Below are 144,179 nucleotides of genomic sequence, written 5' to 3'. Positions count from 1 at the left end.
CTATACAGCTAATTCACCATTATGGCATAATTAATACTTTATAGCACGTCTATAATATAATTTACCATGAAGTGGCCATGAGTGATAAAGTACACAATAGTTTCATAAAATAAACTAATATACAGGAGCTGGAGAGTGTTTGGATCAACACTAGTTCTGGTATGGGACTTGACTCCATCAATCTTCTTATCGACAACTGTCCAAAGTAGGATTTTTTCCTTTATTGGCTCTTTCAAGTCAACTTAAAGTATAAGAATTAAGTCTTAGCCATAAACTCAATTTTCTCGAATCCCTTTAGCTTTGCAACCTGATGGTGTAGATCTTTGATATTTCAAACTTACGATTATTTAATCTAGCAGAATTCATAGTTTGAAATTGGGTTGCAAAGTTTTAAGTTTTGAAAAATCAGAGTTTGTGGCAAAGATCATTTCCGTTCACACTGACTTGATCTTTTATGTATATTTTATATTTTTAATAAAAACTCCCTTTTGAAGATATTTTGAATTTTTCATATGCAACTAAATCTCATAGTAGGTAAATAAAAACTAGGTGAGCTACGAGGTCTCAACAAGTATATGCACAAAATATTCTCTTATTAATGTACTCTTTGCATTTTATTGTGGTATTTTCTTTGTTTACATTTAGTTTGTCTGTCTATTTACCATTAGAAAGCAAAGGATATTGTCAATTCTGTATTAAAATATATGCCTACCATTGTATCTTGAATTCAAGGTTGATGATGTTGGGAAGATTAGTAAACTTGACAGATGTTCTAGCAGTCGAGACAAGGTAAAAATCTTCTTTTCTTCAGTTTCCTTCATTCATTCTCCTTAATTCATCTAAGGTTTATCTCCTTAGAAATCATTTTCCCATTGTAATCTTCGTTTACCATTCATTATCATTTCCTTGTCAATTTGTCAGCCAACCTTCACTTTTCTTGGATGTTGCCCCCATTCCGTCCCACTTTATTTATCTCCATTTTCTTACTTTTCATTTACAGATCATTTATATTTTCATTACTATTTTTAACTTATTGTTTTGCTAGTAAAATAATTAAATTTTAAAAATTCTAAACCCGAATATGTTTCAATGAAATTCAGCCTTTGCCTTAAACTCTGATTTTTCAATTCCTTTGTCTTTGCAACCCAATGTCATAGACCATAAATAATTCAAACTATTCTGTTAGATCAAAAAATCTAAGTTTGAAATACCAAAGGTTTACACCATCAGGTTGCAAAGTAGGGATAAGAAAATTTGATTTCAGTTTAAAAATTTTGTAAAGTGTTTGAACAAATTGTTCAAGAATCTATCTTCTAGAAACATGTTTTATCGTGAACTGGTTGAACGAGTCCGAAATGAGAACTTGAACCTGGAGCTGGTCTGGGTCTCACCCAGGAGAGGGTTTGCAGCATGTAGACTTCAGCAGTATCCGTCATCATAGCATTCATCTTAGTCTTACATAATTGAGATGAAAAATTAAACCCAACCTAAACTCGGAAATTGCTCGAGTTACGTCACGTTAAAAGGAAAAAAGAACAAGTGGTAAACAGCTGAAATTGCCTTGGTTTTTATGTTATTTTACATATGAAATTGAAATAGTGAAATAGCTGGAATACAAAATAAATGTATATTTGTATATTGATATAATAATATTATGTACATGATAATATTTTTTTTGACTTATGTCGAGCTAATTGTGCAAAGGTTCACACACATACAGTACACACATAGACACAATACTAATCACAATGTGAGTTAAAAACAATCGTCTCATTCATTAAATGAATTAACTGAATAAATATTAATTATTTGAATTATACAAATGACTTTTAATATGTCCATTAATATATATGAATAACAAGTTTGATATGAAAACAGCCGTTGCTTAAAGTTTGGCATATTTTGAAAGTCGTCTGAGCATGATTTTAAAATTTTAATTTTTAAGCGTCTGAACTACATTTAGAGGATACAAGACATGCAACTACAATGTAAATTAGAAATTTAGAAATTGAAAATTAAAATTAGATACATTTTTGGCTCCTACTGTAGAATATGTATATCAAAAATTGAAAAGTTTAAAATTTTAAAACTTTAAAATAAAAATTTCTACAAAATGTTGACGCACTTTGATTCGACAAAAGCATGAAATTCCACATTTAAATCTTGAGAAAAAAGCTGGTCGCTTTTATTTAAAAAATCTTAGTTACAGTGAAATGAAATAATTTAAATGTGTAACAAAATAAAGAACTATGAAGGATGAGGCATATTGATTTCCTCTAGAAGTATTATGCGTGTTACACTAAATCTATTCTTACAAGATCAAAGTTGAGAGACATCTTTATAATTTTTGTTAGTCAAGTGCATAGCTTCATATTTAAACTTTATAATAACTTCACAAGTTTCAATAAAAAACATTTAAACATCGTGTACATAAAAAACAACCGAAATAACTTCAGATCTTTCCAAAAGAAAATTTAATTAAACTTTTATATCTCATTGGTTCAACGCAAAAAAATGATCTTATGATTTCTGAGCATTGCAACTTCAACTTTCTTCCGACAACTGTAATGTTTAAAAATAATCTCACAAATTTTCAAGAAAATTCTGAGTAAATTTTCTGGGGGGTTTCCAAGGTTCTTTAAAGGCTCTTAAAAACGAGTTGGTTTTAAAGATATTTGTGATGAAGATGAATTCAAAGAAACTGGCAAACTACTCTGATGATGAAACATCTTTACACGGAACTCCTAGTCAAAATCCTGACACCGCGCAATGTTATTTTTTTTTCTGAGGCTAATTTTTGGACATTAGAGCATTGTGTAAAATGTACATTTGTACATTTCTGAAAATTCTTTTCATTGTAGAGACAAGATTTAGTCCAGGATACTTCTCTGCTCCTTGAAACATTTAGAGCAGTAAGACGAGGTTTCAGGAGAACCAAAGAATTTACAATCCTGAGTCCGGCAGGGATTCCCAGTTGGAGGCAATTTTATCTAAATAACAAGGTTCAATTTATATCATCAACATGGATATTGGTTATACCCAAACAAATTATACTCGAGTAAAGAGTTTAAAAAGTTCATTCATTAATGTTAAATTTGCCACATTTAGAAAGTTTCAGGTCGTCATTAAGATTTCTATCACTTAAATTTGAGTGTAACTTACTATATTAATATAATTATTATACAATATTGAAAATTCTTTATATTCAAATGTATTTAACAAACCTGAAGATTAGCGTTCAACATTGTATTCTCGGGAATATTCTTCCTAAAAAAAAAAGAAAAAAGAAAATATAAAGGCACTGACTTGCCACAAAATCAAATTTTCAAATCTTTTCAACCTGATGATTTTCTTCTTTAAATACATCGTTTATTAAATAAGAGTTTGTGGCAATAAATCAGTTCCTTCGAGGAAAGGTATTACAGAAATTTTTGTAATGACTGAAGGTTGGAGGATTAATAAAGAATTGGATAGTTTTTAATAAGAAAATGCGCATTTAAGAAAATGATACTATTCATAAATTTTTGTGGTTTTTCAAATCTTTACTTAAGTTAAAAGGTTTTTTTTTTGCGGAATATCTGGAATAAGTTGGCGATCTCGTAACTAGACCATTATTCATGTAATCTTGTGATTGGGAACATGCAAGATTTCAAGGTAAATGGAAATGAATTGAGTCTTTGCCACATCCTCAAATTTGCTAATCCCTATATCTTTGCAACCAGATGATGTAATCTAAAACTTAGATTATTTGATCTTACAGAATTCATAGTTTAAAATATCTAAGGTCTAAGGTTGCAATGATCAGAGTTTGTGGCAAAAACTCAATTTACTTTGAACAATTTAGATTAAAATTCAAAATATGGGATGCAGTTGTCAAAATTTCAACTCATCACAATTTACCAGCGGATAAAAATATAAATTGTAAAATGTAAATACAATATATGCAAAAAAGATGCCTCTGCTGTCTACACACCTAGGAAGGAATAAAGGGCTCATGGGAAGAATAGGTTTCTTCCGAATTGGTGGTTTTGGGCCCAGGTCTGGAGTAGAAGATCTTAACTGTGAAACAGGAACTATTGGCATAGGATCTACGTGGTTCTTTGGAACTGGAACTACAAGGTCAGGAACCCTGTCCCTGTAGAAGGTGCTATTAGCAAGGTATATCGAGGGATCTACGACCCGAGGGATAGATTCAGTTGAAGTCTGGTAGGATCCAGAGTCAGGGTTAACATAGAAGGTTGATTTCCCGCTTCCATATAGAGCACCGTCTCCATGTAGTCCTGGTACTCGACTCGTAGCTCCAGATAAACCAGTCTGCTGGAGAGATTTAGCACTACTTCTCCCGTCAAACTCATCGGATACCTTCACAGTAGAAAACAATCAATTTAAGAACAAGAGTGCTGTTAAATTAGTATTAACTAATGTTTATCTCATGTGTCTAATTATACAATGGTTGTGATAAAATTCATAACAAAACATTGAACTTAGACTAAGCAGAAAGATGTTTTAAAGTAGAGAAACCATGTAAAAATAAGATTTACAAGAACAGAGAACGGAAAATATATTCCAACTTTTGCACAAAACTTTGTTTCCGTTCAAGAATCTGAAACTTTATAACAATTTCTGATTTTCTAAGCTCAATGTTTTTGCAACGCAACGTCGTAGACCTTAGATAATTTGAACTATAAATTCTGTTAGATCAAATAATAAAAGTTTAAAATATATAAGGAGTGCATCATCAGGTTGTAATGATATAGGGATTAGAAAATTTTAGTTTCTGGCAAAGACTCAATTCCTTTTATCAAGAAAAATAAATCTAAGTATAAACAGGGTGACCCACATCAAATTAGACCGCGTCAATGGGTCTTAATTGGGGAAAAATCAGAAAATTTAAGAAGAATGAATCATTTTGAAAATTTAATAAAGCTAATAAAAATAAAATGCAGAAAATGCTCGATATTTCGAATATTATGTGCGTATTTTGGCGTTAAAGATTGGGGATAATCTAATATGATATGGACGCTCTGTATGTTAACCTGTAATGAGTAGCAGGATCTGCAGAGGTAGGATGTATCCGAGTGCCCAATATCTCGGCACGATGGATTGACACATTGAACAGACTTGACAGGTTCTCGACCTTTCTCCCTTTCCCTTCTCTCCTCGGCCTGCTGGAGCTTCATCTCCTTGTCCTTGGTAAACCTGAAATATTTTATTTAAGAAAAAAACTGACTTATAAATTTTAAAAAAATACTTGAATGTTATTCTCAAGAGATACGAGAACTGCGGCTAGGAGAGGCGCTAGAAGGCCAAGCCTAGAAACTTTCAGAGATTATCCAGAATATGTCTTTCCGGAACAGATAAAAATCTGAACCTGGCAAGCATTAAAGAACTTTCCTACATGGACCTGGCTTCCGGGAGATTTAACTTTGCTATGTTTCTTATCTGAACCTGGATTCCGGGAGATTTAACTTTGCTATGTTTACTACATGGACCTGGCTTCATGGAGATTTACCTTTGCTTGGTTTCCTGCTAAACTTTGCTTCTATTATAACTTTGCTTGGGTTTCCTATACCTTAACCTGGCTTCTTGGCTAACTTTGCTGGGTTTTCTACCCAAACCTGGCTTCCTGGAGAATTCATGTAGGTTCGCTACACAAACCCGACTAAATTATATTTTCTACCTGAACCTGACTTCCCGGAGAACTTTTCCGGATTTCCTATCTGAACCTAGTTTCCTGGAGAACTAAGCTAAATTTCTTACCTGAACCTGGCTTCCTAGAACCAAGCTAGGTTTCTTATCTGAACCTGGCTTTCTGGAGAACAAAGCAATGTGTCCTCATGAAGGCCTCTTGAAGAACTAAGCTAAGTTTCTTACTTGAACCTGACTTAATGGAGAACTAAGCTAGTTTTCATACTTGAACCTGGCTTCCTGGACAACTAAGCTAGGTTTCCTACCTGAACCTGGTTACTAAGCTAAGTTTCCTACCTGAACCTGGCTTCCCGGAGAACTAAGCTAGGTTTCCTACCTGAACCTAGCTTCCAGGAGAACTAAGCTAGGTTTCCTACCTAAACCTAGCTTCCAGGAGAACTAAGCTAGGTTTCCTACCTGAACTTGGCTTCCTGGAGATAGTTCTCCACCATCTCCTGTTGGTACGGTAGACTGTGTTGGGTTTCAATAAGAGCTGCTAGAATATGATCCTGGTTTCCTCCGACTATCCTCGTTCCAGGCAGGCGGGTGGTTTGACTTACTCGACGCATCTCCTTTCGCATACCCTTAAAGGAGCCTGTTCTTGCCAACCGTGTGATAGTTCCAAGATTTTTCCTGAAAATAAATATTCTAAATAGTTTTTTAAGGTTCAGAAAGTAAGGATATCAAATAAAAACTACAGGGTGACCCAAAAAACAGGGATTAGGGTTTTTCAGCACTTTTAATGTTAAAAGACTCGTAAAGATGGTGCAATATAGTTTTTAATTTTACAGTTGCATTCCTACAGCCTAGGAGAGCAGAGATCTGCTCAGAAATCTCTCTACAATATTTGCAGTGGACGCTGAGAAAGGTGTCTACATATAGGAGGAAGGGAAGGCCAAGCGGCTCTGAACCCCATGCTAAATTAGCTAGCCTCCTTTATTAACTACAGTTTCCACGGCCGGGGTCCTAGGTCAAGAATTAGGAATAACAAAGAGCTAATATGTCTAATACTAATCCGGTTTTGTATCCACTCTACTGAGCGGTCGGAGCCCTTTCTGGAAGGGCCCTGACCCTGCTGAAACAGAGCTGAAAAAAGGGACACTCCGCATTCTGCATGCAGTAGCGGTGCACTGCACACTAAATGTGATACTTCCTAAGGAATTCCGCTGGACTGGGAAACAGTATAACATGTGGACAAATAAGAGTGTTTTTTAACGAAAATTCCTGATACGCCACTTCTACAAACCCTTATCCTCATCTCCACTTTCCTTTACCTACCATCTAACCTTCTCACAAGCAGCGAAACAAGACTTGAGGACATTTCTCTGTTTGATCCTACAACAAATTACCCCTAAGCAGGTCACTTGATTATCCTTCCTTGGAATGGCAAACTTCCTTTTATAGGAAAGTAAAAATGTGCGCTTCATAGCAGGGAAGCTATTGCTCCCTCGCTGCAGATACAAAAAAAACTAACTTGAAGTGCTCAGACTGCAAACTTCAATTAAGCAAAACAAAAGGAGAGGATGACATCTATACAATGAAAGGTTGATCGTGCACTGTCTTATAATAGCGCAAAGACAGCGACTAGTAAACAGTCTTTCAATAGCAGCGCCATAAATGGACGGGCAAATGGAAGCAAGAAAAAGAGAAACTGCGGACGTGCAGATGTTTTCTCGAGACAGGAACATCAGATATAACTTTCATGGGTCGCGATCAAGAGCTAAAGGGATTAGCTTTCAGCCTATACCCCCTTTCATTTTCCCTTTACTGTCCCTTTAAGTAGGTTTTTTGACGTCCGATCCTTCCGTTTTGTTTAAAACTATGTAAAATATTCGAAAATCCCTCCATTAACTTCAGATAAACAAGTGTTGGTTAAGAAACAAAGAAAATTAAACATATATTTGAACCCCTTAAGATTTTTCTTTTGGAGTTTCTAAAATTAAGTGTATAGTGTATACGTAGTCCTAAACCCAGAACTCTATGGAGAGAAATCTACACAGCAGTCCCGGTCTTATGGTTAAGAACAGCTTAGAAATAGGACAATTATTTGTCATGGCATTATTTTGGAGCGAAATATATACATGTATAATTAAGTACTCATTATTATAATTTCTAATCATATTTCTTTTTTCTCTACAATAAAGACTTGAATAAAATATTAAAATCTAGTTCTTGTTTAAAGTAAACAGGTTTTTTTTTTAATATTCGACATAGTTTTACGACAAAAGGAAGCATCGAACGACAAAATGTTACTTTAACGACCCCTTTTAAAATCCACTACAATATACTAGAGCTCTTCTTCGATTCATTCAAAAGATTACAGGGGCTTAAGAACGCAAATCTCTGTTTTTTGGGTTTATTATACTTATTTTTCTAATGGAAGAGGTTTAACCCTGAACTTACTTTAGTTTTTTAGAAACAGTTTTCCCAAGGGATCCGAACTGTTTTGCAACAGACTGGATCTGTTTACTCGTTCGAGATTTGTGATCTTGGTCCTCGTAGAGATTATATTCAGCATACTCCGGAGAATCCAGATCAGGACTAGGAGCAGGATCCAGAAAACAGGCTGGCAAAGGGACCTGGAGAACATCAACTATTAGATTAGGCAAAATCAGGGTGCGGAAACGTCATGTATGTATGTCTGTACCCAAAGAGTGTGTGTACTGTGTAAGTAATACCGAACTGAAGGTGTATACTGTAGTTATATACAGTACATAAGAATCTCGGTATTTGTACAGTCAAATTTTGTTTGTTGTTAATTGTTTACCTAAAAATAAGTTTAATATACATGTAATATATTGTTTATATATTTAAGTCAACACTATAAGCCAATTTTTTTATGCAAAGAATATAATTTGATTAAAGTTTACAATAAACTACTCGTTATTAAAGCTTAATTATAATTAACAACATTGTTCTGCAATTTCCTTGACTGTAGTCATGTTGTGTGTCTGTACCAAAAGAGTGTGCGTGTGTGATAACGAACTCGTCTGCAAAGCAGTATGACTGGCTTTCTCATGCCAGACCAGCGCCATTTCCCTTCCCTTTATTCTTATTCCCTGGGCAAAATATGCTGGCAACAAAAACTGTGAACTGAATGTCGTCTTATTTCTTCTCTAATAAGAAACTAATTGTAAAAACTGATTTATTTCAATGACAAATCTTAAAGGGACTGTAGGCGTACTTTAAAGTCATTTTCCAGCATTAAAAAAAATTGATTAATTTAAATAATGTTTTTTTTAACCGTTACATTTCTGCTTCAGAAACAATGGAGGAAAAGGTCAGAATTCGTCTCTTTTTTAAATAAAAAACCACGAAAAGTTCAACATTATTGAGCAGATAAAGGTTCTTTAAATTAAAGGTTCTTTGAAAAAACTGAACATTATAACAATACTCCCTATCCACTATTTTCTTGTTCCCACTGAATATTTACTCTCCGAAAAAAAGTTACATCTTTATTTACAAACTAAAACTAGAGCACTATCATTTCTGTATTTTTTTCATGAAGGATTTTGTGGGTCAACTTCACCTGAACAAGATCCAAGTATTCTCGGAGTAAACATAGTTTTTCAGACTCCCGGAGAACCAACCTAGCAAAAGAAGAGGGTTGGAAACCAAAATAATAATCTTTTTTCAAAAAATCATCAAAAAAATATGAGGGGGTTGAAGATTATTACAGCTTTTAGAGGAAAACGTAAACATGGGATCATCATTGTTGTTAGGCTTTCCCTCTTTCTGATACTTTTCACAGAAATCTCTCTCAGAAACCGTTTGATTCCCCAGTTAAAACTCACAGATAAATAATATACAAGATTTAGGTCAACAGATTTTTGAAGCACATTTTTTTAAAATTCTTAAAATTTATTCTCCAGTACTCCTGTACAATACCTGGAGAGCAGAGCTGGGTTTTCCTGATCCTCGGCCCAGTTAAACTGGGAACCTGGATCTATACTGAACTGTAGAGGGAGAAGAACATGGTTAGAGTCGGTTACAGGAATCACAGCTGAAATATGACAATCAAGTTGAAATCAAAGAATATCTTTTGTGTATTTTGTAGATGTTGCATGGTTGAATTTAATTTGTAAAACTAGATGAATCAAGTCTTCCATAAATAACTGATCTAGATTATCTAAGGATAATTCAAGGTTGCAATACTTTGGAACTAGGTCAAACATGTGTTCAGCGGGCAATAAAACTACGATTATAGAAAAAAGAATATCATTGATAATAAAGATACTGTAAATACAGTTTACAATATGATATTCGATTCATATTATCACTTGAATATACTTTGCAGTTAGACGGTGGATAATTGTTCAAATTATGGATAGTTAGTAGAATATTTTTTTAATAACTAAAAAAAAAGAATAGTCGAAAGAATTTTTAAAATGTCTTTTTCTAAACCTACTGATTATAGAATGCTGTAGAAATTTAGTTTTTTAATTGAATAATAATATGGAGCTCTTTTTAACTGTTTATTTTAAACTATTTATCTATTTTACAATTACTGAGATTTAGGTATAATAGTATAAAAAAAACATTGAAAAATTGTCATGACGACATTTTATAGTTCTTTCGATGTATCCGAAGTTTTGGGAACTGAAGCAAATAAGAATAAAGAATTAAACATTCCTTATTCTACTATTTGTAATTACCTGGGAGAGAAAATTCTGAATTAGCATCAGGTTGCATCGAGACTAGAGCAGAGAAGTGACCAGAGTCGTAGGTCAGGATTAATGGACATTTATGGCACTCTGACGGAGGTATCTCCAGGGGAAGATAGATACCACCAAACGGTATTGGAGCTAATGCTTCTCCGTAAGCATCCTAAATTACAACTGAGATTACAATTAAACTTGGGAGGTCAGGGTCTAACTACATCTGCAATTATTAATAGTTTTATAATTTTGATAAGATCTGTTGTAATTGAATTATTGAAAATCTTTTACCATCTTTTAGATTAAGAATAAGATCTGCTAATAAGATGGAAAATTTATTACTTTTAAAATAGCATCTGCTCTGATGATAAATATAATGTTTCAAACATAATATCTCCTACTAAGATTAAAAATATATTACTTTACGAATAAGACCTGCTATTATGATGATAAATATGTTATTTGAAGAATAAGATCTGCTACATATGTTACTTAAAGAATGTGATCTGCTAATATGATGATAAATATATTACATTAAGAATAAGATCTGCTACCATAATGCTAAATATGTTACTTTACAAATAAGATCTGCTACTATGATGATAAATATATTAATTTAAGAATAAGATCTGCTACGATAATGATAACTTTTACTTTAAGAATATGATCTGCTTCTATGATCATAAAAATATTACTTTAAGAATAAGATCTGCTATACTGTGATGCTAATTATGTTACTTTAAGAATAAGATCTGCTACTATAATGATAAATATATTACTTTAAGAATAAGATCTGCTACGATAATGATAACTTTTACTTTAAGAATATGATCTGCTTCTATGATCATAAAAATATTACTTTAAGAATAAGATCTGCTATACTGTGATGCTAATTATGTTACTTTAAGAATAAGATCTGCTACTATAATGATAAATATATTACTTTAAGAATAAGATCTGCTATACTATGATGCTAATTATGTTACTTTAAGAATAAGATCTGCTACTATAATGATAAATATATTACTTTAAGAATAAGATCTGCTACTATAATGATAAATATATTACTTTAAGAATAAGATCTGCTACGATAATGATAACTGTTGCTTTAAGAATAAGATCTGCTACTATTATTATAAATATATTACTTTTAAGAATAAGATCTGCTTCTATGATTATAAATATATTACTTTAAGAATAAGATCTGCGACTATGATTATAGGTCTCCTGATCACATGAGCTAGAACTAGAATATGTATCTCCTCCAGGCTCTCATACAGAGGATTCTCCCAACCATCCTCGGAGACTGTAGAGAGGCGAGACCTCCGCCTGCTTGGCTGACCAGCGGGTATCCGAGGTTGCGGCGAAGCAAGGCGGAGGACCGAGTTCCATTCTTCATCCCATTCCGCCTCTGTCAGATATAAACCTGATAAATATTGTTTTTGAAGTGCATTTCATATTTTACCAACTACAAATGACACTAAATTGAGAATAAAATCGAGAATTTGACCTTGATCATTTTTTAACCGGATTATCTAATAGATCACAAGAACATGACTTTCAGATCTATTATCAACTACTAAACTATAAAAACAGTAATGACTTTCTTAATCAATGATTACCTACCTGATCCATCCAATCAATGATCAACTACCTAACCATCCAATCAATGATTAACTACCTGACCATCAAATCAATGATCAACTACCTGACCATCAAATCAATGATCAACTACCTGACTGCCTGTTCTGAATAGTTGCTTCAAGTCTCCATCTCCTGTATATAGAATCAACTGAAGGATTCAAAGTAAGGAATGAATATAAAGCTTTCCTTAGAGTCAGTAATCTAAACAGAAAAAATTAACATATAATTAAGAGAAAACTATTCAATAAATTAGGAAGCAAAACACCAAAAAATGGAATTGATTTGGATTGACTTGCATCTAATAACCTTTAAGAACTTTGACTCTGCCTATTTGATCTAGCAACATTCATAACAACATAGCAAAGGACTATAACATCAGGTTTCAATGATATGAGGATTTGGAAATTAGAGTTTGAGCTAAATAATGTATTAGAGGTCAATCTTCTCTTAAAGATACATGCGAACATTGAGCAACATTTTTATTTTTTTAGAAAACGTTTCAACGGATTTCGAAAAATGTGAGTGGTGCGCAGCATTCTTAGATAGTTGCGCAAGCGACAAGAGAAAAAATCAAATTCAAAACAAATTAATTAAAAAATATTATAAAATATAAACTATATACAAATGTGGCGAAAGATAATCGATGACTATAGGTTGTAATATCTGAATGATTTGTTTGAAATTAAATGGATTTTTTTACGGTCTAAGTCGTATGTTGCAATTTTCTGAATTTGTATGGGCGCTAAGCTATTCGGTATGAGACGTCTTTAACAATTTTCTCCTTATAGACGCAACAGATAGAAGTAAGATTATTAGCGATCAAAAGCGCTTTTTTTATCGCATTAAGCCTATACCCCCTTTTATTTTTCGCGAACACTTCCCTTAAAGCAAAGAATTTGTCTCTTGAACTCAGAATAGGAAAGAAGTATTGACCTGTCATGAAACCCCCACATTCCTAGAGAAGCTGCGTGAAGGAGACAGTTTCCATCCCCTGAAAATAATCTTCCTCCATTTTAAATAATAACTATTTCTCTTTCGTTTTCTTCTTTGTTTTCTGAATATTAATTTAATTCTATTTTTTCTCTCTCTCTCAGATTTTTTAATTATCTCATTTTAATATTATGTTATTTGTAACACAATATTTTTACCTATTAATCGTTGATTTATTACCTGTGGTAGCTAGCGGCCATAATCTCTGACAAGTACCAGTATCGGCCCACCAGTTCAACCTGCCTCCCTGCTCAAGAGATATCAACGCTGAGAGCTCTATTAGATCTTTCTCTAGAAATCCTCGAAAATCCTGGGGGAACCTGGTCAGATTTGGCAAGGTGAAGGTGTAGATGGGAGTCTCTAGCTCCGAGGGGGTTGGGGAGACGAAACCTCTCTCCTCTCCCTCCCCCCTGGAACTGAAGTCCAGCTGAACTACTGTTCTAGCCGCAGATACTAGTGTTTCATTTCCAGTAGCATGTGAGATGCCACGCTCCATCTTTTTCCGAACTTAAAAAAAGATATTTTCAATTTTGATACTAGGTGAATTAGTCAGTTTTAGCCTATTACTACGACCTTACTACTATCAGGATTTCGGACTTTTCATGAATTGGTCTTAAAAAATTCTTCTTTCCTACTTTGCACAAGTAAACACTAAGCTACCGTATAGTCTAGTTTTACTCCTACTAATTTCTATTTAGGCATAATCTTACTTTGCTTTGATGTTATCCTGATTTCATACTTTGTTCAATATAATCCAGGATCATACTCTCTCTGCGTATAATCCCACTTTGCTCCAATTGAACCTTTGGCTCCCGTATTAACCTAAGTACTATACTCCGATATAGACTCTGAACTGCGCGGTAGAGTGTACAGAGAAGAATAGGAATGACTGAGTATGCGGTAATACTCCTACTACTTGTAGTCGGGTTTACGACTATATAATTTTATATACGAGGGATCAGGTTCCAATTGTATTGTTACCTTCCATTTTTTAATGAAGTTTATGAAAAGATGAAAACATGATAAATATCCTATATGATAAAAGTAAGTGTGCTAAGTTAATGTTCCAGGATATACCTGGGTCGGGTGTGTCACTGTATCAGGTATTATTCAAAGATTAGCTCTATCCTGCTCTATATTCTACCTACGCTACACTATACCTATCCTTAGTATTTTAGTTTCAAGCTTTATTTTCGGTCTTCAAGCCCTGTTGTCCATATTGTTATATGCAAAAATATTAACAATAAGTTAAGAACAATCTAAAGCAATAAATCCAGCACTATTTTGAGCGCCATCTAGACCTTAGCCAAACCAAATCCTCAGTTGTTTTAAAATAATATCTCAGAAATGTCAGAAGCACTTTCTCAAGCAACGCAATGTTACGTACACCATCTCAATCATTGCAGAGCATTGAAATGGGAAGATTATTCTCCTATTTTACACAAGATAATTTTCTTATTTTACAGAAGATTCTTCTCCTGATTTACAGAAGATTGTTCTCTTATTTTACAGTTTTATTCTCATATTTTTCAGAAGATTATTCTCATATTTTACAGAAGATTATTCTCTTATTTTATAGAAAAATTTTCTTCTATTTAACAGAAGATTATTTCTCCTATTTAACAGAAGATTATTCTCTTATTTTCGAGAAATTATTCTCCTATTTAATAGAAGATTTTTCTCCTACTCTACAGAAGATTATTTTACGGGAAAATGTTCTCCTATTTTACTGTGCATTATTTTTATTCTACAGTAGAATGTGCTTCTATTCTACAGTAGATTGTGCTCCTATTCTACAGTAGATTGTCTTCCTATTCTACAGTAGAATATGCTCCTATTCTACAATTAAATATGCTCCTATTCTACAATATAATGTGCTCCTATTCAACAGTAAAATGTATTCCTATTCTACAGTATAATGTGCTCCTATTTTACAGTAGATGTACTTCTATTTTACAATAGAATGCATCCCTATTCTACAGTAGAATGTGCTTCTATTCTACAGTAGAATGCATTCCTATTCTACAGTAGAATGTGCTCATATTCTACAGTAGAATATACTTTTGTAGTATAGTAGAATGGCTTCTAATCTACAACAAAATGTGCTTCTATTCTACAGAAGAATATGCTACTATTCTAAAGTAGATTGTGCTTCTATTCTACAGTAGAATATGCTACTATTCCACAGAAGAATATGCTCCTATTCTACAATGGAATGTACTCCTATTCTACAGTAGAATTTCCTGCTATTTTACAATATTTCAATATATGATTGGAAAAAGGTAAATACAGCATAGCAGGGAAGATATTGGAGAATAGTTTATCGGAAAAAAGTTTAAAGATTTAAGATTATACGAGTTTAGGTTGTCGATAACATTATTAATATTTTTTATATTATGAGGGGGGGGGGTCCAATCTAGGAAAAACTCTTAATCTTGACCCAACTGCTGAGTTTTGGATGGGACAAATATTAGATAACTACAAAAATTTAAATTTATTCTGGTACTTGAATCTCAAATTTGAGAGCTCTGGTTGCCTTCAAAAACAGTTTCTTAGTTCTTCTAGTAATATTGTAATGCTCTTTAACCCTTTTTTTTATTCAAATGTAAAACAATTATTTCGTAGATAGAAAGTACAAAGATGCAAAATTTGCTTCTTTTTTTGTAGCATTTGTTTAAATATCGTCTATTGTCTAATAATAACACCACTCTCATTATCCCCTATGCACCCGGACGAGTTATTCTTCAATTTTGGTGTGTAAAAATAGGCACGGGTTGGGGTTTAAATTTTGAAAAGTTTAAAACACTGAAACAAAGACCTTGTATGACCTTTCTGTGTAATACGTGCATAAAGTCAACATTCAGATCTCTAGCTTTGTTCCACTACAAAACACAATGAAAAAACGTACCTTCGGTTTCCACTATTTCAACTGCGTTGGATTTCTTTAGAACCGGTTTTACGGGAGAGCTGTGAAAAACATCTGAAATAAAACAGGTTAAAATATTTAATTTTTCTTTCCCCTCGAAAAAAAATAGACTTGCATTACTCAATTGCAGTCTTGTACTTTGGAACCCAACTGGAAAAGGCGGACGTCGTTATTTCCCGTTTATACTAGCCTGGAGATAGTTAAACCTGTCTTGCTTTCAGGTACGTACACACTGAAGGAAATTGAACCTGTGCTATGTCCATGTCCACTGTCCAAGTACCAACATGGAGTTCGTCCAAGTACTCACCTAAAGAAGGTTGAACCTGTCCCGTGTTTAAGTCCAGGAACCCACCTGGAGTGGGTTGAGCAGTAAGTGTGGTTTGCTTGAGAAGGTTCGATAAAGAATCAGGAATATACTCGGGAGATTTATCCTGAATCGGAAATTAATAAAAAATTACAATATTTTGTTCAGGCTAAATACAAATATTTCTACTATAAACCTTGAGTCTTTGCCACAAACTCTGACTTTTTACGCCTGTAGCTTTGCAACTCGATTTTGTTAAATATTTCAAGCTATTCTGTTATCTAAGTTTATCTAAGTTTGAAATTTATAAGGTTTACGCCATTAGGTTGCTAATATGTAGGGATCAGAAAAATTGAGTCTGCGGCAAAAAGCCAACTCTACACAGTCAGAATACTGAATATACAGTGTCTTTATAATCGTTTGTAATTTTTAAATCGCTCTATATTGATATAAGCAAAAAGTTCAATTGCTTATATTTTACATGTTTGAATTCTACTGGTTGGCATTTTTGAGAAATCATATCAATGATCTCCATTCATGTTCAAGCTTTGCTCAAATTTAAATCCATTCTTCTGAGAACAGGCCAGTGTACTTGTAGTGCTCGGCACCGTAGCTGATGAACAGATTTCGTTACATCTTCTGATTCCAGAGACTCTGGAAAGGACTAAACAGTATGTTTCAGGTCGTCAATATCTGTATGAGGAACCCTTTTAAGCTTTGCTAATGTAGTTGTTAAAAGCTAAGTTTAACAACCGAATGATGGATCATCTCTGGTCAGCAAAGAGTCCAGATTTGTCGCCTTTGAACTACTGGTTCTGGATCGAGAGATGCATTAGAAGAGCTTAGAAGGGTTCCACAAACAGATATTGACCACCTGAAACAGACTGTGGAGCACGTGGAGTCCTTTGCAGAGTCTCTGGAATCCAGAAAGCTGTTCATCACCTACGGTGCCGAGCACGATGGCCTGTTCTCAGAAGAATGAAGCTAAATTTGAGCAAGCACAAAGTGATCATGAATGGAGATCATTGATGTGTTTTCTCTAATGTCCCAACCTGTAGAATCCAAAAATAAAAGATTCAAACAAATTAACTTAGTGTTTATATTACAATAGAGCGATTCAAAAAAGACAAACCATTAGAAAGACACTGTATATAAACAAACTATTTCAAAAACTGAATCAAATAATAAAAAACTCTGGACCCTTACATTTTTTGTACCAGTATCAATATAGTGAAATATTTATAATCAACATTTGACAAGCTCTTAGATTTTCATATTTGGCGAGAAGTTCAAACAACATAATATTTTCACTAAAGATGAATAACAGTTTCAGCTCAAGTTGTTGTTCAAATTTCAATCATTTTCTCTTATCTTACTTCATACAACTGACAATGTGCAGAACGAGTCATCATGCAGATAATATACTTCTGCTGATTAGTTTTTTCATGGATTCAACTATTATTCTACTCTTATACAGTGAAACCCTTAATAACGAATACATCGAAAGAATTCATCAAATTGTGGAAGACGATGCCTCCGCCTCGTAACTGTTCCAGTACAAGATGGTTCGCTGCTCTGTGACGCAAAGACGAAAGTTCTCCGCCCTTTGGTTCCATCTTCTCAAAGGTTTAACATTTTTTCCGCCTTACATGGAATATCACATCCTGGAGTTCAAGCATCCAGACGTCTTATTTCTACAAGGTTTGTCTGGAGGGGCTTAGCCAACGACGTCCGTGACTGGTGCAAGTCCTGCCTGCAGTGCAAACGAGGTAAAGTCCTCCGCCATGTTCACATTCGCCCTGATGGAATAAGTTATAAGAAATATATACACTGGAAGTTATTTATGCGTTTTCATTAGAGTCTGACTCACGTCCTCTATAAAATGTCGTATCTTCACTTTCTGATAATGGAATGTTGCAGATATTTAGTTTTTTAATTAAATGATTATATGGAACTTTTTAAAACTGTTCCCGCATATTCATAGCTTTTTATTAATTTTCGCAAATACTGAAATTTACGAAATATAGTAAAAATTTCATTGAAAAATTGTCAAGACGACATTTGATAAATTCTTTCGATGAATTCGTTATTAAGGGTTTCACTGTAATAAAATTATTTTGCATCCTGATGTCGAAGATCGTTGATATTTTAAACAATGAATTCTGCTAGACTAAACTGCAGTGAAAGGTTGGAATATAAAAAGTTTACACCACCCAGAGTCTAAAACTAAATAATGCGCAAAATTTAAGTTATTGCTTAAAAGTTCTGAAAAATAATGAGTTGCTACTTAAATGTTAACCTTTCTAAATTTACCCTTGAGTTAATTTAGTTTTATACTCTGAAGGGAATTTTAAATTTCCCGCGGAAAATATGATCACCAATCAGATTACGGGAATTAAAGATCGACAGAGATTATGCAATGTCAGCTGTACTGTTTCATAATTTTTATTTGTTGACGGTAACTGTGTAGCGGTAAGTTGGTAACTTAATATATTTCGGAATAGATTTATTCCAGATGACGGGAAAAGATTTTTTAACTTAAATCGTCAGATTAAATCATTTTCATGCATTGAAATATCGCAAAATTGAATACGTAATTTTTCGGGTTTAAAATTTAACTCACCGAAACCTACGAGTTAAATATTTAAGCTGTAGCCTAAAATTCAGGTTTAAATTAAGTCAGAAGTGGTATTTTAGTTGAAACTTAATATTTAAGTCTTAACTCTTTATTTTTGGACTCAGGTTGCAAGCATATGGACAAGATTATGTACGTTATTTACTTTAAAATAAAAAAACATTCTGTAATTGCAATACAAAATTACACCCGTGATGGACATTACATCCCCCTTGGTGCACATAATTGAAAATTAAGTTTTTCTTAAAGTTAAAGGGAGAGACTGGCTAGACATGGAAGTTGAGCTGAGAGTGCAGTATTGTAGAGAAACTTTTTAGATTTCATTTGAGACGTTTGAGACGTTTGAGACATATAAGATGTTTTCACGGTGAATAATTGTTTAACACGAGCGAAAATTCAATCCTCCTGGTACCCGCCACCCAGCAGTTAGTGGCGCGGCACGCCTACCTGGAAGGTTGTAGCGCGACAATCTAGAAGGATTTTAAAAATCGAATTTTTGCTCTTGCTGCACTCTCAGCCCAACTACCATGTCTAGCTAGTCTCTCCCTTTAATATTCTAAGTCAGGCATGATATATATTAAAACCTACCGAATATATCTGACAGGAGATTATCTTTCCTCCGGACCTTCGTCTAGAAAACAAAATGTTAGTTTTCATCAAAAAGAATTGAGTCTTAGCCACTAACTCTAACTTTCTAATCCATATATGTTTGCCACCTGATGGTGTTAACCTTTGATATTTCATAGTTAGAAATATTTAAGGTCTACAACATTGGGTTCCAAAGATATGGAATAAGAACATCAGAGTTCATTACAAAGAAAATCACAAGGGTTAATTTCTAAATCATTTACAGAGATATTTTAACATGAGAATAAAAATGAAATATTATAAATTCTCCGAACTGTACACGTTTCCAAATATTCCGAACTGTTTCCAAATATCATAAATTCTCCCAACTGTTTCCAAATATTATAAATTCTCCGAATTGTTTCCAAATATCATGAATTCTCTGAACCGTTTCCAAATATCATAAATTCTCCGAACTGTTTCCAAATATCATAAATTCTCCGAACTGTTTCCAAATATCATAAATTCTCCCAACTGTTTCCAAACATTATAAATTCTCCCAACTGTTTCCAAATATCATAAATTCTCCAAACTGTTTCCAAATATTATAAATTCTCCGAACTGTTTCCAAATATCATAAATTCTCCGAACTGTTTCCAAATATCATAAATTTTCCGAACTGTTTCCAAATATCGTAAAGGAATTGAGTCTTTTCCACAAACTCGAATTTTTTAGCCTCTATAGTCTATATCATTTTAACCTAATAGTGTAATATTTCAAACTTAGACTATTTTATCTAACAGAATACATAGTTTGAAATATCTAAGGTCTACGACATTTGGTTGAGAAGATATAAAAATTAGAAAATAAGATTTTGTTGCCAAGAATCATTTCGTTTCCCGAACCGTTTCCAAATATTATAAATTCTCTGAACTGTTTCCAAAAATCAGCACTTAGTTGTGAACTTTTTTAAACTAACAAAGCAAGTTAAACTCATTCTTTCCTTGTAGGGAGTTCAATCCCTACCAATTAGAAATAGATTAAACTGATTTCATAAATTCAAAAGTTTGCAACTCCTCCGTTACCTTATATTATCAACTTCATCCGGAGACTCCCGCCCACCAACGGTTTCACACTAAATGTCAACAATTAGAATGTTTGTCTACAATTTGAAGCTCCTTAATGTACACAGCTTTGCTGCAGTGCTATCAAATTTAAGGCATTTAGAAAATTATCATGTCTGAAACTCTGAGGAATGAAACTGGAAACTGCTGTCAGATCTGTTTTTCTAACCTGGAAACTGCTGTCAGATCTGTTATTCTAACCTGTAAACTGCTGTCAGATCTGTTATTTTAACCTGGAAACTACTGTCAGATCTGTTATTCTAACCTGGAAACTACTGTCAGATCTGTTATTCTAACCTGGAAACTGCTGTCGGATGAGGAAGAGGAGTGTCTACAAGAAACAGATCTCTTATGACCTGATGACAAATCAGAACCTCGTCCGTAAGAATTCGTCTCGGACGGAACCGGACTGGCAAATCGTCCAGAAGAGCCATTGCTTTCGTCCGAGAGTTTCCTGGACGAACATGTTGAAGCAGAGCTGGAGCAGAGTGCAGTCCTGGGTCCGATACAGTGAGATTCATCAATATCACAGATATAATTCATTTTCAAGCATCACCATTTATCCTAAACAAAAACAAAAATTATAGTACTGGAAACTAAACAGATGGAAAAGGTAAAACTTACGCAATATCACTGGTACAATACAATACCACAAGTATGAAAAAAGCTTTTTTCCAGATAGAAATTAAAAACATTTTTTCTTTTTAATATTTCTTTATAAAGTTATGATTGAAAACATATGAGAGTTCAATCTTACGTACAATTTACTTTATATTGATGTGACTGTAAACATAACTTCAAATGACCCCTTAATTTATATGTATAGGGCAATTTCCGATTCACAACGGTTTAGAACCCCAAAAAGGTCTTGGAGGCCAGTGGCGTAAATAAGGGGGGTTATTGGGGTTATTTACCCCTCCTAGAATCCTGGGGGTAATTACCCCCCCCTAGAATCCTGGGGGTAAATACCCCCCCTAGAATCCTGGGGGTAAATACCCCCCCCCCCTAGAATCCTGGGGCCCCTAGAATTTGTTTTTAAAAAAGGTTGATTTTAAAATTGCATATCTTTAAAATTTGCACGAACATATTCTAAGTTTGAAATATCAAAGGTTTACACCACTCGGTGCAAAAATTTAGGGATTAGAATATTTGAGTTTGTGGCAAAAACTCAGCGCCCCCCACACCCCAGATATTTTGCCCCCCCTAGCAAAAGTGCTAGTTGTTCCTCTGGAAATTAGAATATAAACAAAGACAATATTTTTTCAAAGAGTAGCTTTTATAAAGATTTAAAAAAGTAACATCTTTAAATTTTTCCTTAGAGTAAAATTTTTTTTATGTTTTATGTTTTCCTCCCTTAATCTCCCGGTTAAGCAGTAATTAATAGTTATTATAAATATCTATTTAAAAAGTGAAAGTAATTGCAAAATATTTTTTCCGTTCTTGACCAAACTTACAAACCACAAGAATATTATGATAAATGTTAAATCTATTATTTTACTGTGAAGAATTCATTATTTTATTCTTTAAAAAATTTCGTGGATTTACAAAATTTAAACAAATTTAATAAAAATCGAATTTTTATGGAGGCAAATTTTTGAAATTTTTATCCTTCATAACCTTTACTGGGGCAACATGAGGTCCCATACAAAATTTGGGCCCGATCGGTTCAGCCGTTTTGAAGTTTATTAGATACAAGCGAACGAAACGAATAGATAAAAAATAGATAAAGGAACTAAGCTTTTGCTTTAACAAACTAAAAATGTTCGAATCCCTATATCTTTGCACCCTAGTGGTGTAAACTTTTGACATAACAAAGTCAAACTATTGCTTTTTGATCCTTCACAATTCATGGTTTGAAATATCAAAGGTCTACGACATCGGGTTGCAAAGATATATAGAGAATTAAAAATCTGAGTTTGTGGAATGAACTCAGTTTCTATATTTAAAAAAATATATTTTACGACTTACATATTGTTTCATAATCTCAATCAGACATTGTGTACTGTGTGTGCATCTGAAATATTAAAATAGAATTTTTTAAACGTATTGCAAAGAATTTAAAGGAATTGAGTCTTTGTCATAAATACTAATGTACTAATCCCTATATCTTTGCAATTCTTGATAGTGTAAACCTTGATAATTCAAACTTAGATTAAATTTTATCTAACAGAATTCATAGTCTAAAATTTAAAAGGTCTACGACATTGGTTTGCAAAGAAAAATCAGAGTTTGCGGCGAAGACTCAATACCTGTCAATGAATAAGTTTATAGTGTTGTGTACTAAGAGTACTACAGCAGTCCATTGGCACTGACAAACTGCTTTAAATTATGCTTAAATTTGGGCCTGGCAGGTAGACTTAGTTGTGTGGAGGTTGATATTATATGGCTAGGGGTACGGTAGAGGGTGGATTAGGGGTTGAATGTTGCCAACCTTGACAGATTAGTTGTTCTGAACCGAAGGAATAATAATGAGATAAATAAGCTAAAAGCTTGATATCGGAAATCCATTCAACATCAACTAGATTATAAACAGGAATAGACATTGTCACGTTACATGATAAAATCTTTCAATATATATCTGTCAAGAAATAGAGAAAAATATTCTTGTGTTGTTGCTATAAAGAAAATCAGCTGATCTGCTCAATTTTCTTCACACTTCACTGAGAGAGTAAGAGAGCGAGACTGAGAGTCCTGAGTTGTGCGTATTAACCGCTAGGGGGTCTGTAAGACTTAGTAGTCCTCTTGCCCCCCCCCTGGGAGTTCCTGGCGGCCGGCACTGCCCCCCTGGAAAATACAAAATTAAAAGGAAACTACGTTTAAAAAGTAACACCTGACAATAACAAAGACTAAGGATTTGTCTGAATTCACTGTTAATACGAGGAGAGAAATGTTTTAGCCTTCTAAAAAGAATTCTTCATTACACAAGATGTACTATAGACGGAGAGCAGACTTAACGATCTTGCACTTATAGCTTTACACCCTATAAGGCTGTCTGAGCTCTCTACTGAAAAAATTATTGAAATGTTTGTGCAAGCAATCACAGAAAATTTGTAGCTTAAAAGAGTTGGTGAATATGTAGATTGAGTAAATTCTATCTAAAAATTTCAGAAGAAATTTCGTTTATTAGTAAAAATATAATTTTTAATGATGCTGTGATTATTGATTTAGTTAGCTGTGATGGAGTTAAGTGATAAATTTGTAAAATTAAAAAGTTAGTTTTTCAAGCAAAGGAATAATTTTTAGACTCTAAGGTTAGTCACACCCAAAAATGTAGTCTTTTTGGTGTATTTTTATGGTGAACAAAACAAGTCCAGGTGGGAGGGGGGCAAAAAAAAATTTAAAAAAGGTATCAATATTTTTTCGAAAAAGGTGTTTTTAAGGGGGGGGGTGACAATATTGCCAAGAGGGGGGACCCCAAATTTTTTTTGCGCGCTTACGCGCGCACATGGTTGCCCCCCCCCCAAGCAAAAGCCCTCGTACGCCCCTGGCTAGGGGCAGCATTAGAGGAATGGTATGAGACCTGTGTGTATTTTGTACCTATACAATTTGTAAATTTACATGTAAATTGTAAATTCTCTGTGTAAAAGGATATATACCTGTGTATCTCGTAAATCCTCTGTGTAAAGGTAATAAATATCCTTGTGTAAATTGTAAACTCTCTGTGTATAGGTAATATCCCTGTATAAAATATTTACTTTAAAGGTTACATACCTGTGAAAAATATTTACTTTATATCAATTGTAATTGTAATGTAAATATAAATTGTAAAATCTTCGTTTAAAGGTTACATCCCTGTGTAAAATGTTTACTTTATATTAATTGTAAATGTAAATGTAAATTGTAAATTCTCTGTGTAAAGGTTACATCCCTGTGTAAAATATTTACTTTAGATTAATTGTAAATGTAAATGTAATGTAAGTGTGAATTGTAAATTCTCTGTGTAAAGGTTTTATCCCTGTGTAAAAATATTAACTTTATATTAATTGTAAATGTAAATGTAAATGTAAATTGTAAATTCTCTGTGTAAAATATTTACTTTATTTACAAGTAAATGTAAATTGTAAATTCTCTCTGTAAAGGTTACATCTCTGTGTAAAATATTTACTTAATATTAATTGAAAATTTAAATGTAAATGTAAATTGTAAATTCACTTGTAAAACAAATGGAAATGTATCATGATGATTGCATGGCATGACACATATTGTTGAAACGTTAAAAGTTCTATTTTTTGTAATGTAGACTTAGTTCTCTTCTTATATTGAATATATATGTTAGGAATTTACAGTCTTGTGACGTAAATAATAATAAAAATAATAATAATAATAATAATAAAAATAATAAAAATAATAATAATAATAATAATAATAATAATAAAAATAATAATATTATATGCTCGGTCATACTGCTTTTAATGCAGGGGTCGAGTCAACACACTCGCGGTTATGGAAAATAAAAACATTATTAACAACGGTCAGAAGAGTCAGAATTGAAGTATTAACATAAAATAAAATTAATATTATCATTAAACTAAAACCTGGATGATCTTTGAAATTCAAGATAATTAATACAGACTTAATATCCTAATCCTAAACATGCTACTACGTCCCTGCAGTTTCAGCCCTTGCAGCTAGGAACAAATTATTATAAAGATCTAATAACAATTCTATAGTTTAATTTCAAATTTCTAAGTTAAGTTGTTTGATTTTTACAGAGAAAGCTTAGTTTTTTAGAATCAAGACAAAACTGGGTTTCCAAATGGCAAACTGTATGGTAATTGTCACTAATTGGTATTATATCTATTATATGTTTACAACCTGTTTTTGGTTCTGCAGTCGGAATTCTTTTTTACTTTGATCTTATAATCTCTTCATTCAGCGAGATATAGATGGATACTCCAAGAATGATCAGAAGATGTAAAAACTGAATCCATCGAATAAATTCCTATGAATTGAGTTACATAGCTCAGGGTATGTTGTATGGTACGGAGAGCGCTCTACCGGCAGGGGAGTAAACTCTAACAGCCAGGATCATGCCCAGTAAACAAAACATGGCTTAACCAATCATAGCACAGAGATTTTCACGTGACCATGTGAAAGCCAATGGAAACTTGGGAGTTGAGCAGTTTTACTTCATACTAGGAGTGAGACACATCGAGTGAGGTGAAACAAGTAAAAGTTAGTTATAGAAAATACCGGTTTCACAGTTATAAGGTTGGTTTTATTAACTCTAATATTTTACAGAAATGATATCCCATGTTTAACTTTTATTCAATTTTACTTGACGCGCGTTGAAAATGAATGGTTTCAGGTTTTTTTTCTGGTTGAATGAATCGACATTTCATCTCCAGGTTCTTCATGTATAGTCAGATCACTATAATACACTATACAGTTTAATTTATTACCCGAGTTTTTAATAACAATGTGCAGTTTTATTTTTAAATTCTTTAATACACATTTTACACTTTCTTATGGTAAGATTAAAATTTATAAACTTTAAAACTATAATATGCAACGAATAACAAACCTATCTGTATATCGACATATTTTAAGTTATAATTTGATTGGGCCTGTCCTACAGAAGGATTTTATTCTAAATTCGTACAAAGTAGCGCATACGACCTTTTTCGCTTGTTTGAAATAATAGACCAACGAAAAGGTATATAATAATAGCAAATACAATAAGCCTTCACTTAATTAGCAAAAACAGGTTTTAGGTTAATCCTAAATGACTTTTAACCAAGGCTTCTAGTTTACCGTAATTCAGTCAATTATTTTATTTATTTTATGGTTTTTTATGCGCCAACCTTTTATTCTATACAATTACGTCCAGAAATCATGGGAGAAAAGAAACCACTTATAAATCGTCTTCGATCTTTACGTCTCTCACGATAGTTTCAGTAGAAGTAAATATTTACTGTTATAGGGCCGATATAAGGATTCATATCTTTGATTGGATAATGAGATATATAGAAAGATAGATGTTACCGCCATGCGATTTCTATTGGTTCAGAATAGACACCAAACACAGGGCTGAACCCTGATTAGATCAGGCGCTAATGGACTCGGCATACTAGAGTGCTCTACATAAAGCGTTAAAACTAAAAAACCATTGACATATCTGAAATGTGGTGTACTATAAATCAAAATTGCCAAAAAAAAATATTTTTAATAGAGGATATCAAAGACGATTTTAATTGGCTAGTTTCTATGTTTATTTTCAACACATCCTGTACTTTAATTTTAGGCTTTTTAAAATTCAAAGGAGCTGATTCTTTGGCATACAATTACATTTTCTAGTCCTTGTAACTTTGCAACCTGATGTTGTTTAATATTTTAAACTTATATAATTTGATATCTATAAGGATTAATAGTTTGAAATATCTAACTTTCTTTAAGATTTGGTTGCATATAAATATTTAGGATTTAGAAAGAATTTGTGGCAAAGACTCAATTCCTTTGTAAAGTTTTAAGAGTGCAGTACGTTAAGGGTGAACTATGGATTCAATCCTCTAATGGAATGTGAACTAGGAAAAAGAATAAATGTTCAACATATTGTGTTCATGTATTAATCCATTCCTACATCTTAGATTAGTTTCGTCACATCATCAATCCTAATCCGTCCCTTCATTATTATTATTAATCATCATTACATGCAGTAGAATATATTTGCTTACTCAACTACACGTTTTCTTAACACCATTATATGGCTTAGGGGAGGGGGATCAACCGGCGGCGTGTGCCCCCTGTAAGATTAAATGGAAGGTTTACCCCGTGTGCCCCCCCCCCACAACCAAAATATTCCGTTACGGGCCAAGTTCTGGTGGTGGTGCACTTTTCCCCCTTTTAAATCAAATATGTTTTGAATTTTCGTGAAACCTAAAGAGAAGTTGTAAGAAAAGTTGAACTTGAAATTTGCCCAACCGTTCACTCTCCACTAAACGCTACAATATATCTTCGGTCAGTGTACGGCATATTACTGCAGAACTCACCGAAAGCTTAGTTGAAGGTGCTTTATGCACTTATTTTAGCAATGCACAGTGCAACAAAACAAACTTCACAAAGCAAATTAAAGTTCTATACCACACCTCCTAATCTTTTTACATTGCATTTTAGATTTTCATTTTCTTTTCATTCAAAAAGACTATTATGGATTATGTTTAGACGAAAGATAATTAAGTACTGCCAGGAACTACTTACTACTTAGGACTGCACAGACCTACGATTAAGGGACTGAATAGTGGACGAATATGACTTGTGGATAAATTACAAAAACCTACTATTGTCTGTAATTGGGGACTTTATATACATACAGAGCGTCCCATATCATATTAGATTATCTCCAATCTTTAACGCCAAAATACGCAAATAAAACTCAAAAATCTAGCATTTTATGCATAAAAAATTTCTATTAACCTTATTAAATTTTTTGAAATGTTTCGTTCTTCTTAAATTTTCTGATTTATCCCCCAAATTGTAATTAAGACCCATTGACGCGGTCTAATTTGATGTGGGACACCCTGTAGTAAATATGACTCACTAAGAAATACATGAAAAGACACCAGAAGAATAGAAATTTTTTGTCGCTTCGCTCACATGTTTAATTAATTTACTCATGTCGTTCATTTTAAAGCTGTTGGAAGTATATATATTTTTAAAAAGATTTTTACTTAAAATCCTGAAAACAGCGCTTTCTTTTTGAATTTTTTTTTGACAGTGGGGTACAGCCCCTCTTCAAAAGTGATAGTTGCACCACTGGCAGTGTACTATATATAGTGTGACAAAGCTTTATATTTGTATTTATTGTATTCTTTGTAGAACATATATCCAATAAAACAATAAGAAATACCACTTGCCTTTAATCCTCTGTATCGAAAGTCTGGACTGGAAACTTTAGATCTTCAGTAAAACTTAGTTTCTTTGATGTGAGATGACAGAATTAGATTTTAGGAGAAAAACATTCAATGCTTAATTTAAACTTTGGGAGAGATATTTATATTAAACCATTTAAAGGAAGTGTTCGCGAAAAATAAATGGGGGTATTATAGGCTTAATGCGATAAAAAAACGCTTTTGATCGCTAATAATCTTACTTCTCTCTGTTGTGTTTATAAGGAGAAAATTGTTAAAAACGACTTATACCGAAGAACGTAGTGTCCATACAAATTCAGAAAGATGCAACATTCAACTCGGATCGTAAATAGATCAATTTAATTCCAAACAAATCATTCAGATATTACAAACAATAGTCATCGATTATTTTGCGACGCATTCGTAAATTGTTGATATTTCATAATATTTTGTATTTTTAATGATCTGAGAGTTACTTTTGAAAACATTGAAAACTGTTTCGAGGATTTTTGATAATGAAGACGACATTTTCATATTTGCCAGGAATGTTCGAAAATCCAACGCCAGCGAAAATTATTTTAAAAAAACAAAATCGAAAATATCATGAAATATTAACTATATACGAATGCGTCGAAAAATAATCGATTACTACTGTTTGTAATAACTGAATGATTTGTTAGGAATTAAATTGATTTGTTTACGATCCGAGATGAATGTTGCATCTTTCCGAATTTGTATGGACGTTGCGTTCTTCGGTGTGAGTCGTTTTTAACAATTTTCTCCTTATAGGCGCAACAGATAGAAGTAAGATTAGTAGCGATCAAAAGCGCTTTTTTATAGCATTAAGCCTATACCCCCTTTCATTTTTCGCAAACACTCCTTTTAAAAGGGTCAACATATTTATTACCTCCCCCCTAACCTTTAGGAAAATGCATACTCCTTGATATCGAACCAATAGATTCATCTACAAATGTCAAGTACTTTTAGATGAATTCATTTAGTCTATGGTATTTATATATTTTGGGAGAAATTATTCCCCCCCCCCTGGTGGTAAGGAATGATTAAGGATTAAGAATTAAGGAAAATAAATGAACTATTGGACAAAAAGATCAAATATATTGATGTTTTTTTTAAAACTTTTTTCCTTTAATCTATGAAAATCATATGAAAATCCTAGGGGGGGGGATGTTAATTCTTCAAAAATACATCGAATTAATACTTTATAAAGGATAGGGAGGGAGGGGAGAGGGGGGTGTTGTTTGTTTGCTAATTTCCTGGCTTAGATTCATGTTTACCATCTCAAGTGTTCTATCACGTTCTCAGGATAGAACATAATCTTAGATATATAGATGTATACTATCCTGTTCTCAGGATAGAACATAATCTTTGATATATAGATGTTAACTATCATGTTCTCAGGATAGAACATAATCCTAGATATATAGATGTATACTATCCTGTTCTCAGGATAGAACATAATCTTAGATATATAGATGTATACTATCCTGTTCTCAAGATAGAACATAATCTCATATATATAGATGTATACTATCATGTTCTCAAGATAGAACATAATCTTAGATATATATATACTCCAACAGCTGTCCTGTAGCTTCTTGTTTACATACATCCGTTCTTTAGCTCTTGTTTACGGAGTAAACTCAAAACTGTCTTTAACATCTTGTACACAGGTTGTTTTTGAGACCGATGGGGAGGAGATATCATCTCAAAACATCCTTGGAATTAAACCCGTCACTACAGTCTACACCTGCTTTTTCTTGTCTTGAGGATAGAAAATGTCTGAATTAATTTTATTTGATATGTTCATATTTATCAGTGTAGGTCCACATGACTCAGGATTTACACCTTATCCTCCGGTAAATATTTTAAGAAAGAAATGCAAAGCTGTATTTTTACTCTTCCAAGATTCCATGAAAATGCATTTTGAAACTTGTAAGTTATATTCTTGCTGAATCTAAATATTACACGTACATGCTTAAATTTGATCACTAGGCGCCAGTAAACCTCGAGCTGAGGGGTGACGGGAGTGACTAGAGAATATACAAGATTTATAAAAACTAAAAACGGCTGTTTTTTTATTGTTTTGAGTAATTTTGATAGGCTCTCCTTTAAAAGTTTCTAGGTTGGTTCCTTGTGTAAATCTGCATCAGATCTAATGAGCTAAGCTTATCGTAATGATTAACGCTATTCTATCGATTACAATTACATACATAAATCTACGGGACTTTCGAGATCAATCATTTGCTCCATCTATCTGTTTAGGACGTGCACAAATGTCTTTCTCTAGATCTCCGTACTTTGTTTCATAAAGCCCTTTAATGTTCTCTCTCTCTCTCAATATCTAATGTCTAATGAACTAACCTCTAGAATGTTGTCTATTGTCTAATGAACTAACCTCTAGAATGTTGTCTATTGTCTAATGAACTAACCTATAGAATGTTGTCTATTGTCTAATGAAATAACTTCTAGAATGTTGTCTATTGTCTAAATGAACTAACCGTCGTATGTTAGTCTGTTTAGGGCGAATTACTGTACAGAATATGGTCAAGAACCGGGCTACCATAGGATCGGGTCAGTACATGCTGTTATCTGGCAGGCCTGTACAAACTGGGCAGGTCTTGTTCAAATTTAAATTTACTACGGCCCAGAGTGACATGAATATGAACATGGCACACTCCATTCTAAACATATATATCTCAGAGTATGAATGAAAGAGATTTATCAGCTTTTTAGTTTATTGATCTAAATACATCTGTTGAAGGTTATTCTCGATGAATTGGCTCTCTATGGTATCTGAGAAACTGTGGTTCGCCTGTTCCAGTTCAGTGTCTGTCTGAGCAGCCTCCTCAATCTCAATATCTTCCGTATCTATCTAGGCAACTTCTCCAACTCAATATCTCGTTTAGCTGCTCCAGTTCAGTATCTATCTAGGCAGCTTCCTCAACTCGATATCTCGTTTAGCTGCTCCAGTTCAGTATCTATCTAGGCAGCTTCCTCAACTCGATATCTCGTTTAGCTGCTCCAATTCAGTATCTTTTACACTGCAATCTTAGCTGCTTCCAGAGTCTCCGCTACTGTAGCTGCCCCTACAATATGGGATGTTTTCACTACATTCCCAGCTGGTTCCTTTAGTACCAGGGCTGCTCCTAGAGTCTCTGCTATGTTATCTGTTCAGTACCGGAGCTTCTCCTAGAGTCTCTGCTATGTTATCTGTTCATTACGGGAGCTTCTCCTAGAGTCTCTGCTATGTTAGCAGTTCATTACCGGAGCTGCTCCTATGGTTCTGCTATGTTAGCGATTCATTACCGGAGCTGCTTCTAGAGTATCTTGGCTCAAGATTTTCTTGTTCCTTAGCTTCTTCTACAACAGGTCTGTGAAGCGCTGTCTGTAAAGAGCAGCGTCTCCTGTCCCAAAGTTATCTAGTTTGCTTCTACAGCAGATATGTAGAGAGCTGTTTGTAAAAATCAGCGTCTCCTGTATCAAGATCATCTTGTTCTTCTATAATAGATATGTCGAGAGCTGTCTGTAAAGAGCAGCTTCTCCAGTATCAGGTTTAGCTTTTGCTCCTGGAGTCCTAAGTCTGACTGGATCTTCTAGCTTGCTCCAGATATGTGAAGAGCTGTCTGTAAAGATCAGCGTCTCTAATATGAGGATGAGGCACCATCTGATATCTTGGGTATCCTTGTTCTCCTCTGTATCCAGGATATCCCAGTTAGTAGTTCAGACGGGATGGTACGAGAGCAATGGTCCAGTTCTAGAAGCTACAGGAGATGAATCTATTGATGAGGTCTACAAACAAGTATGGTGAACCCTTGTGTTTTTCTCTCCAAAACCAGCTGTAGAGTAAAGAGCGTCCTCTGATATCCTCAGTGATGTGGAGGACTCCGAGGGGTTACACTCCTGTATAATGAGTTGGTAGGAGGCCAGTGTCCTCCTTAGTTCCCTTGGTAGGCATGATAAAGATATATATATATATCTGTTAGCTTTCTGAACTGTCTGTTGTACAAGTCCCCCAGCCTTTCTATACAAACGGGAGATTAAACTCTTCGTTTTCAATTTTTTGATGTGAAAAACCTTTTGTCAATCCAATTTTTTTAGAATTATTTAATTATCATAAAGAAATCTTGTGTCATGAGCACAGAGTTTGTGTTTTAAAATGCTGTTCATGTAGTATTATATTTATTTAAAATACTGTGTGGTGTTTGAGCAACATGTGCTAAATTAGTTCGGTTCTATGAACTAAATGTAGTTTTATTGTTTTGAAAGAATTGTAAATTTTGCTCAACAATCAACACTTTTAGTAATTTCGCTATTATAACCTGCTAATAGTGAAGAAAAAAAAACCTTATTTAAAAGTTTCTTTACTTATAAACGTTATTTAACAAATATAGAATACAAAAACTAGAAAATATGGTTTAAAGGCTTAATGTTGATTTATTCCAAGCAGTTTGCAAAGTCAATTTTAGAAATTTTGTAAAAAGAGTATTTTAGTTCAGCTTTAGGTTTGACAGAAGAGTTAAAGCTAAAGCTAAATGGAAGTCTTCTCAACTGGAAAATTTAAAATATATTTCGAATTCTAAATACACATTTCCTTAACTCCACTTTTTGCTTCTCAAATAATTTTCTAATTTCACCTGGACGAAGCGGGCAAAAACTGGAAAAATTTGATCTGAAGATTTGAGGAACATGCTTAGATAAGATAAAATAGCCCATTAACCTTTAATTTATAGGGAGATATCATCTATATAATATATAACATGAACCCCTTCACGGAGTTCTATAAAATTTTGACTGGGAAACTTGGTAGAAACACGGGAATGTTCGTGGTTTGGTTTTATAAACAATACTAAATGAAGTGGTTTGACTTTTATACCGAAGGTTGATTCAGTTTCCAGACAAAGCTTGGTTTCCAAAGCTAGTCATTTATATAAACTATAATAACTATAAATATTAGTCTACATTTGTACTGCCGGACAAATAAAGTTTTATACTTCAATTATTTATCAAGTAAAAAATAATATCAAAGTAATATTCTATAATTTATTCTTCACAAATCTCTTTGTGTATTGGGTCTTCCTGTTTATTTGTAAATAGATTAATATGACTCTACATGTCTCCGATCCTGGTGAATATCCTGTAAGGTGAAGCCAAGTCACGTAGCAGAAAATATGAATATTATATTACATGCTGGGATTCGGTAAATAATACCAACTAATGATCACATTTTTTATCATAAGAGTTTCCCTAGATCTTTTATCCTAAAATAATTCACATTAATTAAGAATTGCAACACCATTTAGGCAAAGGGTATATTATTTACGATTTATAAAGAAAATTCATGTTTTTAAAATTGAAATTTTTCCTTGACTTTTTAAAGTTCTTTAATTTTAAATCACGTCACTCGGATGTCCACGACTTGGATCCGGATCCATTAAAATCCGGATTCTAGCACCAGGTATGGAAGTATATATCTGCTTAGTTCCGTCACAACTTGATTTTGCAAATTTAAGAGAAACTAATATTAACGGAAACTAAACCATTTGCAAACTCCAACTGTTGAGTATTCAACTAGAAATATTGAATTTAAATATTTGTATTCACCCACCAGGTTTGCATGTTCTACACGTAATAATATATTAACGAAAAAACTTCATAAAAGTAGAGGAAGATGGAGGGGTTGCTATACTTTACACAAATAAATCTGGATTGAAACAATGTTAAAACTGATAAAACTGGTCCATCTCTTAATGAGGGGATTGTTGCCCCCCAGTCAACCCCCCCCCCCAAAAAAAAAATGTATTTTTCACTTGCTATTATTCATTCTGGAGCTAATTATCTATATGTGGGTTAATGAGTTTCAATACAAAAAATGTGTTTCTCATTCTTGAAAACAAACAAACACTAAACAAGAACTAGAAGAGCTTAGCAAAAGGAGGAATCAAGGCCAGATGTTCAAAAAAGTTGGACGGGGGGGGGGGAAGAAAAAGGGTTGATGCAAGGATTGAGAAAACAAACTTTGGTAAGATAGGGGTAGAGGGTATATAGAAGAAGATAAAGAATAGATACTCTTTATACTAAGAGAACTTAGAGAAAGAATTAAAAATCCAAAAGATATAAATGAAAATCCTTTTCCATGGTAATTAATCTTTCTTTGAAACAATTTTTCATTCAAACCTACAATTGTATCAATGAGTATTCTTTTTAACTTGGTAGAGAATGGAATATACTATTCTATATAGAACTAATATTTTAAGAGTTTAAGAATATGTTATGGAACCAAGTTTAAGACTATCAACCAAAACATTAAAAACAAATTATGTTGCTCCAAAAACATAAATCTTAATTGTCAACTAATGAGAGCTATTAAAATATTCCTTTGTCGGATCTTTTGTATCATTAATCTGAACTGTGATCTCGATATCCAATGTGGGCACTCAAGTTTCCGCATAAAGGTTGACGGAAAAAAGACATTTCGGAAACGGAAAGGAATTGAGTTTTTACCACAAAATCTTATTTTTTAATCCCTAGATTTTGAAATTCTATGTTAATATTTCAAACTTTTAATTCTGTTTGACCAAATGGCCAAAGTTTGAAATATCAAAGGTTTACACCATCAGGTTGTAAAGATAGAGGGATTAGACAATTTGATTTTGTTGCAAAAACTCAGTTTCTTTGTTTTTGATACAAGAAATTATAGTAAATCGTTAATAAGTATTTATTAGCTGAACATTGGTTTTTAGATGAATCCGGATTATGGTTGATTTGTGTGTTCAGTATGATAATACATATGTATAATATAGAATGTCCCCAGGGAATTAACATTACTTAGTCCTAGGTCTACAAATACAGTTGTTTGTCTCTCTTAAATACTTGTAAGTTATAGAACAGTTTGTATTTGAGTGAATGTGAGCTTCTGAAATGTTTGTCACATGTGTTTTGTGTGTTTGTTCATGGCTGTGTGTGTGTGTGTGTTAGGATGAAAATGTTTAAAGCTATTCTTCCCAAATAATTTGGATTTATTATGGATGCCAAGATATTACGCCTTCTCAGTGCTACTTTCCTTGGGCCCTAGACTCTCTTCTAAATTTTAGTTAAAAAATTTTTAGATTTTAAGTTATGAATATATCCTGAAACCTTAAATCTCTTTTTTTTAACAGTTCGTTCTGGAATTTTCGGATATAATCAGCATATCTTAGCAGAAACCCTCTCCTCTAAAATTTTAATCAATTTACTAAAATTTGCATTTTACCTTTATCAAATTAGCATAGTCCATACTTTACTTCAGTTTTAGATATGCTAATTTTCAATATAAAGGAGTGCAACGGCCGGGTTGAGGAGAGAGGATAGCGATAGGGCAGGCAATTTCTTGAAAAATTTATTACACAATTTTTTATACAGAGGCCTGGGGGGGGGGAGGCAAAAATCACCATGGAGAGAAAAAATAAAAATCTCGCTTCGCGCGGAAACTTGCCCCTCCTGTCTACGTGCCTTAAGGTAAACGAATTTCCGGGCCCAAATTTTGTTTGCTGAAATCTCATTTTTGCAATAATTTTCTAATCCATATATCTTTACAACCTGAAGTGTAAACCTTTAATATTACAAGTTTAGATTATTTGATCAAACAAAATTCATAGTTTGAAATAGCAAAGGTCTGCGACTTAATTGAAAAGAAATATATGGGACTAGCCGAAGTGCCAGGCGTTGCCAGTGGATTTAAATAAATCGAATTTTGAAAACAAAAAATTTTATTCTTGAAAAAAAAACCTGAATTCGATTTTTTTTTGCCTTTGTTACCCCCGGGGTACTCAAGGGTTCCCTCAAAAAATTTCAGCCCATTCGGTCCATCCGTTTGGCCAGCTATAGCTAACATACAAACAAATATAGATGAGCGAAGAGCTTTCTTATGTATAATAGAAAATCAGAGTTTCTGACAAGACAAAGACTTAATTCCTTTTTGCTGAAAGTCAGGAAAAGTTAAATAATATATTTTAAAATGTTTGAATAGCTACTTCTCATACACATGTACACATTTCCATCTAAAGGTTGTAACTTGAAACTGTATTGGACAGGGTTGAATAAAATAATAATTTAATTAAACATCCCGGGGAGGGTTAATGTTATAACATCATCAGCTAGGAGGATTTTGAAAACTCAACATAAATACATCGAATAAATTCCATGGTTTTATTCAACACAATCTACATTCGGATAATGTTTATAGTAATAGTACTGAATCGGATTGATTTAAATCGATTAGCAAGGATTAAATCCATTGAGAACATTCCGGACATTCCATCAATTGTAGGGTTTTTAATCTTTCTAAATACTACTTCCATCCATACACTTTCCTTCCCTCCATCCATATACCATCCTTCCATCCATACACTATCCTTCCATCCATTTGGTATATGAAACTTAAGTAGGTATTTTTGGAACCGTCAAAAGTTTAAAAATTAAAATATAAAATGTGAAATTCCCGCTTTTTCAAGGTTTAGTTTTTTAAAAAGATCAACCCATGACGGAGTTAATCCTAGCAAGAGGATTCATGATATCAATAGGACCAAGTTTAAAGAGATCGCTTATCCGCTACTTGGGAGAAGAAAATAAAGAAATGATTTAATTAAATCCTTGAACGAAATCTTTTTGAGTTGAAAAGATTACTGCGTGGAACAATTTTTCACATTTAATCCATTCTATTCTAGAAGCTTAGAAATGTATTTGACGCTACTTGAAAATCAACATATCCTTTTTAAGATCAGATCACACTCCTCTGCCGCTTTAGTAATTGTAAATTGGCGGTAAAGTCCAAAGTAGGACTGCAAAGGTTGGCCCAGCTCGGATATTCAAATGTACATCAGTGGGACGTGAGTTGTATCACGTAATATGCATTAGTCATAATAATCTTTCCAAAGAGCCTTTGAAGAATAAAAAAGTTGTGAATTTTTAACCTGCAATCAAGTTAACTTACTTTTCTTATCAAACTATAGGATCTGCGAGGTCACAAAGTCGTATTAATTTGACCTTTTCTTATGTCGGAGAGGTATAATATACCTACTACCCAGACTAAGGGTTTGTATTATATATATGTCAGCACTTTGACCCTTTTACAGATTGTTATTGTTTTGCAATCTTAGGTTGAAACTGAACACACAAGAATGTAAAACATAATGATATTATTAAATATATATTACACTTTTTTCTTCGAAAAAGTGAACCATGTCATCAATATTTGATATTAATAGTTTTGTTTGGTTTAGGTAAAACAAAATTTTGTAAAATATCTGCGTTTTGATAGGTAGCGGGTGAAGTAGAGATTAATATCTGAAGATTTCAGATTGGAAAATTTACATAATTATTCGGATAAATTAATTCCATTTTCTGGCCCGATTAGTCCCACTCCTGAATCCCTGCTATCCGTGCTAATGATATAGTCCTGATAAAATCTAGGGAAAGGGTATCAGCAATATTTCAACTCCGGGAGAACTTGACACGACTTATAGATTTAAAAGAAAATTGCAGAAATGCAAATATTGCAGAACTTGCAGAAGTTGCAGAGGAAATGCATTTATAAATATTACATTATGTAGATTATTGCCCAAGCATGCACAATTTAAAGGGATTGTAGAAAATATAGAAAAAGTATTTTTAACTGAATTGTAGATTCAATGCAAACAAAAAGTTAACAATCACATTATATAATTATGTAAACAGTGGTCTGAACTTTTATACGGAATATAGAAAAAGGAATAAAAGTAAAACGTTTTCTGTTCAAAATTCGACTTTGTACTCCCACTTGAAAGCATACATTAATGTGTAACCAATAAATTCTGAGAAATTGATATTATTAGGATTTAATCTGTTTCACATTTTTCATTTCTTAATATTTGTTTGTGGTGGTGGAGAGTTCAAAGGAATTGAGTCTTTGCCACAAAACCTGATTTTCTCATCCCTATATCTGTGTAACCCAATCTCGGCGACCTTAGTATATGTCAAACTATGAATTTTGTTAGACGAAATGATTTGAGTTTGAAATATCACAGGTTTATACTATTAGGTGGCAAAGGTTTGGAACTGGAAAATTGAAGTTTGTGGCAACTACTCAATTCCATTATTCATATTTATATTGAAACAATGTTGGAAGTCCATGATTTAAAAAAATACTTATAAATTATAAACACGTTTGTCAAAGTTAATTCCCCACACCCCATCGCCTCTATAAATAATGATTAAAGGGAAAAAGTTAGAACTATGGTGGACCTGCTTCCGCGAAACCATAAAATATATTCTGTCATGTTTCCTTGATCCTTCTAGTTCCATTGCTTCACTATAGAGTCTACAGACAGCAAAGAAAATGTATTTGTATATTTCCTAATGTGTATTTATTCATTTCTAATTGTAAAGATGAGTATATATATAATATGAAGAAATACATCCAATCTTCCCTAGAAAAAAAGTACACATCACATCACATCCTCTTAAGGATGTAAATATATATTTTAGATGAAGGCTTCAGGGGCGGATACAGGAATGAGCCATCTCGGAATTTTCTCTATATTTACCCTAGATCCCACCAATGCTATTTATAGCAATTTTTCTGGGGTGAGTCAGTTCTCACCCCTGTATAAACACCTAGAAGGTTTAGAATCATATTTCGTATACTGGAATTTTCCCTCACATTTTAAAATTTGTTAAAAGAATACATCAAAGGCTGGGTTCAGGCACAGGCTTGAGATATGAATTAGAGAGAGAGAGAGAGGGATGAAGATGAGAGGGGCAGGACCGTAGGATATAAGAAAAATATATTTAAAAAAAGAAAAGAAAAAGAAATTTATCTGGGATATTAAATGATATGAAAGGATATAAACGTTGAAGTATTTTTAAGCTCTTTCAGAGAGAAATAGACTCGGTAACATCAAATTTTGCAAACCTCAAAAATCAGCCTAGAGTCAGTTGGATGAGGGTGCGGCTGAGGCTGTAAGAAGAGTTATGTTTTGTGGGTTGGGAATAGTTGGTAGAAGGATTGGTTAGTCGGGTAAGGATGGGTTTGTTAAAAGAGGATTGGTTAGTCTGATGAGGATGGGTTTATTAAAAGAGGATTGGTTAGTCGGATGAGGATAAAAGAGGATTGGTTAGTCGGATGATGATGTGTTTGTTTAAAGAGGATTGGTTAGTCGGATGAGGATGGTTTTAATGTATGAGGACGGGTTGGATGGATGAGGACTGGTTGGATGGATGAGGACGGGTTGGATGTATTAGGACGGGTTGGATGGATGAGTACTGGTTGGATGGATGAGGACGGGTTGGATGTATGAGGACGGGTTGGATGGATGAGGACGGGTTGGATGTATTAGGACGGGTTGGATGGATGAGTACTGGTTGGATATATGAGTACTGGTTGGATGGATGAGGACGGGTTGGATGTATGAGGACGGGTTAGATGGATGAGGACGGGTTGGCTGTATTAGGACGGGTTGGATGGATGAGTACTGGTTGGATGTATGAGGACGGGTTGGATGTATGAGGACTGGTTGGATGGATGAGGACGGGTTGGATGGATGAGGACGGGTTGGATGGATGAGGACGGGATGGATGTATTAGGACGGGTTGGATGGATGAGTACTGGTTGGATGTATTAGGACGGGTTGGATGGATGAGGACGGGTTGGATGGATGAGGACGGGATGGATGTATTAGGACGGGTTGTGGATGAGTACTGGTTGGATGTATTAGGACGGGTTGGATGGATGAGTACTGGTTGGTTGGATGAGGACGAGTTAGATGGATGAGGACGAGTTAGATGGATGAGGACGAGTTTGTTGGATGAAGATGGGGCATTTGGATGAGGTCAATTTAGGAGTGAAAGTTGAAAGACTTTTGCTTTAATTATGACGGTTCAGTCACAAAATAAGTTGCTTAAGATTATACAATACATTGGGTTCAATTTTTATCTTTCCTATATCTAAGCGAAGAAAGAATGTGTCACATTGTGGTATGCAATTAAGTAAATGCAACTAACACTGCCAGATAAACACGCACAGTAAACTTAGAATAGTACAGTGATTGCATTCTGCATTTCTTCAATCTTGTTTGTTAATTTATAATCTCCATACATGTATGAATATTTATCTCTAACTGAGGTAGATATGTAGAAAGGCTCAGTGTGATATATTTCCTCATATTTAGGTTAATTACTCAACGCAAATTATTCATCCCTCATTAGGAACTATTTCAGGGCTATTCCTTCAAATAGGATCTATTTCAGGGCTATTCCTTCAGATCATATAAACAGGATCTATTTCAGGGCTATTCCTTCAGATCATATAAATAGGAACTATTTCAGGGCTATTCCTTCAGATCATTTAAAAGAACTATTTCAGGGCTTTTCCTTCAGATCATATAAATAGGAACTATTTCAGGGCTATTCCTTCAGATCATATAAATAGGAACTATTTCAGGGCTATTTCTTTAAATCATATAAATACTAAATAGGAACTATATCAGGACTATTCATTAAAATCATATAAATTAAGAAATATTTGCTTTTTATTCAGAAAGGGCTATTTATCCAGATCTTTTAAAACAGGGATAATTTTAGGCACTAATTCAGATTTTATAAGCTAGACACTATTTCAACCTTTTTATCTAGATAGAATATAAGTTAGATACTACGTAGATACACTGAACACTAATTACATTTCAGAAATTATAATATTTATCTAGATTATTCTTCGACCTTGTAACTTGTATCCAGTGTATTCCTAGTAGATACACAGTATCAGGGTTAATTATTTTGCTAAATATCCCCCCCCCCTGCCGGAGAAATGCTATTTTCACCTTTAGGCCAAATTTGTCATGAAAATATGTTGCGCTTCGCGTTCATTGATTTTTAAAAAAACTTTTTTTGTGCAGAAGGAAGGAGATTGCTTTTGAATGGAAGTATGTGTGAGTGTGGGGGGGGGGTTAATTTGTACAGAAAGATAATATTTAACCCTGATTTTTTCTGATCTGATTTCAGATATCAAATTCTCGTAAACCTTATCAATATTCTACCCCTCGTACATATTCAGGTTACTCACACTTTGGGAATTCATCACTTTTATCATGTTTACTTCGCTCACATATTTTCCCCTAAAAACACTTAAAATGTTTTCAAGAACATTTCTAAAAACAATTAATCTTTTTTAGACCCGGAGGCGTTTTAAAATTTTCCGGGAATAATTCTTAAATNATTCTCTTTCAAGAGATTGTAGAGTTTCTATACAAATAAGTAAGTTTTAGTAAAGATTATAAGAAAATGAAAAGTAATTTGATAGAAGTTAGGGGCTACATTGCGCAAATGTACTAGTAAAAAGATGTTAAGAAGTATCAAACAACTAAAACTAAAAGAAAGATCAAAATACAGAAAGTTCTGCCAGGAGAACAAGATCTCAACTCTAGGATAATAATAATAATAATAAATGTATTTCAAACTAGATTGATTGTTACATAACATTTTATGGTCAATGTATATATAAGTTGTAGAAAAATTAAAATCTGTTACAGTATTTATGTACATAAATAGTCTTTCTCTAGTTTGAGGACTAACAGAGTCTAGAGACTGTTTCGTGAAGCGATGAGAGCAAGATAGTTGTAAAGAATGGTTAGTGATTCCTTGAGAAAGGTTATAAAGTATCTTCGTTTATTGTTGATTAAGGAGTAAAGGAGGGATAAGAAAGAGGGATACTGTAAGCTCTATACCCCTACCTTGATAAGAAGGGACGGATAGGAATTCTCCAGGTGACAGGAGGATAAGGAGCTGAAGGGGATATAAGTTAAACCTTGAGGGGGTTGTAAATGCTGCAGTCTCTAGAATATTTTATGAATATTATCCATCAGGAAGAAGAAACGTATAATTAATTAAGCCTGGGAGGAGAGGAATGTGCAAGATTATTGATTTGTCAGAACTAAGAATTAAATGTAAATGGGCAATTTGGCACCAGGTACTGGGGATATAAACATAACGAAGTGCTGGGAGGATTAAATAGCATATGGGATGGTTGGAGGGGAGGGGGGGTATTCGAGAATTTAGAGTAAAAGCATGATTTTCAAATTTTGTATCCTAAAATTATACCATGCATATGTTAAACTTTCTAAGCTGAATAGAAAACTGAAAAATAATTAAGCTTTTGGTTTAATATTTCCTAATTGTTGTAAGGAAACACTACAGATCTTATTCCCAATTAATAAAACTTTTTTTAAAAACTTATAATTTGTCGCTTCTGTATCTGCGAAAACACTTTTTAATAATCATTTTTATATAAAAAAGTAACTTCAGTTTTTGGCACAAACTCTGATTTTTTAATACCTAAATCTTTGCAACCCGATGTCGTTAACCTTTAATATTTAAAGTCATGAATTCTGTTAGATAAAATAGTCAAAGTTTGAAATACCAATGATTTACACCATCAGGTTGCAAACATATAAATTCGAAAATATTCAGTTCCTTATGACGCGAATATTTTGAATAAACAAGTTCTCCAGATGTTTTCTAATCAAGACAATCTAGCACCTAGTCATATTCAATATTTGTGGTATGTTGACAACAGACCCGCATTGTTATGTTGTATAAACGATCTATTGTAGGAATTCTTCCTGTCAACAAATATAATATCTTAACTCATTCTTTTATCTTTCATTTATTAATATCAGGCATGGGGCCAGGGATGAAAAATGAATAAATGGATGACAAAGGGATAAGGAGTGGATGTCGTAGGGCAAAATGTTGTTGACTATGAACAAAAGTGATTGGTGGAGTGTTTATAAGTATGGTTAAATAGATAAAAAAGGGATAGAAGAAATAGGGTTTAAAAGTTAATGCTGAAGCGAAAGTTTTTCATGAATTGTAGAAGTATTTTTAAGTGACCCTGCATTTACAGATTCACCACGGGCTCTTTAAAACTGTCAATTTCTTTAATTGTTTCTGGAGTACAAATTCGCAAGGAAGAACCCGCAATTGAAAATAATTAAATTTTAGGAAACTGGAATAATTTTATCATAATTGTCCAGTAGAAGGTTTAATGGGTATTATCGTAAATTGAACGACGGACATGCAACCAAGTTCTATAAAAAGAAAACCACTTGAAATTAGGTCTACAATCCCTTTAAGTATAAAAGGGATGGAAAGTTGTTATTGAAGAACAAAATTGAAATTAGGATGGAAAGAGATGAAAAATGCAACATAGTTAGTTGTCGAGCAAAAATATATCTTTTATTGACTATTCCTGTGTCTATATTCCACATTCATAATAGATTCTAAAGTGTTCACTGTCTATACACCTCTGAAAGGAATTGATAAGTTGACTAAAGCTCAAATATTCTAATCCCCTTTTATCTTCTCAACCTGGTGTCGTAGACTTTTCATATTTCAAACTTTAAATTATGCTCTCTTCAAATAATATATCAAAGGTTTGCATTATCATGTTGCAAAGATACAGTGATAACAGAGTATAATGCGAGTAATCAGTTTGATCAAATTTAGTTACTGAGGGAAACATATTGAAAGTGTTATAAATCCAGTAAATTGATAACATCCTTCTTTTGTAACATTAAGATTATATTTTTTTGTCAGAAAATGTAATGGATGTTATTTAGGATTAGACAAGATACATTTAATTAATGAATACTTTAATATTTCAGGTGTGTTGAGCTACTGAGGGGAACTCATAACTCAGGGTCGGGGGGAATACTGGATACAGTGAGTACCGTGAAAATTGTACTAGTACACAATAGTTCAACCTACCCTGTAGTGTACAGCACTAGTAGGAGAACAGGATCTAGAGGAGGAAGAATAAAACTAGTGATGAATTGATAAATTCTGGAATATATGACAAGAGAAGGGAGCGTAGCCAGGGGATCCAATATGGGTACTCTTGGCAGGGACACACAGGCTGACAGGGGGTCCAATATGGGCACCATGGTCAGGGGCACCCAAGGTGACAGGATTTCTGTCAGGGACGGAGCTCGGAGTAAAACCCCTCCTGGGACTCCCAGGAGAGGGAGTAAACTTCTCTCGGTTCGGGTTCAGCTCCTGGATGATTCTGTAACTGTATTCCAAGTTCAGGTGAGATAATGGCAGTTTTATAATTCCCTAGATATCTACCTACCCTCCCACCCTCCCACTCCTTACCCTCCTCTAAACTATCCTCTGCAACCATATCAGCCTCTAATGGCTGCTATTATAAAGTTACATCTTTAAACATATATTTTAGGTTTAAAATTAATATTTCACCTAATATGTATGTCCAAAACTACCTAAAGGAAAATTAAAACTTATTTCTTCAAACAAATTCATTTCTGTGCCCTGCAGAGAAATGTTACAAATAAAAAAATTAGACATTTATTATTTTTGAAAATTCACCAATTTAATCCGAAATATCCGCGAAAATTGTTATTAATTGCAACAGTTATTCAGAAAGCTGATCATTGAAAAGACGATGCGAAGTGCTCAAAAAGCCTGGTTAAATTTGATCAACATCTCGAACTATTTGAAATTGATTAAGATGTCTAGATCGTAGATATCAGGTTCACCTTTCATTCTTTAGAAATTTATCAAAGAGGAAACTTTAAAGAATTTGACATTTACCATTTAGATTACTCTAACCCTGGCATCAATTCATCTTTTCTGAGTAACCCCACCCCCTCCCCCATCTCGCTGCATATTCACTCTCGTACTTGTCATTAGTCCCCCCCCCTCCCTAGATCTTATAGAGGACGATAACATATGACTCCCACCCATCCCTCCGCACACCCCTGTAAAAATCTTTTCAATAATCCTCCCCCCCCCCACTCCCCTCTTTCTTTAATCCCCCATGATTCAACCCTTGATGTTATCATAAATTTCCCTTGACAGGGCAGTGTATCAAATATGTTAAAACAGGTTTAAAGATTTAATATTTATCTTATAAATATGCTTATATGCTTGTTTTCGCCCCGTAATGTACGCAATTGCGCTAAATATATGTCAAACTTGGAAATAGTCTGAAATGGAAGAAAAGGAAGTCTTTGTTTTAAACTCAAATTTTATTTTCCCTATATATTTGCAACCTGATGGTATAAACCTTTGACATTTCAAACTTAGATTATTTGATCTAACATTCGAAAAATCTAAATTTTACATTGGGTTTCAAAATTATAGGTTATAGAAAATCAGAGTTTGTGGCAAAAACTAAGTTCCTATATTATTTTTTACTTCAATTACAAAAGGCGATTTAAAATCTTTTCTCTCTGTTTATATGAATAACAAATTCCTAAAATATATATTTAATATATGAATAACAAATTACCTAAAATATATATTTAATATATGAATAACAAATTACCTAAAATATACATTTAATATATGAATAACAATTGAATGTAAAATTTCAAATTGTGGAAGATATTTATGAATACGATATATTGTAGAAAAAATACACTTAACTTAATTTTTAATTTAAACAACTTAATTTTCTAGCTAGGCCTTAATTAATTTTTAAATTAGAATAAAGAAAGGGAAGGAACAAATTCTAATTTCTTATACCTAAATCTTTGCAACATAATGTTTATTTTTAAAAACTATGAATTCTCTTATATTACAAAGTCCAAGTTTGAAATGTCAAAGGTTTAAACCATGAGATTGCGAAGATATAGGGATTAGAAAACTTGATTTTGTGGAAAAAACAAATCCTTTAAGAAAATTAATTGTTTTGCATTGTCAAATAAAATGAAATTCCATATGTTAAATGTTAGTCAGAAAAGAACGATTAAAATTGTTAATAATTCTAAAAAAGTTAAGTTAGAGCTTATGTACAGGGTTGCCCACAAAGTACGGGACTTTAAAGACGAATTTTAATTTTTGGGTTTGGTCTTCATCAGTAAAAAAAAGAGTTTGTAGGAATCCGTACAGTCGTCTCTGAAGTCTCATCCTTTGTGGGTAACCCTGTATGTATTCTTTACAACTGAAGAAATAAATAAACTTATTTAGAGCCAGTAAATCTATATTTGTCTCCTGTAGAACTAGAATAACGACAATGCGTTAAAATGTCATCTTGTAAAAGACATCTTTTTAAGAATAGTTCACACATTTTTTATTTTCATCTTTTGTTCAGCACTGCAGCATAAATATTAATGTTAATAAACGTAGTAAAATACATTAGTCTATATACGTGTATTTCCTAATTATTTCTATTTAGCTCTGAAGACCTATTTAGAAATAATTATTCACAAATAAAATGATAAAAGCTTCTTAAAATCTGTTTTCATCGTTCTCTTCTTTCTAAGTATAAATACGAAAGCAATGATATCTGGGTTTCTAGGGGGATAGAAAGATATAAACGCTTCTACATGTCTTGATAAATATAGAAATGAATGAGAAAAATGTTAAATATTTGTTTTGGATGGAATTCAATATTAAGATAATCGTTTTTTTCTCTTTAAATTTTACGTTTAATAAACATGAATAAAAATGGCTAACTTCTTATGAAACACGTTAGATTATATAAATTCTAAAATAGTTAGGAAAATTTTGAGTTAAGATGGGAAAAGAGCCGAAGCTCCAGAGCATTGTTATTTAACTGTAGTCCTTTAAATACGAATACTTTTGAAGAAAATGTAACTTTCTCGACAAAAACGTGTTAGAATAAAACCTTCTGGTCTTTTCATTCGCAATATCACAATAAAAGCGCAAACCTTGAACTGTAGCTAGTTCACTTATCTGCACAAACCTTGAACTGTACCAAGTTAACTTATCTGCACAAACCTTGAACTGTAGCTAGTTAACTTATCTGCACAAACCTTGAACTGTAGCTAGTTAACTTATCTGCACAAACCTTGAACTGTAGCTAGTTAACTTATCTGCACAAACCTTGAACTGTAGCTAGTTAACTTATCTGCACAAACTCCAAATTTATCTTGTTGTATGCAGCAACAAATCGTATTCGTATTGGTAGGACAACAAGTTGTGTCTCTGTTGCTATGGATATCAGAAGAATAATACAAATTTTATTCATCATTGCGCACGCGCAAAACTTACCGCATGAATAGCAATAGTAGTGCATTTTCTCAAAGGTTCGATTCTTAAATTAAATAACAATTTTTTACGCATGGAAACCCTAATTTCTAAACTAAATCCCAATATTGAATTTATTTATTAATAGCTAAAGTTCCCGGCGTTACCCGTGAAATAAAAAAATTAGAAGACATTTGAAAAAGACAATTAAAGCCTTTTTTACCCCCAGGGTACCCATTGGTTTCCTCAAAAATGTTCGGCCAATTTGGTTCAGTCGCTTGGCTGTTTCCTCAAAAAAAATAAAATATTATAAAATATAAACTATATACAAATGTGGCGAAAGATAATCGATGACTATAGGTTGTCCTATCTGAATGATTTGTTTGAATAACTGAGAGACATTTATTAAAAAATTAAGTTAAGTGCAATTTAGAGTGCAACTGGAGCCTGAGAAATAAGTTTTAATAAATATTATATTTATTAAAATATTCTAGAAGCAGAAGCTAGAATACTGAATATTAACCTAAACAGGAAACCTTCCAAATACATTCTTTTTCACTTATACAGCATTCTTAAAGGCTCAGCTAGAACATAATCCATGATTTAGAAAACAAAATCTGTAGTTCACAAGTTCTTAAAGAATTAAAGACGGAAATGGGATTAAATGCACGTGATATTTTTTGTACTGCAATGATACTCATAAGGAATACATGACTGAAAATTTATAAAACATGGTGGAAGACTGTTTTACAATATTATATCCTGTATCATCCTTTAAAAATTGTCTTATGCTTATTATGACATTTTTAAAATTAAATGTCCAATTTTGTGTATTCTTTTGTATATTATTAAAACATGATTTTGTTTGTCGACCTGAGCAATTCTTTTTAGCCAATTAGATGCTTGCTGAAATATTTATAAAAACCTTTTTGTCTTAAAACAACATCGTTCCTGCAAATATTTGCTGGGAAAACTTTTTCTTTTTGTCTCACGTTAAAATTAGTTACACATTGTGTCCAGACTTTTTATTTTTGTTTTCTTAAAAAATTTTAGATTTGAATACAAGTATGACATTTAAAGGATTTAAATACCATTTTTAATCATAATTCAACAGTTTTCACACATTGACATTTTTAAAGTTCGTAATCCTTGCAATGCTCCCTGGGCCCGCCTAGATTTAGAGTTTAATTCTTTAATATAAACTTTAATCATCGGAAAACAAAATTTTAAAGGATGCAAGAGGTAACATATAACTTTAAATTAAAGGGAGAGAGGATATTTTTCCACGTGGTAAAACAGATGTGACACTTGGTTAAATACAAAATAATTTCAGAGTTTGACAGAAACAATTCTTTTAAAGACAAAATAGATTTTCCCCCAAGATAGTAGATTGTTCTGTTCTGTGTTGTTTGTATGAGATTTATGGGGTAGATAGGAAGCCAAGCTACCAAACCCTATTCTAGGGGGTGGAGGAGATATAGGAGATAATCAGGAGAAGGTGGGAATTCAAATCTAAAGGAACAGCCATGAGAAGGAATGCTTTTGAATTCTAAGACTGAGTAGAACAGATTCTAGAATTTTTGGGACAGATGAAACAGGATTCTAGCATAGCAAAAAGCAGGGAGTATAAATAATTTCACAGAATAGAAGCAGGATCGAGATCTTTAACAGAATGGAGCACAGCAAGAAATCTTAAACAACAGGGTTCAATAATTCTTTTACAGAAGCAAGAACTAAAAAAGGGAGCCGGGGGCAGGAACTTTGTATAGAATAGCGCGGGGTGCAGGAATTTTTAGTACAGAATAGAACTGTGTGCAGGAGCTTTAGTACAGAATAGACACTATAGTTTCATTAGAAGTTAATATTTCCATTTAATGATAGCGCCGATTGAGTAATTCTTAACTCTAATTGGATAATGAGATAGATAGAAAGATAGATGTTACCGCCATACTATTTTTATTGGTTCAGAGTAGACAACAAGCACATGACTGCACCCTGATTGGATCAGGCGCTAATGGACATGGCATACAGGAGTGTAGAGAAGGGTGAAGGAATTTATAGTATAGAGTAGAGTGGGGTGCAGGAATTTCAGCACAGAGTATAGCGGGGTGCAGGAAAATTAGTACAAAGTAGAGCGGGGTGCAGGAATTTTAGTACAGAGTAGGACAGGATGCAGGAATCTCAGTACAAAGTAGTGTGGGGTGCAGGAATTTTAGTACAGATTAGAACAGGGTGCAGGAATTTTAGTAAAATGTAGAGTTGGGTGCAGGAATTTTAGTACAGAGTAGAACGGGGTGCAAGAAACATAGTACAGAGTAGAGTGGGGTTCAGGAATTTTAGTACAGAGTAGAGTGGGGTGCAGGAATTTTGGTACAGAGTAGAACAGGGTGCAGGAATTTTAGTACAGAGTAGAACGGGGTGTAAGAAACATAGTACAGAGTAGAGTGGGGTTCAGGAATTTTAGTACAGAGTAGAGTGGGGTGCAGGAATTTTGGTACAGAGTAGAACAGAGTCCAGGAATGTTAGTACAGTGTAGATGGGGTGCAGAAATTACAGATTGCAGCAGGATGCAGAAATTTTCGATAGAATGGGGCATAATGCAGAAAATCTTAAATAGAATGGAGAATAATGCAGGAAATCTTAAATAGAATGGTGCAAATGCAGGAAATCTTAAATAGAATGGTGCATAATGAAGGAAATCTTTAATAGAATGGTGCATAATGCAGGAAATCTTTCATAGAATGGTGTAAAATGCAAGAAATCTTTAAAGTAATAGAGAAGGATGCAGGAAATTTTCAATAGAACAGAGCTTGACCCGGTAATTCAATTACATAGTGAAGCTGGGTGCAGTTAAGCCCAGTATTCTTTGAGAGGTGATACCTAAAACCTGAAATTCGCAAAATGTAAACGAAATTTATCTTAGTTTATAAAATGGGGAAAGTTCTAAAATCTTTAGCCACAAAGAAGGTATTTTAATAGGGTAGCTACAGGCTATTTGAAGTAAAAAGTTGAATACTCTGTAGAAAAATGCTTTAAAAATTCTGCAGTCGGACATATCTGATTTATGAAACTTCAAAGAAAGAGGAGAATTTTTTTCAACTAGATTTAAGTAAAATTTAACTTGAGTTGCAAACAGTAAATTTTTATTTAAACTTTGCAATTGGCGTCTGGGGGCTAAGACTAGATGAGCTAGATAATGATTAACATGTCTACTGGGAGTGGCAATTATCCAAGGGCGGTATTAAGATTTAATACCCCTCTATTGCTAAAAAGTTCTATTTACCGCCCTAATCCTACAAAAATTACAGTTTATTTAAAGTACAGGGTCTTAATTATCCATTTATTTATCTCAAAAAGATATTGTTGATTTAACTTTATACATTAACATTATACATATCATATCATATTATTCGAATGAAGGGAGAATTATTTTTATTCCTAAATCATGCTAATTTTTCTTGCAGGAGACTGCAAGTAGTTTTTATGTTTCTTTTTAGACTTAAAAATAACCAAAGAAGCCTGAAAGTAAAAAAGGAATTTTTTTTCAAAATAAAAAAAAATAAAAAATATCCTCCTTTATTCCAGTCTACAATAATTTGGTTTTCTTGGACCGCTTGAAATAAAGGCATTAAAACACTAATGTCCGAAATTGAAGCAAGCCTTTTAATGAGTGCATCGTCATTCTTCCCAGGTTGACCAGCCTGTCGGTGGTAATCAGGTGGTAATAGATGACCTGTTCAATTAGAGCATTGAGCAATATTTACATTACAAAGTTTCAGAGGTCGTTAAAAATTATTAGGTTTTGACTAATGTGCATATTCCTGATATGCCGAGTACATATCAGAATATTTAATTTTATGCTTATTATGTATTTTTCATTATTTTGTAAAACGGGTTTTCCGTTAAATATGGCTTCGAAAGACGAAACTTTTGATGCCCATATCGACATATTTTAAGAAGAAAAAAACACTCTTACTAGCGGTTTTTTTTCACAAAAGGCCATTTGCCATTGTCAATTTTGATTTTTGCGAAAAATGCCTGTTGTAAATGTTTCTTAGAATTAAAAAATACATTATTATTTACCATTTGAAATGATTCCTCTCAAAGGAATTGATTCTTTGTCACAAACTCTGATTTTCTAATCACTATATCTTTGGAACCAAATGTTGTAGACCTTAGATATTTCAAACTATGAATTCTGTTAAATCAAATAATCTGAGTTTGAAATATCAAAGGTTTACAACATCGGGTTCTAAAGATATTGGGGTTTAAATATTTGTTTTTTTTACAAAGACTCAATACCTTTGTGAAAAAATTTCACCCTTAATATATATGTTTATTTTTACAATATTGTCACTTCCAAGTAAACTTTCTTATTTATTTATTTTCATAAATAAAAATTATAGTTAAAATGAGAAATGAAATCCTGGGGGGTTACACCCCCCTCCCTCCTACTCACGGGGGGCAATGGACTGCCATCCCCCCCCTGAAACCACCCTTGCAATTATCATTATACGTATCCACCCATCCACTAATTAGTTATTACCGAATATTAACGAAAAAAAATGTTAAGTAACTTTACTATTTCAGATCAAATCAAATCATATATTTTTCTTTGCTATAAAACAGATATTAACAATACAACAAAAACAATACAAATAAATGAAAAGCTACCAGTCGCAACACCTTCATTAGCTTACTAATTAACTTATAGTTTTTTTTAAGCACTAGACATGTACATTTAAGAACTTCAACGCGCTTTATTCTAGATTTATTTTGTTTCAGTTAATAATTAGTAAACTATATAGACAAGTAATCCATATAAAAACTTGCAGTTATTAACTAGTAAACTGTCTATACGGTTAAGTAATCTTTAGTAGCAAACAAGAACACTAAATGACAAAATAATTTTTTTGAGCAAACATTAGTTATAAACTAACTATAAATATTAAACTGTTTATTAATTCAAGTTTATTGTAGAGTAAAGCTGCTGGTCGAATGTTGTTTGAGCAGGTGTGCAAGCAACTAAACCTCCTGGAAACTGATTACTTCGGTCTAGAATATACTGATGCGCATGGTATTACGGTAAGCTATCAGTAAAAATGATTTTTTTTTGCCTATTTTGCTGTTTTCCCAAAAAGTTTTGAGCTTGCATGACTTGAAAGTTTTAAGGCGTGACTGCATTAAGGCTGTATAAAAATAATGTTTCTGGAAAGGAACTGATTCCTCTCCACATACTAATATATGTTTAATAAGTCTCAATTAACATTTAAAATCCTGGAAACAAATCTCAGAATATTTTCTACGATTATAGAGCTCCAAGCTCGTTTAGGAAAAGCAAATTTTGATTTATGAAATAACACAGAAACTGATTACTCGTCTCAAACTTTAATTTTCTACTTCTTTTATTTTTGCAACCTGATGTTGTTGGCCTTTAATATTACATTTGAAATCTGCTAGATCAAATATTTTAAAATATCTAAGAACTAGAAATTCAAGGCGCTTCGCACCCTTCTTTCTAGGCTTTTAGGGCGCTTCGCGCCCATCTTCTATTTAAATTGTGAACATGTTCTTTTTGGTTTACATTTTAAAACAAAGAAGAAAAAATTTTGCGGATTTTTAAATAAAAAAATCGCGGATTTTCAAGAATTAAATTTTTTTTTACAAAATTAAAAACCTTTAAAACACATTTTTTAAAAATTTTTATCATTCATAAACCTTTCCTGTGGTCACGTGATGTCCCACAAAAAATGTGGGCCCGATCGGTTCAGCCGTTTTGACGTTTATTGGATACAAACAAACAAACAGACAAGCCAAAGGAATTGACTCTTTGCAACAAACTCTGATTTTCTAATCCCAATATCTTTGGAACCCAATGTCGTAAACCTTTGAAATTTCAAACTATAACTTTTGTTAGATCAAAAAATATAAGTTTGAAATATCAAAGGTTTACGACATTGGGTTCCAAAGATATTGGGATTAGAAAATCAGAGTTTGTTGCAAAGAGTCAATTCCTTTATATATAGATTTCACAGTTACATTGCAAAGATAAAGAGATTAGAAAATTATAGTTTGAAGCGAGTAATCAGTTTCTGTGTATTCACTAAATAAAATTTATGGAGCTTTTGCCGGAAACTCTGATTTTCCGATCCCTTTATCTTTGCAACCTGATGTCGTAAACCTTTGATATTTTAAACTATGAATGTTGTTAGATAAAATAGAATGAATTATCATAGGGTTTAAACCATCAGGTTGAAAAGAAATTTGAGTTTGTTGTAAGAACTTAGTTCCTTTGCCTTTAAAAAACGAAGTCAAGCCTCTTTGATCAGTCAAATATTCTAAGCTTGATCTTGGATTTAAAATGTAAATAAAGAATAAATAAACAAATAAACAGATGGATTGAGAGATATTTGATGTCCAATAAATAAACTTTTACCCGCAGTGTATTTACACTAAGCAAAATATTAAAGATATTTCTTCTTAAAATAGCTGAATTTCCCCTCCAGGGTCCAGCGAGAGGAGGGGACCGGGGGGGGGGGGATTGAAGCTTGGCAACTAAATGCAAATTTTTACTTTGGACATGGACTATTTTTATATGATTTATATTAAAAATATTTTATATAGAATTCAAACATTCACAATGTTGAATATTATTCTGAAAGATAATATTTTCCAACTGATGACATTTAAAAGTTATGATTTTAATTTGTTGAGTTTCCATGTTTCATTTCAGTTGAAATAAACAGATTTGATTTTATTTAAAATTTCATTTGAACTGAGAAGCTAAACTTTTCCTTGAAATGTTAGTGTTGATTGTTGGATGTAGAATTGTTATTTTAGTCTGCCACATATGTAAATCCTGTCAAATAATATTTATATTGTATGCTACGATCCTTAACATTTTTTTTTTTTTCAACAAGAAGAGTTAAGAATTAAAGGGAGTGTTCGCGAAAAATGAAAGGGGGTATAGGCTTAATGCGATAAAAAGCGCTTTTGATCGCAAATAATCTTACTTCTATCTGTTGCGTCTATAATAAGGTGAAAATAGTTAAAGACGTCTCACACCGAATAACTTGGCGCCCATAAATTCAGAAAATTGCAACATACAACTTAGACCGTAAAAAATTATTCAGATGGCTTTCGCCACATTTGTATATAGTTTATAATTTATAATATTTTTTAGTTAATTTGTTTTGAATTTGATTATTTCTCTTGCGGCTTGCGCAACTATCTAAGAATGCCGCGGACCACTCACATTTTTCAAAACCAGTTAAAACGTTTTCTAAAAAAATAAAATATTATAAAATATAAACTATATACAAATGTGGCGAAAGATAATCGATGACTATAGGTTGTCCTATCTGAATGATTTGTTTGAAATAAAATGTATTTTTTACGGTCTAAGTCGTATGTTGCAATTTTCTGAATTTGTATGGGCGCTAAGTTATTTGTATGGTATACCCCCTTTCATTTTTCGCGAACACTCCCTTTAAGAATTTATATAAAAGTTTTTTCTAACAATTATTTTCTATTTTTCAAAAGTTTTCTTCATCCGTTTCTTACTCGAACCTCATTCAAGCTCATCTCCTCCCTAGTTTTATATTGATTTTATAAGGGAGTGTCCACGAAACATAAAAAGAGGTATTGAAAACCAATTACTTAGATAGTGGAATTGATCGGTTCTATTTTCATTCAATGTTTAAGTCTTTGCCACTCAAATTCTCTACTTCCTATACCTCTCCAACCTAGAATTCATAGTTTGAAATATCAAAGGTCTACAATATGGGATTGCAAACATATAGTGATTAAAAACCAGAGTGTGTGGCAAAAAGCTCAATTCCTTTGATGAAGTAGAAAACAATGTATTCCTTCGAGAGTCGATGGTTTATTATTTTTAACCACCCTGTGTTCAGATATTTCCATTTTAAGTAATAGTAAATACTCGATCATTTAATTAAATACACATTGACTATCATGGAGAGAAAGAGACACATAGATACTTACTTGACCCTGGACAGTGGACATAGAACAAGCAAAGGATTTGAGTCTTTGCCACAAACTGTGATTTTCTAATTCCTGTAACTTTGCAACCTGATGTCATAGACCTTAGATTTTTTAAACTATGAATTCTGGTAGATCAAATAATATAAGGTTGAAAGATCAAAGGTTTACACTATCAGGTTGCTAAGATATAGAGATCAAAACATTTGTGGTAAAGACTCAATTCCTTTTATGAATAGTTAAACTATGCAGATTAACTTCTCAAGCTGACCCCTGCGTACAAGAGAACTGGTTAAACCGGCGGTCATGGTTCCTCTAGTTCTCGCTATTTATTAATTAATTCTGGTCCTAAATAAAAGAATAATAAGAAAACCAAACATCAATATATATACTTTGTTTGACAGTCTGTTTGTATCCAATAAACGTCAAAACAGCTGAAACGATGCGGCCCGAATTTTTTTGTGGGACCTCACATGACCCCAGGGAAGGTTTATAAATGATCGAAATGTCAAAAATTAACCTCCACTAAAATTCGATTTCCATAAAATTTTGAAAATTCACAAACATTTTATTTTAATAAAATCCGCAAACTTTTTTGTTTTTGTTTTACAATTTACATAAAAAGAAAAATGTTCACAATTGAAATAGAAGATGGGCGCGAAGCGCGCTGAAAGCCTAGTAAGGTGAAAGTTATTAAATTATTTAAATTTAACAAAAACTCAACATTAAACAATAAAAAAGTTAAGTTGATTAATTTATTATTCCCAAAAAGCCTTGACGTTTGCCTACTCACTACCCACTGCCCAGTCTTTTACAGTCGACGAATGGGGACGACTTAGTCCCCATTCCCTTGAAATTAACTTAGTTCCCATTCCCTTGAAATGATGCGACAAAACTGGACATTTTGTATTTGTAGTAGCAAAACATTACAAGATATTTATTCAAGTACAGGGTTGCCCAAAATAGGCCGAGACTTAAATTACGACCAAAACCTCTTTAATTATATCGATTTTAAAATTAAATTTGAATTAATTAATTAATTGGTTAATGAACGGTTGAATAATGTTGATGGGGATTAAGAATGCAAGAATAAAGACTGAAAATAATTTGTACAGTCTTCTCTGAAGTCTCATTCTTTGTGTGTAACCCTTTACATTGTACAACGTACATAAAAAATACATTAATACAACTCCAGAAAAAAAGAGAACATAGTAGGAATAGCTCTAGTAGTATCAAGAGGAAGAGGGTTTGGTTAAACTGAGTTTGTTTTCACAAGGGAAGGAGGAGGGGAGAAATTGTTGTATTTACTCAGGGAGGAGGGACGGAGGGTTGTTTTTAGCACGCTCCCTACACCTTGAAACTCCAATATGGGTATGGGGTATGATGAGAGGTTTTCCTTATTTAGCTCCTGGTACCTACCCAGCTATTGAGGGTGTAGATCAGACCTAAAGGTGGAGTAATCAACCCATTATATCTAAACCATGTGGTTTACAAGAATTAATTTGTCCGGATCCGGATCACAGTACTGAAAAATAAACCATCACGAAGAGCCATATAATTTATTAGGGAAAATAATAAGTAAAAATCTTATTTTTTGATTTGCAAAATTGATTACAAAAATCAGTGCATAGGATTCAATTCATTTGGATTTTAATGAATACTTTTTTTGCAGATTTACTGTTTTTTTAACAAAAGAAGAATTTTGAAAATAATTTTTATGCTAAAGCTTGAAGAACCATTCAGAGATAATTGGAATTCTTAATAATCGCTTTCCATGGGTCCGCATATTTTAGCGGATCCGGATCCAAGAAGCCAAAATGATGTGGATCAAACGGATTTGTTGCCTAAGGAAAAAAAACATATTTGAAACTTTTAACTAGATCCGGATCATCTCAAAGTAATAAATCTCAAACACCTAAATGAGGTATATTTTTGTTTTATTTATCATTTATATCATAATATCTTATTACCTTTTATACAGAAAACATGGTTGTATGAAACTCTACAGGTTTAAAGGATTGAAAGGAATTAGTTTAATGAGTCTGTAAAGTGAGTAAGCGTAAACCATATAAGAAGGCTGAATATGAAGAAAAGTGTATATAAGGCCGGAGTTAAAAGAAAACCATGTATGGAGTTGAATGTGTGGGTTTATACTGTATACATACATAATATATTATCTACTAATAAAAACATGCTAACCATATCCTTAACTTTAGTTATATACCTTGCCAGTTTAAACACTTGCACATTCACCACACCCCAGATTTAATAGTTATTAGATTTCCGGCATAAGAGGCACAGCCATGAAATTAAAATGTCTTAACACATTTATTAATTACAAACTTTTCCCCTTACCTAGACTTAACTATCTAACAATTCAATTAAATTTCAAATTCACTCTTAATTTCAGACTTTTTGCTACATTCGTATTGCGTTCATACTACTTTCCCCTCTTTTTAAAGAAACTACCCCCATCCCCTCCTACTAAGATTAGTCTCCCTACCGAGAGAAACGACCCCCCTCTAAGTATATTCTCCCTACCTGGAGAAACTACCCGTAACGGCGTTAATACCGGATATGATTCGTTTAGACTGTTACTGCCAACAGTTAGTTCCGCAACCTTTTTCAAGAGTTAAAATTTAGTTTGTTGTAAATACAATGTAAGCCGTGCATTCTTGCTGTGCAACTGCTGTAACATAATAAAATCCTGGGAAAATACAGGTATTGTCTTTGGTATACTTGGAGCTCTATAAGAACTTTGTTCATGTCACAAACTCCCATTTATATCCATATATCTTTGTAACATAATGATGTACACCTTTGTTATTTTAAACTTAGATTTATTGTTTTAACATAATGCATTTTATGAAATATCAAAGGTCTACGAAATCTGGTTGCAAAGATATCAGAATTAAAATATTGAGCTTTTGGGAAGAACTCTGTTCCAATATAACAAGCGTTAACTTTTTGAAAAATCGATCCAATTAACAAAACTGTTTTTTTTACATCACCAGAGCTAGGGACATGTTTTGCCTCCTAAAGATTTTTTGAAATTATATATTTTTAACACTTTAGAGTCCGTTTTGTTACACTTGTATTTAAACCAACACCAGGGTTGTCAAACTCTTGCTAATTAATAAAACGCTTGTATAACTTTATTCAAAAGAAAGTTGAGAGTAGAGAAGTTGCAAAATTCAACTTTTCATATTAAAGTTTCCTGATCCAACATATTAAATGAAACATCCTGTCTTCTAATGTCTAGTTCTTGAAGTTGCATTCTCTCCAGGGAAATAAAACCTATTGTGTACACTAAGAGCTCTGTAGGATTGTCTTTTTATTTAGTACATGTCTTGAATTATGTACAATGTACATAGAGTGGATAGTTTATGTATGAATTTCTTCAGAAATTATTTTATTCCACGACTACACAGATTACACACGCTTATGTAAATGTAAAGCTACTGGTTTGAGTTGATGCAACGAGGAATAAAGATTGAGTTTATAAATATTATTTTCTCAAGATGAATAAAGAGTATTTATTAACACTTGAAAAATTCATCATTCTTACATATATCTGGAGTCTACAATATTTTTCCTACCTTTGACCTTACCCGGAGTACACAATATTCTTTTTAACCCTGAGTAACCTAGAGTATACAATAACTTTCTTAACTTTGATCCTACCTGGAGTATAAAATATTATTCCTTACTATTGATCCTACCAGGAGTATAAAATATTATTCATTACTATTGATCCTACCTGGAGTACACATTATTATTCCTTACTATTGATCCTACCAGGAGTATAAAATATTATTCCTTACTATTGATCCTACCTGGAGTATACATTATTATTCCTTACTATTGATCCTACCAGGAGTATAAAATATTGATCCTTACTATTGATCCTACTAGGAGAATAAAACATTGTTCGTTTCTATTGATCCTACCTGGAGTATACAATCTTATCTTATCTTATTCTTACTTTGATCACCAAATTATGCATGCAGTAAATATTCTTAACTTTTATCCTACGCAGAGAATACAATAGTTTTGCCTACCTTCGATCCTACCTGGAGTATTTAATATTACCCCTACCTTTTAAGCTACCCGGAGTAAACAATATTATTCCTACCTTTGATCCTACTCGGAGTATACAATATTCTTTTTAACCCTGTAAATACAATAACTCTATCTACCCGGATAATACAATATTATTCTTGACTTTGATCCTACCCAGAGAATACAATGATTCTCCCCAAGTTTGATCCTACCCGAAGTATACAATATCATACCTACCTTTGATCCTATTATATTCCTACCCTTGATCCTATACCATGAGCATACAATATCATTCTTTACTTTAATCCTACCCAGAGAATACAATAATTCTTCTTACCTATGAGCCTATCCGGAGTGTACGATGGGGTTTACTTTATATATCTGTGTTTGATATATTATGAAATAATTATAAAACATAATTTGAAAGTTTGCATTACGTATGACTTATATTAAATAGTATGTATTTAAGTAGAACTAATAGATCTATTTAATTTTAGTTTTGGTTGGATAGAGACAAATCAATGAGTCAACAAGTTAATCTTCCTTCAGTGGATCCTCTACTCAGGTAAACAAAATTGTTATTTTTAAGTTTATAACTCGAAATATTGGGATTCTGGTAGCAGATAGGAGTAGATTAAAATTAAAAATGGGACTTGACAAGCTTTTGCAAAAAAGCGTCATTGCAGGATTTTATGTAAAATATCAATGCTTTTTCAGCTCAATTCATTAATATTCCACAGTTTGAGTTTCTTTGATGGTTCATAGAAATGTTTGTAGATTTAGAACTGTTTTTATCCCATTGTTTTATTAGGTTTGTGGTAAAATTTTACATGCCTGATCCTAGCCAACTAGAAGAAGAATATACTAGATACCTTGCTGCTTTACAGGTAATAATAGGGGTGTATATATTTTTTTTAAGCGGTCCGGGGATAAAAGCTGGGAAAGTCGTTTTTCTCTTTTTGATTTGTTATCCAAAAAACCATTTATTTCCCGAATACATCGAAAACATTCCTAATATTTTTGAAATGGGGGGGTTTAAAATTTTTAAAGAAAATATATTTAATTTAAACATTCATTATTATGGATCATAATACAAAATAGGGGAAAAAAGTCTGAACTAAATAAAAAAAGTGTTATGGAAGGTACTCAAACTTAACAACAATAATGTGGGCATTTTCTATTTTTGGCCTACGATGCAAAAGCATCACTATAACCCATAACTATATACTTATTTTTAATATTTCATAATTTTGTTCAAATGAATTAATAAAAAATATGATTTACACTGAATGCTTTTCGATAAAATTCTGATTCTATTATTAAATATAATGAATGTAGATTGTAGAATATCTAGAAATAAGTTAATCTAAAACTGTCTCAGCTTATTAAATGTATTTCTCTGTCAGTTGACAATGTTTATCTAGGGAAAGAGAATAAATAGAAAAAATAAATACCTGAGAAAAAAAGAAAAAGAAAAGTTAAAAAATATTAAAAAAAATTTAAATATGTTTAAGAATGAGAATAAAGCAAATTTCAACTTAAAGGCCTTTAGGCTTGAGTTAGAATTATAAAAAGGTAAAAAAGCCAGATAAATATAAAATAATAAAAGATAGAGCTGAAGATATTTAGTTCTTGATTAAGATACTTAGAGTTTAAGATATTGAGAGTTAGAGAGATAGAAAATAGAAAGATAGAAATAAATACAGATTTACGGATTCTCATCTTAGTTTTAGTTTTATAAATAATCAAACGATTTTTATTTGTGACTAAACCTTTATCTGATAAACCATTTTATTTAATTACTTTAAAAATCAAGGCTATTTCAAAATATTTTAAAGAAGCGTTACTTCAGATTAAGTTGATAGGCCCTTTCACCTATATAAGTGTATAGTGTTGTATAATTTTAGATTAAACGTGACCTGGCGACCGGTCATCTTCATTGTAACGACAACACAGCTGCACTAATGGCATCATACATCGTTCAAGGTAAGGAACTAAACATGCTAATTTTAAAATCCCTTATATATATATATATATATATATATATATATATATTAGCAACCTGATACTTCAAATAATAAATTCTGTGAGATCAAAAAGTCAAATCAGGTTGCTAAGATATAGTAGTTAGAAGATTAGGCTTTGTTGCGTGTGATCAGTTTCGTTAGAAAATTTAAGAATTAATAATAAATAATTTATTTATGATTTTCCTGAAATATCTCGTAATATTTGCTGAGGAATCCTGACATAAATAATTTCTTCGGAAATTGCAGCAAATTCTTGTCTAAAGGAGGGAGGGGTGGCTGCTCTCAGGGTTTTGTGGAATTGCTCCCAAGGTTTTTTAGTTGCTCTCAGGGTTTTGGAGTGCTCTCAGGGTTTTGTGGAATTGCTCCCAGGGTTTTGAAGTAGAATGTAAGAATTTATCCGACCTTTATGAAAAGTCCTTTAAAAAGAGTACTTTTAAACCGAAAATTGAAAAAAGCCTCTTCTACCCCTTTTTACTGTCTTTGTTAAGATATTTGCAGGAAAAATAAATGCAAAGGAATTGAGTTTTTGCCAAAAACTCTGATTTTCTAATTTCAATATCGTTGCAACCCAATGTCGTAGACCTTTAATATTTCAAACTATGAATGATATTAGATCAAATAATGTAAGTTTGAAATATTAAAGGTTTACATCAAAAGGTTGCAAAGATATAGATTATACAAAAACTGAATTTGTGACAAAGACTCAATTCCTTTCAGTTCAAGTACCCTTTGGCGGTCATATAGTTTTGATTAGGCAAACTGACGACATTTGTTTTTAGCTTATGCATTATAGAATACTGGTAAATCTATATAACTTATTATATTTCCAAGTTTTCTTTTCAGTAAAATCCAATTTTTCTTAGAAATATGGTAAGATGCATTAAGACCAGCTCAAATGAAATAATTATGTGTCTAATTAAAATAAAGAATTTTTTTTTACATCTACCAGTAATTTACCTGGGAGCAACTCCAAAACCCAAGGAGCCACTCCAAAATCCTGGGAGCACTGCAAAACCCTGGGAGCACCCACAACCCTGGGGGCAGCCACCCCTCCCTCTCTGAAGACTGCTTTTGTGTTTGCATTGTGCAGTTGGCTGTGCTAAAACTTTATCTTTTTGTCCAACAAAATATTTATATTGTTCAGGACATTTTCCATATTTATTTTATTTTATTTTCCCATCATCATTATTCAACATTGCTCAGTTTTTTTTCTAACATTTCTTTCTTTCTCCGGGTTTTGTTATTTTTATGATGATTATGGTAAAACATTGTGAAATATTGTTTCAAATATTTCTCAACAGATTTTTCATGCAAATATATACATTTCTTATCAAGCATAAATCAACAACAAAAGGTTTTGTTCACTAGTGTTGAGATTGATAAATTTCTATAAACACGCCAAGGGGAAATATAAATGTATTTTAGACAGAGGGGTTTACCACTTAAACACTGTATCAATATACAAAATACAGTACATGATACGCATACACTTTTTTAAAATACAGATTTCTTTGTAAAATTAACAAAAGTTAATGAAATGTAAATTCTGCATTGGGTCTTTTGCAGGTTTATTTATAATTCAGGGTTGTTCTTGAGTTTGGAAAGAAAACAGGTTCCCTTGAGACTGTAAAAGTAGAAGTCATATATAAAGAAAGAAAACCTTCTTAAACCTTCTCCCTTTGCGTACATTTGAACCCCTTTCTTCTATTTGAGCTACTAGCCTATACACTTATAAAATCGCTCGATATGAACTTGAAAGTTTTTTTAATCCATATAACTAGGGCCACACAAAATTATGTAGACTTGAAACCTAAAAAATGCTACGCGAATAAATCTTGCCATTACAACCGGGATTAAAACTCGTTTTGTAAAGATTTGAAAAAAGGAAAAGTTAGATTACAAAAAATATTTCAAAAATTAAAAAAAGATAAAAGTTTTAAATTCTTATATAAAAATTTTGTGTTTTTTTTATTTTGAGGAAAAAAACCTGAAGACAATGTTTTTTAGTTAATGAGGCTTACATAGTTCTTGATTGTTTGTATACAAATATATATTCATATTATGTTTCTTTAGTTGATTTTTTGTCTACGTTTATCAAGAATCTATTGAATGATATCCGGGGAATATAAATTTTTATCATTTTTGTGATTATCTCGTGTAATACTTGCTCTAAATTCTATCTACTACACACAGTACAGTGCTAAGGTATACGTGGACAAATTTATTTTATTGTTTCCTTTCTCTGTCAGTTTAAATTTATTAGTTCAGGGGGGGGCAGGGGAAGGGGGCGGGGTTAAACTGAGGAAATCCTATGGTTGCTAAAAACTAGGAGAGCTTTGAGGGGGTAGAGGAAAGAAATTATTCGTTCTTTATATATCTACTTTATTTGGGAAGTTTTGATAAGAATTTCAATTTGTTTTGCATTTTTTTCTTTTGAGTGTAATAATATATTTAAAAATCAGCCCCCCCCCCGTCTACAAAAAAGTGATACTCTTTTTGCATCACAATTACAACACAGTTTTGGACAGGGGGGGTTATAAATAAGAGATTTTTTTTAAAATAGATTTATTTAAATATTCATTCAAATTCCGGATCTTGTAATGTCTTGTCTTGAAGTGTTAGAATTGAAAGCTAGCAAATATCCTAGATTTATATATAAAGACAAATCATCACATTTCTAGGGGAAAGGGGGAAAGGGGGGAGATGGGGATATTTAAAAAAAAGCAATTGCACGTCTAGAAATTTCCTTACTAGCGAATTCTTTTATTTCACATATTAAATCACAATCGAAAATTTAAAAGCGCTTAAAGTTGTTGTTAAAAATAATTTGCAGTTTCTTAAAGTAAGGTATCTTTCTTTGAGGGGGATGTTAAGTTCTAAACTAACTTTAAAAAAATAATGTGAACCGTTGAGAGATATATTTTTAACAATATTAATGCACTTACAGTCCTGTCACTAATATCTAATCCTAAACCGGTCTTTACAAGAGTTACTCAACCACAGTTCAAGTTTTTATTCCTATTTGAGATTTGATAAATCACTATCTCCGGAGCAAAAACCTAACTCGGAGGAGAGTTTAGTTGCTTGATATAATATATAGATAATATTAAATTGACTGGAAGAAACTGAAGGATTGAAAAAGTTTTGTTATTAATCAAAGAAGGAAAACTAAAACTAATCTTGGATATCCTGTTGATGAAATAATTCAGGAAATATTTAATATCAAAAGTTACTTTCCCCTAGACTTGTATTTAATTACTCATACAGATTTTTTTAAAATATATATATTTTAACTGTACAAGTATTAAGTGTACAGTAAATGATTACTGTACAAGTATTAAGTGTACAGTATTTGCTTACTGTACATGTATGAAGTGAACAGTATATGTTTACTGTACATGTATGAAGTGTACAGTATATGTTTACTGTACAAGTATGAAGTGTACAGTATTTGCTTACTGTACATGTATGAAGTGAACAGTATATGTTTACTGTACATGTATGAAGTGTACAGTATATGTTTACTGTACAAGTATGAAGTTTACAGTATATGCTTACTGTACAAGTATGAAGTGTACAGTATATGTTTACTGTACAAGTATGAAGTGTACAGTATATGTTTACTGTACAAGTATGAAGTGTACAGTATATGTGTAGTATTTACTGTAAGAGTATGAAGTAAACAGTATATGTTTATTGTAAGAGTATGAAGTGTACAGTATATGTTTACTGTAAGAGTAAGAGGTGTACAGTATATGTTTACTGTACAAGTATGAAGTGTACATTTCCATATTAGAAGTATGTAGCCAGCAGCTAGAAGGCATATTTATACAATTTAACACTTGAGTCAAGGAATAAGTCACGTCTGAAATTCATTGAACCCAACTGTAGGGTTCACGTGTAAATGTCTCGTTATCTGGGGGCAGGACGGAGAAAGAAGCAAATCTTAGTTTTGTGCACACAGATTTGTCCCAACATGGGCACCATGTCATTCAGATAAATATGCGGATTGTTCAGTTTCTGATTTTGGGCATTCTTAATCTAGATAATTTACAGGAGAGTGGTTTACATATTTAGACTAGACCCCTGGCTGGACTTGTCAGATAAATTCTGCAAATATCAAGAGGAAACGAGATTTAACTCGGAATTAAAGGGACTGTCCGCTTCGAGGTTATAGGGACTGAGAACCAGGGGCGTATTCAGCAATTTGTCCAAGGGGGGGGGGCTTAAATTTGTTCTCTTTCTAGGGGGGGGTCTCAGCACCCGTCGGGGGCCTGAAAACCCCCTGAAATCAATAGATTTCACTGGTCCCGGGGGGGGGGCTTAGCCCCCATAGCCCCCCCTGAATACGCTTCTGCTGAGAACTAAGATTTATATCCAGTTAATTGAGAAATTCACCAGGATTTAAATTCAGTATAAACAAATTTTCAGATAGGTTTAACATTTATGAGTTATTTAATGATTGATACAGGTGCTCCTTTTTTTCCATGAAATTAGAAATATCCTGTTTTGCTTGAAGTAAACAGCAACCCTGGAGCGTAATTAGTTCTTCCATGGTCTGCTGCTTGTAATAATTATTCAATACAGTACTCCGATCCGTCTTATTTTTAGAACTCAGCAAAACTCAATCCCACTTTTAGGTGTAAACATTTGTGGATGTAGTTGAATTTATGTTTGGTATTATTGTTTTGAATTGTACAAAATAATATGTTTTTATTTAATTTTATTTTACAATGAGGGAAATGAATGAAAATGAAATGAAATGGAATACGTTAACATATATATTATTCAATAAACAAATGTTAGTGATTCACAAAACAAAGAAAAATATAAAAGAAATGTTCGAGAAATGTAAAGCATAAATCAATTCAATAAATTCAAATTTACATTGAAATATAGGTCTGAAGCTGTAAAGAGAAAAAGAGAAAAAATAAAACATAAAATAAATACAAATAAAAAACTTATGTTATACGAGAAAATCCTGGCCAATTAATCAAGGGTTTCCGATTGAGAAATCTCTCTCTCCATCTCTTTCTCTCAACAACAACAAAAAAGAAAATACAGATTCCTAAATAACATATTTTTTCTAGATTAATGAGTGGTATGTTTTTAAAATCAACTTGAAGACGCGTTTTAATTCTGAGTAATTCATAACTATTAATCTATAGGACCGATTACTCGCCTCAAACTCTCAACATTATATATGTTTAAACTGATGTTGTAGACATTAGCTTTTTCAAACTAAATGGAATAGTCAAAATTTGAAAAATTAAAGGCTGCAAAGATATAGGGATAATTAGTTACAGTTCTCTTACATTTTTCTAAATTCATTGTAATATCATCAAGTTTATCATTTTAATATAACAAGTATTCTTTAAACATTTATTTAATCTTATTAAATATGGATTATGTCGTCCATTTCTAGCTTTAAAAGAGTTTAATTCACACAATTTTCCTCCATTGTTTCTGTAGCAATTAATTCGAAAGTAAATTTTTGGAAAACCCTCAATTGAAAATTATCCAAAGAGAAATCATGGATATCTCATTCATTCTTAAAGAGACCAAGATGTTAAGGGTATTGTGAATCAAACATGCAACTCTCTAATTGGAACTTGAAATAAAGTCTACAATCCCATTAAATAGTAAAGGAATTGAGTTTTTGTAACAAAATCAATTATTTAAACCCCAATATCTTTAGAACCCGTTGTTGTAAACCTTTGATATTTCAAACTCTGATTATTTGATTTAAAAGAATTCATAGTTTGAAATATCTAAGGTATACAACATTTGGTTTCAAAGATATAGTGATTAGAAAATCAGAGTTTGTGGCAAAGATTCAATTCCTTTATAAATAGAATATTTTATGAACACAGGGGTATATAATTACAAAAATTAATAATTTTAAGAAAGGTTTTGAGTTTTCCCCACAAACTCTGATATTTTAATTAGTCTATCTTTGCAACCCAATGTCGGAGACCTTAGATATTTTAAACTATAAACTCTGTTAGATCATGTAATCTAAGTTTGAAATATCAAAGGTTTACACCGCCAGGTTGCAAAGATAAAGAAAATGGAATATTCAATCTGTGGCAAAGACTGAACTCCTTTGAAAAAAAGAGTTTACAATGATGAGAAAAATGACTTTGATGGTGTGTGGGGGGGGGGGGTCAAAATAAGACTTAATCCTCTTTGATACTTTTTGCCCAAAAGTTAATTTCCCCCCCCCCCCCCCAATTTAGCGATACACACCTTACTCTGGGAGGGGGGTAATACATTTTCAAGAAAACATATACCCCATAGTGAGTATCCTATGAAAGTTGTTTAGCTTGTTATATTTTAGCTGAGTGTGGAGACTATGCAGGCGAGGATTATCCGGACCATACTTACCTTTCTACATACAACTTCGTGCCTGGCCAGGATAAAGAACTTCAGAGGAAAATAATGGAGAACCATAAAAAACACACGTAAGATAATTTTTTTCTTATGTTTGTGAAAAAAGACTTAATTTTGATTTCATTTATTTTGCGCATATTTTGGCACATTTTCGATATATGATTCTACACTTCTTTGCTTAAAAGCAAATATTGAAACTTTTATTGAGTTGCAACTGTAAAAGTATAATAAATTCAAATAATTGTGTATTTCTCTGGTTCCTAGTTTAAGCCTCAAATCTAACTTAAAGCTGAATCAAAGTTTAAATCCCCGGTTAGATGAGTAGAAGCTGGAAGCAAAGTTCATATTAACTACAAAATGAAAATATTTTATTGCATATATTTAAACCAATCTCATACTGCTATAAATACGATTGTAAAAGCGAATATATTCTTAACTTTGTTGTGTCTCTCTTCGTAAATATTTCACACATTTTTTATTCTTTTGATTTGAGAGTTGTAAACTGGAAATCTATTTCCATACATTGAAACCCTTAATAACGAATACATTGGAAAAATTTATTAAATGTCGTCTTGACAATTTTTCAATAAGTTTCATACTATATTACGTAAATTTCAGTATTAGCGAAAATAGAAAAATAGCCATCAATATGCGGGAACAGTTTTAAAGAGTTCCATATAATCATTTAATTAAAAAACTAAATATCGGCAACATTCCATTATCAGAAAGTGAAGAAAACGACATTTTATGAATTCTTTCGATATATTCGTTATTAAGGGTTTCACTGTAGTTTTTATTTGAAAGTTGTAAACTGGAAATCTATTTTTATAGTTTGGATTTGAAAGTTGTAAACTGGAAATCTATTTTTATAGTTTGGATTTGAAAGTTGTAAATTGGAAATCTATTTTTATAGTTTGGATTTGAAAGTTGTAAACTGGAAATCTATTTTTGTTTGAAGGTTGTAAACTGGAAATCTATTTTTATAGTTTTGATTTGAGAGTTGTAAACTGGAAATCTATTTTTATAGTTTTGATTTGAAAGCTGTAAACTGGAAATCTATTATTTTAGTTTTTATTTAAAAGTTGTAAACTGGAAATCTATTTTTATAGTTTTGATTTGAAAGCTGTAAACTGGAAATCTAATTTTTCAGTTTTTATTTAAAAGTTGTAAACTGGAAATCTATATTTATAGTTTGGATTTGAAAGCTGTAAACTGGAAATCTATTTTGATTTGAAAGTTGTAAACTGGAAATCAATTTTGCTTTAAACTTCCTTCCCTTATTTCCGTTCCAATCAAAAGTTCGCAATTTTATGTTTTTGTATTTTCACAGATAATTTACATTTTTATTTTTAAAGTTCTGTATTCATGTTAGACTCTTCTTTTATGTTTCCCTGGTTATGATCTGTTCTCTATTAAATTTTAAAATCGGACAGGTTTATTTAAACTTCTGGTTTATTTAAACTTCTGGTCATTGATCGCGCTTTACGTATTTCTTTTTAAGTGGAAAAAGGGGAATACTGTAATAATTTAAGAATAATTTTGCATTATGAAGAAAAAATAGTCAGTGAACCCAATTGTCAAATCCCTTTTCCTCTTTTAAATTCAGTTTTTTGTTTCTATCTCCCATTTTGTTCAGATATTCTTATTAATTTAAATGGTCCACCATGGTCACTTCAGAATATATTCCGATACAGCCAGGTCATATTTAGATCTAGTAACTATTAAGCTAGGAGTGTGGACCGTTGAAAGAATAAATATATTCTTGAACGTGTTGCAAACTCCAGAATAGTTTTCCAATAAACTCCATTTTCTTCAGGGAAAATTCTCTAAAATAGTAACTTGGATAAATTTATTGGATCGGGAGCAGCTGATAAAAATATACTTGATTCGTTCTAAAAAATCAATGCAATACAGACCATTCAGACTTTTAAAGATCCTTTATTAAATAGTTTTCATTTTTTTAGGGAAAAAAGTTTTATGAATCTTCACTTCTGAGAGCATAAAGGAATTGAGTCTGTGCCACAAACGCAAGTTTTCTAATTTCTATATCTTTGCAACGTGATGATGTAAACCTTTGATATTTCAAACTTAGACTATTTTATCTTACAGAATGCATAGTTTTAAATAATTATCTAAGGTCTACGACATTGAGTTGCAAAGATAGCGGGATTAGAAAATCAGAGTTTGAGATATTTGAATAATATAAGAAATGGTTTTTGGAGTATCACATTTAATATCAAAATTGAAAGCAAACATTAAAGTTTTTTAATGTTTATACAAAGCTTTAATTAATAATTGAAACTTTTGAAGTTGGTATTTTTGAAATTTCTATTTTTATAAAACTAAAAACTAGATGGCAGGATATAATGAAACCTATTCTAAATATAAATATTCTTTGAGCTTATAATGGTTCCCTTGACACTGGTAAACAAGCAAAACATAAATTTTAACAAACATTATTTTAAACAAAGATCATCTGCAGAGAGTATCGAGTTGGCTTTTATTTTACAATAAAAATAAACTTAGTTAAGTTCTTTAGAACTGAACAGGAAGACACATACAATTAAAACAAACGTGCATAGATGAACATTGCCTCAGAAATTACTGCCCCGTCTTCATATTTATGTTGAAATACTGTGCGTTGTGTAAATGATACAGAATCTGTTTGAAGCTTTGTCTAGTAATCCATTAATCCGTGTTAGTGTGGATCCATCAACAGAATATATTCATTAAAACTTTACCCTGGTTCCTCAGAATATAACTTTACCCTGGTTCCTCAGAATATAACTTTACCCTGGGCCCTCAGAATATAACTTTACCCTGGGCCCTCAGAATATAACTTTACCCTGGTTCCTCAGAATATAACTTTATCCTGGTTCCTTAAAATATAACTTTACCCTGGGCCCTCAGAATATAACTTTACCCTGGGCCCTCAGAATATAACTTTACGCTGGGCCCTCAGAAAATAACTTTACCCTGGGCCCTCGGAATATAACTTTACCCTGGGCCCTCGGAATATAACTTTACCCTGGGCCCTCGGAATATAACTTTACCCTGGTTCCTCAGAATACAACTTTACCCTGGGCCCTCAAAATATAACTTTACCCTGGTTCCTCAGAATATAACTTTACCCTGGTTCCTCAGAATATAACTTTACCCTAGTTCCTCAGAATACAACTTTACCCTGGGCCCTCAGAATACAACTTAACCCCGGTTTCTCAGAATATAACTTTACCCTGGTTCCTCAGAATATAACTTTACCCGTGGTTCTCAGAATATAACTTCACACTGGGCCCTTGCAATATATCTTTACCCTGGGCCCTCAGAATATAACTTTACCCTGGTTCCTTAAAATACAACTTTACCCTGGTTCCTCAGAATATAACTTTACCCTGGGTTCTCAGAATATAGATTAATTTTACCTTTTATATTAATGTAAAATGTGTAATCGGAGTATTCTTTAATCTGAGAACTAATTTATTCGTTCAGAAAAATTAGTCATCACTTTTTTAATAAGTTATCAGCTCCCTGCAGCCTCTGCAGTCTGAAAACTGACATTAATTAGGTTTTCCGTTTGCAAAGTTTTTGTCATACATGGTGGTTGTTCCCACTCATTTTCGTATCGGGTTTTAGCTCATCAGAAATTAAATTTTTTGTTCTTCTAAACACTTTTTTTGCTGAACTATTCGTTTAAATTCATATTTTCCATATGTTACACAATGTTTAATGGATTTTGAATTACGGATCAAAACATGCCTTAGTTTTTTTCCCAACATAGCCCTGACATACCAAGCTACTAGAACTTATAGTTAAGCGTCAGCCAGGGACAGAAATATATCTTCTTTTTTGGGACTTTTTTTTATCAAATTAACGTTGAGGAAATGAAATTGTCGGAATGAATAGAAGCTAGAGGAATGTTTTTATGAAACAAAACTATAATAAAAATATTCTTACATTAATATATGTATGCTGCATAATAACATTTCATGAAATATATAAGAGGGAATTCGTGAATAACTTACAAATGTCTATTTATATTTATATTCACTATAGCGTTGGAACTCAGCTTTACCTGAAAACTAAACCTGAACATAGATTTTGTATGCTGAATTATTCTTGATGAAGTAAACAAAACTGCAAAGAGTAATTTAATGCTTTTAATTGAAAATAATATTTAGAGGACAGTCGCCTGGTGAGGCTGACCTCAACCTCCTTGAGACTGCTAGGCGCTGCGAACTCTATGGGATAAAAATGCATCTTGCCAAGGTAATATTGTTATTATTACTATTATTGTTATTGTTATTATTATTATTATTATTATTAGGACCACGTTATTATTATTATTATTATTATTATTATCATTAATTCCAGGACCACGAATCAGTTGCTTTAAACCTGTCTGTAGCGCATATGGGTGTTCTTGTGTTCCAGAACTACACCAAGATTAACACCTTCTCTTGGGCCAAGATTAGAAAACTCAGCTTCAAGAGGAAAAAATTCCTGATTAAACTTCATCCGGAGGGTTATGTAAGTAAATAATATTTTTATCAAAAGTAAAACAATTATTTTATCATTTTATGTTATTTTATTTACACAAATGATAACTGAGCGAATAAGGGGAGGGGGAGGTTTTGAGATTCTGCCTTTATTAGCTTGTCAATTCTGCGGAGAAGCTTAAGACCTAGTTATTTAGCAATTGTGTCTATGTGTGTCTGGGGGGTTACTTGTCTATTCAGTATTCACACTAAAATCCTTTTCAATTCAAGTCTCAGCCCAATTCTTCTTAACAAACAGTTTCTTAAAGCATGAACTTAAAAACTTGAAAGTTTTAAACATTGACAAGTTTTTATTTTCTGTTGAATTGTGTGAGGGAAGAATGAAGCTAATCTATTATAGCCTGAGGTACGGATTTATACAAAAGTGTTCTCGTGTGCCTTTTCAAGATTCATATTTGAAATCTGATTTTGCTGAGAGAAACAAGAAACATGGACTAAATGTCAGATCTCGGTGAATGTGTGAAACTAGAGAACAAACCATTTATATAGTTTTTATTAGAAAATGTATTGTATGTTTTTATATAATACTTCTAAACTTCTGCTGCTTAGGGAGTTAAACATGTAAGTTGACAAGGTCATTTTTACCCCTTTCCAGATCTTTTTATCTATTTTACCCTTTTTTACAACTTTTCTTTATTTACTCTTTTATGTGGATCCAGTTATTCCATAACAACTAGTTATTCCTTAACAACTAGATCAACATAGAATAGTACTTAGGACTTCGAAAAAGAATTGAGTCTTTGCCACAAACTCTGATTTTCCAATCCCTAATTCTTTGCAACCTAATGTCGTAGACCTTAGATTTTTAAACTATGTTTTCTATTTGATTAAATAATCTAAGTTTTAAATATTTGACGATTAAACCATCAGGATTAGAATATTTGAGTTTGTCATGACTCCATTTCTATGTTTGAAATTGGTCTACACACTTCACGACTTTTCCCTTTAGGTAGGATTAGACTCTAAACCTAAGCTGTATACACATAACAATACAGTTCTTGTTCTCTACCTTCACCCGTAACCTTTCCACGATGAAAGAATAACCTACGTTCAATCTGAAAAAAATGTTAGGCATTAAAGTGCATGAAATTCAGATTTCTGATCTAAAATAAAATCAATGATTTATTAGCTTTAAGATGAACTGTCATTAAGAAGATATATACTATATACTGTAGAGTTAATTCATAGATAGAAAGAAGATATGATGCTTTTAATAGTTTTCTTCAGAAAACTATCGAAATCTATGTATTTTTCCCTTCATCCTTTCCATTTTTTTTATCTATAAAATTCTCGCATCTCTATAGTTGTGGTCGACTAGTAAGTACAGATTTAACAAATAATACTTCATTTTTTATGAGTTAAACTGAATAGCTGTTTTTTCAGGGATACTACAAGGATATTGTGGAATTCTATTTCGAGGAGAGAAACCAGTGCAAGAACTTCTGGAAAAAATGTGTTGAGCATCATGGATTCTTCAGGAATAAACCTATATCAACCTTTCAAGTTTTTTCACGGAGTAAACACATACATCTTAATCAACCTTTCAAGTTTTTACACGGAGTAAACATATACATCTTAATCAACCTTTCAAGTTTTCACACGGAGTAAACATATACATATATCAACATTTCCACACGGAATAAACGTATTAACCTTAATTTACCTTACCACACGGAGTAAACATATACATCTTAATCAACCTTTCAAGTTTTCACACGGAGTAAACACATACATCTTAATCAACCTTTCAAGTTTTCACACGGAGTAAACACATACATCTTAATCAACCTTTCAAGTTTTCACACGGAGTAAATATATACATCTTAATCAACCTTTCAAGTTTTTACACGGAGTAAACATATACATCTTTATCAACATTTCCACACGGAATAAACGTATTAACCTTAATTTACCTTACCACAAGGAGTAAACATATAAACCTTAATAAACTTTTTTACACGGAGTAAACATATACATCTTAATCAGCCTTTCAAGTTTTCACACGGAGTAAACTTATACATATTAATCAACCTTTCCACACGGAGTAAACATATAAATCTTAATCAACCTTTCCACACGGAGTAAACATATACATCTTAATCAACCTTTCCACACGGAGTAAACATATACATCTTAATCAACCTTTCCAAACGGAGTAAACATATACATCTTAATCAACCTTTCCACACGGAGTAAACATATACATCTTAATCAACCTTTCCACACGGAGTAAACATAACCATCTTAATCAACCTTTCCAAACGGAGTAAACATATAAACTCAGCCATATATAAATCTTCAAAGTCTTCTGTAACTCAAAATTTTATTTTCCATCTTTTGTGAAATTATGAAAAATATTCACTCTGGCAGAAGATATATGCTTAAACAAAGCAAAACCAATCGTTTGTTAACGAATATTTAATAAATCTGTCAGGTGTGTATCTTCTGCCAGAGTCAAGATTTTGCATAGTGTAACAAAAGCAAACTTTAAGGCAATACAATTTTAAAATACGGTGAATCCCATATATATGAATAAATAGACCGTCTTAAGTTTGTTGATATTTCTAAAGAAACTTATTTTTATTTTTAAATCAAAGGTAATATGAATGCAATTTATATATTTATATTAAACTCATTTTTCCGCGGCATTTGATCTTAAATATTTATAAAAAACCCTTGATATGTTTTCATATATTTGGGATTCACTGTATGAAATCTCAGATTTTTATTGAGTCTTCTGTAAGTCTAAAAATACTGTATATTTAATAAACAGATAATAATGATGCTCAAAACTTTGTTTAAGTTCGCACCGACTAATATGTAGCTTACATTAAGATTTAAATGCCTGGATATATTTTAATCTAATTTATGCCAAATCATATTTGGGTTGACCGAGGTTACTAATGTCAGGTGTTCAGAGACTCCTGTTAGAAACAGAGAAAAACCTAAAATAATTAGCAGAGGTTCATCATTCAGGTCAGCTTGTTTATTCTGCGTTTAATCAAGAGATCCTCAGGATTAGAGATTAAAACTTTTGATCTTTAAAATGTTGGGCCGGGTTTCCTTGTTTTATAATTTTGTACTTTTAAAGTCTATAAATATACGGTTACTTACATAATGTCAAGTTTTAGAGACATCGTTGTTGTGTGGTCAATAATGCATTTTTGTTTTTACCCTAATTGGGCGTATATAAATAAATAATTTAATTATCTTTTCGGACAGAAGTTTTAATTTTATTTTGTATTTTTAGAATTGTTAAATGTTTAGGTATAGCGGGAGAACACAGAAACAAATGCAGGAGCATGTCAGAGAAAACTTTGTTAAGCGGCAGTCATTCCAAAGGTATTGTATTAAATTAATTAAAACTTACTGTTGCGTTACTGGCAGTGCGTAGGATCCATACCATTTGTGCCACTGAAGTAAATCCAGATTGAGCTTACAAGTTTTTTTATTTTTTAAGAAGGAAAATTATTTTTAAAACTAATTCTCTTTTAATATTTTTTTGTATCCTAAATCTTTATTGACCAACTAGCTGAAGTTGCCCGTGAAAAAAAATTAGATTTTTGAAGAAAAAAATCGCATTTTTTAAGCCTATGTTGCCCCCGGGATACTCAAGGGTTCCCTCAAAAATGTCTGCCAATTTGGTCCAGCCGTTTGGCCAGCCTTAGCTAACATAAATAAAAATATATGTACATATATGCGAAGAGCTTTATAATATCGTTTAGGGGAAGTACTGATGGGTGTAATTTACCTGGGGTTCAGAATAACTCCTGCAGTTTACTTTAAATAAATAAAATATAGATAGATGAAAGATCAGGGTAGTTTTACCTATCCATGATATTCAACAATTGTTTCGAGAGAATTTTTTGTATGTTAAACTTTTCAGATTTTCCAGAAGCTTTTTTAAAAACTAAAAGCGGATATTATAGACTTCTTAGCTTTAAGCAATAAGGGAGGGGAGAAAGGCCAACCACATCAATCTCTAGTCCGAACCACATTCTCCTCATTCTCTCGTCCGAACCACCTCGAAATCCTCGTCCTTTCTATATTATTTTTTTTAAAGTGTCTAATCCTTCCATATATAACTATTTTTTAAGAATCAAGCCACGTTAGGGCATAAATGAAATATCAAATTTTTGTAAATCAAAGTAAAAAGTTTCAATTGAATTAAAGATTTCAAGTTTAATTTAAAATTCAGTGATGGTGATGGACCAAACCTCTTGTAGAGTAAAACAGTAGATGTTAGTTCCACATTTATTGAAAATATATTTCGGTCTGGGTTGACCCTCGTCAGTTCTAACGATATAATAACCATCAAAATCGATAAAAAAAATAAAAAATGTAAAAATCACAAGAAGATAAACAAACAAAAAGATTATTCAAAATAAAAAATTGGGCTGTCAAATGGACATAAGGGAAAAGAACTCAGATTATGAGATGGAAAAAAGATAATTTGCAAATATTCACTTTCTAAAAAAATGTTTTAAGACAATTATTATTCCTTGAGATTGTTTCTTCACAAAGATTCAAAACAAATTGTGTAGATGTTTGAATATAGAGTTTAATGTCCTTAAAAATGTACACCTTTTTAACGCGCATTTTCAGATATTCCTGGTGTATAATGCCGCAAATAATTCCAAGTTTATAGAACTTTAATCTTTTTTGTTAACTATAGTGAAAACCATAGAATTTTTCCGGGTGGTTCCATGGGGAAAATTATAGGCAGAGGTATGCCGAATATTTTGCTATTTATTTTATATCACGAAGGTTAGCCATTATGGAGGCAGAAGAGATTTAAGTTTTACATAAATAATGTTTGACATCATTCTCGTGGATTTGAAGATTCCAACATCTCAAAATCCTTGGAAAACTTTATTCTATCTCATGTTCTATGCCCTAACGTCGCCATATTTTTAAAAAATGTATTTATTTTCAAGGATCGGACACTTTAAAAAAAATAATATTGAAAGGACGAGGATTTCGAGGTGGTTCGGACGAGAAAATTAGGAGAATGTGGTTCGGACTAGAGATTGATGTGGTTTGCCTTCCTCCCCTCAATAAGGGGATTATGTAATCATATTCAGAGGTCGGTGATTTGTTACACTGTGCAGTGTCTAGTTATTCTTCATATCCAATTTGGGCATTTTAAAATTGGATGATAAATGCTTGATCCCTCAATTAAAGTTATCTACGCTTGGTATGACCGCCACGGAATACTCACTTCAGACCGTAATTGATTCTGTAATAACTGGTTTTGAGACAGTTTTTTTAATTTCTTCTTTTTTAAATCCTTTAATTTTTAGACATGTTGGTTCTCTGCACGGAAGTATGGGTAATGTCGGGATGAGTGTTTCCGCCCAACCCCTTCTACCCCTCGGAGACAACCATGTTGGTATGTACAAACAATATGTACACCATGTACACCTAGTACGCCTAGTTCACTTTGTACACCTGGTTCACCTCAGCCTGTAATTTAAGAAAGTATTTCTTAAAAGCAAACTCACTTTTTGATTTTTAAACAAATGATTTTTTGCAATGACATTATATAGAAAAACTAAAACTTTCTACCTGGCGGTGTAGAACCTTTTGATATTTCAAACTCAGATTATTTGATTTAACAGAATTCATAGTTTGAAATATCTAAGGTCTACAACATTGGGTTGCAAAGATATAGAGACTAGAAAATCAGAGTTTGGGGAAAAAACTCAATTTTTTATCAAAACAGTTTTTTCACCCACAGAACCCTTGTCTTAAGTTTCAGGGTGAGGTACACCTTGTAAACCACTCTTCTTCGTTTCACACTTTCACACTATATTTCCAATTTTCAGCTTTTCTTCAAAGTTAACCAAACTAACTTAACTAACCTTACAGGAATAAAACGTTTTCATATTTTCAAGTTTTGAACTATGTATCAAAGAATAATTTCTACTTTTTAAGTTTTTTTTCTCTTTTTATTTTGTTTTTTTTCCATTCTGAAATGTAGTGAATTAAAAGTTGAAAACTTTCAAATCAAGAAATCAGATTAATATTTTATTTTGTTCACATTTATTTTTATTAAGAATTCTAAAAAACGTTTTATTCCTGTATCTTGGAGAGTTTCTCAAGTTTCCTTTTTCCACTTTAATCTTGAGCATGTATAGTTAGATGGATTATATTCATGTTTTATCTAAAAAACAACCTTGCATCTCAATATCCGGGTGTCAGGATAAATTGATGAGAACAATCTTTAATCAGAACGCTTCCGTTTATTGTATTCAACAAGATGTTCAGCTTCATAACGGGTTGGACTGAGCTTAGTTGGAGGTTTTATATTAAGCTAATATAACAACTGGCAGAAATTTCTGTTCGAAAATTGGTTTTCTGTCTTTAAAACTTTTCATTCAATTAACAATATTTCTTCAATTAATATGCCTTTTTTAGTGTATGGAGATATGTTTATTTATATAAGTAAATAAATAATGTATTTTTTCGCAAAAAAAATCCCTGCAATTCTAATGAATATAATCCATCTTCCTCTTCTTACTAACCATACTAACCTTCCTAACTCTCTTCTAGTTGGTACATCGGCTTCTGTTTCCTGTGGTTCTATGAATCTATTTCCTGACGACCATAGGTCTGTATACTCAATGGGGCGGACGGTATCCAGGCTCAGAGATTTTGATGATTTCTCAATGGATTCTCCATATTCGGGTCGGAGACCGTCTAGTCACACAGCCTTTGTCCCCCAGCCTTGTTCTCCTGGTTCAATGGATTCTAGTCCTCGTAGATTGGTTTATGGTGTACAACATTTACCTAATTTTCATCATGATCATCTACATCACCAGGAGCAGGATCAACTAGGGATAAATACTCTTCAACCAAACTCTCAGAGAAGAGAGCGTGCTCGGGAAGCGCTCCTGAGACGAAACCTTTGTGATTTTAATGTGTCCCTAGAGAGCGGAGCAACAAATTCAGTTTCCTCTAGGACCGGAACCACAGAGCTTAGGACGGATCCTACTGTTGTCCCCAATTTCTCTGGTAGAATGGATCATCAGGGAAAAAATCAATCTCAGTCTAATACTTCTCTTCACTCCAACCAATCTGCAAAATCTGAGGACCCGGATTCAATTGATCATCTCTCCTCTGAGGACAACCTTAGTCATGAGTCCTACGACCTCCTGGATAAAGAAGAGGAGGCCCAGATTAACTCATTCTCCGAGAATATGAAAACTGTTCTCTCCAGATCTGAACTTTCATTCGATAATTCAGTTTCATACTCTCAACCCCTGTCCATGCCTCCAACTCCGAATAGAGTTGAAAACCTGGACGGAAACTTTGTTTTAGATAATGATCCAGGTCAGTCAACACGGGATGATGTTAACAGCAATGTTAAGAACAAGATTAATAACCACTCCAGCACCCACTCTAGCAGGTTGTCAATAAACAGCTCAGGGATGTCGACAAGTCCTGTTCCAGATTCAGTTAATCTCCAGAAACCTGTATCTACGCTGAGTAGAAGAAGATCATCGGGTTCAGGTTCTCAGAAGTCCAAGAGCTCCAAGGGGAGTAAGAGTGGGAGTGGATCTAGGATTAGTCTAAAAGATGAGCAACAAGAAAACCAAAACTGTTTTCAGGGTCATGAAGTTCATCAGGAAGATAATATTTCCTCGACCTCAAATATTCAATATTTTCCAAAAAATAAATCTAAACAAGAACTTAACAGGAATGGAGGCAAAGTTAGAGACGATTCTAGAGATAGCGGAATGCACGAAAGTTTGATCTTCCAGAGCCCTACAAACTTAAAATACTTTTCTTCTCACATCAGCCCTCAACCCTACAGTTCTAGAACTCTACCAGGGAAGAAGAGAAGAGAAAAATCTCCAATAACCTTTACACGAGGAAAACTGAGTGTTGATTGTTCCTCTAATTCCTCCAGTAGCCACGCTTCCCCCCGGATATCTCGACCGAAATCCCTGGATTTCTCTGTCATTGCACTGACAGATCTTCCAAGAAAGAATGCATATTCCTACAGGGATGATACTATAGATCAACACGATTTCGAGGATAGTTCTTCAGCTCTCAGTGCTCAAAATGAATTGAATTATGCATCAAGTTCTGATGTTCCTCCGACTCCAGAAAACCCGGAGCTTCCAATGATCAGTGCAACCCGGAGCTTTAACTCGTCTCTGAAAACGAACCAACCTTGTAACTATAAACAAGTAGAAGAACGGATTTATGATATTCCGGAAGGAATAGAGAGAGAACTTCGCTCTCATTCTCCGATATCTGAGACATATTCAAAGAAACCTTTTCCTCCCAAATATTATATGGATCAGACTAAGTTTAAAACCTACCTGGAGATATCAGGAAAGTTTTCCTCTGAGGATTCTGAATCAGTTTCCAACCGTCTGAGCTTTAAAGTTTTACCTCCTCCCAGGGTGATCAATAAAGTTTCATCAACTGAGAGTGAATCAGCTCCTTCTAACCATTCTGTACCTGCAGCAGTTCATTTTGATTCGGACACCCTGTCTCTCCCTCTGGATTTGTTGAGCCCCCCAATGGAATCTGAGAGCTCTGGAGCACTGGTTGAATCTGAAAGTTTGCCCGCACCTCCACAGTTTGGAAGTAACAAGGACGATACGGATATTGAAGATGACGTAACTCCTAAAGGAGAGGATTTAACCCCGGACTCTCTCGATTTATGCAATGATACAAATACTATAAAGAAGAACAAACATAGTTCTCTCTCTCAAGCAAATGTAAGACAGGAATCAACATATGAAACGAGAGCTGAAGCTGTCCTGGAGTCACAGCTCACTACTGAATCCTTTCAGGGTGATTTAGAACCGCAACCAGACATTTTGGATTCAGTTACAGAAATAGATTCACGACCAAATCTGGGGAAAAGACGAGAAAGTGCTTTACTTCGTGCTCTTGACACATTTGATTCATTCAACCTGGAGCATGAGTTTCCGGTAACCCGGAGACAGGAATCAACCTACGAGGATAGAGCCGAGGCTATGCTGGAGAAACAAACTACAATAGATTCGTTTACTTCACAGAACTCAATTGATGATAATGTATTCCTGGATTATCCAGGGCCTCCTGATCCTCAGGAAGTATGTCCTGTTAATACTAGGGAAACTCTTCTAGAATCTCAGAGTACTTTTGAGTCTTTCACAACAGAGTGTGAGGTTCTTATCACAAAGAAAGAGGAATCAACCTACGAAGAACGTGCGGAAGCTCTTCTTGAGTCACAAAATACAATTGAATCTTTCACTACTGAAGTGCCAAATGATGAAAACGTTTTTAGAGAGGAATATGATTTTAATGAATCTTTTGATTCGTCGGGAAGACTGTTACAACACTTTCAATCTTCAGATGCCAAAGAAGTCTTAATAGCAGACATGTATGTAAAAAAAGTTGGTAGCAATGAATCTGTTTCTACAAATGGTGAATCAGAATTTGATACGGTTCCTTTCCAGGAGGATGGAGTTAATGTAGACTTAAACGAGTGTACTTGCAATGACAGCTACTGTTTTCGAAATGTTGTTCCTCCTCCTTTACAGAATCCTGTGTTTATACCCTCATCACGCAGCAGCAGCGGAAGTAGTTTTGATTGTCCGCTCAACCTGGAACTAAGCACTGACGCTGATACTCCTGTCAGAGATCTGTCCAACAGCTGTCTAGATTTTCCTACCGGTCCATACGATATCGTGGATCCACAGCATTCCTATCCGGAGGAAGATTTCGGTTCTTATATTCTCCAGAAACCTGTTGGATTCAGAGACGGATTCCTAGGTCCGTTTCACCAGAGAACTCTATCACGGATTAGTGAAAAGAGTTCTAATGAGTCAGGATCCCCACAATCAGATGGCCCGCCTCCACCTTACGCAGATAATACTTCAGTTAGTGATCATGAGGAACAAAACTATACAACAAGTGAAGATAATGAAAATGCTCCAAGTATTAGCTCTGACTTACCGGAGAACATGGGTCCACACCTGGAGCTACAGCCGAACCCGTCTTTTGATGATGTTCAGGTTGAATACAATATGTCTCCTCCCAGCTCTAACATTGAATCTCCCAAGATAACTGAATTTACACAGATAGATCAGGATACTTTAGAGGAGGACCTAGATGATACAAATGCAGAAGAGATCAAGACTGAAGAACGCAATTCTCCTATAGAGATTCATCCTGAGATGTCTAACTCTATATCCAGTGAAAACAATAATACAAACAGGGACTTGGATGGTTCTCTCCATGACTCTATGGAGATCCTTGAGGATGTAAACACTATTGACTATTTTGACAATGAAGAAAAACAATCCTATGATGAAAATGTTCCAGATGTTAGCATACCAGAAAACGTTAAAGAAAACGATGGCGAACTATCTGGATTATTTCAGATCAAACCAGATGATTTTGAATCCGGAACCTATAACACCGGACAAGAAGACATGCATTCTGGAAGCAGCAAGACTAGACCAGAGGATTGTGTAACAGATAGTTATCACACCAGAGCAGAGGAACCAGAAACTGAAAGTTACCAGACAAGACCAGATGATGATGAATCTGGAAGCCTCCCAATAAGACTAGAAGATATTGTTTCTGAAAGTTGTTTACCTAAACCAGAAAATGTTGAATCAAGATTAGAGGGAAACTATCAGACCAGACCTCGTGATATATCTGATCATTCTGGTAGATATGTAGTCAAGGAAGGTTCAGAAGAACTGATGTTCTAATCAAGTATTAGATTCACAGTGGGACACATTTTTATAAAGTATTAATCTTCCCTAGACCTTTTTGCTCAAATCGTTCATTTCAACAAATTAAAATTAATTAAATTCTGCATGTCTAGGTTATCAATGGACAAGTTGTCAAATTATTAATTTTCAAATTGTCAAATATTAATTGGCAAGGTGTGAAGTTAGTAAATGACAAGTTGTAGAATTAATTATTGGCAAGTTGTCAAATAAAGTTGTCAAATTATCATTGACAAGTTGACAATTTGTTTGTTTTGATATCAAATTATTAAATGGCAAGTATTAAAGAAGTTGTCAAATTATTAATTTACAGGATGTCAAGTTATTGATTTAAAAATTGTCAAGTTGTCAAATTGTCAAGTTGTCAGCCCTGATCTTTATCTTTTTACAAAGAAGAACTATCTAGTCAGTATTATACTATTCTCATTTCTCATCAATGTAAATGTATTCCCCCTAATGTACTTTATATCGTACCCTGCAATCAGTTTCAAGAAATATTTTACATTCTTTGAGAAAACCTTGTTATGTTTATAAACCTGCGAATTCTATTTTCTGCTTGTAATCAGTCGTATTTTATACAATATAAAATATATGTTATTCATTCGTTATCAGAATAAGATTTTTGTTTTTGCATTGATATAAATATGCAAAAGTTAAATTAAGCTTAAGTTAGACTGGATGAAAAAAGAGTGTATTGAAAAAATATGCTTTCAGTGGCCGAATTTAAAGAATTTGAGCGGCGGTTTAAATTTAAGCCGCGGTTTAAATATGATTGGTTCCACTTAAAATTGTATCAATGCTTCAAGATTCAAACTGGCGCTTAATTTAAACAGGGTTTTTTTATGACTTTTATGACGTTACCAATTTGTCATTACCAAATTGTCACTTTTTTGTATTTACCAATTTGTCATTACCAAATTGTCACTTTTGTGAGCTTACCAAATTGTCAATACCAAATTGTCGTTTCCAAATTGTCACCTTACCAAATTGTCATTACCAAATTGACATTACCAAAAATCCGCCCGTCTTTTGGCGGATTTAAACAGCGGCTCAAATTCTTTAAATTCCATCTCAGAAAACATGAAAATAGTAAAGGGATAGAAATTTAGTTTTAGGAAAAGGTGTTTATTGCTCAACATTTTCAGAGATTTCAACTAGGACATAGACCTCATGTTTGTTAATCGGTAAAATTAAATTGATATTTTGGAAAGAATAATAAAAATTCCAAATATTTGTGGCTAACTTAGAATCAAAATGAATTTATTCCATAAACCTCTTTTTTATGTCAAATAAGGCTTGGCCGCCTAAGAATTTTTCTTGAGAAGTCTCTTATTTGTTTAAACGATATGTTTTAGTTAAGAATTTCGACCGAAAACCCACACTTTCACTGAAAACTCCTAAATAGGATTTTTAAACACGCTCCTCTGACTAAATCAAGGATTTGGGTTGTTGCTGGATGCCCTAAATCTTTTCAATATGGCTGTTAGAATCTATTTATATATTTAGATTATTCTAAAACCCCTGTGCTTTCTTGTGCTTTACTATAAAACATATGCTTTTCTTCCGAAATACTCGCTGTAACAAAGACGACATCTAAATATATTGAGGGATTACAGGATCCATTCAAGGATAAATTTATGAGCGAGAAAAGTAATTATGAATTACAAATTGAAATCATTATAAATCAAAGCTAGCTACAATTCATACAATGTTTGTAAATGAAAAGATTTTAAGAATAAATTCATTTTGTCCATTCTCAACGTGAAACACAAGACAAATGCATTTTAAGAGAAGTATTGTAACTAAACAGTCACCCTCCCCCCATGACCCCCTTTAATACCCCCCCCCCCCACGTGTGTGTGGGGGTGGGTGGGTTCGATTCAATAATGCAAATAGGAAAATCTAACTTTAATAATATTTTTAAAATCAAGTTAGGTTAAATTTTAAATTATGAAGAAGATTTATATACTTAAATGAAGCAAGTGCCAGAAATAGTACCAGTCGGTATCAGAAAAAGTAAGAAGAAAAATAAAAATAGAAAATAGTTGAGGAAAATGAATTATCTCTGTATACAGTCTGACTTTAAATGTCGTCTTGTGTAGAAATTGACCAGATTTTATCATTATTTCCCTACTTTGAAAGATAACCAAACCACTTAGTGTGCTACTAGGTGAAGTTTTTTAGAATAATTGTATTATTAGGAGGGGGTTGGTCGCCGTGGGGAGCTTATCCCCCCCCCCCCCGGGAACAATAGTTTTTACTTACACCCAGAATCAAGACTCAGTCCCAATATTCCCCCCCTTCCCACTCTGAATACAGAATTTTGTTATATCCAATGTTAGCATTAAATCCTGAAATACAAAATAAGAAAAGTTCTTGTCGTTTAGCATTAGTTCGGGAACTATAACCATCTCCCCTCACTACTCCGCAACAGTACCATCTGATATTAAGTACTTAGGGAAACGATTTTTGATAAATCTTCTTTATACATTTATATATTTATACTATTTGTTTACACATTTATATATATTGATATTGTTTATTTATATATTTAAATTTATACATATATGTATATACACATTGTATTAATATATTTGGCTCGTTTGTTTATTGGGTTTAAAAGCAAAACAGAAACTTATTTTTTTGTGGATATCAATCATAAAAACAATAATTTATGCGAAATGAAGAAAAAAATGGATGCTTTTAATGTAAAATTTCAAAGCTTCAACTAATACTAAAAAGAGGGGCACAAAGCGCCTTAAATTCCTAGAAAGAATGAATTTTCAAAAAGAAGGAATACCCTCAAGAGAGATAATTCAGAAGGTACTTTCCCAAAGGCATTTTCCCCGATGGCAACTTCCCAAGCGACAATTTCCCAAGTGGCAAGTTCTCAAATGTACATTTTCCCAAATGACAATTCCCCAAGTAGCAACTTCATTATGAAGGAAGTATTAAATGAACATATAAGTTTTACATTTTTAAAGAATTAATCAACTTTTTATTTAGAAAGTACGCGACTTCAAAAAATGTCATTCAGTTTCTCTCAGTTAGAAAGGCAAGAATATGTTGGTGGCCTTCACCCTTTCTTCAAAGAACAAAAATGTATTAAACGATCCTTATTATTATTTACGATTAGGTTAAGCCTTCTGAGACTAGGATGGGCTAGTGAACCGAGCGCTGCAGCTATTATAAAGAAAATAAAGTACATTATTTAAGGTTAGGGTAGGCGCATGAGGCGCCGCAGGCTACGATGGGGGGCCGAGCGCTGCGGCTAGGATGGGCTAGGGGCCGAGCTTGGCGGCTAGGATGGGCTAGGGGGCCGNTTGCTGCGGATATTCCTTGTTTTAAAGAAAATATAGTGAATTATTTATGGAAATTGATACTTGGAAAAATGTACATGTGGGAAGTTGCCGCTTTTCCTTCATGGGGAAGTTGACACTTGGGAAATTGTTACTTGGGTAAACGTACATTTGGGAAGTTGCCACCTTTTCTTCATGTGGAAGTTGCCACTTTGGAAGTTGTCATTCAGGAAAATGTACATTTGAGAAGTTGCCGCTTGGGAAAACGTACATTTGGGAAGTTGCCACTTGGAAAAATACCCTTGGGAAGTTGCCTTTGGTAAAGTTTCTCAATTCAGAGTTTCATGGCTTACTTAATTTAAGGTTCGTTACAGCTGGAATAAAAATTCAGAATCGTTTACAATAACTATATATATTTAATTTTAAAACCCGAGTTTCACTTATAAAGTTGTTGACTTTTAAAAAAGTCAATACGATAAAATAAAAGAGATCTAACGGTATTTCTAATCTTTATTTATTAAAACAAAAGGTTATGAAATATTTTCCCAAGTGGGGCTTAAATTGATTGGTTTAGAAATTAATAAAGAAACTATAGACGAATATCAGTTAGAAGGTGTTTGTAGAACTTCATGATGGTGATGCAGATCATCAATCTTGACGGCAGGCTTTCTCACAACTAGGCTTAGTCTAAGGGAGAGAGATTGCGGACTTATCCTGTATACAGGATAATGGAAGGAAGTCTGGTTCCGCCCGGATCTCTGGAACATTGCGGAGCGAACTATTGTTACCTTCTCCTGCGGAGCGAACTATTGTTACCTTCTCCTGCGGAGCGAACTATTGTTACCTTCTCCTGTGGGAGGGAGAGATTGCGGACTTATCCTGTATACAGGATAATGGAAGGAAGTCTGGTTCCGCCCGGATCTCTGGAACATTGCGGAGCGAACTATTGTTACCTTCTCCTGCGGAGCGAACTATTGTTACCTTCTCCTGCGGAGCGAACTATTGTTACCTTCTCCTGTGGGAGGGAGAGATTGCGGACTTATCCTGTATACAGGATAATGGAAGGAAGTCTGGTTCCGCCCGGATCTCTGGAACTTTGTGGAGCGCGGAGCTAGGTGTAAGCAGTGTCTTCTGTTGTTGGTTCCGTATCTGAATCATCATCACAAAGGAGCCAGGGTTGAGACGGAGTTGTGAATCTCGTGAGTGTTTTCCGCTGACTGACTGGTGAAGCGGGAGCTAGGTTGAGCGGAGATTTGACATGTGGGGTGTGTTGTATGGCGGAAAAGGATTCTGTGTATTCAGTGTACACACACATCCAGGGAATTGACATCGGCATTTGAGTCGGAACAATCGTCTTCCTTATATTTCGAATTTGTTTTAACAAAAGTATTTTAACGGTAGTCCTCAAGGTCTCCTGCTTTGTGAATATCTTTATAAAGGAAATAATTGAGTCTTGCCACAAATTCTGATTCTGATCCTTACAACCTGATTAAATATCTGAGGTATTCCATGTTGGGTTGTGAATATATTGGGTTTAGAAAATCAAAGTTTGAGGCAAAACTCAATTCCTTACTACGAAATTTCTTATGAAAATTAGTTAAACGCACAAAATACAAGCTTTCTTGACGCTTGTACAATTGTACATGCGGCAACGGGGCTTTATGTATGTACATTTTACATAAGATTTTATATCGCATTGAAATTGTGTTAATGAAAATGAGTTTCTTGAAAATGCGTTGAACTAGAATTGAAATTTACAATTTTATTGAATTAAAATGTGTAGAAGGTTGATATTTAAGGAATGGAATAATACCAATTTATTAGCTAGGAAAGATTTCAAGTAGAATGGTAACTGGTTATAAAATAAGAAACATACAGTTTAATAACATTGCAGACAAAAGTATAAAATAGATAAAAATATAAAAAATTGTTTTCATAAAACCTGAAATTATTTGACTATTTGATAAAACTTAATCATGGTTTGATCGCGCTGGATACTTATAATTGAATGGAGTTAGTTCAAGGAAGGAGGGGTGGCTGCTCTCAGGATTTTGAAGTTGCTCCCAGGATTTTGAAGTTGCTCCCAGTGTTTTGGAGTTGCTCCCAGGGTTTTGAAGTTGCTCCTAGGGTTTTGAAGTTGCTCCCAGGGTTTTGGAGTTGCTCCCAGGGTTTTGAAGTTGCTCCCAGGGTGTTGAAGTTGCTCCAAGGGTTTTGAAGTTGCTCCCAGGGTTTTGAAGTTGTTCCAGGATTTTGGAGTTGCTCCCAGGGTTTTGGAGTTGCTCCCAGGGTTTTGAAGTTGCTCCCAGGGTTTTGAAGTTGCTCCCAGGGTTTTGGAGTTGCTCCCAGGGTTTTGAAGTTGCTTCCAGGATTTTGGAGTTGCTCCCAGGGTTTTGGAGTAAATTGAGATTATTCATCCGAACTTTAGGAAAAATCGTTTAAAAAGGGTACTTTATAACCGAAAATTGAAAAAGGCTACCCCTTTTTACTGTTGAAACGGCTGAACCAATCGGGTCCACATTATAGGATCTCACACGACCCCAGGGAAGGTTTATGGATGCTCAGAATGCAAAATTTGTCTCCAAAAAAAATTTATTTTTGTAAAATTTTGAAAATCCACGAAAAAATATTATTGAATCCGCGAACTTTTTTGTTATTGTTTTATATTGAACAAAGAGAAGATGTTCACATAAGTTGAAATAGAAGACTGTGCCCTAAATATATGTAAATGCTTATGTGTATACTAAAACCGTAACTTTATTTGAATAGAATATTGAACTTTAAGATTCTTCAATTTGTATTGTATGATTGTTTCCACAAGAATTGGAAAATTATTTTCAAGAATAATAAAAGTTTTCTCTCTGGTGTAGAAGAAAAGAAGGAAGGAAGGAAGGATGGGGAGAAAGGGGGGGGGGAGTATATTACCGTATATATTGTAGCATAAAGTTAAATGAAAAAGATAACAGGCGATGCGGAAGAAAAAGGGAATTTAGGACAATTTCCTTTTTCGGATATACAGGCACTTCATACTGAAAGGTGGCGGGGTGTGGGAGGGGGCAGGGGGCTTTTATGTTTCACTTTGAAAGGATCTGAGTTTTTGCAACAAACTCTGATTTTCTAACCCATATATCTTTCCAACCTGATTTAAACTATAAATTCTGTTAGATCAAATAGCCTTAGCTTGTAAAACTAAACTAAACTAAACATTCTGTGAGAATACATAATCAAAGTTTGAAATATCAAAGGTTTGCACCATCAGGTTGTAAAGATAAAGGGATTAGAAAATTTGAGTCTGTACTAAAGACAATATTCCTTCAAACTGAAATCATCAAATCACGCATACATAAAAATTGATTGAATTTTGAATGAGTACTTTTCAACACCGTCTATTGCGAATTTAATGGAAAGCTCAACATGACAATTAGCGAGTTTTGAAAAAAAAAATGATTTAAAAGATAACAATGAATGAATACGATAGGGAAGAGTCAGGGAGTGTGAGTAGATTGCTATGATTTTTTATGTAGAGTTTATCCCATAGGGAATTGGATGGACTAGAGATGAAGTATAAGAAGTATAAGAATAATTAGAATATCTGCATAGTGCATAAAATATAAAGTATATTCAGCCTGGTAGAACCACTGGTGTAGTTGTAAACCTAGCTCTCCAGTATCCTCTAGGCAATATCTAGTATAGAATCATGCATAATAGATTTAGTTTTTCTCAATACAAACTCATATAGATCCTAGTGCAGTATCATAGTAGTAATATCATTCCAGTTCAATATCATAGTAGTTTACATCTTAGTTATTGCACTAATCTCAGATCAGTTTAGTATCATAGTAGTTTACATCTTAGTTTATTGCAGTAATCTCAGATCAGTTCAATATCATAGTAGTTTACATCTTAGTTTATTGCAGTAATTTCAGATCAGTTTAGTATCATAGTAGTAAACATCTTAAATCATTGCAGTAATTTCAGATCAGTTTAGTATCATAGTAGTATACATCTTTGTTTAAGGGAGTAATATTATTCCAGTTCAATATCAATATCAAAGTAGTGTAAATCTTAGTTTTATACAGTTAGATAATTATTATTTATTATTATAGTTAGATAATATGGGGTCTACATATTATATATTTGTTTCATATTCAACAGCTACTAGCCAGTTTATTATAGGTGCATATTTTAGTGTTATAATATTTGAAATTAAATTCATATCTCATCTACAAATACGTAGTAATCATCTACTTATTAGTAATAGATAAAGATAGATTGCGCATAAGACAACATTTTTCATCTTGAAAGATATAAATGTACAGAGATGTTTTAAAGATATTCCTATTATATAGATTAACTAGGTCGATTGTGAACATTGGCTGTTCTTATGTCATTGAGTACTTGTGCTGTACATGAGTTCTGTAGAGAGAAATTTAAGTTAGTTTAGTCCATCTCATGTCCTTCTTCAGTTCTCGTCCATATGATATATTGCTCAGTGAAATATTGTTGTTCAAATAGTTCCATTCCCGGAGTTATTTAACACTCTATTATGAAATCCATTAAAACACCAAACCACCACTTTGACCCCTAGAAGTATGAGTTCGCGGACTGTACAATTCTTGGTGATTTTGCGTACATAAGCTATCTATGTTTATTTATTTATCTATGTTATTAGTGCACCAATGCAAATATCTTAGTATCAATTTCATCTATGGTAATCTAAACAGATGCAAGACCAGTATCATATATTTAAGTTTCTGTAAGATTTTTGTAGATTATCAAGTTTTATCTGTAATAGTCGAACTACTCAATTTAAAGCTTGAAAACAGGCTAAGGACATTATTATTGTTCTACTGAATTCCCCAATCATAATTTTATACAAATTGGTCAAGGGGTTCATGATTTATGATTCGACATACAAACAGACTAACATAGATTACAACTTTATATCTACATATGTATAAAGTTCTAATCTCTGTTTGTTTGTCCGATCATAACTCAGGAAAACCTGGATCTATTTGCCTCAAATTTTGATTGAAGAAATCAGGAATATCTCAAAATATTCTTAGCTTGGTTTTGAGATTCTAAGTTAAGAGATTAAGAGATTAAGAGGTTCTGAGATTCTAAGTTACTTTTTAGCGAAAATATAGTTTCCCGATAAATTCGACCAAGTGCGGGTAAACGGCGGTATTAAATATGATTAATCAGGGCAGCACTGGGTTCCATAAGCTTGTTTATTTACATTTATCAATATTACAACCAACTGAATTAGTTCTGATGCATGTTTAAACTTGGCATAAATTTAATATAATTTTGTTAAAAGTTTTAAATAGTCTTGAAGTTTGAAGAATAAAGTTGTTCTAACATTCTGATGCAAGTTTAAACTTGGCATAAATTTAATATAATTTTGTTAAAAGTTTTAAATAGTCTTGAAGTTTGAAGAATAAAGTTGTTCTAACATCAAGATTAATTTAAATAGTGTTAAAGTTTGAAGAATAAAGTTGTTCTAACATCAAGATTAATTTAAATAGTCTTGAAGTTTGAAGAGTAAAGTTGTCTAACATCAAGATTAATTTAAATAGTCTCGAAGTTTGAAGAGTAAAGTTGTTCTAAGATCAAGATTAATTTAAATAGTCTTGAAGTTTGAAGAGTAAAGTTGTTCTAACATCAAGATTTATTTAAATAGTCTTGAAGTTTGAAGAGTAATATTGTTCTAACTTCAAGATGAATTTAAATAGTCTTGAAGTTTGAAGAATAAAGTTGTCTTAACATCAAGATTTATTTAAGTAGTGTTAAAGTTTGAAGAGTAAAGTTGTTCTAACATCAAGATGAATTTAAATAGTCTTGAAGTTTGAAGAATAAAGTTGTTCTAACATCAAGATTAATTTAAATAGTCTTGAAGTTTGAAGAATAAAGTTGTCTTAACATCAAGATTTATTTAAATAGTCTTGAAGTTTGAAGGGTAAAGTTGTCTAACATCAAGATTAATTTAAATAGTCTTGAAGTTTGAAGCATAAAGTTGTCTTAACATCAAGATTAATTTTGAACTATTCATATTGAGCACTTGGATATAGTTATTTAATATATAAGGAAACAAACAATATAAATTCCGTACAGTCGTCTCTGAAGTCACATCCTTTGTCGTAACCCTGTATTTTGTGTACAGACATACTGTGCAATTTATAATGCTAAAAGAGAAACTAAAACAAGTATCTATATCAACTAAAGTCATGCCAGTGAGACAAAAATTTTGACAACAAAAATTTTTTTTAAAACATTTAAAAAATTTTTACATTTCTGTTTGTTAAAAGTCGTCATTTCTAAACTATCTGCATATTTACTGTACTGCATAATGAAAAAATCCCATAAACTGGTTTATATCCAGTTGTGTGCATTGCTGTATCTTTTTTATGATTAAATTCATGATGGGAGTTGGATTAGGAGAGTGTTCAAACTCATATTTTTAGGCTAAAATATTTTATTTGATGAAAAGGCATAAGGTCTTCTATGATAACCTTCAAATATAAAGATGTATTTAATCTTGTGGATATTTTAGTAAAATGGGAAAAGAGAAAATTTTGTAGATTGAATTTTTCAAGAAAACTAGATATTTGATATTTTCCCCTCTAGTTTCAAAATCTGATAGTGTATCCTAAAACCATGGCAGATGTTGTTAGTAAAGACAAATTATTCTGAGACCCCTCCCTGTATAAAGATAAACCCTCAAAGAAAACTAAAAAATCCATCAGGACTTCTTTTGAAACTTGTAGAAGGTTGAAGGTTGCACCCAAGAGTTTAAAGTTTTAGAAATAGATTTATTCAGTATTTTTTATTTTGACAAAATGTATGCAAGGTTTTTTTCATGTATTGTGTTTTCTTTCTTAGTGATGTTAAACAAGTTGAATTAAAAAAAACCGCAAGAATAATGTGAAGAAATTGGTGCAATTTTTATGTACTTTACTCTATAGTGTAACTTTCTTATGATTCCCTTTGAAGTTAGAAATAATTTTTTAATAAGAATGGTTTCTAAAACTTTGCTATATTTGATTTTTTTTTCATTTTCAAAATTGAAAAACGGTAATTATTTATAATCGCTATAAAACGCAGGATTCATTAAAACTTTTAACTTAAATATTTATTCATTTGACAGAAATTGTATTTTTAGAAAAAGCTCTCCAATATCTTTATTTTGTACTTTTATACAGAATTAGTTCTGTTGTACACTTCTACAAAATTTTTTGTGTTGTACAATTGTATCAAATTCTTTCTGTTGTACATTTCTTTAGAATTATTTCTCTTGCACACTTCTTAAAGATTCTTTATTATTGTACAGTTTACTTTTATAAAGAAATCTTTCTTTAATTCATTTCTACAGATTTCTTTATTTTGTACATTACTACAGATTTTTTTTCTGTTGTACAATTCCACAGAATTATTTAGGTTGTATATTTTTTGCTTATACTGAATCCTTTCTTTTGTACATTTATATAAAGTTATTGCTGTTGTAAAATTCTAAAACATAATTTAGAGCATAAAAACATAAAGAATCCTTTACAATCTTAAAAAATTCTTCACATTTGCATAAAATTTCTGTAGAATTCAGTAGAAAGCTTTAAATTGCATACTTCTAGTAAATCCTTGCAGAATTCTACAGGTCTATCATCAACTCCCCATGGTTTCTAGTAAATTAAACTATATGTCGGGAACCTGGAACTTGAGCCTCCCTCTCTCTCTCTCTCTCTCTTTCTCTGTGATCCTTCCACCTCCCATCTCTCCAGTATCCACCTCTTGTCGGCCTCTCCTCCTCCACCCATGGATTCCAGTCTATAACCAGTAGCCTCAGAAGCAGGAACATCGTCAAACCTCTGGAATTCAACCACACCTTGTGAACGCGGAACCTAGATATCTCTGTACTAAACTTTACACTTAAAGTAAGATGGAAAGCTTTACAAATGATCTTATTTTGGATGCCATCATGCCAGGATGAAGGAACTTTGATCAGAGATTAATAAAACTCTATTCTAAAGGTATCAGAAAGACTATAGACTACCCGGTTTTTATATATTTTTATAAAATAAAAAGCTTCATATTCAGATATTTAGTATTTTCTGCAATTTGTAAGTCCTGTTAACTCGAAGCAAGATGCATCATGGATTGGTGAAAATCATGATCTTGCGATGGAGTTTGAGATTTTTCGGGATTAAACAGGAAATAACTAAAGAAATAACAATCTAAACTTTTTAAGCACAGATATTTATTGGAATTTTTAAATAGCATTTAGTAGGTTCTCAAAATAATCTTGTTTTATCATTTCGAAGTTTATGAAATTGTTTTTTTCATCAAAATCAAAAATTTTATACAAATATTGATATGTAAAAAAGAGTACATATATTTGTATGCTCAAATTGAAACATTGCATATATTGCATTCTAATATGAGTTACATACATTAAAAATATTTAGTATATTAATTATGTTATTTTACAGTACAGTCCATAATATTTGGATAAGTTCAAATCATACAGTATACAATGTTAAGTTGGAAGAACTGGGAAAAGATGATAAAATGCAGGATGTTTCAACTCAATTATTTAACCCTGTGCTTGCGGTTTATTTTTAGAAATTTATAGAATTAATATTTCAAGAAGTCTCCTTCCATTCCTCTTCATATTTATGTTTAGATGTTAAATAAAGAAAACATATCTATTTATGCAACTTCCTTTTCTAATCAATATGGACAATATGTTTTTTTTAAACTTGAATTTAAACTTTAAACAGGCAAAAGAAAAAATCTCAACAAAAACATTCACTCCCAAATGATAACACAAGACGGTGGAATATTCTAATTTATTCAATTCAAGTTCCATAAAAATGTGCCATTTTTCATGAAAATCTTCGAAATTTAAAAAAAACTTGCTTTGCTGGTATAAAAGGTTACTTATTTGCCTTGGACCAGATAAGAAACTTTTTATACCCAAGATCACGAATTGTAAGTAAAAATGTGGGATAAAAATTCGTTCAAAATTGAATAATAAAGATTGTATTTAGTCTTCTCCTAGGCCCCAGCCTTTCCATTTTTTAGTGTACACCCACTATTCAGGGTTAGTTTAGGTTAGGTTAACAGAGATTGATAGAATATAAAAATATTATTTGATAAGATAATATTTGAAAATGGCTTCCAGTTATGGGGATTTACGTTGTGTTATACAAATGTACATGAAGAAGGAATTCGAAAGTAAATTCAACCCTTAGAGTCTAGTTGCAGTAAAGTTAGCAGTATTTTAGATAAGATTCAAAGGATATTGTTTAGGTCTTGGGTCATAATATTTTTATCTCACGCCTTACTACCCTAAGCTTTAACTGTAAAAGAAAAGGAAATATTCTTTTTTTTTTTTGATATTCAATTGTAAAGAAATTAATTCTAAAGATTGAATACAAAGAGAGGGAAAAACTTGAAAATAAAGAAAATAAAATAAAATATTCCTCTTTATGGAATTTTCATTTTCCTCTTATTTCCACCATAATATCTACATATTACAATAATACAGCTTATAGGATCTGTAGTAGTACTGCTCATTTAATCAATTATTTTTCTTTCCTTAATTGATAATTAATTCGGAATATAACATGGAACCAAGGGAAATAGAATCTACTTAGAAAAGAAAGAAAAATGGACTAAGAAGTTTTTCACATAGTAGGGTACAGTATAGGGATATCCGTTGATTAGTTGGATACAGTACAGGGATATCCGTTGATTAGTTGGATACAGTATAGGGATATCTGTTGATTAGTTGGATACAGTATAGGGATATCCGTTGATTAGTTGGATACAGTATAGGGATATCCGTTGATTAGTAGGATACAGTATAGGGATATCCGTTGATTAGTTGGATACAGTATAGGGATATCCGTTGATTAGTTGGATACAGTATAGGAATATCCGTTGATTAGTAGGATACAGTATAGGGATATCCGTTGATTAGTTGGATTCAGTATAGGGATATCCGTTGATTAGTAGGATACAGTATAGGGATATCTGTTGATTAGTTGGATACAGTATAGGGATATCCGTTGATTAGAAGGATACAGTATAGGGATATCCGTTGATTAGTTGGATACAGTTCAAGGATATCAGTTGATTAGTTGGATACAGTACAAGGATATCAGTTGATTAGTTGGATACAGTAGAAGGATATCAGTTGATTAGTTGGATACAGTATAGGGATTTTTAGTTGAATGGTTTAATACAGCATGGGAATATCAGTTGAATAGTAGAATACAGTATAGGTATATCAGTTGAATAGTTGGATACAGTATACAGTATAGGGATATCAGTTGAATAGTAGGATACAGTATAGGGATATCAGTTGAATAGTAGGATACAGTATAGGGATATCAGTTGAATAGTAGGATACAGTATAGGGATATCCATTGATTAGTTGGAGACAGTACAAGGATATCAGTTGATTAGTTAGATACAGTACAAGAATATCAGTTGATTGGTTGAAGATAGTATAGGGATATCTGTTGAAAAGTTGGGTTAGAAATATCAGTTGATTAGTTGGATACAGTATAGGGATATCAGTTGATTAGTTGGATACAGAACAAGGATATCAGCTGATTAGTTGGATACAGTACAAGGATATCAGTTGATTAGTTGGATACAGTGTAGGGATATCGTTGATTAGTTGGATACAGTACAAGGATATCAGTTTATTAGTTGGATACAGTATAGGGATTTTTAGTTGAATGGTTGAATACAGCATGGGAATATCAGTTGAATAGTAGAATACAGTATAGGTATATCAGTTGAATAGTAGGATACAGTATAGGGATGTCAGTTGAATAGTTGGATACAGGATTGGAAGATCAGATAGGTAGATACAGGTTATTTAGAGGTAGGTGGATACAGGTTATTTAGAGGTAGGTGGATACAGGTTATTAGAAGGTAGGTGGATACAGGTTATTTAGAGGTAGGTGGATACAGGTTATTTAGAGGTAGGTGGATACACAGGTTATTTAGAGACAGATTGATACAGGTTATCTAGAGATAGGTGATACTGGATCCAAATTATTTAGAGGTTGGTGAATACAGAATATGGAGAGGTAAAGAGGGATACCATGATTACATTGCTTGAAAGAGGAATAAGTTGGGTTGTGTACAGTGTACATGAAATAGATGGAGTAAGGAGGTTTCTAAATGTTTTCTCAGTGGCTGGATTTCTACTGCATTGCATACATAGTTCATGGGTTGGAGATGAAAGGGACCAAATATTGGTTTATAAGCAAGAAAATCTTCCACTTCAAACAAGCTTGAATGGTTGTTTGAAACGTTTTTGGAACTTGGAATAAACGTAAACTTTTTTTAAGGTGACCAAAAAAAAGATTAAAACCACACAACCAATTATACTCGGCAATTTAAATATTATGTAAAAAAAAGTTAAAAGTATAATCAATTTACGTAAAAACTATTCAAGAGAGGTGTTTTTGTTATTATATCTAAAAAAAAACTATTTGTTGAAAATGCGTTACAGCTATGCAACTTTTTCCCAAACATGTTTCCCAACTTAATACTTGGGAAATTGTACATTTAGAAGATTGTACCACAGTTGCCCCTTGGAAAACTTCTCTTTAAGAAGTTTTCAAATGAGAATTTTGACTTTATGAAAGTTTTCACAAGGGAATATGTCCTTTGGAAAGTTTTCCCTATGAGGTGTTTCTACTATAGGAAAAAGGCCCTTTGTAACGTGTGACATGTAAAAATGCCATTATAAAATTTAGCAAGATTATTGAAAACACCATAGACAGACAGACAGTAAATGACTTGGTCCCAGTTCAAATCATCAGATTAAATGGATATTTGGTGAAGTATTTTCCTGTTAGATATTTACAATTTAGAATTTTATATTTTATATTTTATATTTCAAATGCATTCATCACATTTATTCGTTAGTGAAAAGATAGGACAAATTGTATTTCGCGGTGTGCTTTTGATTATTTCAAGTTAGTTTGAAGACTTGATGATTATAATTAGGAGAATAATAATATGAAGCCAGGTTGCTAGGGGAGAGCTTGGGAGGATCATTGGGTTAGACATAGAAGATAAATTATAACAGAGAGTACATGTATCCGGTATATAGATAGCATACATTTAGCATAAAACACACTGGGTTTTCTAGGCGGGCTGGTACGAGTTCATATGTATTTGGTACAATTGCAGTAGTCGGATAAATCCTTGTTCTGGTTCGGATTGTGAGAGGTAGTTGATCAGAGCAATATGATCCAGATTTTTATTGTGCTGAGAATATATAACGAAATATTTAGGGCATTAGACAAAATTTAATTTGCCACTCAGAAAGTTTTTTTTCGTTAAATTACCTTTCACTGCTAAAGAAAAATGGATGACTCATCGAATAGATTTTGTTTCTATTCATTATTCATCTTATCAAAATACTGATATGGTATTTTGAAATAACATTATGTTCATTTATCATCAATATATTTTGTCATTTTTTTTATTTATTATGTTTTTTTCCCTACCATTATGTCGTTTATGATATTGTTTGTAAATTTAAGTATTAAAAAATAAAAATATTAGCATGATTTCTTTACATCCTTCTTTGAGTTATTTTCTTTAATAAGGTGTCGCATGTGCTTTGATTTTTCTTTCTTTCAACTTAATTTTTTACTTTTTGTTTGTTTTTTTATTTCTTCACTTATCTCAAGGGCTTCAGTTTATTCTTTTAATTTCAGGCAGCGCTGAGCTCCCTCCTCCATTCACCCCCCACTCTAGACCCTTGAACAACAACAACACGAAGAGCGGTGAGGAGATGCGCAGACAGAATTCTATACACCCCGACCTTCCCCCCAGCTCACCGGTCAGGGAGACTAAACGAGGGTAAGAAAATTGGGGCGCTTCGCGCTTTTCTTTCCGGAAACTGACTTATTTTATAATGTTATTAGGTTATAAAGTCTTTGCTACAAAATCGAATAGGATATTTCCTATATCTTTGCAACCTAATGGTGTAAACTTTTGATAATAACTATTTTGATCTAAAAGAATTCATAGTTTAAAATATCAAAGGACGACATTTGGTTTCAAAGATAAAAGGATTCGAAAATTTGAGTTTGCGCAAAAACTAAATTCCTTTCCAGCTTTGTTTTAAAATATATTTTCTTCAGCCAGAAACCATATCAGCGGTTTCTCTGACAACACAAGCCTGAATAATTACGCGACATTAAAAACTTTACCAAAAGATTATTCTTGTGTGACTGTTGCATACAGAGACAGATTTTTGCCTCTTCATCAACTTTCATCAACTGGCAAGAACAGGGTGTCCCAAAAAACATGGGAAAAGACTGCAAAGATGTGTCTATAATGTCTCTGCAAGATGAACAGTGAAGACGGACAAGTATACTCTGTTTGTATACTGCAATTTTCTTGTTTTACTAAGTACAACCGTATGCAGTCAAAACATAAACAAACAAAATGTAAACATAGCAGCCGAAACTCTAACAGATTACAGCTTACTCAGTAGGTATCACTGTACTAAATCAAAGAATTATTTGAAAAGACGATATCGAATTCGTCACTGAATCCCCATGTTGATTGGGACACCCTGTAGCATAAAGTGAATTCATTTAGAATACAAACTCAAGTTTTTCAACAACCTTCAAGAAATGAAATAATAAGATTTTTTTCGAAACTTACAACAAGATTTTCATAAGATGCCAAATATTCTTAGTTTATTTCGAAATCATGGATAAGAGGATGAGTTTGGGAACCCTTGCTCCAAGGGTTAAAGTTGGAACCTTGGTTCCAAGGGAAAAAGTATTAACCTTTGTCACAAAGATAAGATTTTAAACCCCTGGTTCCAAGGGTGAGAGTAAGAACCCGTGTGCCAAGGCTAAGAGTATAAACCCTGCTTCCAAGGTTGGGAGTAGGAACCCTGGTTCCTATGATGAGAATTTGAACGATGGTTTCAAAGATGAGAGTAGGAACCCTGGTTCCAAGGTTAAGAAGGATGAGAATTTGAAGGATGGTTTCAAAGATGAGAGTAGGAACCCTGGTTCAAAGAAGGATGAGAGTGGGTGATCTCAAGGATGAGAATTCGAACTATGGTTCCGAGGATGAAAGTGGGAACCCTGGTTCCAAGGATGAGAGTGAGAACCCTGGTTCCATGGATGAGAGTTGGAACCTTGGTTCCAGATTTTTGATTTGATTGTATCCTTGTGAAATTGGAGGTTTAGTTTACTCTTCATTCGGAAATATTTCTATTTAATTTTTAATACAATTTCATAATTCAAACTTTTTAACTAAATTTTCAAATATTTGCGATATTTTCAATTTTGGTGGGAGCTGCAGATTTTACTTTTAGAATTTGACGCACACAAAGTTAGAAATAGTTTTGGAGAAAAGTCTTTCTATCAATCAACAAGAAGTTAGTTAACAAAATATTTAAAAAAAAATTTCATATTAAAACGGAGATGAAAATAAAGTTGCGAACACATTTCAAGTTTTTTAGAATTAGAATCATTTATAATATACAACTGGGAGCTCTGAAATCCTTCGTCTTAACCATTTATTTAAAAAGTTTCAAGCTAGTCGTGAAGTTTATCAAAAAGACCGTATATAAATCTAACACAAAGTGCATTAAAGCAAAGCATTGCAATGTTTTTTTCATCCTTTTAAGTTTCTCTAGATTGTTGATAGTTGAGCTAGTTTTTCAATCATAAGAAAATGTGCAAATTTTAAAACTTTTTTCATTAGCTGAGATCAAGTTGTATTTTTACTCCAAACTGCCCTAGCTTGATTTTACAGATATTGTCTTTTACAATATAAATTTTAGTAACTTAATATACATAGTTACATCATATACAATAAGCTTCTTTGCATGCCTGTTAAATAAAATAGTTGCTTTTTATCCTGCTGAAAGTTCGTCCAGCAGTCAATAAGATAAACCATGATTGAATTATAGCTTGACCGGCAATATTTTCAGCTCCACTCTCACAGTAAAAAAAGAGAATTCAATATTATAGCTCGTTCTTGACAGACCCTTATAATTCTTAACCTATGATGACCTAGTAGGTCTCCTTTTAGAACCCTAACGGGGGGGGGGCCTCTGTAGAAACGCTTGACAGAAGCTTTGGATAGAGAAATTAAAACAGATCGTGATTCATAATTTAGTTATGATTTAGCCCATACCCCCTTTCATTTTTGGCAAATACTGTAAGCGTAATTTCAAGTGACCTCGATGGCAATGCCCGATTTACGATGGTAACCTTACATTAATTTGATCAACAATGTTTAAGATACCGTAGTTTTTCTGAATCGAAAAGTGTTTTTTTTCTGCGAGTTTCGTCGTTCCTTCTAATTAAGCAAGAAATGCGCAAGTCGCGTTTGCAGAGAAACCGCAAATGAAAATAAACAGTTTAAAGAAACAAAAACATTGATTTCTAATTCATACTTGATCAGACAAAGCTTTCAATGGTACCGTTTTTAATCGAGCTTTGTCATCTTAGTCTGGAGGGTCACTTGAAATTACGCTTACAGTCCCTTTAATTAAACTCCCAGGAGGACTGCTTAATCAAATTATCCTTAAATGTGAGATATCATGAAATATTTGAAGACGGAAGCATACGAAGGGAGAGATAGAATTCTTTAAAGTTTGATACAAAAGTTGAATAACACGGAGCAAAATTTAATGAAAAAATTTAGAGAAAAGATGGGATTAATTGTGAAACTTAGATTTTTAAAGATTTTTATAATGTTTCAAGTCAATGAAAGGGAGAGCCAGTATTTGAAATATTAAATAAAAATTTAAAGAGTGCCATCAAAGATTTACAACGAATTCTTTATCATCATTGCTTAAGAACCGGGGATAATGGTTAGAAAGGTTCCGGTGAGAATCGTTTATGGAACTTTTTTAAAGTTAATTTAGTCACCTAAAAACACGTTGAAGATTCATTTAGTATTTTTCATATTTCTAAATTTCTGGGTTTCATTTTACTCAGTTTATTTGTTGTTAGATGTAAAATTAGTTCATTTTGTTCAGGTCCTCTGAGGGCGATGCAACCATGATATCTCTGACTGGATCCTTGTCTCAACCCACCACCTCTACATCTACTCCAGTACACTCATCCTTCCCAACCTCACCCTTCAGGTTAGCTTATACACCTAGATCCAGTGCACTCCTCATTCCCATCCTCACCCTTCAGGTTAGCTGATACACCTAGATCCAGTATACTCATCCTTCCCAACCTCACCCTTCAGGTTAGCTTATACACCTAGATCCAGTATACTCTTCCTTCCCAACCTCATTCTTCAGGTTATCTTATACACCTGGATCTTTTACACTCAGCCTTTCCAACCTCACCCTTCAGGTTAGCTTATACACCTAGATCCAGTATACTCATCCTTCCCAACCTCACTCTTCAGGTTAGCTTAAACACCTAGATCCAGTATACACATTCTTCTCAACCTCACCTTTCAGGTTATCTTATACACCTAGATCCAGTATACTCGTCCTTCCCAACCTCACCCTTCAGATTAGCTTATGCACCTAGATCTTATATACTCATCCTTCCCAACCTCACCCTTCAGATTATTCTCCTCACATTTACAGAGACTTTTTTGTATAAAATCATACTGGAACCAGAAATAGTCCCAGAAAATAAAGTCTAAAAATGGGAGGACTTTATTTCCAGATTTTTTTATTTCAATGACTTTTTTCCACAAGACTTTTTTCGTGCCAAAATTTAGGAGTTTATTTCGAAATCTTTTTTTTCAGAGAACTTTTTTAACGGTTAACTAATTTTTAGTCAGAATAGCTTTTTTGAAACGGAAAATAATTTTTAAAGAGAAATATCTAAAAAAAGTAAAAATATAAACCTTGAAAACTTATGTTTATTACTCAGGTTAATGAGAGAGGAAAGTGTGGATGGGACACTGTCCCCAGTATCCATGAAGGGAACGATGGACTATCTAGATAATGATCTTGGAACTGCTAAAAGAAAGGTAAAATTATATTGAATAAAAATCATATCTCCTTCATTTTTTTCCAAATTTATTAAATTAGTTTTTATTTCTGTTAATATTTTTCAAACATGTCAGGTATCTAGCCATAAATAAAAATTAAATATTAAATGTACACTTACTTACAGACCGACAAAGGAATTGAGTCTCTTTGCCACAAACTCTGATTTTCTAATTCATATAAATATCTTTACAACCAAATGTCGTAGACCTTAGATATTTCAATCTATGAATTCTGTTAGATAAAAAAATCTGATATTAAAATATCAAAGGTCTGTATCATGAGGTTGAAAACACAAAGGGATTATAAAATTTCAGTTTATGACAAAGACTCAAACTCATTTACATAACATGTACATAGTAGATATACACACGTACATTTACATAACATGCACATAGTAGATATACACACGTACATTTACATAACATGCACATACTAGATATACACACGTACATTTACATAACTTGCACATAGTAGATACACACACGTACATTTACATAACATGCACATAGTAGATACACACACGTGCATTTTACATAACATGTACATAGTAGATACACACACGTACATTTACATAACATGTACATAGTAGATATACACACGTGCATTTACATAACATGCACATAGTAGATACACACACGTACATTTACTAGATTTGTTGGATAAATATTTGTTTTGTCCTATTGCTCGGTTTTAATATAGGAGATAAATTAGATTCTTTGTTTATTCAACTCTACCTTCTTTATTCTAGTTCCAGGTGTAAAAGTTTAACTTGAAACACAGGTTAAAAGGTTGCATGATTATATGATATAGGTTTAGTTATCAAATGGGTTTCATGAAATTCTGGATTGAAAACTAGAAATTATCGAAATAAATTGTCATATGAGTTTTAAAGTTTCACCGTGCAAGTGGTGCAACTGACGTTTTTTTTATTTAATTGAGATCGCTGACGTTTTAAATGTACTTCAAACTTAATATACATCTATCTTGAGGTAGAAGTTTCTGTATAAAATAGCGCTAATCTACAACCCCTAAACTAGATATCAACAGTGAAAACTATTACTTAGCACGTTTTAAAAGCATGCCAATTAATGGCCGAGGTTCAAATTATGTGTGACTTCTGATTGGACCTTTAGCGTCGCAATCTGATTATTTAAAACTTTAATATTTCAAACTTAGATTATTTGATCTCACAGAATTTTTAGTTTGAAATATCTAAGATCTACGACATTGTGTTGCAAAGATAAAGGATTAGAAAATTACAGTTTTTGGCAAAGACTGAATTCCTTTATTTTCCAATGTCTAACTTATGATTGATAAGTTTCTCTTATTTTAGCGATTAATGATGGATAAAGCATACTTTATCTCTAAAGAACTACTGATGACAGAACGAACCTACAAGAAGGATTTAGAAATTATAAATTTGGTGAGTAAATTATAAATATTAAATTTGGTGAGTAAATTATAAATATTAAATTTGGTAAGTAAATTATAAATATTAAATTTGTTGAGTAAATTATAAATATTAAATTTGGTGAGTAAATTATAAATATTAAATTTGTTGAGTAAATTATAAATATTAAATTTGGTGAGTAAATTATAAATATTAAATATGGTGAGTAAATTATAAATTTGGTGAGTAAATTATAAATATTAAATATGGTGAGTAAATTATAAATTTGGTGAGTAAATTATAAATATTAAATTTGGTGAGTAAATTATAAATATTAAATTTGGTGAGTAAATTATAAATATTAAATTTGGTGAGTAAGTTATAAATTTGGTGAGTAAACTATAAATATTAAATTTGGTTAGTAAATTATAAATTTGGTGAGTAAATTTTAAATATTAAAATCAAACTTTTACACTTTCTTTAACATCAAACATTTATCGGAATGAAAAAAAATATTCTTCCAAATATTTATAACATTCTTTTGCCAGCATTTAATCCAACGTATAATGTATATCCATAACTCTTTATTCTGTCTGTCTGTATTTAAATATTGGTCTTCTGTAACCGCTTTGTATCAAGATATTGTTCATCTGTATTTAAATATTATCCTTCTGTACCCAAAGTCCTTTAGTATATAATTACTGGTTATCTGTAACCGATATTGTTCTTCTGTATCCAATAATGTCCCCCTGTATCTAGATAAAGTTCTTCTGTATCCAATATTGTTGTCCCTCTGTAACCAATATCGTTCTTTTGTATATAAATATTGTTCTTCTGTATCCGATATTGTTCTTCTGTATCCAATATTGTCTCTCTGTATCTGAATATTGTTTTTCTGTATCCAATGTTGTTCCTCAGTATCCATTATTGTCCCTCGATATCTATATACATATTTATCTTCTCTGTCCAATACTGTTTCTCTGTATCTAGATATTTTCCGTCTGTATCCAATCTTGTAACTTAGTATTTAGAAATATTGTTCTTCTGTATCCTAGTTCTACTCTGAAAATGATAATGTTTAGTGGTGGAGAGATGAGTTGTCCAGCGAGGAAAATATGCCCGAGGAGACGGTCAATCTTCTTTTCTCTCATATAGATCCACTCTACGAGCTTCATGCAGCCTTCCTCAAGGATATAGAGACAAGGATGGCATCCTGGTAGGTTTATATATAATCAAGGATATAGAGACAAGGATGGTATCCTGGTAGGTTTATATATAATCAAAGATATAGAGACAAGGATAGTATCCTGGTAGGTTTATATATAATCAAGTATATAGAGACAAGGATGGTATCCTAGGGTAGGTTTATATATAATCAAGGATATAGAGACAAGGATGGTATCCTGGTAGGGTTATATATAATCAAGGATATAGAGACAAGGATGGTATCCTGGTAGGTTTATATATAATCAAGGATATAGAGATAAGGATGGTATCCTGGTAGGTTTATATATATATCGTGAGAGCCAAGGAAAAACTATTTTAAACAAACTGCTGTAAAGTTTTAAGGTTAGTTATTTAAAATTTGTATTCTTTGCAGTAAAAGGAGATTTTAAATTCTGGATAATATTCATTTTTATGATGCTATTATTTTTTCAGTTTTGTAAAATTTTTGTTTTTTTCTTTCAACACCCCCTCCCTCAACCTCCCTTTCCTCCTCTCCCCTCACTCATAAATATTAAATTTCCCTTTAAAGAAGGTTGTCTAAGGGAGCCAAATCTTTAAACTTTTTCAAATATTTTAATCTCTTAGTTAATTTGAATATTCTTTGTTGAATTAGCATGGATGAACTAATTTTTATTTGGGAAAAGAAATCTTCTATGATTGAGTATTGAAGAATGAACTGAAGTGGAATAATGTATGCGGCCAATATCTACAAAATCCTTTTTAATCGGAACATAAAATGAACGCTTTCGTTAAACATTTTTTCTTCCACATTTCCATTTGAATTTCTATTTTCCTTCACCTACAATTAAGCGCTGAAATAATATTTTTGTAAGTTGAACTTTTTTATTAATTCTACAGAAACCTTTTTAGCTCTCAGCTTTTAAAAAGGAATTGCTTGTTATGCATCACAGCAGGTACTCCTGATTTAGAGTTTTTATACATTAATACACGGTTACATTTATGATATTTTTTTAGTAATATCCCCTCCCCCAATCCTACATTAACATAAAAAAAATTAATGCGCATTGTTAAAAGGGCTGAAAAAGATTTGAAAAATAATGATTGAAATGTTTGTCCATATTCATTATCTATTGTATCTCGTTGAAGTGTATCGATCTATGACGTTCTATCCTTTGATATTTTCCACAATTCTCTCCATGACGTCACAGCTTTGCAAACTAAAGAAATTCCGGCAAGAATTCCTGCTGGTTTACCACTGCAGGATATTTTAATAGTTTACTAGCTCGAGAGTATTCTAGCTCAGGAGTATGCTATTATTAGCTCAGGAGTATGCTATTACTAACTCAGGAGTATACTAGCTCAGGAGTATACTAGCTCAGGTGTTTACTAGCCTCAAGAGTATACTGGCTCAGGAGTATACTAGCTCAGGAGTTTACTAGCTCAGGACTATACTAGCTCAGAAGTAAATTTGCTCAGAAGTATATGAACTAGTTTAGGAGTATTTGAACTAGAAGTTTACTAGCCCAGAAGTATATAAACTAGCTTAGGAGTACATGAATAGCTCAGGAGTATACTAGCTGAGGAGTTAATTAGCTCAGAAGTATATGAACTAGTTTAGGAGTATATGAATATCTCAGGAGTATACTAGCCCAAATGTATATGAACTATTTAAGGAATGCATAGAAACATCAGGCAAAAGGCATGTTATTTTTGACACTGCGGATATCCTATTATTAAGCATTTATGATACTTCACTAATATTCAATTTATTATTCCCTTTTTTACATCTGTTTGATAATGAATTTGTTTAGGGAAAATAAGACCGAGCTGAATGAGAACAGAAAGATAGGAGATCTAGTGCTCAAGCATATGAATCAAGGAACTATGGAGCACTACTACAGATATATTGATACTCATGTTCTTATCCTGGAGAACCTGGAGCAGGCTCTGCATAGGAACAATAAGTTTGAACAAGTATACAGGGACTTCGAAATGCAGAAGGTAATGGAGACTGTTCCATTTCATAGCCCCCCCTCTCCCTATCTAGTTATGATTTAAATGCATGAATTATGTTCTGAATCTAAATGAATGCATCATGTTCTTCAAAATTTGAACGACTGTATCATGTTCAGAATTTAAATGAATGCATCATGTTCTGAATTTAAATGAATGAATTATGTTCTGAATTTAAATGAATGCATCATGTTCTGAATTTAAATGAATGCATCATGTTCTGAATTTAAATGAATGCTTCATGTTCTGAATTTAAATGAATGAATTATGTTCTGAATTTAAATGAATGTAAAATGTTCTTCCAAATTTAAACGGATGTATTAAGTTCTGAATTTAAATGAATACATCATGTTCTTTCTAAATTTAATGAATGAATTATGTTCTGAATTTAAATGAATGAATTATGTTCTGAATTTAAATGAATGCATCATGTTCTTCCAAATTTAAACGAATGTATCATGTTCTGAATTTAAATGAATGCATCATGTCCTTCCAAATTTAAACGAATGTATCAAGTTCTGAATTTAAATGAATGTGCCCTGTTTTTCGAAATTGAAAGCCACGCAAATTGTCTTAATTTTAATTGATTGTGAAGTCGCTTTTTTTATGAAAGGAAAGAGTTTAGGATGAAAAGGGGGTTTGGAAGGGGGAAGCAGTTTTAGATAGATGAATAGTGGAGATGGGTTGTAATATTGTAGAAAGAAATTATATTTTTATCAGGTCTGTTATCTGCCAATTACCACTCTTCTACTTAAACCTGTTCATAGGGTTCTCCACTACCAACTAATATTAGAAAGTAAGCTTTTTTAACATTGATTTTTTATTTGATTGAAATTTAGGAATTGTTTTCAACTCCTTTGCTGAATGCCTTAATTCCCCAAATCTCTTTTGTTCAATTTTATTTTTGTTTTAAAATTGTTTTGTTCTTTTAGCTAAAGTCATTGCCATAAACTATGATTTTCTAATCCCTTTAATTTATTTACCCAATGTCGTAGAACTTAGCTATTTCAATGTGTGAATTCTGTTAGATCATCTATATAATAAAATAAGACATTTGTATATATGTTTTCCTATAGCCGAAAAAACGGCTGGACCGAATGGGCTGACATTTTTTGAGGGAACCCAGGGGTATCCCTGAATTGGGTAACATAGGCTTCAAAACTTTTGTTTTTCAAATAAATATATATATATTTTTTATTCCACGGGCAACGCCGGGTACTTCAGCTAGTATAATATAAGTTTGAAATACCAAAGGATTGCACCATCTGGTTGCAAAGATAAAGCGATTAAACAATTCTTTCTTTCGTATCCCAATTTTGAATTTGTGTATTTTTTTAGGATTGTTGAACCACTACGGGGGATCGAACCCTGATTATCCTGATGCTAACATGGCACTGAGTAAAGTTCGAACTGTAATCAAGAAACTATCTTCCAAACTAAAAGAATCGGTAAGTTTACTCCGGAACTAATCTTGAATGTCAAAGTTTGACATGAATTTGGTGTTTTGAAGTCGTTTGAAATATATTTATTTTTTTATAATTTTCTATTGAAACAAAATATTTCCTATGTTGCCAATTTTTAATTATCCTTAAAAATAAATGTTGTGATATTAAATTTAGACTAAAAAGCATTAACGAAAAATTGAAATGGACGAGTTTTAGAATCTTCATCTGGAATACGATTAAAATTATTATTCCATTATTATTTCATTATTATTCCATTATTATTCCATTATTATTCCATTATTATTTCATTATTATTCCATTATTATTATTTCATTATTATTTCATTATTATTTCATTATTATTTCATTATTATTCCATTATTATTTCATTATTATTTCATTATTATCATTTAGGAGAACTTGGTGAAGCTGATGGAGTTGCAGAGGGACCTGGTGGGATACGACAACCTTGTCCAGGAGGGAAGAGAATTCGTCAGGGAGGGTTGTCTTCAGAAACTCTCCAGGAAGGGATATCAGCAGAGGATGTTTTTTCTGGTAATACAACTACATTTTAGGACTCTTTTTTCTAAGCAAACTTAAATGCCTGACAGAAAGATGAATGATAAAAATCTAGATCTAACATTTTGATATTTTTTTTCTTTAGTTTTCTGATATGCTGCTCTACGCAAACAGAACAACAAGCCCTGGACTTCAGTTTAGAGTTCATGGTCAGCTTTCTGTTCCTGATCTCCAGGTAGTTTACATAAACTAGTTCATGATCTTCATGTAGTTTACATATACTAGTTCATGATCTTCAGGTAGTTTACATAAACTATTTCATGATCTTCATGTAGTTTACATAAACTTGTTCATGATCTTCATGTAGTTTACATATACTTGATCAAGATCTTCAGGTAGTTAACATAAACTAGTTATTGATCTTCAGGTAGTTTACATAAACTAGTTAATGATCTTCAGGTAGTTTACATAAACTAGTTCATGATCTTCAGGTAGTTTACATAAACTAGTATAAGATCTTCATGTAGTTTACATAAACAAGTTCATGTTCTTCAAGTAGTTTACATAAACTATTTCATGATCTTCACGTAGTTTACATTACTAGTTTATGATCTTCAGGTAGTTTACATAAACTAGTATATGATCTTCAGGTAGTTATACCCAACTAGTTCATGATCTTCAGGTAGTTTACATATACAAGTTCATGATCTTAAGTTAGTTATAATATAGTAGTTCATGATCTTCAGGTAGATTATTTTTATTTTTTCATGATCTTCAGGTAGTTTACGTAAACTAATTCAAACCTTTACTTTCTCGGTGCAAATTTTTATGTTTTTTACATTTTTTAAATGGTTCAATTTTGAAAAATGTTATAATATGTCTCAAAAATTTCAAATTAGAGATGGTCTTCTGTTAGTTTTAAGTTATTCAAATCTCCGGGTTCTAAGAATTGTACTAGTTTCTGATCTCTGGGTTTTAGAATTTCTACTAGTTTCTCATTTCCGGGTTCTAAGAATTGTACTAGTTTCTTATCTCTGGGTTCTAAGAACTGTACTAGTTTCTGATCTCTGGGTTTTAGGATTTCTACTAGTTTCTCATTTCCGGGTTCTAAGAATTGTACTAGTTTCTAATCTCCGAGCTCTAAGAATTGTCCTAGTTTCTAGTCTCCGGGTTCTAAGAATTGTAATTGTTTCTCATCTCCAGTTTCTAAGAACTGTTATATCTTCTGATCTCCGCGTTCTAAGAATTGTACTAGTTTCTGGTCCTTGGGTTCTAAGAATCTTAATAGTTTCTGATTTTTGGGTTCTAAGAGTTGTAATAGTTTCTGATCTCCGGGTTCTTAGAATTGTACTAGCTTCTTATCTTCGCGTTCCAAGAATTGTACTAGTTTCTGATCTCCGGTTTCTAAAAATTTTACTAGATTCTGATGTCTGGGTTCCAAGAATTTACAGTTTCTGATCTCCGGGTTCTAAGAATTTTTCTAGTTTCTGATCTCCGGGTACTAAAATGGTGCAAGTTTCTGCTCTCCGGGTACTAGTATTAGTTTATATTTCTATGATATTTGAGTGAACCAAGAATTAGTATGCGGAGAATGTGAGCAGATTTATTCTATTTCTCTTCAATATTTACAAACCTTCATCTTGTCACAGAATTTATTTCCATATTTCAAGACCAAGAAAACTTTTTTATTTTGTATTCGTATTTTTTCTTGTTTTTCACATGATTCAAAAAAACCAATTATACAGGTTGCGATTTCGGAGATATTAGTTTTGTACAATCCCTATTTTTATACAATCATGTAAATAACGCAAAAAAGGACAATTTTACAACGGATAATATAACCGTTTATGAAAAAAAATCTCTTCTAAGAAGACTATAACTTACATAAATACCATTTTTTAATAAAAAAATAGAATTTTTCAAAAAAGATCCTTTTGCCTGAGGTTTCGCATACAATGATAACATTTCGTGAATATGAAGAATGGAGTGTATCAAGAACAATTAAATTCAAGATTTATTGAAAATACGTTATTAATCCAATTAAGTACAAAGAAGTGTGAAAAGTATGAACTATTTCACTTTTTAGTGTGAACTAGACCCCAGATATTTCAAACTATGACTTCTGTTAGATCTATTAGCTCAAGATTAAAATATCAAAAGTTTACACCATCAGGTTTCATAGATATAGGAATGGTAAAATTTGAGTATGGGGAAAAAGCTCAATTCCTTTGCTGACATAAGTGTACTGCAGGTTGTAGAAAGTGAGCCAAGGATGGGAGCTGATTTCTGTTTCAACGTTTACGATGGTAAACGAGCACTCATGGTAGCAGCTTCCTCACAGACAGAGAAACTTCAGTGGATGGAGGATATCGTAGAAACCGTACAGGTATTATTATTGTTGCTTTTGTTTTATTATTATTATTATTATTTTTCTTTTATAATAGGAACTGTGTGAGTGTTTTCAGAACAATAATTTATCAAATAATAATTTTTATGAGACAGATGTTGCTCAATTTATCTGGGTCTTTGTCTAAACTGTAAAATCATAATTTTAGTTCGCTCGGGAGAGAGGATTAGATTCTCCTACAAACAAGTATCTGAGCTTGAAGTCAATGAGTGGGTCGGATGATGGATTGGATAGATCAGAGGTCGGTGACCTGCGTCACCTGGAGGCCCGCCCCGCCGGTCAGCGCAGTAACTCCTCCGTGCATGTGTGCTGGCACAGAGCTACATCCGTCGCTATCATGGATCACCAGCGGGCGCTGGAGAACCAGCTGTCAGGATACCTCCTGAGGAAGTTTAAAAACAGCAACGGGTGGCAGAAACTTTGGGTCGTCTTCACAAATTTCTGTCTTTACTTTTACAAAACATTTCAAGACGACTTTCCCCTGGCCAGCTTACCCCTCCTGGGATACAGTGTGGATACTCCAGATACAGAGGATAATATCCAGAAGGATTTTGTTTTTAAACTTCAGTTTAAAAATCACGTATATTTCTTCCGAGCTGAAAGCCAGTATACATTTGACAGGTAAAGGAAAATTTGATTTTTAAAATATTGGAACAATTTCGTGTTGTAATATCATTGAATATGTGAATTTCATTGATTTTATTTTTAGATGGTTGGAAGTGCTAAGTACAGCTACAAGATCTCCTCTCACATCAACATCTATCTCAAACGGAGTTCACTAAACACTAAGATCTGTCATATCCAGAGTTATTTAATCTCTATATCTTACAATGTACCCAAATTCTCAGCCCGTCGATCTTCCACTTTTCCTATATGTACAAGTACCCAGAGATTTTACTTTTCTACCAGGACAACATCTAGAAGATCTTCCCTCTTCCAACCTGGATAAATACATATCCGGCCAACCTCAAGGACCTGAAAAATCAATTCTCGTGTATCGATCTCTTTCTCAGAGCTCAGCAATGATCAGACAATCATTGCAACCGCATGTACAGGTATAGTGTACTGTAATAAACCACACAGTGCACATGTAATCTACAAAATCTCAAATTGTCTATGAAGTGAAAAGTTATTCACTTATTTGTGCATTCTACATAAAAACGTGGAGTATAGATAGAATCATTTGTATTTAATGAGGTTGAATGTACACTTGAAATATTAAAATTAAAATGTACAATGTAAACTGTCATGTGTACTGCGGATAAAGTTGTATATAGTTAGAACTATTTGGGTAAATTCAAACTATCCTAAACTATTTCAAGTTTATCAAAGTTAACGTTCCAAACAATCATTTAAAGCAATCATTTTAGACATTATGCTGAATTTACAATGTACATAATTTACATTTACATTTATTTTGACAAAAAAAAACTTAGTGGTGATGAGGGGGGTTTTAATAGTATCATTAATTTTCTTTGGTTTATGTAATTACTATTCTAAGCATTCTTTCGGAATGTTCCGAAGATTTTTAGGATTCATGATACTTTGCAGATTTTACAGACTCTGAGAATTATATTTATGGTTTGTTCAGTTTCAAGAACTGTCGTTGAATAATCTGAGGACTAATTAGACTCAAGAATCCTTTACTTTGATATTGTGTGGAATGAGAAGATGAAAGACAAAGTGAAACCAGTGATAAATTGATGTTTTCTTCTTATTAACGCGGTTTATATTTTACACTCTGTTTATAACATGCTTCCTCGTCCATCCTTATATACAGGGGTAGTCAATAAACAGGGGACTAGGAGAGGGGATATTAAAGGGATGGTTGACGTAAAATTATGTTGACTAAATAAACAGGATAATTAATTTACGTTGACAATACTTTCCCTTTAGCAAGTAGCAGCTATTTTCTAGTCTTCTCGGCTCGGATCATGTTTATTGACACACCATGTAACATTTACGTACTTTCTCAACTTATACATTTGTCTATGTACAGTTTTTTAAGTGCTCTATAAAGCAGTACACTGCTGTAGCGTGCAATGTACAGTTTTATGCAGTATACTAATAAGCTGTAGTGTGCAGTGTACTGCAGAAAACTGTACATTACCGTTTGTTACTTTCCTGCAGAACACTGTACACTACAGCTTAGTAGTATACTGCATAAAACTGTACATTGCACGCTACAGCAGTGTAAAGTTTTATGCAGTATACTAATAAGCTGTAGTGTACAGTGTTCTGCAGGAAAGTAACAAACGGTAATGTACAGTTTTCTGCAGTACAATAACAAGCTGTAGTTTACAGTGTTCTGCAGTATACTAACAATCTATAGTGTACAGTTTTCTGCAGTATACTAACAATCTATAGTGTACAGTTTTCTGCAGTACAATAACAAGCTATAGTGTACAGTGTTCTGCAGTATACTAACAATCTATAGTGTACAGTGTTCTGCAGTATACTATCAATCTATAGTGTACAGTTTTCTGCAGTATAATAACAAGCTATAGTGTACAGTGTTCTGCAGTATACTAACAATCTATAGTGTACAGTGTTCTGCAGAATGCTAACAATCTATAGTGTACAGTGTTCTGCAGTACAATAACAATCTACAGTGTACAGTGTTCTGCAGTATACTAACAATCTATAGTGTACAGTGTTCTGCAGTATACTAACAATCTATAGTGTACAGTGTTCTGCAGTATAATATCAAGCTGTACTTTACAGTATAGCTGTCGTGTACAGCTCGCTGCAGTACACTCAATACAATTTGAAACACAAATTTTATATTTTTCTACCCAAATGTTTGTATGTTTAACCCTCTGTGAATGTTAAAATTTGTATGAATCTGAAACTGTAAAATATGCCACGATGCAGGATATTTATGTTTAAGCATGACTACCCATCCTTTATATATATTTAAAATTATCTAATTAAACTAGAAAGTATTGACCAGGGACCTGGGCCCTGGGGTTGACTAAAATACCCCCCTTGCACTAGTCACCCTGTAAATATATCATATCTGCATTATCTACATAAAACCGGCACCTTATCCCTCCAACATTTCTAATATTTTTATACAGTGAAACCCTTAATAACGAATAAATCGAAAGAATTCATCAAATGTCGGATTCTTCACTTTCTGATAATGGAATGTTGCAGATATTTAGTTTTTTAATTAAATGATTATATGGAACTCTTTAAAACTGTTCTAGGCTAGGAGACAGCTGTTGTTACAAGGCTAGGAGACAGCTGTTGTTACAAGGCTAGGAGACAGCTGTTGTTACAAGGCTAGGAGACAGCTGTTGGGAAATACTTCCCTTTAAAACTAATGCCAACTCTTGGATATAGATCTAAACAGGCAAATAACGAGATCTTATTTACATATATTAGCAGAAGTTAAAGCAAGAATGTAATGCAAGGAAAGTTAATTGCAGTTGGGTGTACTCTGCGTACATATTGAAACCAGTTCTTTCTGAGCCCGAAATTTAAAAGAGTATCGTTGAACGAAACTCCCGAGTTTCCTTTTTGGGGTCTTGGCAATTGTGTAGATTTTGATTTAAGAAATTTAAAAAAATGAAGAATATGAAGAAACTTAATAAAATAACATTTCACAACAAAAATATTGATATCCACAAAACTGCCTAACCCCATTCTTGAAACCCGGGTTTCAAAACTGGTTTTCATAACGATACCCTGTCTTAAGTTTTGGGCTCTGGGCGGAATTTGTAAACAAGAATAGATGCCTCAGTGTTCGTTTAGTATCCGAGGAGGTTAAAAGCATTGAATTTTGATAATTTTGAGAATTCACAGAATAGTTTCCTATAACCAGAATGTTTCATTAATATTTATGTGAAAGATGGATCCCATGACAGGCTTCGACATCCGTCTTGTGTTTACATTACCGCCCAGTGACAGTACACTGCAGTACAGAAGATGTGTTTACCTCTGAAATAACTTTCTTTGCATTAAATCCTTGAGTTAAAGGGACTTTCGCTGTAAGTCTCATTGACCATCAATGCATATTTAGTATACCCCCTTGTAACCATTATCTGATCAATAATGTAGAAAGTAATGTCATTATCTGGCTTGAAAAGTGTTAAATTATGATGGTTTCTTCATTGTTCCTGATACAAGAAATACGCAAGTCAATTTTGTATAGAAACCACGAATGAAAATTTCATGCTTGGTTAGCAATGAAATTGGCTAGTAGTAAACCAAATGATACACAAAGTTTTGATCTTGTCCTTCACCAGTATCGACCTTATTTGCGGCCAGCCAAGAAGAAAAGGGGAAACAACCTTCCTGAAGGTTCCAATAGATGGAATATGTGTAGTCAAGAGTGGGAAGTCATATTAGAAGGACGGGAAGAGTCTAACAGTCTTCAAGTTTACAAAGAAGGAAGAGGTCCTGGTCGAGGACGTGGGAGAGGTCGTCCTAGAGGGTCAACTTGGGGTAAGAGAGATTCCTCTGCTGTGGATTCTGAATATCTTTCTTGTCCATAAGTTTATGTTTTGATTTTTTTAGATAAAAATATAAATTTTGAGCATTTATTTCTTTTTAATGCATTCCTAATCTGTATATTATTGTTTATTATTTTGCATTGGACAAATAGTGATAAGTATTTAAATATTTTTTGAGATAAGATCGTAACTCCATAGGGGATTGGATATATTTGGAATGTTTGCATTATCATCTTATTTTTGGATTTTTAGCCAGATTATTTGAACTGGCATATGTTTCTATTCTTGCATTTTATTAACATACTTATCAAATGATATTTTCACACAGCCAGATGTCTTCCATAGTGTTTTTATAAACTTTTTTTTATTCTGCATAGTTTTTCTTTATTTGGTGTTAAAAGATATATTGTTTTGTACGTGCACAGATTATTACAGTTGCTTGCACTACTGACATGATTGTGCACATAGTACCCCTTGTTGAAAACTTAAGTTGTGGGGGGCTTTGATCTAGAAGAAAAAATTAATAAGCCGAAAATTATTATGAAGGTGCACTTTCCTCTACATAAGATTCTGTTTTTTTTTCAACACCCTTTAGATGTAGATATATAAATATATATATATGATTGGAGTGGAATGAAGTGGATATCCGGGAGTAGGACTGAAAATAAAATGGCAGGATTTAAATGTCAGAATAAGACCAAATATATGCAGGTTAATGCAGAATTGAATCTTGAATTTAATGTTTAAATTTCACAGTTGATCGAATACTGTAGAATATAATCAGAAACTTGGTCTACAGGCAAATTCTAAATGCTGAACCATATTCAGATTTACCTTCAAAGAATGTAATTCAACGACGACCTATAAAACTTTAAATAAAAGTAAAAATAGGTGTTCTGTGTGTTTGCTGGTTTTAAATGAAGTGGCAAAGATATAAAAAAAATCACAGGAAACCTTGAAAACAAAAATTACGACTCAAAAAAGTTTGTAGGATCGTATATGAAGTTGTGAACTCGGATCAGAATCCTATCTGAAGTTCTGAACTCGGATCAGAATCCTATCTGAAGTTCTGAACTCGGATCAGAATCCTATCTGAAGTTGTGAACTCGGATCAGAATCCTATCTGAAGTTCTGGACTCGGATCAATCAAACTGCTCTAAAATGATCCTGGGGATTAGACTGATTAATCCAACCATAGTGTTTGCCAGAAATCTCCAGGATTTCTTCAAATGAATTGATTTTTTGCCATAAACCCAAATTTTTTAATCCTTATATCTTTGCTCACTATTGGTGAAAACCTTAAATATTTCAAGCTTAGAATTTTTGATTTATTAGAATTTAAATATCTAAGGTCTTATAGGGATTACAAAATCAGAATTTGTTGCAAAGACTAGCTCTTTTCCTTTACTGGAATTCAAAACTGTTTTTCACTGTCGAAAATGAAAATAAATTGTGATAATCATTCTCGTTATATTATAATGGTATACGAAGACGACTTGAAACTAATATAAAGTGTTTTTTGTCGTTCGAAAGCTTAAGAATAACTTGTGTAGGGAAATCAGTCCGTGCACACCTACAGTTTGACTTATGCCAAGCTATTAAAATCTCGTTTTAGTTTACAGTTTTATAGGGACCACTGATTTGGTTTAGAGTTTTATGGGGACCACTGTTTTATTTTACAGTTTTATGGGGACCACTATTTTAGTTTACAGTTTTATGGGGACCACTGTTTTAGTTTTCAGTTTCATGGGGACTACTGTTTTATTTTACAGTTTTATGGGGACCACTGTTTACAGTTTTATGGGACCACTGTTTTAGTTTACAGTTTTATGGGGACCACTATTTTAGTTTACAGTTTTATGGGGACCACTATTTTAGTTTACAGTTTTATGGGGACCACTGTTTTATTTTACAGTTTTATGGGGACCACTATTTTAGTTTACAGTTTTATGGGGACCACTGTTTTAGTTTGCAGTTTTATGGGGACCACTGTTTTAGTTTACAGTTTTATGGGAACCACTGATTTGGTTTACAGTTTTATGGGGACCACTGTTTAAAATCTTTTCCCAATACTCGATACAATGGAAATAAATTTCCGAAACTCTAGACCATGATCTTTTATCAGTACAATAGTCATTAAATATTTATCATTTGTCGTCAAAAATACTTTTTATCCATTTAAATGAAATTATGATGTAAAGAAATTGATCTAAAATGATAATTATTATTTCTAGAAAAATTTTTATAAACATAGGATTTAGTGGGACATTATTCCTCGAGACGATTTAGATAAACAACATCCAAAATCATAGTTAAAGATTAATGTAAAAAAGGTAATTTAGAAATTTGGCATAAATGAATTAGTAATGCAATGCAAGGCAAAATTGCATAAAAAAATGAATACTAATATTTCAGACCGTCATAGTTTGGTATAAATTTCTTTTTTCATTCTTTATTCTTTCTTTGATCTCTTTTCCTTTGATGATTTCTGGTAATAGTTATTATTCTTTTTTATTCTATTATTCAACTTTTAGCTATAATTCTTTCTGTATCGTAGATCGGAGACAGACATCACAGATTACACAGATAGGACAAGAAAGATAGCATGGTTGTTTTGATCTGTAACTTTTCCGAGTTATCATTTCCTTCCTCATTACGTATCAATCCCTTAAAATTTTTGGCAAACACCACTTTTTTTCCCCGGCTAACTACTTTTTTGTCCCGGTTAACTGCCTTTCTCTCCCGCCTGGCGCGGCCACCTTATTTTCCCGGCTAACCACCTCATTGTCCTGGATAACCACCTTATTGTCCTGGCTGACCATCTTATTGTCTTGGCTGACCATCTTGTTGTCCGGCTGACCTATTTATTTTCCCGGCCCGACCACCTTATTGTCCCTGCCCGACCACCTTATTGTTTTGGCCCGACCACCTTATTGTTCCGGCCCGACCACCTTATTTTNTTATTGTCTCGGCCCGACCACCTAATTGTCCCGGCCCAACCACCTTATTGTCTCGGCCCGACCACCTTATTGTCCCGGCCTGACCACCTTATAGTCCCGGCCCGACCACCTTATTGTCCTGGCTAACCAACTACGTATCTCGGCTGAATTTAAGCTTGATAAGTTTTAAATAAAGGAACTAATCCCTACCTCCAACAAACTTATTTCTCTAATCACTATATCTTTACAACCTGATGATGTAAACTTTTGATCTTGAAAACTGTTACCATTAGATCTAGCAGAAATCATAATGTAATTATAAATATAAAAGTTATTCCAAATCACGTTGCAAAAATATAGAGATTATAAAATCATCCTTTAAGGAAAGAATTAAGTTTATTTGCTGTAGTTTTAAAGTACAATATTCAAACCAAAAATGTAGATAAATCAACTTATTGCGTTTATTGGGTCGATGTAAACTGTACAACTGCTGTGTTTCATGTTCATTCATAGAGTATAGTAATCGTCTTTCTATTACACAGGTTTGTGGGTCCCTCTGTATTTCAGTATATAGTTGGTATATAGTGATATGCAAAAAGTTGGTTCGTTTTTCAGGGTTTCAGGACTTACTGATGCTCACAAAAAGTTTTACTTTTAAAACTGTTTATTCTATACATTTCAGGTCTGCATGCAAAAAAATCAGAGAGAAATCTCTAGATATAAAGTCAGAAGGCTTCTTTTGTCTTTAGAAGGGGGATGGATAATGGTATAAGGAGAGGGGAAAATGCATTGAGTTTCCCCATGTTGATGACTTTAGACACCCCAAATGGACCTAACACACAGTTTTTGAAAAAATGTCCGAAAAATGCGGGAAAAGTTAAGAAAAAATTTTTTTTTAACCATTTTGGTTTTTGATTAAAAAACTAGATCACAATTCAGGTCTGCATGCAAAAATCAGAGAGAAATCTCTAGTAGGAAAGTCAGAAGGCTTCTTTGGCCTTTAGAAGGGAGAAAATGCTGGAAAGGGGGGAAGGAAATGGTATAAGGAGAGGGGGAAATGCATTATAGAATCCAGAATTGAGTTTTCCGACCCAATGTTGATCCCTTTACACACCCCACATGGACCTAACACAAATTTTTTGAAAAAAAATGTCCGAAAAATGCGGGAAAAATTATTTTTCCCCCACTTTGGTTTTTGATTATAAAACTAGATCACAATTCAGGCCTGCATGCAAAAAATCAGAGAGAAATCTCTAAAAGCAAAGTCAGAAGGCCCCCTCCCACCCTTTTTATGGAAATGTGGACATTCCCCTTTCAAAATTGTTTATTCTATACATTTGTCTTTCTTACTCCGCGCCGTACCGAATTTGAACCTGGAGAGAAAATGTATGACAAAAACTAACCACAGTGTAAACATTCGTTTTTAGGTTAGTTTTTCATTTTTTCCTCTTAGGATAAAAGTTTAATTAAATCAGATTTTAACAGAATAAAGTTTTGAAATGATGGAAGTTTTACATAAGGTTACTTTCTTTGTTTTCCAACATAAATGTAGATTTGATAAAATATGCAGGTTTTTATTGGTTTCTCAATATAATGATAAAAAATAATTACCCGGGACATTAAAAAATATTTTCTCTCTTTAAAAAGACAAACCATTAAATCCTTCAAATTCAGCAATGAAAACATTTTTATAAAGGAATTTTTATCCGATTAAGAGTGCAGATCTTTTATCAAATAAAAAGGGTTTTACGTCATATTCGTAAAAATAGAAAATGTTTTGTTGTTCATATTTATATATATAATGGATGTACTATGTACAATAATTCACAAAACTCTTCTCTTCTTTACAGGAACTGTAGACTTAGTTTCTAGTGACCCTTCATTTATAAATTTGCAAGATTCACAAAGGTACCCTTGAAAGGGAGTGAACGGCCATGTATGGTAGTTGAACTGAGAATGCAGTTTGTGGAGAAATTTACAGGATTCATTTGAGACAAATAAAACATTTTAATGATGTATTATTTCTGACTTTACAGAAAATGTTTGTGAACAATGAGAGATTACAGAAACTAATAAAAGAATAAGATTACTTATTTTCGATGATAAGAGTACGTAACCACCCAAATGGATGCTTTTGAAATTCCGCTTCGTGCTCAAAATCAGCAGCTATACATCAATAAAACGTTTGATATGTCTCAAATGCATCCTAAAAATTTCTCCACAATAATACATTCTCAGTTCAACTATTATACATTGCCGGTCATTGCCCTTTGAACTTTTATCTGAGCAACAAGGAGAAAGATGTTGTCGATTTTCTAAACTTTTATCTCAGCAACAAGAAGGAAGATGTTGACGATTTTCTAAACTTTTATCTGAGCACCAAGGTTGAAGAAGTTGTCGTTTTTCTAAACTTGTATCTGAGCAACAAGGAGAAAGATGTTGTCTAGAACTAGAAAAATGTAAATTTTGACAATCTACTTTGTTCTCTCTTAATGCATAAATTAGCAAGTCACTTAAAAAATAGCATCAAACGAAAATAATCATTTTTTTAAATAGAAACAGAAATTAAACATTATCGCTCGGAGAAATATTTTAAGGTGCAGATGTGAATCGGAGATGAATTTACGTCTACAGTCACTTTAATCATTTAGATTTAGTATCATACAATACCATGTAAATACCGGGAATAGATTTATATTATCAAATTTCAGATCTTGTTAAGATACAAATTCAAATCACATTTGTTGATAAAACAATACAAAAACTGTATTTATACAGCACAATAGCAAAAAAAAATAATAGGCAATTAGAATGCCAAAAGTAGATAAACATACAATAATTTTTTTATTTTGTAAGATGAATCAAATATCTTTTATCCATTAGTACTCCTCTGTCCTTGACTTGAACCAGATACCTAAAAATAAGCATAATTACAAGTAATATTAACTTTGACTTGAACTAGATACCTAAAAATAAGCATAATTACAAGTAATATTAACTTTGACTTGAACTAGATACCTAAAAATAAGCATAATTACAAGTAATATCAACTTTGATTTGAAGTCAGAACTTTAGTATTGTGAATCTCTGGATCAAGCATTGATCTTTATCTCATGCAAATCTACGGATTGGTTTTATTCCCCCACATTGCCCACATTGGATATAGAGATCAAAGATTAGGGATACTTATTACTTACCTCTGGAAACAAATGGTAATACTACCCGTAAATACTACTCGTAAATAATGTTAAGGATACCTATGAATAAACGTTAACAACGTTAATTCGTGAATAAACGTTTACGAAACCCTTAAATAAACGTTAAAGCTCCTAGCAAACGAACGTTTAAATAAATTATTGTGTCCGTTACGAAAGCGATAAATAATAAACCGAACCTTTCTGAAAATTAAGAGAAACATAAAAAATATTTCAAAAACTCCAAGAGCGAATTATTAGATATGTGCACTTCAGTATATACTACCCGATGCACTATACAGTGTTTTATTTCTATACCTGGATATCCAGTTAGCAGAGAAATGTCCTGCTTCTCTCTGGAGATGAGGATACAGAAGGATTCGTAAACTATCCTCGGGAAGAAGCTCCTTAAAATATAATTTTGATTAGAAGATAAAAAAATTCGGCGTTTTAATGATTTCTGATATAATGATTCTTTTTTGAAATTTCTGAATGATTTATCAGACTTAGATAAATTTCTTTGCATTAAAAGTTTAAAATAAAGAAACCTTTGATGATTTATTATTAAACACTGTTGTAAAGTTTTCAGCGGGATGGAGAAACATATAAAAGTTAATTTAAGATTTATCAAATTTATGAAGAACTTTCATCTCAAAAACCAACGTATTTTTGATATGATAAAAACAGCACATATATAAAGAACTGCATAGGTATTGGGTACATTGTCTGAAAATAAAATTTATCCGGCTTTTCATCTTCTTACAGTTCCCCTCATCTTCCCTCTCCTGTGTTCTAACTATACCTCTAGATATATGTACTGTGTACTAAATATACCCCTAGATGTGTGTACTGTGTTCTGTGTACAATGTACTAATAATAACTCTGGAACTGTGGAACTAACAATACTTCTGGGTCTGAGTATGCACTGTGTAGTGTGTACTAACAATACATATGGATATGTAATATGTACCAGCTATTCCTTTAGATCTGTTTACTGTGTACTAACTATACTTCTATATCTGTGTGCTGTGTTCTAACTATAACTCTACATCTGTGTACTGTGTACTAACTATTCCTCTATATCTGTGTACTGTGTACTAACCATCCCTCTAAATCTGTGTACTGTGTAATAACTATACATCAGGATCTGTGTACTGTATACTACTTATACATCAATATCTGTGTACTGTGTACTAACTATACCTCTATACCTGTGTACTGTGTACTAACTATACCTCTGGATCTGTGTACTGTGTACTAACTATACATCAGGATCTGAGTATTGTGTACTAAATATACCTCTATAGCTGTGTACTGTGTACTAACTATACCTCTATATCTGTGTACTGTGTACTAATTATACCTCTGGATCTGAGTGTGTGAGAAGAGTAACTTTGTTAAGTTTAGCGAACTCAGTTAGTTCCTCTGGAACTACACAACAACTCTTCAGGTTAACCTAAAGATAGAAATATTGATAACTTTTTTGTTGTATATTTTAATATATTTTGTTTGATTAGTTCGTATAAAACCTGTTCACGTTTTAACCTGCTCAATCAAGTTTATAAGAAGAATTAATGAACAATTCTTCCCATTTTGTTTCATTAAGTTCTCTTTTCTCCCCCGTTCCCCTTCCTCTGCCCATTCTTCCCTAGCATCCCATCCATTTTCTTCCAATCCTCTCTTTTTCAGGTTTTCGTTTCGTTGTAATTCTAATTAAAAAAGGAGACTCCTCTTACAATGGTACCTAGAAACCTTAATCTGAACAATAATGTCATTTATTAGCTTAATCGGACATGCCACTTTATTATTATAGGGTCACTTGAAATTACGTTTACAGTTCCTTTCAAATTTTCTTACTTTTCTAAACTACGCCTTTCATAACTTTATTTAATACTAATTTTCCTTTTAATATTCTTAATCCATAAACAATCTAACACAATCTTTCCTTGGTTTAAGTAACTTCTCAAATTTTTGCTTATAGTTTTCCTTATTCATTCTAACCCTTGATCTCCGACCACTCCCAACCTTTTTCAAGGTTTGATCTTATGCCGTTCAATCCCAACAGATCCAACCTTACCAGTTCCCCTTTAATATATCTACCTGAATACTAGTTGGTTTAACTGTGGCTTGATTGTACAAAGATATAAATGCAGAAGGACGAAGATCACAGAGTCCAGCTCCTCCAACCCGTCCTGCTCCGATCATTTCCTCAACCACACTCCACACGTTCTGCAGGGAGGAGAGAGCTTCAGTGTGTACTAATCCGGTTCCCGTCCCACTTCCAATACCTGGAACAACATATTTATTGTTTACTTTTCAATTATGAAAATATGAGATTTTATTGAACACTTGAAACACTTTTTTTTCAAATCTTAACTCGCCCCAAACTGCAATTTTCTGTATCCTAATTGCAACATGATGTCGTAACCTTTAATATTTTAAACTATGAATTGGATCAAAAATTCAACGTCTGAATTATTAGGTTGTAAAGCTGGATAAATTATTAGAAAATTAATATTTCGGACGAGATATTAGTTCTTTTTGCTTTTTACAAAATCATAACATTGAGTACTTTGTTCCTTAAGTTGTTCATGTACATGCTGTACATGTGTGGTATACTCATTTTGTACCTTTAACTTAATTGATATACTTAAAATTTAAACCTTAATTCAATGTTTTTAATGATTCCTAAATTTTCGATTAACAAAGCCAAAGGCAAGTATGGAGAAATTATTTAATCCCCGCAGTTCTTGTGAATTCTTATAAATCTTCAGTTCAAGAAACCAAAACAGATATTTACTTTATTTAAGAGACTGTAGACGTAATTTCAAGCAAACCTCCTTTTCTAGAGTGGTATGTCATCTTTGATCATACGAAGGTTAAAAGGGTACCGTTGTGAATCGGACCTGTCTGCACGCTTAAACTAAGAACCACTTGAAAAAACGTGTACAGTCCCTTTACGTATAAACGAACCAATGACGTGTACTGCATCTGTAGGAACAGCAATGAAAAGATTGTCAACATGATCTGTCTTCAACTGCTCCAGAGCAGCATTAACTGCTTTCTTCAGATTATCAACGTTAAAGTCATGCAAAAACACTTTCAAAGTGATCTTCAGCTGATTTCTGAAAAGTAATATGATTTAAAATATGTATTTTAAACGTTCATAACGATTTTTGATGTTGCAATTTTACAGAGTTTTTCACCTTTCGAATTTTTCCTGAATGTAATCATCATTTTTCACAATTTTCTCTTCAGTTTCAACCTCAGCTTCATCCTTCTTCCAGCTAAATTCAGATAAAATAAGTTAATTAATTTAACGACTACCAAATAAATCGACAAGGTCAAAAGTGTACTTTTTACAAGTGTAAAATAAAATTTAAACATAAATGTTTTAATAATCTTTTTACAAAAATATTAACTATATTATGTTATGAGGGTTTTAAAATGAAAATTAAATATTTGTTGTGAGGTAATTAAATAAAAACATGATCTCAAAATGATACCGGTTTTATAAAAACTAGAATGAAAGGGTGCGGAGGGGGGAAGGGGGTGGTTAAGAAATTACCCTGCAAAAATATCCTCCACGACCATCTGTATCTCGACCCCTGGGTCTCTGCCTCCCAACCTTTTCCTGAGCTCGGCGTTAGCCACGAGGTTCCCCCCGACCAAGTAGAGGCTGTTCATTGTTCTGGTAGATTTCTTTAAATTAGAAATCACAGATTCTCTCTCTGAAATATTCAACAATAAAATATTATTACTATAGATTTATTCACACACAAAGATTTATTGACACATGTCAATGGCGTAGTTTAAATAATTGTGTTAAAATATTTTAATATATAGTTTAAGAAAAATTTGCATAATTATAAAAAATAGGTGTCTTTGATTATTATTCATTACAGAACTACTATTTCAGAAATCATTTCATTATCGAATCCTTCAACATATAAATTGTTCTTATGAAACCTGATTTTTCCATGCTTTCTTTATCGTGACATCAAAATGTTTCAATTGTCTCTTGAACAACGTTTTACTCAGATCAGACACATTTCCAAAATAAAACATAATCATTAGAAAATAAAGGGCGCTTAAGCCATTTTTACATAAATGGGAAAGACATCTAATCCAGATTTTTGATCTTACTTGAATAATTTAAAAAAAAAGAAACTCATCTATGATCACTAGCTATAACATAATTTGTGAAATACTTTCAATTCAGAATTAGATACCAACATTAAAGAATTTTATGTGTTATAAAATGATAAAATATAAAGAGACTCACTGGTTGCATTAGTTTAAAAACCGGTTTTAATGCGTTTTAGGAATTGATACAAATTCTTTTAAAAATATGATTTTACAAGAGAACATCAACTTTGAAAAGTAAATATTTCAAATAATGCTAAATAAAATATTAGAAATTTGTAAATATTAAAAAATTCTGAGGCTAGAGAAAAAGTTTAATTCTAAAACATTCTAAACCAGGCTTTTAGAGCGGTTCACGCCTATTTTTTTTTACTCTTAATTGTGGCTCTTTCTGTGAGCATCTTCTTCCTGTACAATATAAAACAATAACAAAAAAAGTTCGCGGATTTAGTGATATTTTTAGAGAATTTTTTAAATTTTACAAAAATCAAAAACGTTTGCACACACGCGTTTGTAATTTTGAGCAACCATAAACCTTCCCTGGGATCATGCAGGGGGGGGACATTCGCCCCCCCCCCCCTGAATTTGGAATTTTTTGTTCCTATTTTCAGAATAGCTTCTCAATAGCATGCTTAAGGGAAAGAAACCCTAGTGCAAAACAGGAAAAATATCTGTCTTAACAAACTATAATGTGTGAAAAGTTAAAAATCTAGTTTTTTTTGTCTTTAGTCATTAATTTTGACTCTTTTTGAGTCTTTTAAGTCAAAATTTTTTTGTTCCTAAAAAATCTTGCCCCCCCCCCCTCACTTAAATCCTGTATCCGCCCCTGGGATCATGTAAGGTCCCACAAAAAAATTGGCCCCGATCGGTTCAGCCGTTTTGACAACAGAAGGACAAATGACAGACAAGTAAAGTATATCTATATAAATATATATATTCTTGACATTTTTCAACTTTTTACTCAGTCCATCTGCATATGTATGAAATTGATGAAAATCACTAACAGAAAAATTCTTAAATTTCTATAGTTCGTACTCTTTAAGTTCTTAATCTTTTATAATCTTCTTATAGTACTTCAATACTTTGAGCTGTGACTGCACTGTTCAGTTAATTTCTTGAACATAAACAACCTCTAAGAATATATATTTTACTTGTATTGTCACTTTTAGACGTATATACGTATCAATAAAGGTATCTCTAGCAACTAGAACTATAAAAACTTGAATATATTTTTAGGATCGTCAAGCAGGTTATACTGGAACTTGTACTCTTTAACCCCTGTACACACAGTTCAAACAGTTCGTAGTTTTTATATCAATGTGTTCACTCTGTTCACCACAAGGATGAGTAACAAGAGAGTGTTAAACTATTCTTAATCAGATTTAACAAATATTTAAATATTTTACTGATATGTTATCTGCTGTATATCACATCACTTTATGTGTATAAGCTGAACCCTGTTAGGTCTGCAACCAAAACTAGAAATATATTCAAGTTAAAAAGAAAGCTCACACGACTTTCTCATATTTACTCCCACTCTCTCTCCAAAATAGTCTGGTTATATAATAGAGTTACGAAATAAAAATCATTATCTGTGGCGCAACTATCACTTTTGTGCGGGGGGGGGGCGAAATGTGATGTTGAGGGCTGGTAAGGGGTACAGAGGGCTACCCCCCCCTGGCGAAAAACTTTCCAAAAAAAGCGCGGTTTTCAGGATTTGAAGTAAAAAAACAGCATTTTTTAATCTTTGAAGGGTTGGCTCTTCATACAGCTTTAAATTGAAAGACGTGAGTGAACTAATTAATCATGTCCCCTATTACAGTCTACACCAGTTTTTTGTAATTCATCCACTTGTCATATTTGTCCACTATATAGCCTGTTGAACAAAATCATTAAACAAACTCCCCAGAGACTTTTTTAAAGTCGTCTTTACCAGGTTTGCCAAGCTAAGATCTCTCTGACGGAGTCTTAACACACCAAACCAAACCCTCCTCCGATACTCGATTGTAAATCAAAACAAAGCACACGTTGAAGTGAAATAAGTTAAAATTCTAAGGAAAACCAATCTTTTTTTAACCAAGCAACTATTTTCAGAAGATGCTTTAAATGATTACATGTGACAGAGACACCTAGCGGAAAAAAGTCGTTTTAAGTGCATTGTATATAAAACAAATAACAAATATTATAAAACATTAAATAAATACGAATGCGTCGAAAAATAATCAATGACTTTAGGTTGTAATATCTGAATGATTTGTTTGAAATTGAATTAATTATTTTACGATACGAGTATATATTTGTATATTTATTGTTATTTTAATACATATATATAAATTAGCTGGCCATACAGCTGGACCAAATTAGCTGAAAATTTTCAGATTTACCCATATGCATGGGTATCCCGAGTGTAACGTAGACTAAAAAATTATATTATCGGGCAACTCTGGGCACTTCAGCCAGTGATTAATATAATCCAAATCATTTCCAGTCATCTCCATTTCAAAGAATCATAGAAATCCGTGAAAATTGTTTTATATGTTGTATGAGACCAATTCAACTTTGGAATAGGAAGACGACTTTAAAGCAATCTGTTGTCTACACAATGTTGCTCTAAAGCCAATTGTGGTAAATTAATATATTAAGTAGGGTTTTCAACGCAAGTGGATTTTACTTGCGCGCATTTGCGAGCCCTTGCGTGCAAGTGAATTTAAATGCGCGCAATTTCGTAATAATTGCGCGCAAATAAACGCAAAGGAATTGCGTTGTGTTTCAATTTCTTGATACAAATTAAATTTAAACCTTATGGCACCCAATAAATGCAATTAATTAATGCGCAATTCCTTTCAAGAACAAAATATTCAATTTAAACTTTGGCAGTGGCATACTATAAACTGAACTTCACTAACATTTTAGTCTCAAATGCTAAGAAAATTGAATTTAAACTTAATATTTTGTTTTATAATATTCATTTGCACCATGATAACCAGAAAAATCTGGCATAGGAAGACGACAGTTTAGACTCAAGCAGATTCATGTAACTGAATGAGTGATTTAATAAGTTACTAATTAATTTTGTTCGACTTGTAACTATAATATTAAATACACTGTGATGTTGTCTTTCTGTACCATAGTTTTCTGGTTCTCACTGTAGCAAAATATCTAATTTTGAGTAAACGAACCTTACAATTTTAGTCCAAAATTTTGTCCATTTTAATGTTATTTAATGTTAACAAATGAAAAATGTATCATATTAAATTGTTAATTAGTAGCTTAACCACAAGAAACTTTAAAATTTGAAAACTGATGAAACACTCGGTTCTCGATTATTTTAAAATCAACAGATATTTAATTCCAATCATGTATCTGCTGCATAAATTTGTAAGTCGAACATTTAAAATTATTGATTTTTAGATATGAAACCAATTCTGATGTACGCAATTCCGCGCAATTCCACGCAATTCCGCGAATATTTAATTGCTTCCTTTTTCGCACTTATAGCGCAATTGCGCGCAATGAAATGGCGCAAGCGGAAGCAACCATTGCGCGCAACAGAATTCCAATTGGAAACCCTAATATTAAGTAAAATGGGTCTGTACACACTGTAAAATTACTTTGTCTCAGTCTAATTGGAATAGCTAAAATCGGATGTTTAGTCTGACGGTAGTCCTTTTATTCCACAGTTGCATCATAAAAAATGTATTGTGCAAAATATACACGTCTTAAAGATAAAAATGTAGAAAAAATAGAAAATTAAGAACTTTTCTTTTTAAAATTGAAATATTAACAAATACAAAACAAAACACTCTTTCATAAATTCATCATTAGACATACATAATACATATGTAAACTAGAAAAATAGAACTTTTAAATTATTTTAAGAATCTGTCTCCTCTTTTAACTTAAAAGAACTTTGTATGTTTATGAATATATTGTTAATGTTAAAAAAATAATAAAAATAACATTCTGACATATGTATATATATTTTACCCGACATATTCACAAATTCATTGTTGTAATTTGTAATTTGTAATTTGCAAGTTGTAATTTGCAGTCTTGTATTTGCGTTTTTGTTAATATTTTTAACTAGTGTTCCTAATTGAGATTTGAGATGTTTCAGTATATTTCGGACAGTACGGTATTTCTGTAGGCATCTTTCCCTGCTGGATTTTCTTTAAACCTGTGATATAAATTATTAAAAGTTAAGATATATCCATTTTTAATTAACTTTAATATTTAATTTGTTGCTATTAAAGTGTAGCATTAACTATTTTGTACAGAAGTATCTAGATATATTTACACGTTGTTAATTTTTCCCCAAACTGGGCCAGAACACGGTTTTGAACAACACTTGCATATAAGGTAGGAATATTACTGTATTTAGACATATATATACATATTATACAGCTAATATACATTATACAAAGTCATTTATCTCCATTAAAGGAACAAGCTGTTGCTGGTGAAGATAATAGAAATCATAACTTATACAACCATATTTCTAACTGACAGACAGACAATCCTGTCATTGAAAGCATAAGCAAAATTGATATTGTTAAAATATGAATGTTATTTTGAGTGGTTTGGATGTCTTAAATTCAATTAATGGACAGACATTATTTATTTTTGTTTACTTTCATATGAGGACACAGAAATGGTGACGGAATGTCAAGGAAAAGGTCTGGACTGATATCTATAAATAAAGGAATTGAGTTTTTGCCACAAACTTTAGATTTTCTAATCGCTATATCTTTTAAAACTGGTGTCGTAAACCTTTGATAGTTCTAACTTTAAGTTATGTTAGCTCAACTAATTTACGTTTGAAATATCAAAGATTTACACCATCAGTTTGCAATGATATAGGGAAAGGAAAAATTCAAGCTAGTGGGAAAAAATCAGTTCCTTTTGCTTTGCTTTTCTGTCTTTTCAAAAGCGATTTTTTTGTGTTATCCAACATGACCCAAGGGAATTAAACGGTCGGAATTTAAAAATATTGCTTCGTTTTTTTCTTTCTTTCGAAAACCATGAAATCTGACAGAAATTCTTAGTTTTACGATGAACGATGTCTTTATACATTTGCATATGTATGCATGAAAATTCTAAAGCATTTAAATTTATTCTAAGTTAAAAGAACAATCTTGTGCTGACGTGAATTCGTGTTTTTTCTGATGCAAAGAAATATTTAGATCTAGAACATTTAACATTATTTACGGAGAAAGTGCTTAGAGAGAGAATCATGCCAGTGAGCCTTGTCACGTGACTGAAGGGTTATGCAGACGAAAGTTCTCTTGTTAAAGATAACAAATTTAGAATTATTTTATTCCATGGGACCAGATTTAATGAATGAATGAAGTACTAGTTGAATCGCTTGTGCGCTGGGTGATGGTGAAACTCACTCTGTGTGGTCCCATGTAATTAACCTTCTGTTACTGATTTGGCATTGATCAATTAAAAGCTAGTGTCCTTGTTGACATCGATAGCTGACGAGATTGCGCCCATTGGTTGGGCGTTGATAGAATATGAGCTAGTGTCAAGTTGACATTGTTAGCTCATGAGATCGTGACCTTTGGTTTGGCGTTGATCGATTAATAGCTAGTGTCCTTGTTGACATCGATAGCTGACAAGATCGTGCCCATTGGTTTTGAGTTGATAGAATATGAGCTAGTGTCTGGTTGACTCATGAGATTGTATCTGGGTTTAACATTAATAGTTAAGTGAAACTGAATTGTACCTGGATAGATAAGTGTTTGAGAGCAGTTTATGGAGTATAGGGTATTTACTACAAAAGTGGTAGAAAGCGGTGAGTATCAATGCCACAAACTCAAATGAAGAACAGTACAGTGATTACCTGTTTTAACTAATAATAGGAGAAACTTTGCCAGAAGAAAAAGTAACAGTAAGTTAGGATTGCTTTCAGAGCATACAGAGTACCAGAATGTATAGTGCCCCAGAATGTACAGAATACCAGAGTGTAACAGTAGACAGCTTTAGATTGGACCCTTGTGTACATAGTAAAAAACGAATACCAGAGTAAACAGAGTATCAGAATGAACAGAGTACCAGATATAGAGGAAATGAAGCTGCAAAGAGAAATATTGTGGAAAGAGTTCAGAAAGGAAATGGAGCTAGAGAGGCAAAGAGTGGTAAAAATAACAGAGTGAAGAGAATTTTGGAGCTGGATAAGAAGATAGATAGAACACAACAATACATGGAGTATCTGAAGGGAATAGTTGAAGATGGGAGAGCAAACCTGAGTAAGCCCGTTTATGAAAAGCTAATCAAATATGAGGCTAGTATTGAAGAAGCTGGGAGAGCATACCTGAATAAGGCCTTTTACGAAGAGCGAAGCAAATGTGAGGACAGTATTAAAAAGAGAATACGGTATATTGTCGAGAATGCTCCCAAATATAATAGAAACCCGGAGAAAGAGTTAGAACGTTGCAAGAATTTGGAAAATCAATTGTTTAACCATGGATTGGAAACAATTCCAAATGAAGCAATGAAAAGGATGCTTTGGTCCAGCATCATGGATCAGCTACAGGGTTAGCATTTAAGAAGTATAAAACAGGAATCTTTCTCATGAAACTATTGAACAGATTCTCACCAGAGAAATACGAGGAAGGCCAGAAACAGGAATACCTAGCCAGGAAAGAGACGAAGATCCCATGAAATATTATACTGACAAAGTGAAGTTATGGGAACAACCATATGCTCCAGACAAGAGGAACCTGGTAAAATTAAAGAATGAAATGCTCAGGTCTATGGATAATGTAGAGCTGAAAGAAAATGCCGTTTTTCATTCCTAAGAAGCTGCAGCATGAAAATGAGATTAATGCAGTACTGGAACGCCTGATATCCCATGATATGAATGGTTTTAAGGGTTTATATACAGACATTTTTGAGACAATAGAAAACAGAAAGATATCCGATGAGATTTGGGAAACAGGAAAAATACACATGGAAGTAAATACAATGACAAGAATAATGCAAAAGAGTGCAACACTGTTCATGCTTAAAACCTCCCTCATTCCAGAACAAAAGTGCCAAGATGTTCCCAAGCAGAAGTGCCAAACTCGATACGGACAGCAGTGTAACACCAAACTATAATGAAAAGAATATCATCAAAAATGAGAAGTATTATAGGATAGGATACAAGAAGAAGTATTCTTAGACACAGGAACAGGACTGCAGCATGATACAAGAGAACCAGTTGGAGACCATGAACAATAAACTGTGTCAGGTGGTGTTAAGGAGCAAGTGCTATGATAACCCAAGAAAGAGTGCAATAGCATGCAGAAGTCCGTAAAGAAGATCACCCTTGAGAAGGAGTGTGACATCAGGACTGATCACTAGTGCAAGGTTGAAAATGTCCAGCAATGTAGACAGGTTCCTGAACAAGAGAAGCTTAGAGAATGCAATTCTGTCTGCAATGGTATCCATGGTGATTAATTGATCTCTATGCAGTGCAAGGAGGTACCCAAAGAAAAGGGTTGGGATGAACCTAGACAGCTCTGTAAACAGGTTCCCAAGGAAAAGGTTGGGATGAACCTACTCAAGTTTACTAGAAAATTACGATGTTGTGCCAGAATGTTCCAAAGGAAAATTCTTCGGACAAGAATGACATGATGGGCCAAGAGAAGATTGACATGAGGTTCACAGAGGGTATACTTACTATTTATCTGCACATGAATACAAATCTGTCAATGTTCCTGTTTGCTGCCATGAACACCATGAATCCTGCAGTGATGTTCTAGGACAGTTTTCTAAATTGGTTCTCAGACAGAAATGCTACTGTAAATTAAAAGAGGTCTGTCATCAGGTTCCAAAGGAGGTCTACAACAATATACCTAGGAAGTAATGTACTCAAGTTACAATAGAAACCAAGACTGGAATATATGAAGACGTGGAGTTGCTGAAAACAAAGAAGTATGTCAAAAATTAGGATTAGATAAGCCTAAATTACATCACTCTCCCCCCCCCCCCATTTGTAATAAATATCATGTAACAAGATATTCTGTAAATCTGAACTACGTTGTACATAATTAATTATCTATGTTTGTAAACTTCTACGTAAAACAAATTATTCATTTGAACTGCGGTTCAAATGAATATATAGCATGATTAGTAACTATCTAGGAATTGTAAGTATGTCTATTAACTTTAACATGTAACATGTAAACATGTAAACATGCCCATTGGTTTGGCATTTATTGATTACTAGCTAGTGTCTGTGTTGACATTGATAGCTGACAAGTTCTCATTGAAACATATGAGCTGAGATCATGCCCATTTGTTTGGCATTTATTGATTACTAGCTAGTGTCTGTGTTGACATTGATAGTTGACAAGTGTTCATTGAAACATATGAGCTGAGATCGTTCCCATTGGATTGGCATTGATCGATTAATAGCTTGTGTAGCAGACAAGATCGCACCCAATGGTTTGGCGTTGATAGTATTCGAGCTAGTGTCTGGTTGACATCGATAGCTCATTCCCATATATTATGATTATCTACGTTTATTATATAAATTATTATATTTTAAATTTTACTGGGCTTGGTTATGGTAACCAAGTTATATAAGCAAATATTAAGTTTCATCATTAATTATTTCTAAGGAGAGGTTGTTTTGGGAGTTGGAGATTGCTTCCGAACCAATTCAAGGTCTTTGGTTTATTATTGTTCATATAATAGTTTATTTCAGTTTTTTATTTGTAAACATTGGAGCGTACTGAAAGCTCACAATGGTATTTCGCGTATCTATTATTAATCAGTGGAATCTGAACCATCCGCCTGATTTTAGTGTAACATACCTGTAGCAATAAAGATACATCCTTTATCTTCTACTCGGCTTTTCTTTACCGGCGTAACAGAAAGATGATAAAACCTACAGTTGAAATCTGGGTTGAAGTTTTACACTCTACAGACATTTTCTCTATTGTTTGAAACAATACTTCTTAAATTCTATTTAGGTTCTTAAAGTTTAAGGAATTGAGTTTGAAATAACAAAGGTTTACAGCATGGAGATTTTTTGGTCGATATCCAGATGAAAACGACGATATCTCCGTTAATTGGATCTATTTTCGTGGAGGGTTAATGGCTAACCATAAATTCCTTTGATTTTAGAAAAGTTTAGCACGGTTTCAGACGTACTTTAATGGTTGCTTATTTGCTTTTCCGCGGAAAATACATTTCAACCCTTATTTCTTCAATATTTTTCAGGAAGAAAAAACCGTGGGTCTCAATAGTTGAGTAATGTCAGTCAAGATTGTTCCTTGTTAACGAGGCTATTTTGCATTACTTTTCATCCAGATTTAGGACTCAGTATCCAATCTTTAACTCAGTATCCAGCTTTTTACCCTTTAACTGTATATCCAATTTTTAACCCCGTATCAAACCTTTAATTCGTTATCCAACCTTTACCTCGTTATCAAACCTTTAACTCGTTATCCAACCTTTAACTCAGTATCCTACCTTTAATTCGGTATCCAACCTTTAACTTAGTATCCTACCTTCAACTCGGTAAATAACATTTTACTAAGTATCCAGCCTTTAACTCAGTATCCAGCCTTTAACTCAGTATCCAATCTTTAACTCAGTATCCAGCCTTTAACTAAGTATCCAATCTTTAACTCAGTATCCAGCTTTTAACTCAGTATCCAACCTTTAACTTAGTATCCAACCTTTAACTCAGTATCCAACCTTTAACTTAGTATCCTACCTTTAACTAGGTAACTAATATTTTACTAAGTATCCAGCCTTTAACTCAGTATCCAATCTTTAACTCAGTATCCAACCTTTAACTTAGTATCCAACCTTTAAATTAGTATCCAACCTTTAACTCAGTATCCAACCTTTAACTCAGTATCCAACCTTTAACTCAGTATCCAACCTTTAACTCAGTATCCAACCTTTAACTCAGTATCCTACCTTTAACTCGGTAACTAATATTTTACTAAGTATCCAGCCTTTAACTCAGTATCCAATCTTTAAGTCATTATCCAACCTTTATCTCAGTATCCAACCTTTAACTCAGTATCCAACCTTTAACTCATTTTCGAACCAGTTAAAATTACAGTCTCGGCTCCATAGAATACTTTATATTAAAATACAAGAAATCATTAGATGAGTCTCTTAATGTTGAAAACTGGTTCTCTTTTCTGTCCACCCAGTTCCCCCCCCCATAACCGCCCCGCCTAGTCTTTGTTTGTTTCTAAACCAAAAACTTGCTGTAGAAATGCCAAAAATCTATATATTTTAAATAAGCAAATTTTTATTTTTTTACTCTTATCTTTTCTAGTTTTTTCAACAAAAAATCTTGTTTTTGTTTGTTCTTCTATGTACTGAATTCTCCAGGTGTGGTCTGGTCTCTGATGAGTTCTCTCTAAGTTTCAAGTTTTCTAGCTTTCCCAGATGCAGGTCTGTATTGGCCTGTTTATGATTTATGGGCGTTGGTTTAAAGATGGTGAAATATTTAACCTTGAGTTACATCAGAACACTTCTATATTTAGAGTAAAGGTCAAACCCAATTTATTTATGAGTCTAAATGTATTATATAGTATTATCGCTAACATTTTTCTACAGTGATACCCATAAAACTGTGGAATAGAAGGATGACTATTAGACTGAAGTTATGATCTTTAATCGTCCAATAAACATGAAACACTGCACTGCATTTACACTGTACACAGACTCACTTTACTTTAAACTTTGTTTTTAGCTAATCGTAAAATTATTGGTTTTATTTTCTTTTTCATATTTCACAGTTTTACAGGTCCCACTGTAAGTTCAGCGTAATCTTCTTAATAAAACAAAAATACTTTATATGGAAAGAAAACAAAATATNGGGGTTATAGCAGGACTTGTATGAATCAATTTATATAGCATTACATTCGGCTTTTGTTTTGTCATCTGAAAGTAATTTACGTATTTATAATTGCTATTCATAATCTAATAACACCAGGCCGACTTTAGAGTGCATCCAGGCCTCCACATATGGTCCGACATTTTTTCGGATGTTGGAATATTAACAAACATCCATCAGGTTGTGAAGATATAGGGATTAGAAAATTTGAGTTTGTGGCAAAGAATACATTCCTTGTAATTACAACGCCAGTTCCTTTAATGATATTGTTTATAAAATTCTCGAGTTATTTTGAGAAGCGATGTTTGCTTGTCCTGCTACTTGATATCAAATGTAGAATTCACACAATCATGTCATATTTTGACAAGTATATTGTCGCTAAACCTTGTTATCAAGAATTCTCGTTTGAAAAGTACAATATACTTTAGTTTGTTTACTTTAGTGAAAGGTTTACACGCACTGCAGTTCTTTCGTCTTTAATTTTTCAGATTTTATTTTTAAAAAACTACTTAGTTAAATCATAGTTTATTTAAGGCACGTGAGTAAATACAGTAAGTTTAGAACTGTAGAGTTATAAAATATCTGAACTAACACATAAAGTTTAAAACTTGTGTAAAGTGTTAAAATATCTAAACACAAAGTTTAGAACTGCAGTGTGTTAAAATATCTAAACTCAATTAATCATTAAGTTAAAAACTGTAAAGTGTTTAAATATCTAAACCTAAACATCATATTTAGAACTGCAGTGTGTTAAAATTTCTAAACTTAATCATTAAATTAATAACTGTAAAGTGTTAAAATATCAAAACACAAAGTTTAGAACTGCAGTGTGTTAAAATATCTAAACTCAATCATTAAGTTAGAACTGTAAAGTGTTAAAATATCTAAACTTAAACATCAATTTTAGAACTGTAACGTGTTAAAATAACTAAACTTTAACATCAAGTTTAGAACTGTAGAGAGGTAAAATATCTAAACTAACACAACAAGTTTAGAACAGTGTAAAGTATATAAAATATAAACTTCAAGTTATTAAATTCAAGGCTTTTTCTAGGACTTCTTATAAGGGCCTTACTGGGGGTTTATTCACTAAGGAGGTTTCTTCATCTGCTAGCTCTGGTGTTTTTAGGGGGAGAGCAGGCAATAGTTTAGAATTGTAAAGCGTTAAAATATCTAAACACAAATGGCAAGTTTAAAACTGTAAATTGTTAGAATATCTAAAATTCCAGCATCCTAGAACCGTAAAGCGTTAAAATATTTTAACATTAAAGTTTAAAATATCTAAATATCAAAGAACCGAAAAGAGTTAAAATATATTTTAATATTTAAGTTTAAAACCGTATAGTGTTAGAATATCTAAATATCAAGATTAGAACCGTAAAGACTAAACATCAAATTTAATACCGTAAACTGTTAAATATCTAAACATCAAGTTTAGTGTTAAAACAAACGTGATCAGTATACTGCACTGCCATTGGCTGAAGTTCTGGTGACGCAGTGTGGACTATACGGACTATATGTAATAATATTATCAATTATATCTATTAAAAATGCAAAATGAAAATTAAAAAAATATAACAGGAGCAAATCTGAGATTTTCAGGTTTCTGTGGGATATCGTCTTTTTCAGATTGGTTTCGTATTTGCTGAATATGATCTGTATAAACCTACTGCTTTTATACAAAATTGTAGATATATAAATTTTCGTATAATTTTGACATAGTTTTATATCAATTTTTCGAGACAGGAACATCAGATAGATGTTCAACGCCTGATATTCTCAGGTTTCATCCTATACCCCCTTTCATTTTTCCTTTACAGTCCCTTTAATTGTTTAAATATTTTCAAAGAGAATCTCTGTTAGGTAGTATATGTATCCGGCCGCCTTATCAAGGGTATTTACATCATAATTTTAGTGCCTCGCATATATGAATATATATATATTTATAAAGTATCTCTGGGTGTTCGTTTATCTGTTTGTATGTCCGATCATAACGCATGAACCCCTCGACTAATTTGCCTTAAACTTTGCTTAGAAAACTCGGTAGAACCACGTAATTGTTTTTGTCTTGGTTTGACCGAGTGGATTGACATTTATAGGAAAAACGTAGTTTCCAGGCTAAGCTGGGGTTCCAAGCTAGTATAGTAGAGGTCCATTTTAGTATCCTGTACCAATGAAACAACCAACATTTTGTTAAAATTTAAATCCAAAAATAAATGTTTTAAAAACTTATTAAACGACACTGAATGATTATCATAAAATTGATAATTTTCGGAGACGGCATTTCTGCAAATAGACTCGTTTCTTGTTAAGGCACTGAAGGGGAGAAAACGTTAAAGATTTATATTAAATCATTTTTCAGATCGCAAAATGATATGCTTTGTTTAGGATTAGTTTAGTTTAGGAAACTGTTGTGAGCTAGTTGGAACTCCAGGGTCACAAGAATTTTTGTCCAAGAAGAAAAGTTCTGAAAATATATAAAAACTGATGTCAGTGTTTCAACTTATCGTAAGTCACAAAACTTATGTTTCTAAATAGTTCTATATATTTCATTTGTTACGCCTTGAACTGATTGTTTATGAATTAAAAAAAAAATTTCCAAAAAGGATTGGAGTATTTCCACAAACTCTAATTTTCTTTTCCAAAAAGACTTGGAGTATCTGCCACAAACTCTGATTTTCTTTTCCATAAAGGATTGGAGTATTTGCCACAAACTCTGATTTTCTAATCTTTAGAACTTTGTTACTTTGATATTTTAAACTATGAATTCTGTTAGATCATTGCATTTTCTAAGATTTGTTTGTTTTTTATTTATTAACAATTTTTTCAAATATTGGCATCTATCTGTTAGAAGCATATTTATCTTTATCTATGTGTGAACTGTATACTGTTTCAGTCAGAGACTAAATGCAAACATGACAGTAGGCATCTTAGCAGTTTTTTCAACAGAGCCTTCTAGGTAAGATTTAGGTTCGACAATTATTTTACATTCTACGAAAAAAAAGTTCTAGCTTTATTTCAAGATTTCTCAGTAAGATTTTATTTTTTTCTATGATTTATCAGGCAAATAAATGGGAGAGTTTTGGATTCGACGTTTTACCATTTACTGACGATGGCATGCTCTCAATCTCTCAAACCATTTTTTTTCTTGCTTCTCTTTGCTATAGGAATTTTACTTAACTCCTAGACTATTTTGCTCTTGGCTTTGGCTTGTCGATTTTCAGATTGCGTGTTGCACCAGGATTGCAGAAATAACATGACTCGTAAGGTCAGAAAGGGAAAAAAGGAAGAGGTTGAAGATGAAAGAGGGTGAGGTTGGGCGTGGGGGCACAATGGGGTATCAGGGCACCCCGAACTAACCAGATAGAGAAGCATTCGGTTTGTTTTATTTGAAATCAAACGTGTTTTGGTCCATAATTCAACACTCTTTAAACTTACAGATTTATATATTTTATACTTTTTATTCAAAATGTATACGCCAAAAACAAATTATTTCAGAAAAAAGGCTATAAAATTATGTATAAGGGGTCAAATTGTGATCATAAGTCAAAGCTTTCTGAAATATTGACAGAACCGTTAAATCCACGTGAGGGGGGGGGGAGAAGTCATCAATATTTAGTTTAGACCATAAACCTCTTATTCTAGTCAATAAGGGCTGGTCACTTGAGTAATTTAATTTGAGAGAAGTCTCTGAGGCATAGTAATGTTGTAATCCGACGGAAAACTGATAATTTCCATGAAAACTCTTTAAATGGGTATTATAAACATGGCCCAACTAATACTTTGGCGGGCGGCCGGCGCCCCACATCTTTTAATAATAGTTGTTAGAATCTATTTAAATATCTAGATTACCTTGAATCCGTTGCAATTTCTTGTAAAAAAGTTATAAAGTATATGTTTCCCCCCGAAATAGTTCTCTGTAACAAAGACGACAGTATAAACATATTGCGGGTCTACAGGATCTATTCAAGGATAAATATATGAACAGGAAAAATTTAATTCATAATAAATCAATGCAAGATACAATTGATACAATGTTTGTAAATGAAAAGATTATCAGAATAAATTCATTTTGTCCATGTTGTACCATGAAACACAAGACAAATGCATCTTTAAAGGAGTATTGTGACAAAAAATAGTCACCTCCCCCCCCCCTGCACTGACCCCCTAAAATATCCCACAGTTATAACCCGTTCCGGTTTTTATCCTGTGAATCCCCAGTTGAAATATATTTCACTTCTTTGATTCTGCAGGTTCAAGTCTGATACTCTGTGGTTTCCATTAAGTTCATCAACGGAAAATAAAAGTTTTTTTCCATATCACAACTTCATATTTGTATTAAAATTACTACTTTATATCACGGTCAAAAGTTGCTTAATATTTCATTTAAAAACAAATTTAAAAAGTAATTTAATTTCAATTTTTATGTTTTGTGGAAGTATGGAATTTGATGATAAGAAAAGATTACATTTAAATCAAATTTCGGTGTATGTTTAATAGTAATGAAAATTATGAAATTAAGCTGCATATGTGCTTGACGGTGTCTGTTTCAGATTTAGCACCACTAGTCTAATATCAGGTCTTTAGGGTTTTTGAACTTGATCTAAAGAATAAGTATATGTTGTTAATCTATGATGGTATTTTAACAGATTCACGTTGAGTTGAAAATTCTTCATGTAGGGCCTAAAAAGAAAATCAAGTTTTTCAATTCTCGTCTGAATCCACTACGTATTCTTGATCATTTTCATTACACACGACAAAATTTGATAAATACATGTTAAGAATCTTGCAGGACAGAACACTTAAGAAACTGATAGATTTGCATAATTGAGTAAGATACAAAGACCCAAAAAGTAAAAATCCATGTGTATTTCTCCAGCTCTAAATCTTGTATTTAACTTAAAAAATTTGTTGTATATTTTTTAAATCTAAGAGTTGAACATTTACTTAAATGGTTTGTTAGCCAGTTAAGGTAAAGGAAGATTAAAATAGGGTTAGTATCATAGAGAATATATTCTCTATGGTTAGTATTGATATTATGTGTAGCATAATACAAAATATTCAAATAGTTTGTAAATTTTGTTGTGTGTAACGAAAATGCTCAAGATTACTTGAAACGTGAATCTGTTACTATACCATCATAAAACATCATCATATACTAGTTTTTTTGATTAAGTCTAAAAACCCTGAAGACCCTATATTTGACTAGTGACACCGGGTGACCCTCAATAAATGAGAAAACTGTAGAAAGGTCGGATGAAATGAATTGCGAAAAGTAGTTAAACATATAAGGGTTAATGTGCAACTTGTGTTGTGTTGTGTTTTTGTGATAGTGCAATATTGTAGAATACAAAGGAATTGAGTTTTTGCCACAAACTCTGATTTTCAAAATTCAATATCGTTACAACCCAATGTCGTAGACCTTTAATATTTCAAACTATGAAAGATATTAGATCAAATAATGTAAGTTTGAAATATCAAAGGTTTACATCATAAGGTTGCAAAGATATAGGTTTTACAAAAACTGAATTTGTGGCAAAGTTTGAATTCCTTTAGGATATTTTAGACGAATAATTTGTTCTTTTTTTGCAGTTTATTAATTGCTTAGTGCGAGTGCAATCTTCAGTTATTAGTTTCTGTGATCTCTCATTGTTCACTACCATTTTCTGTAGATTTTCTGGAATTTTTATTGAAAAGACGACATTTTCAGAAATTTGTAGAAATCTGCGAACAAAGTCGTAAAGAATAAGAAATTCACTATAATGATAAAAAAGAAATTATTGATTCTAACATTGATTTACTGATAAATTTCTATTGAGAAATTTGTTCCTACTCATCTAATTAGTTTACTACAGAATTTAAGATACATTTTTTTCCTTGTTATTTAATAATTTCTAAAATATTGATTCTCGAAACGTTACCACCCAAAAGGATGATTTTAAAAGACTTTGCGCTCAAACTCAGTAGTTATACACCATTAAAATGTTTTACATGTCTCAAATGAATCCTAAAAAATTTCTTCACAAAGTTCAAATACAATGTATTGCCGGTTACTCCCTTTAATTTAAGAACAACG

General features: G+C 32.7%; 6 protein-coding genes and 1 long non-coding RNA gene across 16 annotated transcripts in view; 4 read left to right on the top strand and 3 right to left on the bottom strand.

The window, feature by feature from the left end:
- Positions 1-1,667, top strand: part of LOC111694964 (uncharacterized) — a 10,995-nt gene extending 9,328 nt beyond the window's left edge. For all 4 annotated transcript variants that reach the window (XM_023465212.1, XM_023465947.1, XM_023466706.1 and 1 more), the window contains exons 15-17: positions 126-205; positions 733-789; positions 1,318-1,667. In XM_023465212.1, coding sequence (XP_023320980.1) covers positions 126-205; positions 733-789; positions 1,318-1,441 — 261 coding nt within the window. In that variant the 3' untranslated portion in view covers positions 1,442-1,667. The remainder of the gene's footprint in view (positions 1-125; positions 206-732; positions 790-1,317) is intronic.
- Positions 1,614-22,552, bottom strand: LOC111694700 (OTU domain-containing protein 7B). 3 transcript variants are annotated; one of them, XM_023467471.1, is made up of 19 exons: positions 22,505-22,552; positions 20,834-21,100; positions 20,498-20,547; positions 19,434-19,476; positions 16,214-16,337; positions 15,889-15,960; positions 13,161-13,487; positions 12,924-12,981; positions 12,082-12,191; positions 11,537-11,772; positions 10,344-10,515; positions 9,577-9,691; positions 9,218-9,278; positions 8,092-8,267; positions 6,106-6,321; positions 5,037-5,199; positions 3,974-4,362; positions 3,225-3,267; positions 1,614-2,990 (listed from the first exon to the last, which is right to left on the bottom strand). In XM_023467471.1, the coding sequence occupies exons 2-19, from the start codon at positions 21,077-21,079 to the stop codon at positions 2,871-2,873; spliced, it is 2,721 nt and encodes a 906-aa protein (XP_023323239.1). In that variant the 5' UTR covers positions 21,080-21,100; positions 22,505-22,552; the 3' UTR covers positions 1,614-2,870. The 3 variants fall into 3 exon arrangements, with proteins under 3 accessions (XP_023323239.1, XP_023330681.1, XP_023338065.1); XM_023474913.1 differs by having other exon boundaries at positions 16,259-16,337; XM_023482297.1 differs by having other exon boundaries at positions 20,893-21,100.
- A 3,022-nt stretch (positions 22,553-25,574) lies between these two features.
- LOC111694839 (uncharacterized) lies at positions 25,575-83,820 on the top strand. Of its 2 annotated transcripts, XM_023463905.1 has the most exons (15): positions 25,575-25,747; positions 44,079-44,502; positions 52,408-52,512; positions 59,988-60,055; positions 60,302-60,377; positions 61,398-61,476; positions 67,858-67,981; positions 72,089-72,176; positions 72,282-72,437; positions 72,807-72,812; positions 73,850-73,944; positions 75,377-75,442; positions 75,734-75,808; positions 77,770-77,858; positions 79,022-83,820. In XM_023463905.1, the coding sequence occupies exons 2-15, from the start codon at positions 44,266-44,268 to the stop codon at positions 83,191-83,193; spliced, it is 5,436 nt and encodes a 1,811-aa protein (XP_023319673.1). In that variant the 5' UTR covers positions 25,575-25,747; positions 44,079-44,265; the 3' UTR covers positions 83,194-83,820. The 2 variants fall into 2 exon arrangements, with proteins under 2 accessions (XP_023319673.1, XP_023319745.1); XM_023463977.1 differs by lacking the exon at positions 72,807-72,812 and having other exon boundaries at positions 25,578-25,747.
- A 3,375-nt stretch (positions 83,821-87,195) lies between these two features.
- LOC111695137 (uncharacterized) lies at positions 87,196-87,910 on the bottom strand. Its single transcript, XR_002763804.1, has 2 exons — positions 87,358-87,910; positions 87,196-87,301 (listed from the first exon to the last, which is right to left on the bottom strand). It is a non-coding gene; the product is annotated as an uncharacterized LOC111695137 (long non-coding RNA).
- A 6,424-nt stretch (positions 87,911-94,334) lies between these two features.
- LOC111694965 (FERM, ARHGEF and pleckstrin domain-containing protein 2) lies at positions 94,335-114,668 on the top strand. Of its 3 annotated transcripts, none has more exons than XM_023464186.1 (14): positions 94,335-94,438; positions 99,260-99,404; positions 102,562-102,669; positions 103,424-103,523; positions 104,879-104,968; positions 106,018-106,151; positions 107,935-108,124; positions 108,857-108,932; positions 109,475-109,584; positions 109,995-110,135; positions 110,245-110,334; positions 112,351-112,485; positions 112,655-113,127; positions 113,216-114,667. In XM_023464186.1, the coding sequence occupies exons 2-14, from the start codon at positions 99,337-99,339 to the stop codon at positions 113,286-113,288; spliced, it is 1,788 nt and encodes a 595-aa protein (XP_023319954.1). In that variant the 5' UTR covers positions 94,335-94,438; positions 99,260-99,336; the 3' UTR covers positions 113,289-114,667. The 3 variants fall into 3 exon arrangements, with proteins under 3 accessions (XP_023319954.1, XP_023319872.1, XP_023320038.1); XM_023464104.1 differs by lacking the exon at positions 94,335-94,438 and adding an exon at positions 94,445-94,534; XM_023464270.1 differs by lacking the exons at positions 94,335-94,438; positions 99,260-99,404; positions 102,562-102,669 and adding an exon at positions 102,729-102,779 and having other exon boundaries at positions 113,216-114,668.
- A 7,915-nt stretch (positions 114,669-122,583) lies between these two features.
- Positions 122,584-126,830, bottom strand: LOC111694701 (glutamate--cysteine ligase regulatory subunit). Of its 2 annotated transcripts, none has more exons than XM_023463721.1 (7): positions 126,668-126,830; positions 126,306-126,386; positions 126,073-126,224; positions 125,200-125,387; positions 124,463-124,555; positions 123,418-123,506; positions 122,584-122,819 (listed from the first exon to the last, which is right to left on the bottom strand). In XM_023463721.1, the coding sequence occupies exons 1-7, from the start codon at positions 126,784-126,786 to the stop codon at positions 122,750-122,752; spliced, it is 792 nt and encodes a 263-aa protein (XP_023319489.1). In that variant the 5' UTR covers positions 126,787-126,830; the 3' UTR covers positions 122,584-122,749. The 2 variants fall into 2 exon arrangements, with proteins under 2 accessions (XP_023319489.1, XP_023319565.1); XM_023463797.1 differs by lacking the exon at positions 122,584-122,819 and adding an exon at positions 122,857-122,923.
- Positions 126,831-140,453: 13,623 nt separating this feature from the next.
- Positions 140,454-144,179, top strand: part of LOC111706202 (NADPH oxidase 5) — a 19,170-nt gene continuing 15,444 nt past the window's right edge. The window contains exons 1-2 of the mRNA XM_023480086.1: positions 140,454-140,611; positions 141,000-141,062. Coding sequence (XP_023335854.1) covers positions 141,019-141,062 — 44 coding nt within the window. The 5' untranslated portion in view covers positions 140,454-140,611; positions 141,000-141,018. The remainder of the gene's footprint in view (positions 140,612-140,999; positions 141,063-144,179) is intronic.

Source organism: Eurytemora carolleeae, unplaced genomic scaffold (assembly GCF_000591075.1).
Source record: "Eurytemora carolleeae unplaced genomic scaffold, Eaff_2.0 scaffold79, whole genome shotgun sequence".
NCBI classification, from domain to species: domain Eukaryota; kingdom Metazoa; phylum Arthropoda; class Copepoda; order Calanoida; family Temoridae; genus Eurytemora; species Eurytemora carolleeae.
This window is presented reverse-complemented; position numbering and strand designations above follow the sequence as displayed.

Excerpts from the sequence above, each read along its gene's own strand:
- LOC111694700 (XM_023467471.1), bottom strand. The coding sequence starts at position 21,079 with ATGAATTATATCTGTGATATTGATGAATCTCACTGTATCGGACCCAGG. Across the intron at positions 12,192-12,923 it reads ATGTGGGGGTTTCATGACAG|ATTACTGACTCTAAGGAAAG; the intron begins GTCAATACTTCT and ends TTTTCTGTTTAG. Across the intron at positions 11,773-12,081 it reads TATTCAGAACAGGCAGTCAG|GTTTATATCTGACAGAGGCG; the intron begins GTAGTTGATCAT and ends AATATTTATCAG.
- LOC111694839 (XM_023463905.1), top strand. The coding sequence starts at position 44,266 with ATGACAAGAGAAGGGAGCGTAGCCAGGGGATCCAATATGGGTACTCTT. Across the intron at positions 60,378-61,397 it reads GATACCTTGCTGCTTTACAG|ATTAAACGTGACCTGGCGAC; the intron begins GTAATAATAGGG and ends GTATAATTTTAG. Across the intron at positions 72,177-72,281 it reads TAAAAATGCATCTTGCCAAG|GACCACGAATCAGTTGCTTT; the intron begins GTAATATTGTTA and ends CATTAATTCCAG.
- LOC111694965 (XM_023464186.1), top strand. The coding sequence starts at position 99,337 with ATGCGCAGACAGAATTCTATACACCCCGACCTTCCCCCCAGCTCACCG. Across the intron at positions 99,405-102,561 it reads GTCAGGGAGACTAAACGAGG|GTCCTCTGAGGGCGATGCAA; the intron begins GTAAGAAAATTG and ends CATTTTGTTCAG. Across the intron at positions 104,969-106,017 it reads ATTTAGAAATTATAAATTTG|TGGTGGAGAGATGAGTTGTC; the intron begins GTGAGTAAATTA and ends GATAATGTTTAG.
- LOC111694701 (XM_023463721.1), bottom strand. The coding sequence starts at position 126,786 with ATGAACAGCCTCTACTTGGTCGGGGGGAACCTCGTGGCTAACGCCGAG. Across the intron at positions 126,225-126,305 it reads ATTCAGGAAAAATTCGAAAG|AAATCAGCTGAAGATCACTT; the intron begins GTGAAAAACTCT and ends ATTACTTTTCAG. Across the intron at positions 123,507-124,462 it reads TCACACACTCAGATCCAGAG|GAGCTTCTTCCCGAGGATAG; the intron begins GTATAATTAGTA and ends TTATATTTTAAG.